This window comes from Phodopus roborovskii, unplaced genomic scaffold (assembly GCF_943737965.1).
Source record: "Phodopus roborovskii unplaced genomic scaffold, PHOROB, whole genome shotgun sequence".
In the NCBI taxonomy this organism is placed as follows: domain Eukaryota; kingdom Metazoa; phylum Chordata; class Mammalia; order Rodentia; family Cricetidae; genus Phodopus; species Phodopus roborovskii.
Genome location: NW_026126598.1, coordinates 3,315,452 through 3,437,347, shown reverse-complemented (window position 1 = coordinate 3,437,347; position 121,896 = coordinate 3,315,452). Strand labels below are relative to the sequence as shown.

The window sequence follows — 121,896 nt, the reverse complement described above, 5'->3', positions numbered from 1 at the left end:
TCTCATTCCCTATCCTGGCCTCCATGGGTATCAGACATAAACAAGATATATATATATATATATATATATATATATATATATATATATATATATATATATATAAAACATTAGAATGTAAAAAATAAATACAAGACAAAGATGAAAAAGGCATCCAGACTTCATTCTCTTTCTCTCTTTCTCTCCTGTCTCCATCTCTCCCTCTCTCTTCCCTTTTTCTTCCCCCTTTCTACCCCCTTCTGTGTCTCTTCTCTGTGTCTCTCCTTTCTCTTCCTTTATCCCTGTCTCCTCCCCCTAGCTCTCTCTGCTCCTTTTCTTTCTCTGTCCCTCTTCCCTGACTCTTTCTCCCCATGTCTTCCCACCCCTTATCTCCCTCCCTACACAATGTAAGGGGAAGAGAATGCAACCAAACTTTAGTAAGACAGCCTGAACTAGACAACGTCTTTCTGAGTCCCTGACCTTGGGCTTCCAGCTTCCTGAAGTGTTATTGGAGCCACACAATCTATGAGGGTGTGAAGAAAGGGACACAAATTTTGCTCTCACTCCCTAGAGGGAGCCAGGAGCCATGTCTCACACAAAGCAACACTGGGGAGGGCCCTCTAGTAAGAAAGCAAAGTTAATCAGCAGCCACCTGTGTGACCCTAAAAGCCACTGTCCCCACACAGGCCTTGAAGTGACTGTGAGATCAGCAACCATGGTGGCAGCCTCATAAGTGACCCTGAACCTGCCACAATGTCTGAATAGATCCCTAGGACTGGTTTCCATCTACTGTGCCCAGGACATTTGTTACACAGCAAGAGGGAACCTCCATATCTGTACAACTAAATTCCCAAAGCTCAGTCTCCTGAAACCATGGCCAGGAATCAACCCTGGCTTAGCCTCTCACAAGGCCTCAGTCAGGGTGTGTCTGTGTTGTCTGATAGCTTGGGGGCTGGAAGACACTCATGGCTGTTGGAGGGCCTTTGATCTAGCCAAGCTGCAGGCAAAGGCCACCCTCCACCCACCATCAAGTGAATCAGTCCCTGAGGTGGCCTGGGGTCCCCTCGATATGACAGTTGACTTCTCCCAGAACAATGACCCAAGAGAACACCTTGGTATGGGCTTTAGAGTTTCTTGCTGTCGTTTTCATGATTACACATTGATGATGCACTTGGGCATAGTCTACACTGGTGGAGTGGATGCTGACACTGAGAGCATTAAGTACCTTATTGGAGACTTCACAGCAACATCTGTAACAGACTGGAGATTCAGTGAAGCATCAACCTGGGAGTTCCATAAGAGTAGGGAGGAAGGGTGATGGGTACAGAGTGGGAATGAACACAGATTCACCCTTGAATCTGTGGATGTCCATTGGCATCTGTCTTGTATTTATCCTCCAATCCTCTTTCTTTGTATCTACACAGAACCTATAGATGTGGGTGGGAACATGAATGACAGTAGACTCAGAATATCTGCCTGCATCTTCCTATATCTAAATGTCTGCCTTTGCCAGCACAGACAGCTCTAGCATATGCTGTGTTTCAATGTCTGCATGGCAGGTCACAGAGTGCCAATAACTATTTATTAAAAATTTTCCTACTGCTGTGCTTTTAAGTTAGATCCAATTTTGCGCTATTAGTAATAATCGTAGCCAATCTTGAAGCTTGCAGACCACATGATTCCATTTCCTTAATGGCCTTCAAAGATAAAACCCTCCCAATTTATACTAAGGGAAAGCAGGTGAGGCATGCCAGAGATAAAGAGCAGGAGGGACAAAGGCCAGCACATGGAAATTTCTGGAATCCTGATCACAGTGCAAATTAGAATGTGTGTGGTACATCCACAGAACTAAACATGGAAAGAGTGAGTAAATCCTATTGCTTGATACTTTCTCCCCCCCCCTCTCTCTCTCTCTCTCTGTGTGTGTGTGTGTGTGTGTGTGTGTGTGTGTGTGTGTGTGTCTGTCTGTCTGTTGGGGTAGGGTTGGGTTGGGAAAGCATATGTGTATAATGCCCATAGAAGACAGAAGAGGGTGTTAGATTCCCTGGAGATGGAGTTACAATCATTGTGAGTCATCAGACATAGGTGCTATGAGCTGAATACAGGTCATCTGGAAGAGCATAATTACTGAACCATCCCTTCAGGCCCATAAATTTAGATGTACCAAATGCATGTAGGTGCCCACAGAGACCAACGGGCATTGGATCACCAGACCTGGAGTTACAAATAGCTATGAGATGTCTTGGAGGAAGCAGGAATTGAATCTGTGTCCTCTGCAAGAACAGCCAGTGCTCTTGACTGCTGAGCCTCCTCTCCAGCCCTAATTAAGATGTTTTGCTGAGACAGTGTCTCAGTGTTGTGTAAGGAGTATGGTTTTTTCCTCCCGCTGCTGGTTTGGTCCTGCCGCCGCGCCAGCCCCAAATAACATACAGAGACTCTGTATATGATATAATTTTATTGGCCAGTTACTAGTTTCTTATCGGCTAGCTCTGTCTTAATTATTAACCCATTTCTATGTATTTCCACGTGGTCTTACCAGCGAGAGGCGGCTGGCGGTTCTATTCTCTCCAGATTCTCCATCTTAACTCCTTACTACTTCCTCTTTCCTCCTTGTCTCCTAGTCCCTCCTATCTTCCTTTCCTATTGGCCAACAGTGCTTTATTCATTAACCAGTATGAGAAACATATATACATAATGGCATCTCCCATCAGTGTTGTCTACGACATCCTGGATCTGAAACTCACTAAATTAGTATAGGCTGGCCTTGAACTCTGAGTGGTCCTCTTGTATCAGCCTCCCCAAATGCTGGGATTACAGGTATGAACCACTGTACCCAGTTGTATTTGTTTATTATTAAACAGGGTCTCCTAAAGCCTGCACTGGCCTCACACTTGCTCTGTGTGAATTAGATTCTGGATCCTCTTGTTTCCACCTCAGGGCTAGAAATACAGGGATATGCCAGTTTCATGACTCCTCCAGTCTGGAGTCTAACTAGCTGCTCTCTGTTGTATGGATGCAAATTCACAGAGGGGGAAGGGTGCCATGGGAAAAGGAAGGACTCTCAGCACAGGAATGAGAAACCTGAATGCCCACCGGGCCCGGTGTGTTCCAAAGAAAACAGCAGCAATAGTGATAACAGCCAAGAGGGTTCCAAGCACCAGGCATGGGCCAGCCAACTCTTTGTGTCATGGTTCGTCTGGTCTCAAAGGAACCTAGCACAGACCTGGGCTCACATATTCAGGGGAGAATTAAGACCCATCTGTAGTGCACCTGCTATAATCCCTTCTGTGGCCCTGTACCTGACCCCAAAGGCAAGGACCAGAGCTGGCACCGTACAAACCCCACAGCCAGTTCTCAGCTCTGTGCACAGCTGCCCTCAGGCAATACATTGACAGACCTTTCATTTCTTGAAAGAGGTAGAAACTTGGATTTCTCCTATGAAATGTCTCAATTTTAAAATATCGACTCAGCTTGTTCCTCCTAAGCGTATAGATCCTAGCTCAACCTCTGCATTACAAGTCAACAGAGTGACTACATTTGAAAATGTCCACAGCAGCATGGCATGTGGTTTTTTTTTTTTTTTTTTTTTTTTTTTTTTTTTTCAGAATCTGGTTGAAGTGCAGGAAGAAACCACCTTTCCCCTCACCTGTTATTGCACGACCAAGTGTAGAACATCCTAGAGCAGTGATTCTGAACCTTCCTTGTGCTGTAGTTTTTTAATGCAGTTCCTCAGGTCTTGGTGACCCCCCTCTAAGCTGCAACATTATTTTCATTGCTACTTCATGACTGTAGTTTTGCTATGTTGGGAATCATAATGTAAATTTTAGTGTTTTCTGATGACCTTAGATGGCCCCTATGGAGGGGTCACAACCCACAGGTTGAGAACCACTGTCCTAGAGAACTGGACTAAACTGCTTTATTTACTGAAACAGTTAATCACAGGATTCAGAATCATCTAGAAGACATATGGCATGTGTCTATGAGGGCATTCCCAAACAGACTTGACTGAGAAGGGAAGGACCCATCCTGAATGTGGGTGACATCAACTCATGTGGTCCCTGGCTGAATAAGAAGGAGAAAGTGAGTTGAGCACCAGCATCTACCTTTCCATGGTGGCTATGGATGCCATGTGACCTGCCTCATGACTGTTACACCCCTGTCCGTTATGCACCATGAGGAAGGAGAGAGACAACACATAAGGGTTCCAAAGATTTTAATAATTCACCACCTACGTGGGTCGCTAAGCAATCAGGACTGTAGAACAAGGACTTGAGGGTATTGCTTCTTTTGACAGCCCCGAGCAGGGGCAGAACTGGGGTTTATAAACGCAAAAATCACAAACATTTGTTGCCAAATTGTAGTTACGGTTTTCACCAATTAGTTTCCCATTATTGTCTACTGATACACAACACAAGCCTTTCAGTCCAACAAAACAGATTCATTTGTTCCTTCTAGTAATAGCCATAATATTTCTAAAGAACTAAAGATGCATAATGATTATTTCTATGGTTTAGGGAGGAGATTGGTCAGCCATTGGAAAGTTCTCATCTCCCCTAAGGCTTGGGAACCTGAACTTTGTTTCTGCCTACAGGTAAAATGGAATCTGAAGTCAAAATGGTGGTACTTAGGCCAAAGACCTTTTGCCTGCTTCCTTCAGTGCCTTCCTTACTATGATGGACTATGCCCTCAAATATGTCGATTAAAATGTACCCTCTCTTCCTTCCTTAAGTTGCCTTTGTCACGTATTTTGTCATAGCAACAGGTAACAAATACTTAAAATTATCATTTATTATTGTAAGTTATTTGTGATTATATAATGGAATTGGCTAATTATAATTTATTGTAGTAGCTTATTATGATTATAGCTCATGAGTTTGAAGTTCTGTTGTCTGAATCAGGCTTAGCGGATGGCACCTGGTCCCGCTCTGAGATCTGTCATTGCCTGGCTTAAATTGTCTTCAGTCTATGTCCCCATGAGGATTTTTGTCCTTCATCAAGCCATCCTAGTCTTCTCCACCATGCTGTACAGGTACATTATGGCACCTGGAGACACTGCTTGTCCCACTTAGCTTTGATTGTCAACTTGACACAGACAAACATCATCTTAGAAGGGACTCTCAACTGAAGGACTGCCCCCATCCTATTGGCCCATGGGTGTGTCTGTGTGGGAGTATCTTGGTTGTTAATTGATGTAGGAGGACCCAGCCCTCTTTGAATGACCGTTTTCCCTAGGCAGAGGGTCCTGGGCTGTATAAGAGTGCTAACTATGAGAGAGCATGCGAGTGAGCCAGCAAGCAGCATCCTCTGTGGTTTCGCTTCAATTTCTGTTTGACTTCCTGCCCTGAATACTTATAAGCTGAAATGTACCCTTTCCTTCCCTTGGTTGCATTTGGTCTGAGTGTTTTGGTACAAAAACTAGGACACTGTTCTTACTGTGTCCCATTCCCTAAGGCAAGTCTAGAGGCCATGTAGCTTTTCTCACTCCAGAGGGACCACGTACCAACAGCAATGACCAGGCTGAGGAGGGTACAAGGCTACACGCCTGCCTCTGTGGCTTGGCACTGCAGCTATGCCACATATCCGCCTGGACTCCATACTTCAGACTTTGCTGACTGCAGCCCTGAAATCTTAAGTATGGAAGAAAACAAAAAGACCTTCAAGGGAGCAGGTTGCTGAATTTAGCCACCAACGCCACCATTGCCATTCCAATACCACCATGAATTTAGCTATATTGACTGCTTCCCCTACAAGGGATGGAGGAAGAGAAAGGACCTTGAAAAACATTGTTCAGCCTTCATGAACATCACAGACCTTCTGTGAGGGCTTGCCCCGCATCCTCCAGGAATGTATGGAACCATGCTCCTATAGGGTACTGCTGTTTGGAGACCAGTGCCTGGAACCAAGGAAGAATGGCCTATGGTTTCAGCTTCTTCCATGCATATCCCTGACTCCATTGCCTCTGGCACATGACAAGGGAGAGCATCATACAGGCAACATGCTGTAGAACAAAGCTGCTCCATTCATGACAAACCAGGAATCGCAGACACAGGAAGGGGCCAGAGAAAAAAAGATACCCTTTTCACATACAACTCAGCAACCTACATGAGCGTGTTCACATCTCATGCCTCACAGTGTTTGCAGAAGGATCAAATGAATTCAAACATGGAGCTGTGCATCTGGTTCCCCGCACTACACAAGACCAAGTAATACATGCATAGGGAACATGCGCCCTGAACCTCCAGGGTCCTTCACACTATTTAGAGGAGCCACGAGCTAAATATTCACATCAAATATTCCCGTTGTCAAGTGAATTTAAGAAAACAGTAGTGGTTTGCCTAAACCCACATGCTATCTCTCTGCATATGTCTTAGAGACTCCTGGGATTGTGTGTGTGTGTGTGTGTGTGTGTCAGCTTGCATACACACACTTCAGTGGATCTCTTATGTTAGGGTAGTTATTGCATCTTACTTTATTCTCCTCAGACCCCAGCAGCAGCAGGGACCTCTCTGTGTGTGGTATGAGTGTTTAGAAATGGTTCAGAGCCATCACTGAATGACTGCTAAGGTTCGAATGGATTAAATTTGAGCAGCAAACACCCTTTGGTCTAGAGGGGATATGGCACAAGAAAAAAGATGGCCATGCGACGTTCTGGATACTGCGTTGTTTTTCTCCTCTCTAAAGCCCATGCAAACCTAGTTATCTGTGAACACACCCTCACACTTAATTGATGCCCACCCGTGTCTCTAAAGAAGTAGCATTTTTTGAAGCCTGCAAGGTCTCTCTAAGAATCCTTCTATTTTCCACTGGGTCCTTGGCACTTGTGTTATGACTGGAAGAGATTGCCCAGTCCCTGGGCATATGCAGGAGGTACTCAGCTGATTTATAACAGCCGGGATGGTAAAACATGTTTGCTTAGAGCATTGTGTCCAGTTTCTATTCTCCAATTTCAGAAAGCTAATAAGGAAATTGATTTTCTTGCTGGGCATAGGAAAGACTTATTTCTTATATGCAGCACAGGGATTAATAATTCATTAATGAGCTCTGTATATCTGTGGAGAGATCCGTTTGACAATGCTACAGTGACATTTAGAAGGCTGCTTGACTCTTCCTTGGGCACATAGATGATTGGCCTCTTTCCTGCCATCATCTTACCTCCAGAACAAGGTCAACAGCATAGAACAGAAAGCTCAGAATGACAGTCACATGAACAAAATGAGCTTTTCTCTAATATCATGGCTTAATAATAGTCTTCAGACACCTAAGCCACTTCTCATTCATGGTCACAGGATGACCTCTGAAGCATCAATGATCACATGGTCATTCCAAGCAACAAGGAAAAGGCAGAGAAAAGAACTCAGCCTCTCTCAATTGAGTCAGAGCTTCCTGGAAGCTCCTTCGAAGAAGTCTTAACTTGATCTGACCAGAACTTGATCACTGGCTCACACCTAGCTGCAAGAGAAGCCACCAAAGCAGACCTGAGCAATTGCCATCTGTATCGGTTACTTGACAAAATACTTGACAAGAAGTAACTTAAGGTGGAATCGATTTATTCAGCTCACAGTTCAAAGGGCTGCAGTCCATCATGGTAGGAAGGCATGGCAGCAGCAGTCATCAGAAAAAAAAATGGGTGCTGGCGCTCAGCTCCCTTTCTTTTTCCTTTTTATTCAGTCCCAGTGGAATAGTGCTGCCCTGATACACTTCCAAGCTAGAAACTCCCTCATAGACATGCCCAGGGATTTGCCTCCTTGGTGATTTTAGATCCTGCTCAGCTGACAATATTAATTATTTTATACTTTCTGTACCTGAGAATGAAGGAAGATGAGATACCACTGATGTTTATCACACCTCAGTCTTTGACAACAGTGCTGCCCCCTCCCCATTCAGCTGCTTTTCTTACAAAACCCCAAGGCTCATTTCTTACATTGTGGTCCATATCTGACTTAACATGAACTACCTGCTCCACCTTCAAATGCATCCGGAATCTATCTGTCATCTCTTAATTCTTCCTCCACAACTCTATACAACCCACCACTGTGCCCAGCTGGCCCCTTTATCACTCCCTTCACAGTGAAAGAACATGAACCTGCCACTCTCCTGCTTGATATGAGCCAGAAGCAGTCCCTTCCACTGGGAGTGAACACCTGAGCTCAGTGCACCTCTGAGCTCAGACCCTGTGACATCTGAGCTCATGTCCCAGCTCTGAACCTCAGTGGCAGTTCACTGCTTTTCCTCTCACACCCTAGCCCCTTTCTACCACAGGGTTTCTACATTCACACTTTTTTCAATTTGGGCACTAGGGCTCCCCCGATATTCGTGAACTGCATCCTCCTGGAGAGTCCTGTCTCAGTGCAAATGTCCTTCCTCACAAATGCCTCCCTTTACTCCATATCTGAGTATCAGTCTCTTCATGCCCATCTCCAGGCACTCCTTAGGTCTGCTCATCTTCTCTGACACACTAAGCCACCGTTGAAATTGTCTGATGTGCTTGTTGCCTGCTATGTAGACTCTATTCACTAGAACCTAGTTCAACAAAGACAGCTGCTGCCTTTAGAACATATTTTAAAATTTTATTCTCTTGTGAGTTTTGTACATGTATAATATATACACATATACACCCATATATACATATTCACCTCTAAATTTCCCCCTCCTACTTTCTCTATGTTCCTCCTCCAAAAGCATTCCTTCTCAAATTAAAAACATACTTTTTGATAACCTGCAAAGCCCAATTGTGTGTTGCCCATATGTATATGTGTGTATGACCTCCCCACTGGGAAGTGGGAAGTCTGCTAGTGGCTGCACCCCTGATAAAGAGTGATTCTCTCTCCCCGAGCAACTGCCAACTGTCAATAGGTCCCACCAGTTAAAGATGGGCTTTGGGGAGCACCTGTACCCGACCTCTGTCTATGCCCAGCAGAATTCTGACTGGCTTGATCTGTGCAGGTAACCACAGCTGCTATAAAGTTCATGAGTGCAATAGCAATGTCAAGTATAATAGCCAGGCTCTAGTATGATGCATGCCTGCCTGTATGCTTTCATACTCCCCACCATGATGATAATGAACTAACCTCTGAAACTGTAAGCAAGCCCCAGTTAAATTATTTCCTTTATGAGATTTGCCATGGTCATAGGGCCTTTTACACAGCAATAGAAAAGTAACTAAGATGTCACCAGCCATTCTATAGGAAGAAGCAAACCACGAGGAAGACAAACCTAGGAATCAATTAGGTGAAAATTTGTAGAAAATGGATCTTGAGAACATCTTCCAAAACACATGCCCCAACCACTCAGAGCTGTTGGCTTTCTATTGTCTTTCTGTCCAACCCAAAAGAATGTAGGAAAGAGAGCTGCTCCCACCATGATGAAATTGTACCAGACAACTTAATGAAAACCCCTCAATTGCTGCAGAGACATTAAACAGTTGATTTCCACACGCAAGCCCCCATCAGCTGTGACAAACCCATTATAAACTATTTCTTTTTCTCATGGAAATGTGAAGAATGACAAAGATTAGCCAGCGAGATTTTCTCCAAAATACAGCCTTGTCTTTAAGCTTCACCACTCACCAGTGGAGACGCAGCTATGGGTGGAGAGACAAGAATGTGCAAGATGGATTACACTCTCACTTCCAATTATAATGAGCTATTAATTACACAGCTTGGCATTAGCTTGGATTATGAACCACTCATACAGAAAGAGAGCTATTTTTCTCTTTCGAGCTGAGCTCCCCACAATTACCTTCCAGCAGGAGAAACGAAGCCTCCTCTCAAAGTTTTACATCCCAATGACTGGCATTGTGAGGTAAGAAAAAGGCAATGTTCACTCCCAGAGATTGAAAATAACCTATGTGTGGCTAGTAACTCCTGGGCTGCCCACAGGAGTTAGATCGATGTGGTTGACCTCGGATTGAATCTGGCACCTCAAATGTCTGCAGTTAACCTACTGAACATGCTTGCTACTAACTGTCAGGAGTCCATGCAACAGTTCACATGCTGATTAGTCATGAAGACACTGGACTAAGAATGGCTTACACCACATTTGGGTAGGAATTTGCTCCATATTTCCCTCTTAACACCCTCAAAGATTAAAGTCTTGTGCTCAAGGAATGAGTGGGTCAACAATCTCAGGCTACTGTATCTGAAGTGTGGCCAGCTTTTAGACTCAACTCCTGTGTTGGTGCCATTTTACTAAGTACTTTCTGGAAGACCAAAGTTCGGATAGCCAGAAACTTCTGGAATTGTATTGCTATTCTTGTCATTGCTGTTATTGTTTGAGACAGGGTCTCATATAACTCATGCTGGCCTGGAACTCACTACGTAGCCAAGGATAATTGTAAACTCGTGATCCTCCTGCCTCTCGTTCCTCAGTGCTAGGGTTATAGTCATGTGCCACAATGTCTGGTTTTATGGGGTGTTGGGGAATCTGTAAAAGTCAAATCTAAAGATATTTAAAAATAAATGTACCATGAATCATCTTAGTCTAGCTATGAATAAACAGAAAACACTGGGAACTCAGCTACCCAAGCCAACCTCTGTTAGCCTGCAACCCCCCCCACACACACATACAAAAAGACCAGTAAGACAAAAAAGGCCCAAACAAAGAAATAAGAGACAAAAAGTCTTCAAAAATACAATTGAGTTCATTATGTGTTAGCTCTCTACTGCTGGGCACATGGCCTACCCTTAAATGTGGTTTATATACCCAGTGAGACTCCATTTTTGTTCTCAAGGGACTGTCATTTGGGGATAGCTTCTTGATTGAGCCAGGGATTTGCATCTACTTCCCCCATTCAGCACTGGAACACCTGTAACTTTTTAAAATACACAAGAAGTAAGAGAAAGGTGATGATATCCTGGGAAGGGGGGATATACAAGCAAGAGAGGGAAAGATAAAGACTTGGTTGATGCAAGATTGCACCTTCCGTATTTATTACTCAGCTAATGGGGACAGAGAGGAAGCAGCCTGACTTAGGTTTACGAAGACTGTTCTCTGCCTCAATGTACCCAAGAGCTCATACCGGACTTTGGAAGGATGTAAAACAAACTGCCTTCCTTTCAAGTATCTGAGTTCCCAATGCTCTTTACTATGAAATGAGGGCCTGGGCTTCTGTTTGCATCAAACCCATGTGCATGTCAGGCAAGCACTCTCGGAACTGAGCTACATTCTAGTTCCACCCATGAAATTCCTAAAGGAGACTCAATTTTAACTTCCATGAAGATCTCAAGGCCCCTTGGAAGACATTGCCTCCAGTGAGAAACCAGGAAATAGGTGTCCTATTCCATGCCTAAAGCTACTTCATTCCATAAATGGCCTGTGCACCTGGGTCCAAGTCACTGAGAAATAAGGCGAATAGGGAGTTGGTGACTATTTTTCTGGCATTATCTTCTTTTATTTATTGTTATCTCTTTATTGTTCTTTTTGTGTTTGTTTTGGTTTTGGTTTTCAAGACAGTGTTGCTCTGTGTAGCACTGGCTGTCCAGGAACTTGTAGCCTCTGTGTAGAGCTGGCCTCAAACTCACAGGACTTCTCCTGCCTATGCCTCCTCAGTGCTAGGATTAAAGTTGTGCACCATTATACCCTACTGTTGTTTGTTTTTGAGGCAGAGTCTTACAGTCCTCTTACTTTACCTTCCTATGTGCTAGGCCACCATGCTCAGTTATTTCCTTATGTTTTAAAAATATTATTTGTTTTCTTTGTGTGTGCGATATGTATGCCCATATGGATCCATGTTGAAATGTGTGTATGCATTCCCACGTAGGGGTGTTGGAATGTACATTCCCTTGTATGTGGAAGCCAAATGTTAATGCCAGAAATCTTGCTTCTTGGTTCTTTCATCTTAATTTTTTTTTTTTTTAGTCAAAATCTACTAATCAAACCCAGAGCCGGTCTTGACAAATCCTCATTTCAAAAGCCTGTACTTAAAAAATTATGACCCCATCCCACACCCTGTCACCTAAATAACAAGGATGCTCCTGTGATTTCCAACTGGTAGGCAGGAAGTGCCATTTACAGTGAAACAGTCCCACCACACACACATACACACCTTGGTGATGTGTCTCCTTTTTGGGTAATGCCATTTATAACACAGTAAAAAGGCTGCACAATTGCTTAATTAAGGAATCTGCTATTTCTGACCATGTACATTGTTTGAACTCTCCTACCATTGTAGTAGATGTTACCATCTTCCACATAAATCTCTTTAATCTTCTCTGATTGCATATGCTCATAACAACCTCCCCCCACCACCACCACCACCATCAAGCAAAATGGTTAGGCAGAAGGCAATCCATATCTTTAAAGCTTCTAAGGATGGGTGTATTGGGTCGTACATATATATGCTTAAGTTTTTATTACCTTCATCATTTATTTTGCTATTTATGCTATATGCTTAAAATCATCATTTTATAACTTTATAAATATCAGTTACATGTTATGAGTTTGGAAGCTGTGGTAAATTCTGCATTGTAAGTTCTGGTATGTTCATTAAACATGAATTTATACATCTACTTAGATAAATATTTAAGTCTATTTCCTATCTATACATTATATGCACATTGTATTCCTGAAACAGTACTGCCAGCAGGAACATGTTATTTCAGAGGCTCACTGCTTTGTGCTCTAAAGTATGGTTTGCCCCAAGTTGAAAATTACAGGCCGTGAGGCCAAGGGAGAAGGTGATGTTAACATGTTCACACCCTTACTGTTGTTTTGAGTCTCCAGAGTTCTGGCCATTTGTCATGGAAACTATGGGGACAAATCCATCTGTGATATCCTTTCTGACCCCACAGGGCAGAAAGTGAATGTTTTAGCTTAGTCTGAGAAGATTAAAGGTGATGTGTCACCAGCTGTCCCCAAGTCCCTGTCCCCATGACCCCTGGGATTTTATCCAGTATTCCAAGAATACAGAATGTCAGAAAATCCTGGATCTTGTGTTCATCTGGTCTGTAAGCATCCAGGGTCTGACTGACACATGAAAAGACAATATTAACCAAGAAAGTATGAGTGCTGTGTTGAACTATGCCCCTCCCCCAAAGATGCATTTCCCAAACTTCAGTGCATAATGATGTTTAGAAATGAGATGTCTACAAGCCATATAGGTGGCATCCTGCTGGGGCAGGCTAGACCCCAACATGAGTCCTTGTCAGTTAGAGGGATGGGCACATCAGAGACACACACAGAAAGATGCCACAGGTCGATATGAAAGCAATGGAGCCATAAAGCGGGGGTTGCCTGGTGACACTAGGACCTGGCTGAGGTTGGAGTATCCTCCCCAAGAGCCAAGGATGGAACACAGCCCTGCCTGTACCTTCATCCCGGGCCTCGGTTTCCAGAACTGTGAGCGTATAGTGTTTGTTTTTTGAAGTCACCAGAAATGTAGTCAACTGTCATGGAAGTCTTAGGAATGAATCAAGTTAAAAGACCTTCATCTATTGGGACTCAGCCAGTCCTCTTTTCTAACCCATGATCTGCCCATAGGGGCTCCTGATACAGATGGACCTGCCCTGTTTCCCTTCTGAGTGGGTCTCACTGGAACAGAGCAAGGAAGGAGAGGGCGATTCTCTCCATGGAGACGGGACTTACACACACACACACACACACACACACACACACACACACACACACACACACAAAGCTGCAGCTCCTATGGCCGCATGCACATAGCTCCCCTCCAGGAAATCCACATCCCCATCATATCTGCAGGTCTGTGGAAGGTACATGTTTCCCCACACTATCCCCAGGCCCATGTGACCAGCTATGACATTCCTATCTGTAGTCATATCTATGTAAGAAATCTTTTTACAACACCCTCCTTAGTGTTGATGGGCCACTTGTCCCCATGGGGCTGTAACTGACAGGTATTTGTAAGTGATGTGTGACAGTTACATGGACACAGTGTTGTGGTATTCCATTTGCTATTGTGTATGCTCAAATGTCTCTGTGACAAAGAGCAAAACAATAAATAAATTACATGAGAACAGATTCCCCCCCTCCCGGAAACAGAAAGGTTATAGCAGCCATGGAAATATACCATTAAATCACCTGTCTATGAGAACATTCCAGCTGTTACCTCTCTCTGCCCTAATGCCTGCAAGATGGCTGCTGGAGTACCACCTGAATTCTGCATAGCAAGAAGGAATGGCTCCTGTCTCTCCTAGTGTCATTCTAGGTGATTTGTTTTGAAACCTCTAGGTACTGGGAATACACAGTATTGTCATTTAGGCACATTTTGTTCCTGAGCAAAGCCTCACTTCTGTTTACAAGAAGAAGAAGGAGGAGAAGGAGGAGGAAGAGAAGAAGGAGGAGAAGGAGGAGAAGAAGAAGGAAGAGGGGAGGAAGAAGAAGGAGGAGAAGGAGGAGGAGAAGGAGGAGGAAGAGAAGAAGGAGGAGAAGGAGGAAGAGAAGGAGGAGAATAAGGAAGAGGGGGAGGAAGAATAAGGAAGAGGGGGAGGAAGAAGGAGGAAGGAGGAGGAAGAAGGAGGAAGGAGGAGGAAGGAGGAGGAAGAAGGAGGAGGAAGAAGGCGGCGGCGGCAAGGGTAGATAACTGACATCTATGTGCAATTAGCATTCTTCACCCATGACCAAGAACTCAGTTTTGGAGGTCTCAGGCCATGTGAGGTCTAAAGCACAAAGGTCTAAGCAAGGCTGAGAAAGGTGTGTGGGGTTGCTGAGTTGCTGGCCAGGACACAGGTGTGGCACTCATCAAGCTCCATGCTTGGTGGAATTCGAGGGGAGAGCTGTCGCCTGTGATCTGCTTGTGCCATACTCCTGCACTTCACAGCTCTCGTGGCCTAGCTTGTCCCAGTTGAGCTATTACCACGTGTGTCCAACCTTTGACATTTCCACATATCATTGTCATCCTGCAAAATCCATACTCGAGTACTGCACAGCCAGGTAACAGGGAAAATTCTCAAGCTATTTTAAGTAACTTTGTGATTTGGGGTTCAGCTGCACTGGTAGCCATCCTGGCTCAGCACAGCCCAGAGGTTGGGCATACCTGCTAGCCTCTCTCACCACAACCCAAGCAAACTGGTATAAACAACAAAGATAACTTTTTTTAGAGATAGGATTATGGTATAGTGTAAAAGCAAGGCATAAGACTGGAAGGAACTGCCAGATCTCTCTCCCCCCTCCATCTCTATCTATCTATCTATCTATCTATCTATCTATCTATCTATCTATCTATCTATCTATCTTGAGATAGGGTCTCAGCATGCTTACCATGTAGTCCTGGTTGTCCTGGAACTCATTGACTCATTGTTATAGACCAGGTTGATCTGTCTCTGCCTAAGTACTGAGATTAAATGTATGTACCCCAAATTCCTAGCCCTTGGTAAGCTTTGCTTTTACACACTCTGTCTCTATGTCTCTGTCTCTGCCTCTCTCTCTGCCTCTCTCTCTCTCCCTCCCTGATTCTCTCTCTCTCTCTCCTCTGCTGACTACTTGTGGATCAGATGTGAGCTCTCAGCTACTGCTCCAGCACCATTCGTGTGTGGATGCTGTCATGCTTGACCAAGACAGGGACTTTCATGACTTGAACCTGTATTTGAAGTTGCTGAACTTGCCACTGGCTTCCTCATTCATGTGTGAGGTAAAAACTCGAGTAATTTTATTTGCATAATGATGTTGGTAACAATTGGAATGCTTTAAAGATTTATGTTCTTATGTGTCTCTGTGAGTGTACACATGAGTACAAAAGCCCCTGGAGGCCAGAGCTGGAGTTAAAGAAGTTTGTGAACCCACCTGATGTGAGTAGGGTCCTCTGCAGGAACAGTAAACATTCCTAACCACTGAGCCATCTCCCCCAGCCCCAGCATTTGGAATTCTTTGTGAGACTTTGACTGGGGGTAGTGGGTGGGACAAATAGCCCAGTGCAGCAGTGGGTCCAGAGGACACATTAGCCTGCATATACATGACAATCATGTATGAAGATGACAAAGAAAAGCAGGGCAGGAACATGCCTCTCGAATGTATATAGGAATGTATATAGGAACCCAGGGGGCAAGATTTAGCTATAGGCTATTTGTAAATTACCTCAAGCAAGGACAATTTGCAGGTAGTGTGTGCAAGTGAATTTCTCCAGCCATCTTTTCATGTGTGAAGAAGAGAAAACTCTCTGTCTTGTAACACACACACACACACACACACACACACACACACACACACACAGGCACGCACACTTGTCTCTCTTCTCTCTAGTCTGACAATTAAAACAGATAAGCTTGAGGCCTTCCAGACAGCTTGTGACACACATCCAGAGCTTGCATTTGAAGGCCAAAACCTTTCTTCCTCAAAGCCCTATTTTGCAGTTCAGACTTTGGTGTTCAGGATAGCTACCCTTTCTGCTGTCATTCAAAAGTCTCTTCTCAGGTTCAAAGTCAAGAAATTGACTTCAGGGGCTGGAGAGACAGTCAGCCCAGTGACTAAGAGCATGTACTGCTTTTGAAAAAGACCTCACTTCAGATATTAGCACCCATGTTGGGTACACATAACCACTTAGAACTCCAGCTCCAGTGTATCTGACACCCTCTTCTGGCCACAATGGGCAATGCACACTCATGCCCATACCCACACACATACATGTAAATAAAAATAATACATCTTTAAAAAAAATAGAAATTGGTATCAGAATGGGCACTGCCTGTTTCAGCTCTCAACTGATGAAAAGTTGTGTGTTTGACTTTTTCACAGTGAAGCACACTCAGATGTGACAGTGCACATGTGCAAAAGTATGCAGATTAATGTTGGTATATTATCCTCTACTCAAAAACAAACCTTTGTTCACACAGTAGGATAGCCTATGATGTCTGTCCAAAGAAGAATTCTAGTCTTATGTTTAACATTCACTTGTCAAAATCCCTACCACGTTATTGTCAGCAGACTATGGTCTTTATGCCATGCAACTTGCACTTGTGTGTGTGTGTGTGTGTGTGTGTGTGTGTGTGTGTGCATGTAAGTGGTTGTAAGCTGCTGGACATGGGTGTTGGAAACTGAACTCAAGTTTCTCTGTAAGAGCAGTACATGAATTTTACTACTAAGCCATCTCCCCAGCCCCATGCACCTTAGTAAATTTTTTTAAAAAAAAAAAAAAAACTTTTTTAGATGTATATTATATGTATTATTTTCCCTACACATGTCTGTGCTCTAGGAGGTCAGAAGATGTCAGATCTCCTGGAACTACAGTTATAGACATTTATGAGCCAACATGTGGATGCTGGAAATCAAACCTGGATCCTCTACAAGAGAAGCCAGTGCTCTTACCTGATGAGCTATCTCTCCAGCTCCATGCATCTCAATTTTAAATGTGTAAGAGTGAATTTAGTGAACACTGGCTGGTAGATCTCTTTGGAAAAGATCTCAATGTCTCAGAACCCTCTTAACACATACAACCAAGTGCTGATTCACTCCAGACTGTCGTAAGGATATTCAGAGGGAGCTTGTGTCTATGTATAATCAATACATCTCACTTTACTGTGCTTCACCTGCAGCAAAGGGGCATTCCATGCCATGAAAAGTCACGTTCTCTTATATACTGAGGTTTTAATTTAGGAGCAGCAAAGTTTGAGGTGCTGATCAATAGGATGTGCTGGCAGAGAATTTGAACTATAAATGATCATCTGATGGAGAAAAGGTGAGCGGTGACCTTAAAGGCTAAATTAAAGCCCAGGAAAATATTGCTCTTGATATTAAAAGCAATTATACAAATCAGGTTGCCTATAGCCAGGATCTTAATTCAGTGTATCTCAATGGCTGCTACTAGAGTAGGGCCATCTTATGCATGCACCACCTTTTTCTTCCTCAATCAAGCCCAGTAGTTTGTATATACCAGCTTCCCTTGCAGCTACATGAGGTTATGGGATATTACCCAAAGTAAGTATTAGCTTGAAGACAAAGATGGGTATCTTTGTTCTTACCTGGGATTCAGGCATAATGAAAGAACATAGGCAGCCTCTTCTTACCATGAGCTAGTAATGGCTACCTCCCTCCTGATGGGGGGGGGGGGAGAGCAAGATGGAAAAGGTGTGGGTCCCTCACTCCATAGAAGTCTAGATCTTCCAAGTGAGTCTTGTTATTTCAGAGGGAAAGAATGAATTTTTCGTGTGTGTGTGTGTGTGTGTGTGTGTGTGTGTGTGTGTGTGTGTGTGTACTGGGAACTGAACCTAGGACCTACAGAGGAAGAGTCAATACTATTTACCACTGAGCCATCTTTCTATCCCCTGCATTATTTCTTTGAAACAAACTCTCACTGAGAGCCCAGAACCACTCTGGTGGCCAGTAAGCCCCAGGGACTCTCCTGTCTAGGATCCCCACAACACTGTTTCTAGGCACATATGGCTGCTAAATAGCAATTTCATCTGAGTTGAAACATTCTATCTTAGAGAGAGGCTCTTAAGACTCAGGAAGTAAGCAATTCACAAGCCTCAAGAAGACCCTGAAACTGAACAGACATACAAGGCCTCTCCCTCCCCCAAGATTATATAGGTAGGTAGGGTACCTGAAGAAGAGGGAACTCTCTGACCTGTTAAGCTGCCTGCACCTCTTGACAAGAGGCACTCAGGCTGGTCTTTGCAGCCAGTAATCTATGCTCTTATGCAACTCCTCACCCACACTCCTGTAAGTAACACCAACAAACTCACTGGTTCACCAAGCTGGGCCTTGGTAGTGTTTGTACATTAGTGTGCCATAGGTTTCCTATCTAGGGTGAGTAATTTGTTTTCCAGAAAATGTCACACAACATTTGTGGCCAAATCTAGCTTTTTGCATAGGTGCTAGGATCTAAAGTCAGGTCCTCAGACTCACTTAGCCAGTGCTCTTGCATACCAAGGTATCTCCCTAGGCCCTATGTTTTATTTTCCTGTTGTCAAGCACGATGTCCCCAGAATCCTCCTCCATATCCCTGTTAAGTAGGTCCTGCTGATGCATGTTTAAAACATTTTAAATGCCACCACAGGGGCTGGAGAGACAGCTCATCAGTTAAAGATACGTATTACTCTTGCAAAAGACCAGGGTTCAGTTCTCAGCACCCACATTAGGCAGCTCACAATCATTTAATACTACACTTGATCTTAGCCAAAAGGCCGAGAAGTGATTCACAATCATCTGAAACTCCATCTCAAAGGATGCTGATGCCTCTTATTGGCCTCTGAGGGCTTCTGAACACACGTGAACCCATGCATGCTCATACATACACATAAGAGTAAATCTAAATAAGTAAATGTGTTGTTTGGACTGTAAAGCAGAATTGCAAATATCAGGAAAGAGGCAGGAAGTGCTGGAGTTGACAAAATGGAGGCCGGGGTGTACTACAGTTAAATGAGAACATTCACATTGGCTCTTATGTTGGACAACCCAGCTGGTGGTGTTTTCTGGAGAGGCTGTGGAACCTTGGGATGGGAGTTCTGGCCAATGAAGGAAAGCATGCCTTTGAAAATATTGACCTGGCATAGCTTCCTACCCCAGCTCTCTGATCAGCCACACAGAGTCACTACAGCCTCCAGGGTGAACTGAACGCCCCTGCAGATGGGCCCAAGGAAACCCGACCTCCCTTCAGTTGCTTCTGTTAGGGATTCCGTCGTAGTGACTAGAAAGCAGTAGATATGGAACGTTCACTGCACCCCAGTCTGTGAGGGGCTGACATGAAACTGTCATGAGTGAAGGGAAGAAGTAATGAGGCTCGCAAGAGCCAGGCTGTACCAGGTGCCTGCTAAGCACTCAAACATTTGCAAACCTCCTCCCTCTTCGGCCTGTGTGGTGAGAGTGTCTCCCATACACTCGCTTGAGAGGACAGCTGCAGTGGGCCCCTCTGAGGAGGTGGACTATCGACCTCGAGTGGGGTTCTTCTTTCTCTTTCATTTCCCATGTGCAAAGGGAGCAGGTTTGCTCTGCCAGTCATTCCTGTCAAGATGCTCCTTTGCCACAGGCCCGGAGCAATAGGGCCAACCAGGTATAGATTAGAAACTCCAAACTGTGAGCCTGAGTGAACCTCTCCTCTTTACCTGTTACTAAAGTGTCTGTTACCGAAAGGGAAAACTATCACACTTTAGTATGTAGTGAGATATCCACCCCGCCCGCACCTGTTGCACTGACCATGCCCATTGGGCCGTGGGGACAGGTGCAGGCATGACCTGGGGGGACTAAGTCTGGGATTCTGGACCCTAGCTTGCTCTCTTAGTTCCTGATCAGGGACAGAGAGCATCAGGAGCCATCCTTGGAATGGGAACCTGCAGCGGTCATCTGTTTCTGTGTGATTTCTCCCTGAATAAACATCCATCAGCCTATCATTTCCCAGATTCTTATTTACCACGCTTTATTAGTATGAGTCCATGCCAAACTCCTTCACTCAGACACTTGAGTATTGCATTTGTTTTCTTGGGGGCCACAAGCGGTGTGCCTGGGAGGAATAAACAGCACTGTCTTTGTATGGGCTGATGGTGACACACTTTATTAACTAAGAACCCTCTCTTCCCCCAAAGTGCTCATTGCAGAAGATGTAACTTAGTGTAGCTGGTGTGGTGGAGTTTGAGCAGTGATGTCAACACTGGGCAAAGGACCGGTGTACATTCCAGAGCATCCCGCTTTGTAAACAATGACACCTGACCTCTGCATATCTCTCCTGAGATGTTTTTGAACTCTGGGCTTAGAGGAACTGCCCTCAGGATTCAGGCTTCATTACTCCCTCCCTCTTCTTGTGGCCAGAGAGGTAAGACCCCAGCTTAAGCCAGGGGCCAAGGAAATGAGAAGATTGCTCAGCTGGCCTCCAGACACTAGCGAGGTGTTCAAGGACTGTAGGATTGCCACTGCCATGGCTGGAGCCTTCGTGAAAGTGACCGTGCAGGATCTGAGGTATGAAAATAAGTGGAAAGCCTGATTCAGCCCTATAGAATGGGGCTCTAGTCTTATCCCTGAAGCACTGGCTTACAAAGTTTACTTCCTTCTAGCCTGCTTCTCTTAAAATGAGATGTTGCTGCTAGGTTTTCTTTCTTTCTTTTTCTTGTTTGTTTGTTTGTTTGTTTGTTTGTAGAAAGGCAAAGACCGAGGACATGCCTTCCGGGTTGCAGCAAGGACAATGAGGGAGCTGAGTCCCCCTCAGTTCCCTCCAGAGGCCTGACATTGTCTTTGCATGTGTGGCTCTTGAATGCATTTTTCTTCTCTCTGCCTCCAAGCTGCTTGCTTTCCCACAGGTGGCCATTCCACATCCTACTTACAGTAGCATGGCCTTGCTGGAATTCAGCAAGAGGGCACAGTGCACTGGTGTGAGAAGATCCCACTGAAAGACCCTCAGGCTGACCTCCCCATACCCCGCTGACTTCCCCATACCCCAGTGACCTCCTGTCACAGTCTTGGGTTCCACCATTGTCTTGTGACTTAGTCAACACTTGTTCTCAGTTCCCTAGCAATAAGAGGGAAGACCACCCACACGGAACGCAAGGTCTCAGCCTCTATCATGGGGGCCATCCAATCATCTTCTAGGCTCTCTGTGATGTGATACAGGTGGGTGGGACCTGTAGACCTCTTTTGGAAAGCATCCCTCAGATGTACCAGTGAGAGAGACATGCTCTGATATAACCCATTCACAGCTTCTCCAGAGATTATTAACATGCCAGCCACAGCCGGGGGGGGGGGGGGGGCACATGCCCATCAGGACTCCGTGATGGGCTGCAGGTGAAGATCTTATCAAAAATGCTGCCAGTTCCACTCAATTGACAGTCCTGACCTTTTTGTTTCTTCTTTGTGAACTGGTGATGATAGGCAAAGGTCACTCTGAAAGCAGGAGAAGGGTCTGCACGGTGGTTGCTTAAAAAGTAGCCTCCGTATGTTATAAAAGCAGTCCTTATAACACTCTCCCAAAGGCCCCCCAGATGCACCTCCATCACCAGTGCCGAGCAGCAAACACATCTGGGACTGAGCCCTAAGAACTTGCAGGAGTGAGCTATAAGCCCATCCAGAACTAAGCTGTAAGCACTTTTGGAACTGTGTCTGCCACACAGGAGACTTGGGCGTGGATATGTTCCCGGGCACTCTAGGATTTCAGTGGTCCAGGACTAGGTCCCATCTTTTGGCATCTACCCAGAGCAGAGCACCCAATGGTTGTTAGGACAGATGTGGCGAGTACAGACTTCCATCGTTTAATCCTCCAAGCTCGCCTCCAGCTTCCTGATGAGGCGCTGGTAGGTGTCTCTCTCCACCTGCCAGGAATGGTGTGTCCTCACGTACTCTCTTCCATTGGTCACGATTTCCTTCTCCAACACAGGATCACTAAGCAATCTCTTTGCCAACTGAATGAACTCCTGGAAAACAGGACGTGGATGAGAAACACATACGAGTAATGAGTACAGGGGAACCTGGGGAGCCGTCTGAAAACCTATGTCTGTACCAGTTCCTGATCATACCCTCCTCCCCCACCCCACCACATCTGACTCACAGCCTAGAGAAACAAGGCTTTCGGTGACAGGACCAGAGTAGTGCAAGCAGTAAGATTAAGGAACACTGTATATGTCAGGCTGGAGGATGGCTCAGTAGGTAAAGGTGCTCTCCACCAACCTTAACAGCCTGAGTTCAATCCCCAGGGCCCACACCCATACACGCACAAATAAGAATGTACATGAACACTAAGACACTCATTCAGGGACTCATAAACATTTAATTACTTTTATTCTCTTACTCCCTCAGCTCGAGTGAATTCCAACCAGGAGACAGTGCCTGAGACTTTACTGTCAAGGAGGACCATCCGCATATTCTCAAAATTATTGTTAATTAAATGTTGAATGCCTTTTATAGCTGGCAATATAAATAGCAACATTTATGTGGGCAGGATTTTATTTTTATGTATTATGTACACATTTTCTAGTAAATTGGTGTTCTTTTCACCATAAAAACGTAACGTATTTATTCTCACTGTGTGGCAGAACAGCCTTCATATTAAAATTATTTGAGGGGCTTAGCACTTGGGAATATTACTTTATGATACCAACCATATCTTTGATTTATTTGATGTGGAGGAGCTGGGGTCCTTGCTTAACAATGCTACAAAATGCAGGGCAATTTTAGAGCAAAAACTTGAATTACGGGGGATGGATTCTGATTAAAAAAAAAAAAAAAAAACACCCCTTTGTTTGTTTCCTCAACAATGACATCTGGGAAAAGAAGGCTTGAAGCAAGAGAGGTCAGAGCTAGAAATCATATGCACCATATGGCTGCACCATATAGAAAGAGGTAGAAAGAAAGACAAGAAATAGGCAGACCAATAAAGAAAGGAAGGGAGGAAGGAAGGAAGGAAGGAAGGAAGGAAGGAAGGAAGAACAAGATAGATCTCATCTCTGGCTCTGTGAGTGGAAGAGCTACCTGCCACTCTTTCCTTTGCTCTTGGTCAAGGACTGTCTGCAAAGTCAGCTGCCACAGGCCCTCCATCCCTCATGCAGGGGTCTTTGCATTGTAGTTCTGTCATTCTTCCTATTGGTGTCAAAATCTATTTCTCCTCCCTGTAGCAGCAAGTGGACAAGCCTGGGACTTTGCTTTTATCCATGTGGTATGTCAGAAGTGATGTTGTTGTGACTTGCAGGCAAAGCTTTCAAGAAAGAAACTCTAGTAGATTTTAGAAGTAAAATCTAGCTTTAGTTTCTACTCTTCTCTCTCAAGTCTCCTTGGAAAATGATGCAGGAAGATGCTTGAGGCAGCCTCACTGAAGATGAGACACCAAGGGCAGAGATGCAATTCCACTGCAAGAGGGACATCACCCTGGACCACCCAGCCCCCTGCTCATCTATAGCACAAGAGGACTCATTGGACTAGCAGCTGGCTCCAGGTGGACCAGCAGAAATGCCTCTGTGGGACCCAGCTGCTTGATCGGCCATGGACACCTCAGCCTGCAGCCCAGCATTTACTTTCTCCTTCCTCTCAGATAAAATGATCAGCTTTTAGTGTAATGTGATCCAGGGAGAAGACTCGAGCCCAGCAGCCATGGATGGCCCTTTCTGTTCACAATGACCACGGCTAGCACATCATGGGTGAGCCTAACCCATTCCCTTGACTCAAGGACAGAGAAAACCCCCAGTCACTGCCAACCAACAGAAGCTGGCAAAGGTCAGGAGCCATGGCAAAGGTCAGGAGCTAGGGAGGCCTTTGACTGGCCCACACTCTATGGCTTCCCATGAGTTCAGGCTATGTGTGCAACATCAGACTGCATAGCTGAAACCTACCAGCAGCCACCACGCCAAAAAGACCAAAGAACTACAGAGCAAAGGCCACAGAAAAAGGTCTGTGGAGTGCACACACTAAATCAGGGCAGAGGCTGATCTGCAGTCAGTCAGCCTGGAGCAATCACAGGTTCCACACAGCTGTCACCCTAGTGCACCCCAGGGTGCTGACTAAAGCAGGTCAAGTGGCTTTGAAGGCAGCACTTTCTCTAGGACCAAAGTTGCATTCTTGAAAGCCACTAATGGAGATCAGTAAAAGGCAGAGAAGGTGCACACACTAAGACAATTAAAATACATGTACAGAAACCCAGAGTTTCTGTACCTCAGAGTGAGCAATCTTGGATGCTTATAAATCAGCCTTGGGAAAACGGAATGGTGCCCATCTCCGATGAGTAGCCAGTAGTGGCACACTCAGGAAGTCACTCAGAAATACAAAGGACACAGCCAACAAAATAAAAGGAAGGTGCAGACCAGAGCTGCCTCCAGGTTTGCAGACTGCAGAGCCTGGCTCAGACACCTGTATGAGTTGTTTTTTAAGTGGTATAGGCAAGCATTGTTTGTCTTCAGATAAGCAATTGTTTGCAGTTTACTCAATTGCTGGTGGAGACTATATCCTTTCTTTCTTTAAAGAAATAAAATAACATTTTAATTCTTTGAACATTTTGTATTTTTATACAAAGTATCTCAATCCTATCTACTCTCCCCCCCCACCCCATAGTCCCCCAACACATCATTTTAGCGTTATCTCCCTTTTAAAAAAAAACTCACTGAAATTAGTAGCAGATGATTTGGACATCTCTGGGCTATAAGCAACCTACCAGTAGCCACATGCTCCTAAGAAGAATGACTCTCCCTCCCCCATAGCCATCAACTGCCAATAGATTCTCAGCTAGAGCTGCACTCTTGGAACCCCCTACCCAATTTTTGTGGGAGCTTTGATTGGCTTGATCTTCGGGTCTTATGCGGGTGTGGTGGCTTGAATGAGAAATGTCCTGTGCATAGTCTTAGACATTTGAAGGCTTGGTCCCCAGTTAGTGATGCTGTTTGGGGAGGTTTAGGTGATGTAGCCTTGCTGAAGAATGTAGATTACTGGGGGCAGGCTTTGAGATAAAAAGGACTCCTCCGTCTCTGGCCCTGCCCTCCAGGAACATGGGGCTGATGAGGAGGCAGCTGGCTCGTTTACAGATGATTGCCAGAAGAAATTAAAACTGCAGAACTGGTGCTATGGTGGGAACCCTGTGGTTCCCTGGACTAAGAAGAGTTCTGCAACAAAGGAGCTAGCATGGGAATGACACTCTGCTCAGAGACCAACTCCTGCACTGGGGACAGAGGAGGGCATGGTGGGCACTATGCAGGGCCCCAAGCCTGGCCTAGCACGTGCATCACTCCCTTTATGGGAAGCACAAAGGATTCTCAGACACGGTGGGTGGAACTGAATTTTCATTATTTCAAATGGCAGCCCAAGGCCAGGAAAGATGCTGCAATGGAATGACTGCTGAAATGAATAGCCCAGGTAGGACCAAGTGCTGCCTGGCAGAGATGGGACACAGTGGAGACAAAGCCCAAGGAAGTGGGGACAGTGAGAAATACAAGCAGAGGCACCAAGCAGGTGACTGAGCCTGCTTGCAGCTCCCACCTTCCCCTCTTGTATTACCCTGCCCTTGACAGTCCAAGAGCATCCTCCAATGGATACCTGCTGGCTTCCAGGGTACCAGCCAACACCTTCTTTCCAGTGAACTCCCACAGAGCAGTACTGTTCTGCTCCTATTCAGGGATGTCATTATATCTGCCACCCACCTCTGTGCCTGGTGAGGGATCCTGCAGCAGGATTGGTTAAGCCCTCACAGGATATAGGCAGACTGAGTGACGAAAGGAACCATCCCTTTGGACCACAACTGGCCCCTTTCCCCAGGTTGCAGGTTCCTGTCCAACTCATCTTTGGTTTGGCAACAACACAGAGGCAAGCTTTGCACGTTAGCAGGTGACTGTGCAGAAACCTGGATGGTGGGGACATCATGGAACTCTCTGGAGAAACCATGCATCCCTGTTCCCTCATACTTTGGGGGGATTCTTGACTAGCAGGATTCTCCTGATGTTGCCCCAAGGCCCTACTACCTAGGCCTGCACCAAGCACAGGTGATGCTAAGGTCCAGGCCTGAGTTAACCCCACGTGCAGCTTCCATTTTCCTGAGGCATGAGCCCCATCTGGTGGCTCTTTCCATCCAGCCACGCTCATCAAGACCAGGTTCCATGGGTCACCACGGGTTTCCCTTTGCCTCCAGCAAAGGCCAGGGGTGGCATCAGACAGGAGAGGTACCTACTCCTGATGAACCTGGGATAAGGAAGGGCTGAAGGAATCCACTGTGGGAGACTGCTAGGTGGGAAAGTGCCAGAATTCCTCAAGGAAAGCAGAAGGGAGGGGGGAAGGGAGAGAGAAGGAGGGAGGACAGAGTCACAGAGAAAGAGGGAGGGGAGAGCAACTACCAGCATTTCTTCGGGGTGCAGTGACTGTAATGGTATGCGTGGGTGTGTATATGTGTACAATCATTTCTGCATCTTTCACCTGGGCTGGGCTCTTTGCACGACCTCGGTCACTGGGACAAAGACTCACTCTCTCAACCCTCTCATGGTAGGTGTAACTGTCTTGACCCACAGAGCTAACCCTGCCTGTGCACCATACATACATAGAGGCTGAGCTGAACTCTGACAAACTCAGCTTGTCAAGGCTCTTTCCTGCCTAGGGGCCCTCTGTCCAACACTGGAGCCTTGGCCTACTCCTGCTGGGATCTCTGAGCTTCTGAATGCACAGAAACTTGGAACTGGATGTTTAGTGACTATTTAACTTACTTCTATTTATTTTTGTATACCTATTATTATTATTATTATTATTATTATTATTATTATTATTATTATTATTATTATCATGCATGTAGAAGTCAGAGGACAACTTGCAGGTCAGGTCAGTTCTCTTCTCCCACTATTAATGTCCCAGGGATAATACTCAAATCTTCAGGCTTAGTGCTAAGTGCCTTTTTAAAACTGTTAAGTGATCTTGCTGGCTCTAAATTTAAATTTGAAAACTGATACTTTCTAGACTTGATTATTCAAAATCTTCAAAACACTTGGTACAGCATTTTCTACTTCCAGAGAGTCTTACCTCCATCTTCTGGATGAAGGAGAAACATGCAACAGAAAGTGCCTACAAGTCATGGTGTATTTCAAATGGGAACAAGGCCCCCTGAGCACCACCTCCTCCCAGCCTGGACAAACTCCCCAGACACAAAGTCCTTTCTGCTTAAAGAAAAAGGCATTGTCTTTAAGAAAGACATAGCCTTGAAATGGGGATGTAGCTCAGTGGAATGCCTACTTTGAGCCCTGAATCTGATCCCCAGTACTTCATACACTCAGCATGGTGATGGCTGTCTATAATCTCTGTACTGGGGAGATGGGGATGGGATGAGCAGGAGTATCAGGCATTCAAAGTCACAATAGCTATATAGAGAATTTGAGAACAGCCTGGGCTACGTGAGCATTGTATCAAAAAGAAAGTAAGTGTTTAAGGAAACATAAGCTGGCCAGGCAGTGGTGGTGCTCACCTTTAATCCCAGCCCTTGGGAGGTAGAAGCAGGCAGATCTCTGAGTTCAAGGCCAGCCTGGTCTAAAGACTGAGTTCTAGGACAGCCAGGGCTACAGAGAGAAACCCTGTCTTGAAAGAAAAGAAAAGGAAAGGAAAAAAGAAAAGAAAAGAAATCATGTTGATCACTAGGGATAGGAGATGGAATAAAACTTGCCCTTTATAAACATTAGCCACTGCTCCCATTAATATTCCAAAGTTTATTTCTCTACAGTTGTCTAAAGAACAAATAGAAAGCTTCCTATAGGATAAGATTGAGCCTCCCTTGAATATGAATTCATAGTTTCTATTAAATGTCATTTGGATCTTAATTTTGAAGCTATAAAACTAAGCTATAAAAACACCCAAGAAAGTCACTAGACTCATTCTTTGTTAAATGAAGAAATAACCAGATTGTTGAGGTAATGAGAAATCAATGCTGAGCGGGTTTGTAAAGCTTCGTTTAATTGAAATTTTCCAGAGGTGAAGTATACAAAAACAGAGAATATTCTGTGCCTACAACCATGAAATATGTTTAGTCATCAACCTTTTAGATAAAAAAACAGATACAGATGGAGATATAGATATTAGATATAGATACATAGAGATAGAGACATACATATATGTCAATCTATACATATAGATAATAGATATACATGTAAAAAGATATATTAGATATAGATAGACATAGGTATAAATCGTTGAAGGTATCTATAGAGATAGATATAGAGATAGATGTAAATAGTTGAAGATATCAATATAGATATAGAGATAGACACAGACAGATAAATATAGATGATCCACTAGGCTTTCTTTATAAGGTTCCCAAAGCAAAAGCCCCGTCACCTGGATAGAGGGAACTTTAATTGAGGAATTTTCTCCAATCAATTGGCCTGTGGGTATGTCTAAGAATTTTCCTGAGTGTTGACTGATGTGGGAAGGCTCAGCCCACTGTGGGCAAGGTGATACCTGGTTGTATGAGAAAGCAGACTGGTGTCCAGGTGGTGGTGATGCACATCTTTAATCCCAGCATTCGGGAGGCAGAAGCAGGTGGATCTGTGAGTTTGAGGTCAGTCTGGCCAATAGAGAAACCCTGTCAGAAAAAAAGAAGGAAGAGAAGGAGGAAAAAGAAAGGAGGGAGAGAGGGAGGGGTAGAGAGAGGGAGAGGAAGAGAGAGGGAGAGAGGTAGGGAGGGAGGGAGGGAAGGAGGGAAGGAGGGAGGGAACGCAGGCTGAGCAAGCCATGGCGAGTAAGCCAGTAAGCAGTGCTCCTCTGTGGTTCCTGTTTCTGCTCCTGCTTGAATTACTGCCCAGAATTCCCTCAGTGATGGTCTGTGACCAGGACAGATAAACCACATAAAACCTTTTTCTTCCCAAGTTGCCTTTGGTCATGGCATTTACCACAGCAATAGAAAACAAACTAATATAGCCATTTCCTTTCAGATTCCTCTCTATGCTCCTGCAAGTAGCTGTCACAAGGGTTGGGGTGGGGGGTGCTGACTTTTACTATTCATTGTCAAGGAACTTAGGGCTTAGGGGCAGGTGCTATCTCAGATGCTAGAAAACCACATAATGCAGAGGCCCACATCCTCAAAGTGAGCACCAGATCTCCACTTTGTGGCAGAAATCACTCTGAGGGGGTGGGGTACTCTAAAGGGAGTGGGGAGAAGAAGGTTGGAGACAGAAAGGCAGCCACAAATAGAACCAATGGCTGAGCACCCTGATCCACACAGCTGTCACCAAGGATGAACTTCTGATTCTCCCAAATGCTGCCAAGTCCAGTTCCACACAATATTGGTGCCTAAACCCAGAGGCTCATGCATTCCAGGCTGGGAATCCATTCCAGCCACATCCCGGCATCTAAAGCCATCCTCTTTCTAGATGTCAGTTCAGCCACGTTCTTCTAGCTCCACACCCAGCTATGCTGCATGGTCCATGTGTTTTCCTTGCTCTCCTCCTCCCTCAAGCTTACATGGTGCCTGGCCAAATTCAATTTTTATGTTCCACAAAACCAAGGCCCTTTTCTTCTGCTGCCTGTCCATTGGACCCACTCTGAGTGAGCTCCCAGACTCTGCCCAAGGTTCCTGACCATGTACCCCAGCCCCTTACGTGGCCCTGCCTTCCCAATCTCTCTGAACTCTTCAGCCTTTTATTGCCAGCCCTATATGGGGAGATCAGATTTCTTTATGTTCTCAATTAAGGAACAACAGCTAATGCTGAATGAGTAATTACATTTAGCTTGGATTCAAAAAGCATTTGTGCTTACACATTATGTATGTCCTGTGCATTTCATACACATATTTTAACTCCCAAAGCCAGTGTTCTGACAGGATCCTTCTTCTTAATAAATGCAATGCTGATTCTCCTACATACTTGAGTGCAGATTTGAAATTACTATTGCCCTCCCTGCAGCCAACTGATGAGTGGTTAAAGTCTGAGTTCCGAGGCAGTTGAGATGAATACAATGCCAGCCTGGAGTTCCTTAAATTTTGTATTATTTGTTTTTAAAGCAACGTATCCTGCCATGTACTGGGCAAAGTCTGATGGAGATGATGAGGACAACAAAGTACGTGCAATATCCGTCTCGCGCACCGTTTCAGAGTGTGAAGAATCACAACTCTCCCGGCACAGAACCAGGAAGGCCTGCTGTTCAAAACACCCTTGGTAAAGCCAATGTGGAGACGCCGAGTTGAAACACATCTGCAAGTAAGTTCTGTAGTGGGGGTGTGGGGGTAGGGCTGTATCTATAACTCATAGGTGCTGACCTGAGAGGACCTGAACACGAGAGAGGCAGGGAACTGTGCACCCAAGCCCCAGAATGCACATAGCATCACAAGGCACCAGGAGGCTAGAGGTCCTTTTCTTCTGCTTCATCCTGCCCCAGACAACTACTTAAGAGAACACCTGTGCATTTATTTTGTTTGTCTGTTTACGTGAGGTTAGTTATGTTTTGTTAGACAAGGTATCATGTAGCTCAGGCTGGTCTCGAACTAGCTATATAGCAGAGGAACTTCTGATCCTCCTACTTCTACCTCCTGAATGATCTCTGACAGGTGTGTACTACCAGGCCTGCTTTATGCATGCCAAGCAAGCCACTCAACCAACTGAGCTAAAATCCTCAGGTTGGAAGTATCCTGGATTTCTTAAGGCTGCACATCCTTCCGGGGTGAGAACAGAAACCACATAGCTTGATGGACAGCTCTACTTCCAGCAAGAGCTGAGAGGCTTACAAGGAACCTAAATTTACAGCCAGCCCTTCTTCATACAAACAGACAGAAATCACACCAATGAAGCAAACATGGGGAAAGGACCCTCTTTACCTGAGGGTCTGAAAACAGTAGTCCTGTGACTCCATGCTCCACCACAGCCGAGTTCCCAGGGATGTTCCTAGCCAGCACAGGAACTTCCAAATCCATTGCCTGTGAAGGTGGGAGGAGAGAAGATGTGCGGTGTCATTTAGGAGTCAGACAAGGTGGCCGGGAGATGGCTAAGGTGGTAAAGTATTCACGCTGCAAGCATGAGGGCCCTAGGGTTCATGTTAGAAACAAAAACATAACCAGGCATGGTGGTGCACATCTGTAATCTCAATACTGAGTATGAGGCTGGGTGCTGGCAAGACAAGGATTCCTGGAGCTTGCTGGCCAGCCAGTCTAGCCTAATTGTCAGACTGTCTCAGAAAACTAAGGTGGATGGGACTGAAGAGATGGCTCAGGGGTTAAGTGTGCTTGCTGCTCTTACAGATCAAAGTTTAGTTCCCACCACCCAAGCTGGACAGCTCACAATCACCTGTGACTCAAGATCCAGGGGATCCAACATCCTCTTCAGGCCACCATGGCCACTCCCACACATGTGCACATATCCCCACACAGACACACATGAATGTACATAATTAAAAATAAAAATAAATCTATCTTTTAAAAAAATGGCAAATTCTAAGCATAGACGAGCTCTGAGAATACGAACACACAGAGAAGCTGGTCCCGGTAGCATTGCGGCTGGAAAAGTCATGCACTAGACTGTGTTTGGAAATAGGCATGCTCACATTCAGGGCAAATCCCAGGAATGAACAGGGAAAGACGGAGGAGGGGGTGAGCTTGGCTCGAGGGATAGACACACAAAATGTCAGAACACAAGACACACAGCCCCCTTCCATAAACAGGCCCACTTGGTCTTCCTAGACTAGCTCAACCTCCTCTTGCAGGGTAGGCAGAACCTCCCTATATGGCTCTCTAAGACCCTATAACCACCCCCCACACACACACTTTTATCAGAGCTGCCTAGGGTTTATAGAAACAGTCTTTATTTTTCATGGCTGAGAAGTCAAGAGGAACTCAGCTCCCCAAAACAAAGAACACCCAGGCTTTGAGGATGCATAGCTCACCTGCATGTGTGGCTAATGAAGCTTCCTGTTAGTCCTGGGTCACATCTGAGGCTAAACGTTGCCCCGTGCATATTTTTTCAAAGAGGGGTTTGTTTTACTTAGATTTTGGTGGCATGAGTGACCATTTTGAATGACCACGGCTAGTGTGTGGAAATGAGTTGGTCTGAGGATGTTCATATGGATGCATAGAACTGAGCAGAGGGTGTTTGTGATGGGTGTTGGCCAGTGGATAATGGTATGGTTCTTCTTTACCAAAGACTGCACAGCCCCTTGTAAAATTCCTCATCTCCTGCAGCATCCACATCCCAAATAAATGCCCTTAGCACATCTTTCTAGTTCTGACATTTGAAAATAGCTTTGCTTTTCAAAAAGAATAAATGATAGTCCTGTACCATGTACCCACTTAAAATTCTCTCTCTCTCTCCCCCTCCCTCCCCATCTCCCTCTCTTCCTTTCTCCTTCCCTCCCTTCCTCCCCCACTCCTCTCACACACACTCGGACACTAAAATGGCACAAGTGTTTTGAAACACTCTGCTCTTACAAGGTCTTTCAAGGTTCTCCAATCAGTAGCGCTGGCACTACTCGCTAAGGTCAAGCATTCTCTTCTTGCTCTTAGCTTTACAGCATAGCCTTCCTTTCACCTGGAGGGGTGGGAGGCAAAACCTGACCCAAAAAGTATGGTGTATGTCTGTGTGTGACTGCACCTATGTTGGTGCTCCAAGCAGGAAGGCTGGGATATGAAGACACTTTTGTGTGAGGAGGGATACATGTGGATGTGTACAAGACAAGAGGAAAACTTGAAGTGGCCTTCCTCAGAAACTGTCTACCTTATCTTTTTTGAGACAGGGCTTCTCATTGGCCTAGAGCTCAGATTCTATTGGGCTGAGTGTCCCCTCTCCACCGTCCCCAGCCTTGGGATAATGCTCACAAGCAATCATGCCCGGCTTTTCCTGGGGTCCTGGGGATCCGCCTTAGCAAGCAGCACCCGCTCTACTGACTGGAGAACCTTGAAGGACCCTGTAAGAGCGTTACAAAACCCTTGTGCCATTTTGCTGTCGGTGTGTGGAGGGGGGAGGGCAGGAGGAGGGAGAGAAGCGGGGAAGGGAGGAAGCAAACAATTTACTCCCCATCCCCCTCCTTTAAGGTAATTCTACTCAGGGCTCAAACCCACAATATACTTAAGTGGGAAATGCCTGACAGGCTTTTAGCAATAACCACCCAGTTGCTGTGCATCCGGCCGAGATTTGCTTTTGAGGAGTTTTCAGGGAAAAGCATATTTTTAGCCAGTGGGCATTTGTACTTGCCTGCACAGGAAAGCACATCCAGAAAGGCCAAAAGGTCATCCCACTGACCAGTGATGGGCATGTGCTCTGTGGTTAGCTGCCCTGGCCATCTGCAGTGAAGACTCACGCTTATCCCTCCCCTTAAAAATCAACTTCATTCAGAGTCCTTTGCCCAAATGTTATTTTGATTTCTCAAAGGAACGCCACATCAACATTTTGAGGGCATCCGGATTGCTGCAAGCTGCCTTCTCTCTTGAGAGGCAAGCCAAGGCTGAGAGCAGTTCCTCCGCAGAGAAAGCAGGGTGCGCTGCTTAGAGAATCACTCAGCAGATGCCAGGCTCATGGCCTCTTCTTAAGAAACAGGAAGGAAGCAAATAAACAAACAAAAAAGCAAAACCCGTGTATTTACATACAGAAGAGCAATTGGGCGCCTGCTCTACACTGATTTCAAAGTTAGTTGCTGAAGGGACAGACTGCCCCCAGTGGCTGGGGCTGAGTACACAACTGAGGCTGACACAGAGCACAGGGAGAGAGCTGGCTTCTTGGCCAAACACAGAGATGACATAAAGTGGTGCCATGTACTTTCAGAGCAGAGGATGCAAATTCACACTCATGTGGGGTGGCTTACAACCACCTGCAGCTCCAGCTCCAGGGTATCTGGAGCTTCCCGTCTTCACCAGCAACTGCACTCACTTGCAACACACACTCCCTCACAGACACATGTGCATACAACATAACTTAAAAATCCTTAAATAAATCTTTGGAAAAAAGGCAAAAACCCAGAAGGGAAAGGATGATCCAGCACCCCATCCTCAGCACCCGAGCTGCACTTACCTCCAGGATGGCGGCTGACATGCCCTCAGAGACTGAACTGTTGACTAGGGCAAAACAGTTCTTCACCACTGCATGCAGATCTTCCTGGCACATCTCCCGGATCAGCCGCACCCCTGCAGCCCTGAAAGAACGCAGCAGGGACAGCATGGTTGTTTTAGCCTGTCTCATAGTCCCACTCATATTTTATGTGAACAATGGAGACTCAGCTTGTGCAGCCAGTGAAGCTGGGTCCCTTGTTCCTGGCAGGGGAAAAAAATGCAATTCAAACAGATACGCTGTAATGGGAGATATCCTTCTGTATGCTGTGAATAGATGTTTCTCTCATTGGTTGAGGGATAAAGCTGTTTTGGCCAATGGACAGGCAGGATATAACCAGGTAAGAGTATAGTTGGGGCTACCAGACTAGAAGAATTGTGGGAAGAGGAACTCAGTAAGTCTTGAGATGCCATGCCATGTAGCTGCCAAGGAAGGAAGAGACCAGGGCATCACCAGTAAGCCAAGACCACATGGAGGTACACAGAATAATAGGAATGGGTTAATAATTAAGAGAGAGCTAGCCAATAAGAAGCCTGAGTCATCAGCCAAACAGTTATAAGTAATATTATATATATTATTTTATTTAATTATTTAATATATTTATATGTTTAATATATTTAATATTATATACTAATATATAATATATATTAATTTATAAATAATATTATAATATTAATATAAGTCTCTGTGTGTTTATTTGGGACTGAATGGCTACAGGACCAGGCGGGAAAGAAACTTCTGTCAACAACATTGATCAATTATCTCCAAAGAGACTATACAAGTCAATTCAGTACAAGTTAGCTCCTACATTCTTCCAAATCCTGGTTAAGATTTCTTTCTTTTCTTTTTTTTTTTTTTTTTTTTTTTTTAATGTATTTGTGTTTTGCCTGCACCATGTGGCAGCAATATACACAGAGGCCAGAAGGGGACATCAGATCCTCAGGAACTGAAATTCTAGGTGATTGTGAGCATCCATGTGGGTGTTGGGAACTGAACCTGGGTCCTCTACAAGAGCAACCAACTGAGCCATCATCTCTCCAGTCCCCAAAACTTTGTTATTTTAAGTTTTTTGTTTTGGTTTGGTTTTGGGGTTTTTTGGCTTTTTTTTTTTTTTTTTTTTTTTTCTGGTACCATCAGTAAAACTTACTATCTTCAAGTGGCCTTCACTAAACCAGGCATGGAGGCCTAGAATCCCATCATACAGGAGGCTTCTGATTCCAGTCCAGCCTGGGATATGCAGTGAGACAAAGTTTGATCTGGCCTTCCCACAGGTGACTAGGGAGGTGGGGAATCTTATACTTCGAGGGCATTCATTTATTTGCCTGTACCTCTGAGTCCAAAGCATGACCTTGAGGGAGCATAGGGAACATTAAAGGGTGTAGCACTTGCGACCTGCTTAGAGCACAGCCTGCGATGGGCAAGGTGGAACTCATAAACCCTTCTGCCACCCAGGAGTCCATGCATGCAAGGCACCACCTGTCTGTAGATGCCACCTACCTCCTCACTCGGTCTTTCACTTCCCTTGTAAACACTGGATCCACCTGGAAAAAAGATGGGGAAAAAAAACTTAAAACTCTGAGGACAGAGCTGGCACATGGCTTAGCAGGTGGAGGTCCTTGTAGAAGCCCGAGGACCTGGATTTGATCCAGAAACCCACATAGCTGAAGGTGATAACAGACTCCCCGAAGTTCCCTTCTCCTTTCCACTCATGCACCATGGTATGTACACACACACACACACACACACTAATTTTTTTAATCCCAACCCTGTAAGTGGGGGCCAGCTGGTAGATACTAACTTGTATGCACAAAGCCCTGGGTTCAATCCCCAGCCCTGCATAAATCACATAAATCACGTGTGATGATGAAAGCCTGCAACTTTCTCAACTCTGGGTTGAAGGCAGAAGGATCAGGGTTCATCTTCTGCTACAGGGCAAGTTCCAGGACAGTCTGGGTTGTTTGAAAGACCCTGCCTGGGGCTAGGGTGAGCCTGACCTAAATCTAAGTCTCCAGAGCAGGAGTCATAACAGGCTCAAACCCCACCCAGCAGTTCAGAAAGGAAGAATACAAGAAAAAAAAACAAAACAAAACAGAGGAACAGCCCAAGTCTAGTGGTTATACAACAAAGACACGAACAGGAAAGAACAGGGGGCATGTGGATTGTGTGTGCCACCATCAATGACAGTTGGGCCCAGGAAAATCTCCCGGCTTCAAAGGACAGGGGAGTGTGCCTACAGACAGGACAATTTAACTGCCCAATCCTACAGGGGAAGCCTTGCTTTCTTAAATGATGCAGATGGAATCTGTCATAAAAGCAATCAAGAGGATGGGTGGGAAGCCAGTTCATGGAATTAAAGTTTGTTTTTAATGGGGAGCCTTCTCAGAAATACAGTTTTCAGATCAAGGACACACCCCCTCAGCTGAAGAATAACAAAAAAAAAAAAAAATCCACATGAGTATTATTCAAACACAAAGAGAAAGGCCTAAATTATGTTAGCAACATAAATTCAGAAAACCGTATGCTAGGGCAGGCACGGTGGTGCACACCTGTGATACATCTCTCAGGGCTGGAGGCAGGAGGATCAGAAGTTCAAGGTTGTATTTGGCTACATACCTAGCGAGTTCAAGGTCAGTTTGCTTCTGCGAAGCTGAAGAGTCACTCAACAAGCTTGTTTAAACTCCCCACAAACTCCTCACTGAGACATCTGACAAACTGCAACAGACAGATTGGTTCCTCAGTGTCTCCTGCCTGACTGCTATTACCAACAGTGAATACAATTTTAAAACAATCGAAAAAGCTTTCTTCAACACAGAATTCTAGAGTCAGCAAGAGGAAGATGGCTCAGAAGGTCAAGATGCTTGCCATCAAACCTGACCTGAGGTGGACCTCCAGGACCCACATGCATGATGGCTCATATGCCTCCTCCAAAATAAATATTCGAATAAATATAATTTTAAAAATTAGGGGCCAGGAATGGTGACACTTGCCTTTAATTCCAATACTTGGGAGGCAAAGGCAAGTGGACCTCTTGTGAGGCAGAAGTAAGCCTGGTCTACATAGTGAGTCATCCAGAGCTAGGTAATGAGATCCAGTCTCAAAAAAAAAAAAAAGACTTACTTTAGGTAGAGAGATGGCTCAATGGCATCTGATTGCAACACATAAGTAAAAATACATTTTTAATGATTTTCACAAATCCTAGACATTGCCTCAAAGACACAGTAAGGGTATGAACCCAGCTCATGAATGCAGGGTGCCAGCAGCCCCTCCTGACACTGGCTCCAGCCATGCTGCGAGGAAAGCGAATCCAATTCCTGTTCTCATTTACACGTTGCCAATAGCCATCATGAATTACAAGCATGCTGGCTGGCTGAAAGCGAATGCCGGAACAGCTAGCTTATAATGGCAGGTGATATAATGCCGTCTTGTAGAAACTCAGTTTCACTTGTGCTGAGAGTAAGTGCTGAAAGGTGCATCTTGACAGCTCAGATGCCTGCCCAAGATCCCGAAGGCCTGGTGGTGTTAGGCTTACTGATATTCCCAGGGCCACTACGTGGCTGGGAATCTGAAGGGCTACATTATATCACACATGAATGCATACGAATTTGCAATAATTTCTAGGAAGATCTGTGCAGAGAGAGAGGTTCATAGTTATGAACAACAAATTGCTGCTGTTTCAGCTCTTAATAATTACTACCCTGTAGCTACTTAAGCCAGAAGAACATGTGCTAAGCCTTTTACAGTCATTAGCTCAGTTTTCAACAATGTTATTACCCAACACTTCCACTAGGGGGAATGAGAGGGGGTTGTGTAACTTCATCAGAGCCCCAGAGCAGGAGAACTCTGTGGCCAATGTTTCAATCTGGACAGACTGGAAGCCAAGCTCCCTCTTTGGTTCTGCTTGATTTCATCACATGACTCCTAGAAAGTTTGAGGGACAGCGGCTGGAGAAATGGCTCAGTTGGTTAAGTGAGGCCATGAAGCCCTCAGTTCAATCCCCAGGACCCACACTTTAAAAAGCCAGATGTCAGGCCTAGAGAGATGGATTAGTGGTTAAGTGTACTGGCTGCTCTCTCAAAGGACCTAGGTTCAATTCCCAGCACCCACATGGCAATTCACAACTGTCTATAGTTCCAGTTCCAGGGGGATCCCACAGCTTCACACAGACATGCAGGCAGGCAAAACACCAATTCATATACAATAAAAATAAGTGAACATTTAAAAATAATTTTTAAAAAGCCAAGTGCCAGGGCTGGAGAGACGGTGTTATATATAGTGCATGCTCATAATTCTAGCTTGGGTTGGGGAGCAGAGGATACCTGACCCTTCCTGGAGTCTGCCTAACCAGATCTATAAGCCCCAGAACAATGAAAGATTCTATCTTAAAACAACAAAAAGGTGGATAGTTCTCTACAGGGTATGCAATAATTCATGCATGCACATGCGTGCGCGCGCACGCACAGACACACACACACACACACACACACACACACACACACACTGTAAAGGTCTATGAAATACCTGCCACCTTCCTCACTATTCCCCCTCTGGCCAGCCTGTGTCCCAGTCTCCTGGAGTCATTCTCCAGGATGTAGCTGGTGCCATATCTCTGAAACGCTTTTACTCCCCGTGACTGCCCTGGCTAGAAACACCACCTCCTCCCCAACTATCCTGCTCCCTGCCACCCAGGGTCACTGTCTATGATAGCTCTGCCTCTCTTTCCTCTGCAACTCTGTCTTCTTCCCTGTATCCCACCCAGTGACTAGAACATAGTCCTTTGCATGAGAACTCCCTTCCCCCTTCCCAATTCCCGGGCCACATGCTCCAATTATCCTAAGCAACTAGATCCTATTACAACCCTAGCATATTGCAAAGTAAAAAGAAACCCTCCTTCCAGGCTGGCCAGATGGCTCAATGGGCAGATGTGCTTGCCACCAAGCACAATGACTTCAGCTTGATCCCTGGGGCAACCCCACCCCGAAAGTTGTCCTTTGACTTCTAGACACATAAATCATGCCATGTACACAAACACAAACACACACACACACAAATAAAAATAACAAAAAACTGAAAGCCTTTCATTCTACACATTAACTTTCATGTTAGCATCGGAAGAGGGGTTAGTTACTTCAGCCTGACCCTCTTCTTTCTGTCTTTATTAGCATGCTTTGACTCTCATGATGAGCTATTGGGGGAAAGATAATTTGTCAAGGAAACAAGTCTGTGTTCTGAGATGGCTGAATGCAAAGCTGGACTGTAGCTAAGGAGCGAAAATCAAGTCTTACAGTGAAACTACAATTGGTGTGGGCTTTGTCTAGGTTTACTTTCCACGTCAGTTCATTTTCAAATCTCTTAGTGAAGCCGAGTGGAACAAAACACAAGATAAAGAGCAAAGGAAGAGTGGATGTTGTTCCTTAATGAAATTTTTAAAAGGGAAAAAAAAAAGCATTGAAGGCAGCGGAGAAAAATTCTCATTTCCTTCTCCCAAGCTTGTTTATTTCCTAACAAAATATATTGTTTCAACTCTCTCGGGCTTAGGGGAAATAATCTTCACTGTAAGAAGTTACTGGGCTAAGTCATTAAGCTGTCATGCCCAAAGCAAACGTTCTGGCCTCCAGCACGCCTAATCAAAGAGCTGGGGAAGGTATCATACCAGACGCCCTGTGAGCAGGAACACGTGCCTCTCTCAAATGGGGGAGCTCAGAGATCAAAGGAGAGGTATGGAAACCCCAAGCTGAACACACAGCTTACAGCAGCTAGAACAGAATCCTGGCAGTCAGAGCACAGAGGGAATGTTGGCTATAATGGTCCCTTCTGCTTTCTGTAGCCCAGGGCATTACCCCAAGGGCAGGAACTGCTCAAGTTTTTACTCAGCAAACTGGGAGGCAGGTACTATTGTCTCGGTCACTCCTGTTTTGCTGATGGGGAAACTAAAGCACATGGTTCCATCAAGAGCAGCCAGTAATTGTCCCCCAAAGTCAATGAGGGGCATGACACTCTTCACCATACAGCCAGTCACATGACCCAGCCTTTCTCACAACACAGTGAGACCTCAGCAGGCACCAGGCACCCATGTGCTGCACATACATAATACAGGTCAAACACACATATGCATAAGAAATGAGATAAATCTTTAATGTATGTGCATACATAGTTTGAGGTTTTGTTGTGGCTGTTGCTGTTCAGTACCCCCCCCCATCTCATCCCAGCCTGCCAATGGCTCATCCTCGCTCCTCCCCACTGGACATGGTCTGATAAGTGGCCTCATGATGGTTCTGTCCCTATGAAAGTCAGCCAGACACCCTCCTGAGCCCTGAGCCTGGAATGGTCAGCCAGGTCTAAGAGGCAAGGTGGGCGAGATTCCTTTCTCCCCAGGCACTCAGCCTTGAGTGACACTTGTCACAAGGAGGTGTATTATGTCCATGTCTAGGCACTTCAGCATTCCCCAGTGATTTCTCCCTTGAGTCTGTAAGTTGTCCTCTGGCAGGCTTTGAGCTGGGAGGGTTTTTTTTGGTGCTTGTGGCTGGCTGAGGCACATGAATGAGCCTACTCAGTGTCTTCTGCATGACTGGGGCTACAAGGCAGAGCTAGTCACTGCAGAACACCACAGTGACTCTCCAGTAACAGCCAGGCTCTGCTTCATGGGCCATGATCTAGCCAAGTTGACACAATTTTGCAAAGAGGCTTGGGACATGACCTGGAAAAGCGAAGCCTGCTGAGCATCCCGCTTACACCACAAGTGTTTATTGCGACACAAGTGCTTATTGCGACACGAGCTCTGCGGAGAGCAAAGGCAGAAATGGACAGAGAAAGAAAGTTCACTCATGCTGGGGCGCAGACAGGAAGATTCAGGAAACTGGGGGTGGGGGAGGGGTAGTATTAATGTATGCTGCAGTCGTTGAAACAAGAATTGTAATGTGTCCTGACACTTAGCCACTTGGCAAACCCACCTCATCAGCATGTGAGCCCCTAATACGGCAGCAAATACTCAAAAGTCAAGTACAAAATGGCTTCCTGTACCGTTTGAGCTCCTGCCCTGGCTCCCCTTTTGTGATGAACTGTGAATTGTAAGCCAAATGAAACCTTTCCCCGTCTAAGTTGGTTTTTGTTATGGTGTTTATCACAGGAACAGAAAACAAATTAGGGTGGGAACTAGTATCAGGGAGTGGGGTCTTGGCTGTGATGGTTGTCTTGTGGGAGGATTATGGAAGGATTTAGGAGCTTTGGGCTGAAAGGAGCTGTTGAGTCCTCAGGCTTGGTGGGCTGCTGTCGTATGAGGGCAGAGTAGACAATAGAGACTTTTCTTACGGGTATCTAAGGGGAGTTTGAGAGTCGCTCAGAGACCCTATCAGGGCCATTCCTTCATGTGGTATTTTAAGCTACAAGTCTTGTTTCAGGTTTGCTGGGACTTAAAAGTAAGCTGTGGTTACTAAGAGACCAGCACCATTCTGGAGGAATCTTCTAGAAGGTGTTTCCCTGGGGTTGGCACACAGAAGCAGTGATTCAGAGGGCCACACCTCAAGCTGTCAGTCAAACTAAGACGTGGAAATTCCCCACGTGTTCCTGGTTTGCAAGTGTAGTGACTCAAGAGAGTAACCTTTGGCAAGCAGGGCTAGAGCCCCTCAGAGAGGTCAGGAGGCCATTGGTGGGGTTATAGCCTCTGCTGTAGGGGAGGCTTCAGGCTTGAAGGGGTCATGGAGAGAATCTGAGTTTTGATGCCATGGGGGCAGAGTTAGAGCCCCTAAAGGCATCCCAGAAAGAAGATGACTGGTGAAGTTGCAGTAGTGACCCGGGACTGAAGGGTTCAAGCAGAGGAAATGCGGCTTGGCAATGGTGAGGGTGAAACCTTAGTTTCAGGGGAAACCCCAGGATATTGGAGATGCCAGATGATGGAGTGACCACTAGGGTCAAGTGTGGGATGGAGCTCACATGAGTATGCAGGACAGGCTGTGTGTGCTGTGGAGGCAGAACCAGAGAGCTGGGACTGCCCGAGCCCTTTGGAGCCTGGTTCATGATGGAGTCCCAGATGTCAGACACTAGACAGCTCACACTGCTGGAGTTTGGCTTTGCTTTTATTCTAACAGTGCCCTGCTTCTTCCCTCTTGAAATTATAAGTGTGTAACTTATTTTGGAATTTTATAGGAAGCCACAGTTAAGAGATTTTGAACTTTTAAAGTGTTGAGCTTTTTTTTTTTTCCTGAAGACTGGTACTTCTAATGCTATATTTATTGTGTATTATATCATGAGATTAACACGAGATCTCTTCTCACTGTGGCTTCTGACATGGCTGTACAGATGTTGAGTCATTGATTGTGTGTGTGTGTGTGTGTGTGTGTGTGTGTGTGTGTGTGTGTTAAATCTGGCTGCACGTGTACCATTGGACAACACTTGGGACTTGTTGCTGTACTGCCATGATGTGGATCCCTGGGACTGAACCCCGGGCCAAGGGGTTTAGCAGCAAGCGCCTTTACCCACAGAGCCATCTTACCAGCCCCGCCTCCTCTAGGTCATCTTTATTAGCATCTCTGGCCTCATTCTAGATAAACACAATTATTTCCAAAGGCTGTGAGAATGCAGACAACAGCTGTGCATGCTGGGAAGGTCCGCAGGGCACTAGAAAAAGACAAACAGAATGAGGCTCTGAGAAGTTGGGGGCACTTTCTAAACCAGTGAGTGAAAGTGAGACCAGCTCCTTGATAAAATGCTGCTGAGAATCTATTTCCTTCTAATTAAAGTGTTTCCTCCTGGATGGAGGTGAGAGGCTTAGAAAAGACATAAGAAAGTCTCAGGACTCCCTGGGTCTCCTGAAGTCACAGAAGCAGAGAAGCAGTTGTTAAGGAAGAGAAGACTCTTCAGGGGAGCTGTCTGTAAGTTGTCAGGAAGCCCCAGGGATGCATCATCACCCAGGCTGGGTGGGATTTTTTTTGGTGTTATAATGAGCTGCCATTGAGTCACCCATGTGCCTGTCAGTAGCAGGAATAACCTCACAGGTTCATCAAGATGGACTTGTATGCATTAGCTTCCTCTCTATCAGAGTAAACACTCCCAGCTTGCCCATCATCTGGCCAAACCAAACAAGGATGATGGGAGAGATGGCTCATACTGCACAGATGAGAATTCCACTCAACACCACAGACGGTTTATGTCTTAGCTCAGATAGGCTACTGTTGTGTCGTACTATAACTTGGGTAACCTGCAAACATAGCAGAGAGTCGCAGAGGCTAGAAGCCAGGATCAAGGCATTATCAGGCTGAGTGTGTCATGGTGTGTGCTTCCTGGTTCATAGGTGGTGGCCTCTTGGTGTGTCCACACACAATGAAAAAGTCAAGACAGCTCGCTGGGGCTTCTTCTAGAAGGGCACTGTGCACACTGATGAGGGCTTCCTCCATCCCCTTACCATAGTCGCCTTCCGGAGACCTCACCTCATCACACTGCAAGACAGGATTTCAGCAGAGAATTTTGGAGGGAAAGGTGCACAGTGGGAAGCCTGGAGCAGAGGTCATGTGAAGGCAGAGTTGTCATGGCCAGGAAGATCCTGTTGAGCTAGGAGCATGGAGTACACTTTGTTTTCCAAACAGCTTGGAACAAATGAAAGTCTACAGAGAGTCCAGCGGCTTTATCTGATGCTGGGTTCAAGAGCAGTTCTGGCTGGGCAGTGGTGGCGCATGCCTTTAGTCCCCGCACTTGGGACGCATTGGCAGGTGGATCTCTGTGAGTTCGAGGCCAACCTGGTCTGCAAAGCTACACAGAGCTACCCTGTCTTGAAAAAACAAAACAGAAAAAGAGCAGTTCTGCATTCAAAAGTTCAAGCAGTAAAGGGTTCCAAAATACTTGGGACCATACATAGAGTTTGGCTTATGTATTTTTAAATGAGCTCCTCTTTATGGGAACCACATAAGAATTTCCCATAAGACTTATCTAATTATCCTTTGCAACAGTAAATTAGTTTGATTTAATTGTAATCTTTATAGTAAGTCAGCCATAAAGGTGAATAGCAACTATAATATTTAGCTTTAACTTTGGTCTGATCTCTCTCTCGCTTTCTCTCTCTCTCTCCCTCTCTCCCCCTCTTCTCCCCCTTCTCTTATCCACGTAGTTCTGGGAACTGAATCCAGGACCTTGCACATACAAGATTGACAAGTGTTCTACCACTGAGATATGACCCAGGTAATATCATATATTAAAACATTCTTACATATATGCATGTCTTGTATGTATGTATGGATGGATGCATTGCATCACATGTGTGCACTGCCTGAAGAGCCATATGTGAATGTTGAACACTTTGGAACTGAAGTTAGAAATGGTTGTTAGCAAGGAACCAAACCCAGGTTCTCTGGAATAATAGCCAGTGCTTTTAATGGATGAGCCACCTCTCCAGCCCATACTTTCCTTTAGAAAAGGCAAATTATGGGTCAAGGAGGAGCTAGCTCAGCAATAGAGGTGCTTACCACCAAGCCTGACACCTGAGTTCAATTCCTGGGACCCATATGGTAGAAAAACTCTCTGACCTCTGCCTGTGTGCTGTAGACACATGGCCACCCCTGCAGCACATAATAAACAAAATGTAATAAAATGGCAAACTTACTTCAGTTTCTTAAAGAGAAAAAAAAAAAGCCTAGATATATAGAAGAGGAACATCAGCTAGTTTTAGAAAATGCATTATAGTCAACAGAAGAGAGGCTGAAGAGATGGCTCTACAGTTAGAGTTTGTACTGCTCTTACAAAGAACCTGAATCCCATTCTGAGCACCCACACAGGGGAAATCCATTGCCCTCTGCTGGCCCCAGTAAGAACTGCACTCACACACACACAAGCACACACACATAAACACATGCATACATACACAAGAAAACAAAATCAGTAGGAAAAAGCAGCCACCAAATAGACATCCACAGCACATGGACTCACCTCAGGACCTACAATCACCATGTAAACATTGGGCTCTTCTTGATGCCATTCTTGGAAAGAAAAAGAAAAAAAGATTTTTGAATGGACCTAACATGGCTTCAAGTCACAGCTGGGAAAACAATTCGCTTAACTACTAATTGCTCCACAGTATGTTTTGTGCTCTTAGGTCATTGAGCATCCATGCTAACCAAAATTGATTCCCCTTATTCAGAATGCCTTCCTGTGGTACTGTGTGCTTTTACTTGATGATTTGTTTCTTTGGGAGCTTAAGCAATGGTTCTGTGGCTAAAAGTGCTTGCTACTCTTGCAGAGGACCAGAGTTTGGTTCCCAGCACCCACATGGCGGCTCACAACTGCCTGTAACTCCAGTTCCCAGGGTGGGTGAGTTCCAATGCCCTCTTCTGGTATCCACAGGCACCACACACATCATACACAGACACATAAAAATAAGGGAATCTTTATAAAATAAAAAAGTGATAGAATTTTTTAAAAATCTCTTAGCCTTATAACTATTTCCAATTTCTCTGCCATCCTTCATACCTGAAACTGCAAGTCTACACAGAGATAGTTATCCAATAAATTACCCTTCTGGCTGTTTCCAAAGTGATAATCTAGAAATAGCTCTGCTTATGCGCAAAGAGCAACAAAGAACGAAAAGAAAGAAAGAAAAAGAAAGAAATGGTTCCACTGTAATCCCAGCACTTGGGAATCTAAAGCAGAAGGACTGGGTATTCGTGGCCAGCGGGGGCTATCCAATAAGAACACAAGACCAAGTGAGGAACATCTCTATTCACAAATCCACACGACAAGGAAGGGAGACACTGGGCCACATACCTGAGAATGCGTCTACCAAGTACAGAGGGTCCTTCACCGGCCTGAGTCCACATATTATAAGGAACACATACAGGTTGTCTGCATTCTGGTCAATCTCTGTAACATAGGAGTGGGGGACACTTCAGTCGGAGTTGGGGATACAGCTAAGTTATGCAGCAGCAGTGACACGGCTATGGCATGCAGACCAGAGGTCCCCACACACATTGGCCTTCCTACCCGCCGTGCCTGTCCCCTGCCTTGTCACACATTAGCTTCCCCAAGCCTAGGTTAGCCCGAGTCACTCTGCCTGTGAAATGCAAGGTCTCTGCCATAGAGGAGGAGGGATGGAGCCTGGGAGAGCTGACCCAGTCACTAGTGATTGGAGTCAGCAGTCCCAGGGAGGACTCAGTCACGGTTCACTTGAAAGAAGTATGATTTCCTTGATACCAGCTAGAAAAATGGCTTACGGATGAGCATACTCAAGAATTCACAGATGCATGGTAGGTATGAGCATATGTCCCTGGAAATAGGAAACACACACATACGTCTTGCCGTCCTGTTGTTTTTTCTGTATGTGCCAGTTGGATTTGTCAACTATACCTCAGAAAACTGCAACAGTTCTAAAAGTAGATATATATGTTTGTAGAGTGTTTTTTTTTTTCCCCTGTCTCTCATTTGTTTCTATTTTGTTTCTCATGTGTAGCAAATGAGATAGTGTCGCCTATAATAGCCCACGTTGGCTTCAAACTTGTTATGTAGCTGAGGATCCTTGAACTTCTGATCCTCCTGACTCTCTCTCAAGCCTAAGACTATAGCCATACACCACCATACCTAGTTTATGCTGGGACCAAACCCAGGCCTTCCTGCATGTTAGACAAGCACTCTACCAATAGAGCTATCCACATAGCTTTGGAAAAGACAGAGAGGAAAAGGGGCTGGAGAGATGACTCAGCAGTTGAGCACACTAGCTACTCTTGCAGAGGACCTGGGTCCAATTCCTAGCACCCACAGGGTAGCTCACAACCATTTGTAACTCCAGTTCAAGGGGACATGGTGCTTGGATGCCCCCCTCTGGCCCTCATGGGTATTGCAAGAGTGTAGTACATAGACATACAGGCAAAGCCCCCGCCAACATGAATAATAACAATAACAATAATACAGAGAAGGCCTAGGAGTGCCAAATTGTGATGTAGGACCAGCAGTGGGCACCAGTTTTGGTGACTCTCCTCATGACAAGTGAAGCGGCTTCCTCACCTCTGGCCTCTAGATGGAGTGGGAAACTTCCCGGCCAACAAAATGCAAGAACATGTTTATATGTGATCTTTAAGGTTGTGAGAGGCCTTATCACTCACTGGTCATCTGGCCACACAAGTTTTGTGGGGGGAAAAAAGACTTGATAATGAGACTCATCTTGTCAGAGAAAGGTCCCAGACTTGAGGTGAGGCTGGGCAACAGATACATGTGAGCAAGGAGGGAACAGCATTAATGGGCTCGGAACAGACAGTGGCTGCCCAGCTGAGCCACAAAACCATAGTGGTTCACACCTACAAAAATCATGAGAAATGGCCATAGTGTTAGCAGGAGATATTGAGGTGTTTTATGGAAACTGGTAGATAACTGATTTAACAGCAATTGTTAATAGACTCAGCAAACTAGTATAAAATATCAGCTTTTATAGCCTATGTAATTGGCCAAAAAATCATGCATGTCTAAGGCTATCTCTCTGAGGATGGGCATTTTTTTTTTTCATTCAAACCATTTTCTGATCTTACCTAAGTCTTGAGAATGAAAATAGTTTATGTGTCATACATGCAGCTGAGTGCATAAGGGACATGGTCAGAAAAGACAATAGAATAATGAGAATGACTGGACAGAATCACACAGACAGTGGAGACTCTGAGCCCCATTTTGGAAAAGCTTTAAAAGCACTGGGGGGGTGGTGCAGGCCAGTGGTAGTGTGCTTGCCTTGCACTCCTGAACAACTTGGTGTGATACCAGCATTACCGTCACACTCACCATACAACCCCCCCCCACACACACACACACTCACATACACTCTAATCCAGGTGAAGTGGCACATGTGTTCAACCCTAGTAATTCGTAGCCTAAATCAGAAGGATAACATCAAATTTGAGGTCAGCCTTGGGTACACAGTGAGTTCAGGGCCATCATGGGCTATAGAATAAAATCCTGTCTCAAAAGAAAGAAAGGAAGAAAGAAAGAAAGAGAAAAGAAAGAAAGGAAGGAAGAAAGAGAAAACAACCAAAGAAAGAAAGAAGGAAAATCCAGGGAGAATATGACCAAGAGATACATGCTGAAGCAGGAAAGATGGCATGGTGGTTAAGAGTGCTTACTGCTCTTGCAAATGACCCAAGTTTAGTTTAGTACTCCTAGGCAAGGGTCTGCAACTCTAATTCCAGAGGATTCAATGCCCCCTGCTGGTCTCCTCAAGCATTGCACCCAGGTGCACACATCCACACACAGATTATACACGTATAAACGGGGCTGTGCTGGCGCACAGCTTTAATCCCAGCACTCAGGAGGCAGAGGCAGGAAGATCTCTGTGAGTTCGAGGCCAGCCTGGTCTACAAGAGCTAGTCCCAGGACAGCCTCCAAAGCCACAAAGAAACCCTGTCTCAAAAACAAAACAAACAAACAAAACAAAACAAAAACAGATTATACATGCATAATTAAAAATAAATCTAAAAAACCCCAAACAGCAAAAAAACATGGCCAGAGAGTGGTGGCTCATGCCTTTAATCCCAGCACTCAGACGGTGGGGTGGGGGGCGTGTCAGGTGAAGCTCTGTGAGTTCAAGGACAGCCTAGTCTACAAAGTGAGTTCTAGGACAGCCAGGGATATTTAGTGAGACCCTGAAAAACCAAAATAAATAAATAAATAAATAACATTATCTATGAAAATGCCATAATGTATAATATCATATACATATATTTTATGCATAATTAGTATATTTAAAAAGTTACTACAGTCTCTGAATTGAATTTGATAATATCACTAAGCTGTATTGAGAATTTCCTAACTAATCTTAGCAGATAAACCTTAGTGAGTGCATATTTGAATAAAGTCTGAGCCAGAAGCTACGGACAGAATGTGGACTCAAGGTCGGAGAATTAGAATTCAGGCACTGGAATCCAAGGTCAGGAGTCAAGCGATTGTCTTTAATAAATTATAAGGTATTCTCCTTAATAAAATCTAAGGGGAGGAAGGGTCAGTATAAGAAGGCAGCCCAAGCCTTCATTCCCAGGGAAGAGCTGCTAATGTGTGCCTGAGCTTCAGACTGAAGGTCTGCTTGGAGACGGAGATCAAAAGTACCTTCAAAGATGTGCTTATCAATTTCAAAGGAAATATAATTCTGTACATGGGCAGAAACAGGGAGGAGGCTCCTTAGCTAAATTAGAACTCAGTCCAACACACAGGGCCTATGTATTCACACACACACAACCTACATACACCTCACTGCTACATAGATGTATGTTCAGCTTGTGTACACACACAGGAGTTCATAAACTCAGAAATTATGATCAGCAACAGGACAAGCCATCCAGCTCCATGGTGAAACGTGAGTCCAACCTGCTCATGCCTCGATGCAGGGAGATGTGTTCAGGTCCATGGGTGGAAGAAGAGAGGAAAGCAGGCAGAGGGTGAGCCATGAGGTCCCCCAAGATAAGAAAGTGGTCTCATTGTGTTAGGAGGAAAATATAAATATGTAAGGTAAACGCTGCACCAGTATGATGTTCCGGGAGCTCACACAATTGCTTGGGGAGACCTGGCACCTGGTAAGAATACTCTTCTGTGTACATGTGTGACACAGGAGCTGAGGACACTCGTCCCTTCCTGCTCACATGTGTCACCTGCTCAGAACAACTGCTTGAACACCTCTTGACACAGCTGGGAGGTGCTGAGAAAATCTAGCTTTGTACCTTCTGAGACCCAGATGGCTTGGAAAGACAGCCCTGGGAAGAGGGTGGTCCATGGACCTCATCTCTGATTTCCACAGGATGCTGCCTATAAATTACAGGAAGATATGCACCATATTGCAACTGAGAAACCATGATGCCCATGTGTCACAAGCAGTGCTTACACACAATGCAAAATAACATACTGTAGGTGCTGGAGAGACCCCAGTGGTTAAGGGAACTGGCCGCTCCTTCGGAGGACATGGGATCAGTTCCCACTACCCATATAGCAGCTTACAACCACCTGAATCTCCAGTTCCAGGGGGATCTGATGCTCTCTTCTGGCCTCCGTGGGCACCAGGCATGCATGTAGTACCATATTGACACAAAGAAAAACACATACGTTTTTAAAAACGTAAAAGTACACACAGACTTCAGACGGGGATGATGATAGAATTCCTCACCCTTGAAACAGGGTTCCTACAAGGTCACAGATAATCTTGCTGCACCTTGCTTGGTCAACTGTTGGGAGAGACTGTCTCGCCTTGAGCAAGCATCTCTGGGAGGCAGGAACTTCAGGAAGGAAATGTGAGCTGCGCCATGCCATTCTTTCTGCCCATTTTCCCTTTAGGGAAAGAGTCTACCCCCTCACCATAAGCACCAATAAACACAGTTCAATCTATTGAAAGGCTAGAATCCTGTCTCCTCTCTCCTGTCTCTTTAAGCTGCCTCAGAAACCTAATAGATGGAACTACACAACAATTAGTAGAGGACTTGTCTAGCTTGGAGGAAGCTCTGCATCCACCCACCATCGGGGCATAAACCAGGTACGATGATGCGTGCCCACAATGCTAGCACTCAGGTGGAGGCAGGGGGATTAGAAGTTCAAGGTCATCCTCAGCTATATAGCAAATGTAAGGCCATTCTGGGCTATCTAAGACCCTGTCTCAGAAAACACATTATTTAAGTGAAAATAAATAAAATAAAAGTGCATACTTTGGGCATGGTACCTTGATGTTTTCTACTCAGTAAAGTGCTTACCCCCAACTTTCTAAATTGATTTTGAGCCTTCTGTCCCAGAAGACCCTGAAGGGAGATGGAGTTAATCCTATATCCATTGCGCCACTCAAATCTTTTTGCTGGGTTGGAGATTAAATGTAATGAGAATTCAGGAAACTAAATTAGAGAATGACAGACGAGGGCATTCCATGCCTGGTCTTCTGGAAAAAAAAAAAAAAAAAGCAGGGGAGGGAAGGAAGAAAGAAAACTCAAATTCAGAGAAGAACCTGCCCATAGAGAGAAAAGCTCATAGACAGGTGAACATTCAAAAACATCCAACCACAGAAGCATGGGCTGGAGTCCAGCACACTTGGAATTAGACTCTAGTGCAGAGGCTCTCAAATTGTGGGTTGCGACCCCTTTGGCAAGTCTCTGTCTCCAAAAATCTTCACATTACAATTCATAACAGCAGCAAAACTTCAGTTATAAAGTAGCAAAGGCGTTAATTTTAGGTTGGGGAAGGTCACCAAAGCATTTAGGAAGGTTGGGAGCCAGTGGTCTAGTGAGTGACCTGGCAGGCACCCTGCAGCCCTTGGTGGCTTTAAGGGAAAGTGTTGTGTTTGTTCTTAGTTTTAAAGGGGAAAGAGATGGGCCAAGGCTTGGGTAAAGCAGGTGCCACCTAAAGCTTGAGTGACTTTTGCTCACTGTTCCAGTCAGAGACTGTGTCTACAGCCTGCCCATGTCCTCACACACTGTGTTAGGCTGAGAGCAGGTGTGAACCACCCCGGGCATGTGGACAGGTGTGCATGTATTTAACATAGCTCAGTGGCCAGCAGAATGGCATTTTTAGCTTTAAAAACAAAGTATGCCTTTTTTTTTTTTTTTTTTTTTTTTTTTTTTGCGGTCTAGCATCCACTTCCAATGACAGACGAAACACAGCACTGTCTGATCACACATGAGAATGGCTGGGAAAGCTAAATGCCAGTTGCTGTGACGTCCTGACCTCAGTGTCAACACTCCTTCCATCATTTCTTTTATTGTGCTTCTTCCGGGAGAGTCTGAGCTAGCCCTAGCTGGCCTGGAACTAGCTATATAGCCCAGACTAGGTTTGAATTTTTGATGAACCTCCTGCCCTTGCTTCTGGAGTGCTAAAATCATGGATGCAAGCCAGGATACCCTGTCTTGGCACCTCTCCTATCCCTCAACTGTATGCCTGAGAAGGAAAGGCTTGGAAACTTAGGCCAAGGGTAGCATGCTGACTGGAGTATAGATTTTGGAATAAGTATCTGATTTGAGCAGAGATCCAGCACCTTCACCCCATAGGAAAACCAAATGGGTTTTCTTAAGAATAGATGGGAAGCCGGGTATCGGTGGCGCACACCTTTAATGCCAGCACTGAGGAGGCAGAGGCAGGTGGATCTCTGTGAGTTCAAGGCCAGCCTGGTCTACAGAGCGAGTTCCAGGACAGGCTCCAAAGCAATACAGAGAAACCCTGTTTTAAAAAACAAAAACAAAAAAAAAAAAGAAAGAAAGAAAAGAAAAGAAAAGAAAAAAGAATAGATGGAGAGGATGTTAAGGTCTCCATCATGTAGAAAAACAAAAAGGGTAGAGAGTGTGGGGGGAGGGTGGGAAGAGATTCAGGTACGGGGGCACACATCTGTCATCCCAACACTTGAGAAGAATCAGGAGTTTGAGACCAGCCTCTATTGTACATCATATTCAAGGCCACATTGGGGTACCTGTATCCTTGTCTAGAAGAAAAGGAAGAGGACTAGGGATAGGGAGGAGGAAGACAGAGAGTGAGAAACACATGGAGAGGGCTGTAGGGGTCATGTTGGAAGGGATAAGAGATGAGATTTAAAAAAAAAAAGGCAAGGCAAATGAAATAAATAAAATGGATGGTGGTTAGTTTAATTATCAACTTGACGTGCTTCAGTGGAGGATGGTAGAGTCTGGCCTGTAGGTATATCTGTGGCAAATTGTGTTGTGGTGAAAAGAACCAGCCCACTATGGGCAGCACCATTCCCTGGGTTGGGCTCTTGGGCTATATAAAGAGAAGAAAGTAAACTGAGTGTAAGCATACATGCATTCTCCACTCAGCTCCTGATGGCCAATGTGGTGAGTCCAGTTGCTTCACGTTCTTGCCAGGATGTCCCCCTCAAAGATGGGCTGCACCCTGGAACTGTAAAAGCTGCAATAAGCTCTTTCTCTCCTCAGCTGCTGCTTTTGTTTGTTTGTGTTTGTTTTATGAGTGTTTCCCCTTGCTTTAGTTACATGGGTTCTTGGGAGCTATAAGCAAAAATTATAGAACACTGTCTTAATTCACTGGACATGTGTCTGGAAAGGAATAGGGAACCTCACCGACCATGTGAGGAGCTTGGTATAAACAGTTATATCCTCATCAGAAGAGCTAGCTATAAGGAACACACAGGACAAAACCACTGCAATTCTGTGGACTGCCCTTAAGCCACCTAACCACTAGTTGATCTGTTTGAATGTGGAGTCTTGGTTGTGTAGAACTGGCTTAATGTTTTGAACTGATGCAACATTGATTTGTGAGCTAGGGCTAGGAGATACATGCCTGAGCAGTGTCAGAAACTCTGCAGCATACTGGATAAGGGATCGTACTATCACAGTGGTATTAGGGGCTGGAGAGATGCCTCAGTCGTTAGGAGCACTGACTGTTCTTCCAGAAGACCCAGATTCAATTCCCAGCACACACATGGTGGCTCACAACCATCTGTAACTGCAGTTACAGTGACCTGATGCCTTCTTCCCTAATACTACATGCACTGTGTGTACATGGTACACTGATATATGTCAAAAGGAAGCATTCATGCACATAAAATAAAAATAAATATTTTTAAAAAATAGTATCAGATGGCCAGGTGGTGCATGTGTTTAATCCCAGTACTCGGGATGTAGAGGCAGGTGGATCTCTGTGAGTTCAAGGCCACCCTGGTCTACAGATCGAGTTCCAGGACAGTCAGGACTGATACACAGAGAAACCCTGTCTCAAAAAACAAAAAAATAGCATCAGATGTTTAAGGAGCAAGCTATAGACTTTGGTAACTCATCAACTTAGATAGTCATGTGAGGTCCGGTTCTGCCTGCCCAACCTCTATACCCAAGTGACTATAAGAACTTGGAGGGCAGCCGAGCATTTGGTGGCACACTCTTTTCATCCCAGCACTCCGGAGGCAGAGGCAGTCAGATCTTTGTGAGTTTGAGGCCAGCCTGGTCTACAGAGCTAGTTCCAGGATAGGTCCCAAAGCAATACAGAGAAATCCTGTCTCAAAACACCAAAAATAAATAAATAAATAAATAAATAACTAAATAAATAAATAAATACTTAGAGGACGTTTGATCACTAAGAGCCCCTCCAAATCTTCTACATCTTCTATTCTCATCATCTGAGGCACAAAGAAGTGGCAGGTCACAATCTGAGGTCACACAAACTCCAGGAGCCCAGTGAGACAGCAGGGATAGTAGGCTAGCCATCTCCCGAAGACCAAAACTCAGCAGAGACAATCAATTGTACAAATGGGACCTCACACCTGATTGCTTTACTGTCTTCCTCCTGCAATCAGTTACCCCAGCCACAGCCAGGGTGTCCCTGCACCCATGGATTCCCAACAGACAGAATTTCTAACCGTTCACATCGAGATGGAGCAGTAACCAAGTCAGCCTTTGGGGAAAATGCCTTCAGTGGGGTGTTTTAAATCTCTTGGTTGTTCTGTTGCTCACTCAACTGCAAGTCCAGCCATCGGCCCTGAGACTAAGGGGTTTGACAAAAAGCCAGTCTGCTTCCAGGAATTATGGGTCTCAGTTACACCTCCATCGTGTCCTATAAATATATTGAAACTGAAATAACCTTAAGGCAGGCAATTTAAAGCCCCCCCCCCAGTCCTGAAGAATTGTACCCACATGCTGACATGAAGAAGCAATGGGGTCCCTGGGGTTCATTTGTAATGCCGAGAACAGCCACTTGGCTGTCATGGGGATTGATGAACGTGCTACGGAAATTTTTTCTAATAAAATGCTTGGGCTTTTTCTTTTCAATTGGAACTGAAGCTGACGTGCAATGTGTGGTGGAGATTTTGGGTGAGGCTTTTGGAGTGGGAATGGGCTTGGAGCGGCCTCACATCAGCTGTGGATGGGGAACTGGTTGCAAATCTTGAGTCTTGGAAGTTTATAGCAAAGCCTATAGCTTCAACTTTCCCCTCCAGGGCCCCAGAGTTTGAACCTTGTAAACATTACTAAATTCAGGGCTAAGGAGATGGTTCAGTCAGTAAAGAGCTGACTTGCAAGTGTGAGGACCTGCACTCCATCCCTAGAACCCATGTTTAAAAAAAAAAAAAAAAAAAAAAAAAGCCAGGCATAAGGGCATATGATTTTAATCCCAGTGCTAAGGAGGTGGAGGCAGAAGGACTCCTGGGACTCTATGACCAGCCATCCTTCACTACTTGGTGAGCTCCAGGCCAATGAGAGATAACTGTCTCAAATGACATGTGGATCACTCCTAAGGATGACACCTGAGGTTGCACTCTGGCCTTCATACATACCCAAGTGCACACATCTGAAAGAACACACATTCAAATACCACTAAACAGCGTTGTCATTTCTGGGAAAACATATTGGGTTAAAACAGAGACGTTCTTGTCTTCAAGTTTCATGTCGGTAGACAGCTTTACCTCTTCTAGCACTTATGACCCAGAATAACTGGGTGGGGGGAATAGTTGGGAGTTTTGATCTTTAAAAAAGTCATAGCCTGGCAGTGGTGGCACAATCCCAGCACTGAGAGGCAGAGGCAGGCAGATCTCTGTGAGTTCAAGGCCTGCCTTGTCTACAAAGCGATTTCTAGGACAAGCTCTAAAGCTACATAGAGACACCCTGTCTTGAAAAACAAAACAAAACAAATCATATACTGCAGGCCTTGTTTATGCATAGACTATATTGAAAAGACTTTGCACAATAAACTTCTGTCCAAGCATTGTCGATGAGCTCATTTCACACCATGAGTGGGAGCCGAAGTGGTTAAGTTTCTCCAAATTCCACCACAAGCTGCAAAAGGCCCCTCCCCAGCACCACCATCAGGCTGTGTCCTCATGCCACCCTGGCAGGTGACAGTCTTGCAAGATGCATGGAGCTCAGATTAAGTGTGCAGTCTCACACAGAAACCCACTGTTAGGATTGTCTTCTAAGAAAACATCTAGGCAAATGCATGAGAATGGATGTCACACTATCCCCTGTTACTGCAGATCCAAGCAATATAGAAAGAGAAAAGCAGGGTCCAGCAGGATGCTTTGAAACAGGGGACTAATGGCAGATGGCAAGGGATGATTCTGGCAAAGTCCCAGGAAGGGGAGCCATGCCTTACCTGATTGCTGGAGGAAGGTGTTCCAGTCAAAATTGGCATTTGGTATTGTTGCAATTCCTGGTAGAAGGAATCGGAAAAGAAAAAGGGGAAGTTTGGGTTCTTACAAATCCATTCAACTTTCTGAGCACTATAATGGCTTTCCATGGTCCCCTCGGCACAGAGGTTGGGTGCACCTGTGGATGCCTGGGACACACCACCCAGCTGGACCAGCATCCCACTCTGGGTGGTACAGAGCTTGAGCTCTGTTTAGATAAAGGTTCGCCTTCACTTACAATTCCCCAAATCAACATTCAGTGTATCATATACAGTTGTGCACTCTGTCATTTCCTTGGATAGATTTAAGTTAACCTTTTTGTTAAACAAACAACAAACATTTCAGCCAATAGTGATGCCTCATGCCTGTTACCAACACTTGGAAGACTAGAAGCAGGAGGATTACATCAAGTTCCAGTAGAAGCCTGGTGTACAAAAGAGGACCCTAAAGACAGGAAGGCAGAGAGAGGAAGGTTGAATTTATAAATTATATCATCCAACCCCACCTCTGACCTTGCTCTGAGGTCATCACTTGTCCAGAAAGTGCTGCTTAAGTGCCTTTTGCATGGGACTTGCAGCCCCAAGACATGTGGAACAAGTGCTTCCTCCAGTCAACAGTGGTCAAACAAAGAGGTCAAACATGCTTGCCCTAGCACAGTGGTTCTCAACCTGTGGGTCAAGACCCCTTTAAGAGGGTCGGACAACACTTTCACAGGGGTTGTACATTAAATGTTTGTGATTTTTACGAAAAAGTGCTGGGTGGTAGTAGCGCACCCTTTTAGTCCCAGCATATGGGAGGCCGGTGGATCTCTGTGAGTTCCAGGTCAGCCTGGTCTACAGAGCTAGTTCCAGGACAGGCTCCAAAAGCTACACAGAGAAACCCTGTCTCAACCCCTCCCACCCCACCCCACTCCCCAAAAAATAGTAGCAAAATCACAGTTATGAAGTAGCAATGAAGATAATTGTATGGTTGGGGGTCACCACAACATGAGGAACTGTATTAAAGGGGAGGAAGGTTGAGAACCACTAGTTTAGCAGAATGGGGGCAGGAGCCCAGTTTCTTTGGGCAAGAAATAAACCAAGGCAAAGCCAGGAGAACACCAAGTCCTGCCCACACTATCTCCTAAATGCTTTGCACAGTCCTGTGGGCACATCTTTTTCTCAATGAAAACTCCAATGAAGAGCTTGTTTGAAAAACAGGGCAGGGTCTCGTGTAACTCTGGCTGGCCTTGAACTCATTCAGTTTTGACCTTCTTTTTGAGTTCACCTGCCAAGTACTGGGGTCTCAGAGGCCCCCTGGAGCCTGGGTGACATGAGGAAGTCAAGAGGGGCCTGTGGAGCTGACACATTGGGGCTTCCTGCCTTGGCCACTGCACCTGTATCCACCAAACTCAAAAAATCAGTCCCAAATCAGTCTTTGGACACATCTGACCATCCTCCACCCTCTAAGATAGTGGTGTATAAGGGTCAGTGTAGCTGGCTAAGGGAGCCAACTGCCACTGTCAGGGGATACTGGGAGGGGAGGAGGATGGCTTAGTGCAAAGGAATCCATGATAGCCAGATCAAGGCAACTCTTTGTCTCACTTAGATGTTATACAAGCTCCTGGAATTCCAGCTGAGGTTTAAGGTAGGATGATCAGGAGTTCAAGGCCAGCATGGGTTAGAGAGTCTCTAAAAACAAACCAAGTACCAGGTATGGTGGTGGCACACACCTTTAATCCCAGCCCTCAGGAAGCAGAGGCAGGTAGATCTTTGTGAGTTTGAGGCCAGCCTGATCTACAGAGCCAGTTTTAGGATAGTCATGACTACACAGAAAAACCCTGTCTTGAGAAACAAACAACAAAAACAATAACAAAAAAGAAAAGAAAAGAAAAAACAACAAACCAGGATAATGGGGTGATGGGAGATGTCATTCTGTATATGTTTCTCATACTGGTTAATGAATAAAGCACTGTTGGCCAATAGGAAAGGAAGACAGGAGGGACTAGGAGACAAGGAAGAAAGAGGAAGTAGTAAGGAGGAGTCAAGATGGAGGGTCTGGAGAAAGCAGAATGCCGGCTGGCTCCCCAGTAAGAAAAGACCACGTAAAAATACATAGATCAGCAGAAATGGGTTAATACTTAAGACAGAGCTAGCCAATAAGAAACTAGAAACAGAATTATATCAAATACAGAGTCTCTGTGTGTTAATTGGGGCTGGCGCAACGGCGGGACCAGGCCTGCAGCGGGGAGGAAAACCTTACTCCTTACAATGGGGTCTATCTCCACTGGTGAAAAATGTGGTCATGTATATTTCTCGCTATTACTTTATAATTTTCCTCATCCATCTTTTATTCTAATGCTAGAAAACAACAGAAAGTTAATGTCTCTGCTAATTATTCTTAATATATCTCAGACACTATAGTATCTCATCAGCCAACATTCTCTCAAAATGTACTAGGGTCAGGGAGATGGCTCAGTAGATGAAGGTGCTTTCTGCCAAGCCTGACTTCAATCCTTGGGACCCACATGGTGAACAGAGAGAACCAAGTCAGGTGATGGTGGCGCAGTCAGAGACAGAGGCAGGCGGATCTCTGAATTTCAGGCTAGCCTGGTCTACAGAGTGAGTTCCCAACTAGCAAGTGCTACTCAGAGGAACCCTGTCTCAAAAAAATCAGGAAAAAAAAAAAAAAAAAAAAAAAAAAAGGAAAAAGGAAAAAGAGGAGAATCCAATCCAGTCCTGAAAGTTGTTCTTAAACTTTCACGTATGTGTAGCAGTGTGTACATGAACACAAATGAGTAAAATAAATGCAGTAAATTGTATATGTATTATATATATATTATATATGTGTGTGTGTATGTGTGTGTGCATATTTATATATATGTATATATATATATATATACACACATTTTAATAAATTACATATCTATATCATCTTACCTTGACTCTGGACAAATATCTTTCCAGTAGCATGTGGCTTTTGGAAGGGAAAGAAAACAGGGGCAAAGTTAATTTGATGATCCAACCATTCTGTGCTTTTTAGAAATCAGGATAATTAAATACCCTTTTGGGAACATCTCTAAGTCGCTCACATTGGCTTCTTAGGGGTACAGAATTACTTCTACCCATAATGGTTTTTGCATCTCTGAGAAGAACAAAGACAGCCCACTTAATGCCGCTTCATGGGGGATTGGCATCAGGAGAGTCCTGAGGCCAAGGAGCGCAGCTGCTGCTGAAGCCAGGGAGGGTGCCGAAGTACCATTCTTAGTACTTTGTCCCTAACTGGAAAAGGGTATTCCCCATCCCTCGGGACCAAGGAGGAAGAGGAGGGGGGAGGAAAGGAGAGAGGATGGGGAGAAAGAAGGATAGGGGAAGAGGGAGAGGGAGGTAGGGGAAAGGAGAGGGAGGAAAGGAGAGACCCAACGGACACAAGTGGTGGCCAATGAGAAGAACAGGTTGACCTCAAGACTTGGTAGTGCCCTCAGTGTTCCTGGAATCCAGGCAGTGGTCCCCTCTTCTGCTCCCTCCCTCCTTTTCTTCCCCTTCCCTCCTGTCTTCTCCCCCTCCTTGTCTCCTTCAGCCCCATCCTTCGTATTCTTCCTTCTCCTCCCCCCCCCATTTTGTGCCAAGATGCTAACTGCTTATTCTTTGTGGTATTCCCAGGTGAAAGGGCACAAAGCCACTAGAGAGCAAAGAGTCCAGTTCTCCAGGTCCTGGAGACACAAGGCTAATAATTGTGTCAATGACACATTTGAACACAGAGGTGAGAGCTGGAAAGGGACAGGAAATCCTCTATCCCATGGCAGAGGGGACTCAAAGATGCCAACAGTTAATGGTCAAAATAAAGTTCTTTTGGAGGTGAACTGTGGGGGCCAACACTGTAACTTTTTATCTTGTAACCTAAATATTCTGATGAAGGCAGGCACACACACACACACACACACACACACACACACACACACGGGTGCCACTGCTAACAAGGCAAGACCCTGACATTGTAAGGGATATGCATTCTGGTCCTCAACCTAATTTGTCAGTTTGGGGAACAGCCCAGCCAGGCAGACATTCAATGGGAAGATGGGGAGCCAGCCATGGGTCAGAGGAAGAGCAGCTTCCATTCCAGAACATGGAGGTTGCCTTCAGTTTGGATTTGGCATCAGCATCACCTTTTTAACCTAATCCTTTGAACCATTGGCCCACTAAAGCCTTGACTGTCCTATGCAAAACACTGTAGGGCAGATCCTGGTGTCCCTGAGGGAATCCCTTGAAATCCCAAGCCTTCAAAGTGGAAGTATTTTTTCCTGAAAATCACTTCTCAGCTAAGCATAGTGGTGTTGTGCTGTAGTTTTAATCATTCTGGAGGCTAAAAACAAGAGGATTGCCTTGAGTTGGAGGCCAGCCTGGGCTACAGTGAGACCCTGCTTCAAAACAAAACAAAATGAAAATCTCCTATTTAAAGAAGCTAATAGAAACCTTTCGTAAAACAAAACAAATACATAAAATGAGGAACAGAGATAGACAAGTTACCTTGTGGCACACTAGCACATAAATTTGAAAATACTACCAAGCTCAAAGGCATGCTAAGTAAACCCACAGCGTGGGCTGTGGTCTTGGGGGACTGAGTGCTTCAGGGCAAGAACTTTCTCAGGACTGACTTTCCTGCCCATGTCCTGTGTGCCTGACTTGTCTCCATAGACCTTGTGCCATGCTCTGAGCCCAGCTTTTGCCAGGATTTCAGGCCCCTCGTCTTTTGGCTCAGGACCTCTCTACATTGGATTTCATATGTAGGACCATATTCTCATCCCAAGCTTTTTGTTTGTTTAAGATGGGTCCTCCTGTTGCTGAGGCTGACCTCAAATAAGCTAGGTAGCTGAGGGTGACTTTGGATCTCGGATTCTCCTCTTCTGAGTACTTGTATTGCAGAGATGCATCACCAAGGTTCTGTGGAACAGGGGATCGAACTTGGAGTTGTGGGACTGGGGATGGAACTCTGGGTTGTGTGCATACTACCTACTGAATAACATCCAAGCCAAGTTATAAATGCCTTCTGAGTCTCACCCGTGTATGTTTTCATGGTAAAACCCTGCCTTGCTTTACAGTGTTATTTTCTGTAATTACAGTGTTTTATACAAAGTAATTTCTGCTTAGAAAGGGATTTTATATGAAAAAGAATAGGAGAAGGGTGAATAACTTCCCTGAGAAGTGCCTATCTGATCAGCATTGATACAGTGTGTAAATGTTTTCTGTAAAGGGTGGTGATTTCTTCTAAGCAATTTGGAATTATTAGATACATTGTTTTAAGAAAGCTACACTCAGAGCCGGGTGGTGGTGGCACACACCTTTAATCCAATCCCAGCACTTAGGAGGCAGGGGCAGGTGGAGCTTTGTGAGTTCGAGAACAGCCTGGTCTACAAATCAAGTTCCAGGACAGGCTCCACAGCTACAAAGAGAAACCTTGTGTGGAAAAACAAAAACAAACAAACAAAAGCCACAATCAGGAGTCATTTTTGTAATTTCAAACTGAAAACTGAACCTTAGATTCTGCATCTATTATAAGAATTTTTAATGTAGTTTCCACCTGCAGAAAGTTTAATGTCAGAAAATCAGCCTTCTATTATATCAACCAAAGAGTGGGAGATCTTCTTGCAAGCCTTGGCCTGTGCTTTATTCTCCTTTGTATTTTCCCTTATCCTGTAATGCTCGCAGTCAGGGACAAGTGCTGGACCACTGAGCCATACCTCCACCCCTCATCAAGTGCTGTGACAGCACCAAGCTAAGCCCCAGCCCCTCCTTGGTGGATTCTGCAGTCAACCCCATCCCCAACCCTATCATCCCCTCCATGCCCCCTTTCAGTTTTATTCTATAAAATGGGTCTCTTATAGAGACATGCTTTATTTCAGAGCATGTACCAAAAAGGACGCTGGCTTCTCATGTCAAATAAGTAGTCAAATTAAGTAATAAGTTCTCACGGGTATTAAAATGGAATCTTAACTCTCACTCGCTTCCTCTTAAAATACCACATAAAGCAGCCTTGGTTCTTAACCTTTTAGGTTATCATTAGATCCCAGAGAAATAGCCCTGAGAGATGAGTGAACACACAACATTCACCAGTCTCAAGGTACTGCCATTCCTTCCCATCATAGAGTGCAGATTAATTAATTTTGGGTAAAAAGGGGAACTAAAAGGGTCATCTTGACTTTTTACACTTGTATTAGAAAGTGTATTTCTCTTGAGAACCGTAGCAAGGTTGGGCTGGGATTAACATGTCACTACACCCAACTTAATTACCTTTCTAGAAATAAAGGTGGAGAAATGCAGGTTTAAGTTTTGAACCGGATTCTTTGCTTAAAACCACACTTAAATACATTATCGCTGTGGCCATACATATTAACTCCTTTTTAAAAGTGTGTAGGGGCAGAGAGGGAGCAGGAAAGGGGGAGGAGAGGAAGAGGGAGAGAGAAACCATGTGCATGCATTTCCCAAAGAGGCCAGAAGAGGGCATCAGATCTCCTGGGACAGCAGGGAGATGGTTGTAACTTGCAATATGGGAATTGAACTTGGGTCTTCTGTAAAAGTATCTGGTGCTCTTAACCACTGAGCCATCTTTGCAGCCTCCATATTCTCTCTTTTGAAGTTAGGCATGGTGCTATGGTAGTGACTTCAAAACCTTTAATCCCAGCAATCAGGAGTCAGAGGCAGGTCCATCTCTTTGAGTTCAAAGTCAGCCTGTTCTACATAATAAGTTCTAGGCTAGATAGGGCTACATGGTGAGACTCTACTTCAGAAAAGAAAAGGAAAAGGAGGAGGAAGAGGAAGAAGAGGAGGAGGAAAGAAACCACAAGAGCACCAGAAGCAGGCCCTGTAATCTTCTTAATCTAGGATTACTGATATTGAATCACACTTTGGTAATAATTAGGCAAGATTAACATGGTTACAGCCTGAGTCAAGCCTGCTTCCAAAACAGAGAACATAAAATTAAAAACCAAAGCTGGCTTTTCCTCTGGGAAGATTAAGACTGCACTGCTCAAAACACATTATCACCATTCACGGTGCATGAATCAAAGTCTCTCCTCCAGAGTCGGAAAGAATTCCATAAATACAGCTGAGTAAGAAACCTTTATATTATTTATACATGTTTGTATCTGAAAAAAATCAAATCAGATAAAGGTATTGGGCTGAACTTTATTGGAAAATCCACCCACCGATCCTGTACAAAAATGTGTATTAAAAACAACTTCACTTTCAAATTTAATAACTATCCCCAGCCTCTAAGCTATGAAAACAAGTTAGTCTCATCTTTTATTAGGTTTATGCCAGTGCCTCCTATATCTGGGACAAAGCCATATAAGCCACCTCACAGTGTTTTCTTGCCTTGATTGTTTATTATTATTATTTTAAGATTTATTTTGAATTATATGTACTATGAAGATGTGTATGTGCACATGAGTGCAGGTGCCCATGGAGACCAGAAGAGGGCATCAGATCTCCTAGAGCTGGACTTTTAGGCGACTGTGAGCTACTTGTTTGTTGGATCTGGGACCTGAACAAAGGTCCTGTGTGAGAGCAATATAAGCTCTTAATTGCTGAGCCATCTTACAGTCCTCACTTTTTAATTTAAAAAGATTTGGTTTATGTTTATTTATTTGACTTTATGTGCATGAGTGTTTTACCTCTATGTAATTGTACCACATGCATGCTTGAGGCCTGCAGATGTCATAAGAGAGCATTTGATCCCTGGAACTGGAGTTAAAGTTGTTTGTCAGCTGCCATGTGGGTGCTGGGAACCAAACCTGGGTTTTCTGGAACTGGAGTAAGTGCTCTTAACCAGTGAGCTGTCTCTCTAATCCCTTGATGTTTGCTTGTTTATTCAAATGCCTACTATTCTTGGAAAAGGACTGTCCAAGCACAGATCTGGCAGATCCAGAATTTATTTATATATATATATATATGTATGTATGTATGTATGTATGTATATATTATACATATATGTGTGTGTATTAATATATTATATATATTATATTATACATATATATTTTATGGTAGCATACACACATGATAGTGTTTATATATATATATATATGGTAGCATATACATACACATACACACATACATATATATATATGTGTATATATATATATAAAAATAAAATACACATACATTCAGTAGCATATACATATCTGAGGCAGGTGTGGTTGTACATGCTTTCATTCCCGGCATTTGGGAGGCAGAGGCAGGAGAATCTCTGTGAGTTCCAGGCCAGCCTGGTCTATATAGTCGGACACTGTTATACACATATATTAGTGCATCTCTTGATTATCATGAAAGAAGCATCTTTTTGCTGTGGGTCATGATTGACACATAGACTCACAACTGGCCACTGTGTGGAGAATGAGATTGGAGCACTCAGCCCTAAATGGCACAGTTACATCACATTCCCTCTTTCCCAGGCTCAGGCATCATTGCAGAAGGGGAGGTAGGAAGACTGTAAGAGCCAGAGGCAATAGGTGACTACAAGAAAACAATGTTGTCTTACTCAACAGGGCCGGTGCATATATTAACTCACAGCAGTTGAGACAGTGTGTGTAAGACACATGCAAGCTAAAGCCAGAAAAAAACTCAGCATGGGGACTGGAGAGATGGTTCAGTGGTTATGAGCACAGACTACAATTCCCAGCACCCATATGACAGCTCACAACTGTCTTTAACTCCAGTTCTAGGGGATCTGATAGCCTTACACAGATATACATGCAGCAAAACTCAATGCACATATAATAAAAATAAATTAAAAGTAATCTCAGAATGGAGGGGGAGGAAGGCACAAAGTCTCACCCTCAGCTGAGGAGTTAGTTACTGGCAACTGGTGGCATCTGGGAGATGACCACACTTCAGGGTAGGTCCCACATGAAAGAGTATGTGTACAGCCAACTGGACTCAGGTGGTTTAAAAAACAAAAGAAGACAAAAAGTCGTGTGGGTAGGGAAGGAAGGTAGATCTGGGAGGAGGAGTTGCGGTGGGGGGGGTGAACATATTCAATAACATTGCATGGGGCTGGAGAGATGGCTAAGAACACAGACAGTTTTTCTTGCAGAGGTCCGGGATTCAATTCCCAGCACCCCCATGATGGCTTATAACTGTCTGTAATTCCAGCTCCAGGAGTCTCAGACACCAGACAAGCATGTAGTAGACATGCAGGAAAAAAAAAATCATAAACAACTTTTAATTTTCTAAAGATGTTCATACATTATATGAAATTCTCAAAGAATTAATTTAAGAAAAGTGCTAAACATCACTAAACTTTTTAAGGGTATCCACACTGGAGAAAGGCAGCCCACAACTGTGCCATATAGCCATGGTCCAATAGACTTCCTCCCTGTCCCCAAGCCCTACTAAAAAGATATCAAAAGAACACATACCCACTGCACCTGCGCTGTGTCCTTCATTGCCTCTGTGAAAGCCACGGCGAACCTAATCAATGGATAGAGATAACAGTCAATTAGACTGGAATTCAATTAACACAACTCCGAGGCAGCACTTGCCAACAGCCCATGAGAGACGGACAGGGCACAGTTCCATCCACTGTCATTACTCCTGGTCACTGCCCATTAGGCCCCATCTCCACCCACACCAGAAAAAGTTGTGGGAGGGAAATAAACTCAACGATGCTCAAAAATCTTACTTCTCTCGTTCCTTTAAAATAATGCTGGAAAAAAGCAGAGATTAAAAACCAAAGGCCAGAGCTGGGGCAATGGCTCAGTGGTTAAGAACACTTACTGCTCTTCCAGAGGACCTGGGTTCAGTTCCCAGCATGCGACTAGCTCCAGGGGACCTGACACCCTCTTTGACACCTATGCAAGCAGCATGCACACTAACATACATTTTTAAAAAATCAAGAGTCAGAAAACAAAATTCAGTAGGTGGCACAGTTAATATATGATGAGTACTCCAGGGCAAGGGGCACATGGCACATTTGTGTGACCCAGGAGTGCTATGGGTACTACAGTGCCTACATCTGCCAAGGATGCCTACATGATGCTGGGAATACATACATCTTAAAACCATGTGGTACACACACACATACATACAGGCTTATGTATACAAATAAGTTTGAAAACACAATAGAAGAAAAAGTCAGCAAGCCCTAAGGGGTTCCAGTGCTAAGAAAAATGGGGGACCTCTATTTAAGACTCCCAAAGATCACTCATGAGGAAGAGGCTTGCTGCCAAGCCTCATCACTGCAGTTTGATCCTCTGGGATTCACATGGTAGAAGGAAGGAACCAACTCCCACAAGTTGTTCCCTGACCCCCAACATGAGAGCTGTAGCATGCTCACACCACACACACACACACACACACACACACACACACACACACACACACTGTATTTAAAGAGATTGCCTTTGCCAGGAAAAGAACATTAACAGATACGTTTTTACAGACTGGCATAGAACATTTCTTGCACAGGAATTGTATAAAGATGTCCCTTTTTCTACAAAACCAGACGAGAAAACCCACACCTAAGTTATCATGGCATCTGACGGTAGCTTTAAGGATTGGGCACTTTTGTGATTCTGTAACAGTTACACAGAAAGATGTCAGTGTTGGGATCTAAGTGCCATGGACACTCTGTCAAATCACCATTTTGACAGGATGAGGAATCATCTAAGAGCATATCTATGAGGGAGTGTCTAGAATAGGAACTGAGTTGGGAAAACTCACCCTAGCTGTTGGCAGCACCATGCCAAGGGCTAGGGCCATGGGCTTAATTAAAGGGAACATAGGCCGGGCGTCAACATCCATTTTTCTCTGCTTCCTGACTTGGAGACACTGCATGACCAGCTGCCTCTCATGGCTGCTGCCATGCCTCCCTTGCAATGATGGACAAGATGGTACTCTCAAACTATGAGCTACACAATTTTTGGGTTTTTTAAGATGGGGTTTCTCAATGTAGGCCTGGACTGGCTTGAACTTAAGAGATCCTCTGCCTCTGCCTCCAGGGTGCTGGGATAAAAGGTGCCCATCACCACATCCTTCCTTAAGGTGCTTTTGTCAAGTATTTTGTCAAAGCCATGAAGAAAGTAACTGTCCTGTCTAGTTTAATGTCAACTTGACGTAAGCTAGAGTCATCAGAGAGAAGTGACCCTTAGTTGGAAAAATACCTCCATAATCACTTAATTAGTGATTGATGTGGGAAGGCCCAGAACATTATGGGTGGTGCTATCCCTGGGCAGGTGCTATAAGAAAGCAGGCTGAGCAAGCCATGGGGACCAAGCCAGTAAGGAGCACCCCTCTATGGCCTCTACATCAGCCCCTGCCTCCAGGTTTCTGCCCTGCTTGAGTTCCTACCCTGACCTCCTTTGATGATGAACTGTGATGTGGAAGTATAAGCCTAATAAACCCTTTCTTCCCAACTTGCTGTTTCATCACAGCAATAGTAACCCTGACTAAGGCAAAATCAAATATGCAAGTCACTGAGTAGCAACAATTCAAGATAAAGAATGCAGAGCTGAGACTTGCATTACACACTGACACATATCCAAAGTGCAATGAGTATAACTGTACAGGCAATGAGGATAAGGATGGGAGACCAAAAGTGGACACAAGGCCAGGAGCAGGCTCAAGCATACCCAAGAACGTAACACACCACAATGGCAGAGAAGAGATTAAATAAGCCGAAAAGGCTCCTACCCTCCTGCACAGGATATATCTAAAAAGTTATGATAATGACAAAAGACTGGGGCTGGCTGGAGAGATGACTCAGTAGTTAAGAGCACTGACTGGCTGCTTTTCCAGAGGTCCTGAGTTCAATTCCCAGAACCAACACAGTGGTTTACAACCATCTGTAATCCAGTTCCAGATGATCTGACGCCCTCTTCTGGCCTTGAAGAACACTGCACACATGTGGTGCACATACTCACATGCAGGAAAACACCCAATTACATGAAATAAAAATAAAGGAAAAGCATTTTAAAATAAACAATAACAAGTGATAAGTATTATTTTTCAAAAATGGACCCACAAACAAAATGATCCTAATTTTCAGATATACTTCATTTTTATATTTATAATTACCAAGTACTTTCTATGCCATAATTCTTAGAAGCTGACAATCTAATCCAAAATTAAATCAAATACTGTACTACAAGGGATGGAAGCTTAAGATAATGAAAAAATTCACACAACCACTGTGGAAAAAAATATACCAATTTAAAGTGTTTGATTAAAAATGAAATGGTCATTATAAAGCCAGACAAGCCCAATACCTCGTTTATTGAAACATGAGCTGTGTGGAGTCAGACAAGAAATCCATGATTCATGTGTCTCTCTTGCCCACTGGCCTCAATCAATACCCTCCAAATAAAAAAATCAATATTTGTTTTAATAACAATGCAATAAATAACCCTAAAGGTAATACGGTGAAATGGATTTATTCAATAATGTTTCTAGTAAATAGAATTACTTTTCTTCCATAGGACTGTGCAGCATGAGCCATGTAAATAGCAAGGTAATATGTTTTTAGAATGTGCAAGAAGTAGTAAGGAATATTCACTAATGGGTCACCTTTTTTAAAGGTGTGTGTGTGTGTGTGTGTGTGTGTGTGTGTGTGTGTGTGTTTGCACTGTGTGAGTGCAGTGCCTAAGGAGGACAGCAGAGGGCATTTTCCCCTGGAGCTTGAGTTACACTCCAGTTATATCAGGAACTTCCCTGAGTACAGGGAAGATATGGTGGTTTGAAAGAAAACACCCCCCAAAGGGAGTGGCACTATTAGGAGGTGTGGCCTTGTTGGAAGAAGTGTGTCACTGTGGGGGTGGGTTTTGAGGTCTTTTTCTCAAGACTCACTCAGTGTGACAGTCAGTCCTCTTCCTGCTACCTTCTGGTAAAGATGGAGCACTCTAAGCTCCAGCACCATGGCCACCTGCACACCACCATGCTCCCCGCCATAAAAACCTCTGAAGTGTAAGTGAGCCACCCCAGTTAAATGTTTTCTTTATAAGAGTTGCCATGGTCATGGTGCCTTTTCACAGCAATAAAACCCTAAAACAGAAAAGGGAACTCAGATCCTCTGCAAAGGCAGCAAGTGGTGATGTTGTTGTTGCTTTTGGGAGAGGGTTGTCTGTTTGTTTGGGGGGTTGTTTTTTGGGAACTTTTTGTTTGTGTTTTGGGCATTTTGGTTTTTTGGAGATGGGCTTCTCTGCACAGTTTTGTTTTGTTTTGTTTTGTTTTTAAGATTTATTTTTACTTTCTGTGTATGAGTGTTTTTTCCTGTGTGTATGTATGTGTACCATGTTCACACATGGCCCAGGCAGGTCAGAGGTGCCAGCCACAGCTAGTATCTGGGGCAGGAGTTCCCACACTATCCCCTCAGCACTAATGAATGTGTCATCTTGGAAGAGCACCACCTACAGGCAACATCTTGAAGGATCTCTAATCCTGGATGGCCGCGAGTAATGTGTAAAAAGAGGACTAAGCCAGAGTACAGAATCCCCGTGGTGACTGTTCTCCTAAATGGTGTACAGAGCTCATAAGGTGACACAGACAGGAGCCACGGTGAATAGTGAAGAGACATACTAAAGAATAGTTACAAGGACGACCCTTGGGCTAGGAAACCTAGCACAGGCCTGCCTCCCTCTTTTAAAGCAGCCCTGCACTGTGGTGCATTCCTGTATTCCCAGAGCTTAGAAGGTGAGGGCAGGAGCAGAGTTCAAGGTCATCCTCAACTACCCTCAGTGGTCAAAGCTAGCCTGGGCTACAAAAGACCCTATTTCAGCAATGCTGTCTTCCTACCACACAGAACCTTCTAGAATGCTCTTGTGATATTAACATTAGGCTAGGTATAATGTCTTATTTGGTTACAGTGAGAATTTGTAGCAAAATAAAACTATATGGAAGGATGGTTTTGTTTTGTGGACTTGTTTTGAGACAGGAGATCTCTCTATGTGGCCCTGACTGTCTGGGAACTTGCTGTGTAGACCGGGCTGGCCTTCACTCTCAGATGTCCACCTGCCTCTGCCTCCCAAGTTCTGGAGCCACTGTACCTCACAAGGGCTTTATTATTGACGGTGAGAATTTGTTTTCCCTGGTAGGATAGAAAGCAGAGTGCCCATGGCCTTACCTGGCTTCCTCCAGGACTCTCCCCATGACTTCATTTTTTTCTTTATGATTGGCATCTTCATTTAAATCAGTTCCACCAAAGATGACCCCAAAAGGAATGCCATGACCTGCAAAATGATGACAAGTGGAACAGACTTGGACATCAGGAGGTGCCCCTTGACAACTGGCCCGCGGCCATGAAGTTCCCTTAACACATGGCTGTATGGCTTGTCTGTCTGTCTATCTGTCTGTCTATCTTTCTGTCCATCTGTCTGATTGACTGTCTGTCTTGAAAGAGAGCTCTATAGCCCAGGCTGGCCTGGAACTCTCAATTTTCCTGCCTCAGCATTCCCAGGGCAGGAATTGCAGTGTGTGTGTGTGTGTGTGTGTGTGTGTGTGTGTGTGTGTGTGTGTGTGTGTGTGGTGTGTGATATGTATGGGGGTATACACAGTGCTAGTGTAGAGGTCAGAGGGCATCTTCCTGGAGTTAGCTCTCTCTACCTCTTTGTGTGTTCTATGAAGTGAACTCCAGTGCCCCGGCTTGTCTCAAAATTACCTTCACCTAGTGAATCATTTCACTGGCCCTGTGTTGTTTTTGAGGCAGACTGGCCTTGAACGTATTTCCCTAAAGATGACTTTGAACTCTTGACCCTCAGGCTTCCACTCAGGGTGAGCCAGAGGGCTGAGATTTCCCATGAGCACTGCGGAACCCTGTTTACATCCCTCTATAGACTGAAACCAAGGCTTTGTGCATGCTGGACAAACATTCTGCCCCCTGAGCCCCAGCCTCTTAAGTGCGGTGTGTTCTGGTGGCAGTTTCACTCCGTTCAACTCTCAAGAGTGATCGCAGATGGCACTGTTAGAAACCTGCTCTGAGGGGCCATAGGGATGGCTCTGCAGACAAAGGTAAATGCCACCACGCTTGACACTCTTGAGTCCTATCTCTCGGACCCACATGGTAGAAGGAGAGACTTCCACAAAGATTTCACCCCAGCATCACCATGACCACACCCACCAACACTGTGACCACACCCACCACCGTCAACAACACTGCACATACACAAATAAATGCATGTATAAAGAGAAATCGACACCAAGATTAATCATGCCAGGTCTCACCCGTGGTTGTCAGGACTAGTTTTCAGATTAATTTGCTTTCCATTTTAACCACAGAAAAATATCATTCACCACCATTTATCAAAGCCAAGCTCACCCATCCTGGGAAGTATTCAAAGAGCTTAAATGAAACTGATGGCAAGAGAGGGCCCTGTTTATCATCCTCAGCCACAGCAGCTCAGGAAGCCTTGAGGAATAGGCAGTGCTATGTTGACACTAGTACCTGGAGGTCACCAGGCATGGGCCCTCCCTATGATAACCAGCTCCTAGAGCCAGCCATTAAAACTGCAGGACTCTGAACAGGATCCAAGTGGCATCCCTAGCCCTGTATGCAAGCACAACATTCTGAACTGAACTTGCCACTGGTTGACCTAGAACTCAAGAGATCCATCTGCCTCTGCTTCTGGATTGCCCCATCACATCCAGTCTAAAAGTATCCTTGAATTCAGTTCATCACATATGGGCCATGGTGGCACATGTCTTTAATGCCAGCACTCTCTGAGTCCCAGATCAGACTGGTCTACAAAGGCAGTGACTTCCAGGTCAGCCTGTCTCAAAAACAAAAACAGTTCATCACACACTGTGACTGAGACAAAACATGGAAATAAGGTGTCATCATTCAGAGCTAAAGAGGGGTCAGCCATTCTTCCAGAGGACCCAGGATTCCTAGCGCCTATTTGCAATTCAACAGTCTGCGGCTTCAGTTTCAGGTACATGGATGCCCTCTTCTGGCATCCGGAAGGCACAGCATGCAAATAGTGCAGACAAAACACTCACACATAAAAAATAAATAACAGGGCTAGAGATGGTTCAGCAGTGAACAGCATCGGCTGCTCGTGCAGAGGACCCAGGTTCCATTCCCAGCACCTACATGTCAGCTCACAGCTGTCTGTGATTCCAGTTCCAGAGATCTACCTTCTTGTAGATTCTGTGGGCACCTGGAATACATATCTGTGCATGCATGCATTCCAAACATCCACACATGTGAAACTTTTTAATCAGAAAAGCAATAAACATTATATTTAAAAGGTGTCATCACTCATAACTGATTGTTGTACGAGACCTGGCAAAGATGAAGGATTTTTTTTTTTTAACTTTATTTCTTGTAAGAGCAGAAAACTGAAGCTTAGGAGAATTGTCAGGAGATCAAGCCCAGTCTGGGCTACATAATGAGTTCTAGGCTAGCCTGGGATATAAAATGTAAGACCCTGTCTTTGAAAGCCTGAGTATGTTGGTGCCCCACTTTAACCCCAGCATTTGGGAAGAGGATGAAGAAGACCAGCAGGTTAAGGTCAACCTTACATAAATCGTGAGTTCAAAGCCAGCCTGGACTACATAAAACCCTGTCTCAAAAACCCAAAACAACAAAAATGACAGACAACTGTGAGCCAGGGAGATGGCTCATTGGGTAAAGGTGCTTGTCACCAAGCCTAATGACCTGGGTTCCATTCTTGGGGTTAACATGATAGGAGAGAACAGACACCACACAGTTGTCCTCTTACCTCCCACATACCTGCTGTGACACACGCACACCCTGTGAAATAGAGCAGTATAATTTAAAACTTAAAGACATCTGAGTTGGAGCCATACCCAATCATAGGATGTCATAACAGACTGGTTAATCTTGTTCTTGGCCACCTGACCCTAACTGCTTCCTTATTAGGTCCCAGCCTAAGGCATATTCTTAAGATTTCATTAAAGCTCTGGAGCCTACATCAAACTAACTTGCAATTTGTCTGTTTTATATGCTAGTTAAAGCATATGAAAGGGTTCCCAGAATGCACCCTGCACAGTGCCCCAGCTATATTCTGTCTTAGATAAGGACAACTATAAAATATATTTAAAAATACATTGACTTGTACACAGAAAAAAACAAAACAAAAAATCTTTTATACTAATCTCCAAGAGGGGAGAATAAATTCCTTGAGTTAGTTCAGAGTCCATATAGTTTGAAGCATAAAGAAAAGTGGGCATTGAACTAGTCATTTCCTTCAAGGTTTATTTCTTTATGCATTTTATGCATATGGATGTTGATGCTGTGTCTGCATTTGTGTGTCTACATCAGAAGAGGGCATGGGAGCCCATGAGACTACAGGTATAGATGTAGATGGTTGTGAGCTGCCATGTGGGTGCTGGGAACTGAACTGAGGTCCTCTGGAAGAGCAGCCAGTGCTCCTAACCACTGAGACATCTCTCCAGCCTTGAGCCAGTTATGGATATATCCGCACTGTAGACAGGTCATGTCTACACTGATGCAGCCAGTATCTATGCCCCTGTCATCTGTGTATTCTACTGAGAAATTTTACTTGCCTGATCACTCCTTTGGCTATCATTTGCTCTTTAAAAAGGGCTGACAAGATGGCTCATCTGGTAAAGGCACGTGGCACTGAGCCTGTCTGAGTTTGATCCCTACACCCTAACTCCCCCAATTTGTCTTCTGACCTCCATACACATGCATGGTATACAAGCATGCATGGGAGTGCACACATACCCAGAGAGAAATAAAAAAATGTAATTTAAGTCAGGCAGCAGTGGCGCATGCCTTTAATCCCAGTATTCAAGAGGCAGAGGTAGGCAGATCTCTGTGAGTTCAAGGCCAGCCTGGTCTATAAAGTGAGTTCCTGGACAGGCTTCAAAGCTACACAGAGAAACCCTTTCTCCAATAAACTAAACAAAACACAAAAACAACAACAACAAACAAAACAAAACTGTAATGTAAAATAGTTAAAGAGTAAAGGGGGAGGGGCTGAAGAGATAACTCCGTTGTGAACAACACTGAATGTTCTTGCAAAGGATCCAGGTTTGATTCCCAGCACCCTGGAGGCTCACAACCATCCATATCTCCAGTTTTAAGGGGGTATCTGACACCATCTTAAGGCCTCTGGGGATCCCAGACACACAGGTGGCCCACAGACATACATGCAGGCAAACATTCATACACATAAAATAATGTAATTTTTGTTCCTGTTGAGACAGGGTCTCTCTATGTAGCCCTGGGTGTCCTGGAACTTGCAGCATAGACCAGGCTGCCTTAAAACACTCAGAGTTCTTCCAGTCTCTGCCTCTCAAGTGCTGAGATTAAAAGCATGCGCCACCATGTCCAACTAAAAACAAATTTTAAATATTAAAAACAAAAAAAGCAAAACACACAAGTCCCATGGTCATATGTAGATACAGTTAATACACAAATTCAGCTGGGGGGGGGGTGCAATTCCATTGGCAGAATGTTTGCCTGGCATGCACACAAAACCCTGAGTTCGATCCCCAGCACTGAAATGGATGCAGGTGGAGGGGATGCATACCTATAATCCCAGTACTAGAGACATGGGGGCAAGAGGATCACAATTTTCATCCTTAGCTATATCTAAACTGTGAGAGCAGCCTGGATTTCATGAGACCTTGTCTCAAAGTAAGCAATAAAATGACAATATGCCAGACTAAGTGATGCTTGACTTCCGTGCGGAGAACAGTTAGAAGTTAACAGATGAAAAGTAGCGTGGAGTACCCCAAGCTCAGTGTTGCTTCAGCATTGGTTAAATCGGGCATCGTTTTTTTTTTTTTTTTTTTTTTTTTTTTTTGTTTGTTTGGTTTGGTTTTGCCCCTCCCTCTTCAGCAGGCTTTCGTCAGTGAGGCCTATTTCCTCCCAACTCAGAAGCAAACACAACTGTGACATCTTCATGTTTATTTGAAGCAGAGGTCAAGAGTGCTAGGATTAAGTGTATAAATTAAAAACCAAGCAAACAAGCAAACAAAACAAGCCTGGTAGTGGTGATGCGTGCCTTTAATCCCAGAACTTGGCGGGGGCAGAGGCAGGTGGATCTCTGTGAGTTCAAGGCCAGCCTGGTCTACAGACCAATTTCCAGGAGAGCCAGAGCTGTTACACAGAAAAACCCTGTCTCAAAAACAAACAAACCAAAACCAAAAAAACCCAGCAACTGGACCAGAGTGAATCGGAGCAGGTCCTTGCCTCTCCTGAACTTTGATAGCAATTTTGTCAGTGTTGATCAAAACAAAATATTGCACAGCCCTTTGGCCTCAAGGCTAACCTAGGGGCTAGTAGACAGCTCACCATGACTTCTACATGGTGGGGAGAAAGAGCAACTCCTACAAGTTGCTGTCTGGCCTTAGCATGCACTATGGCATGTGTGCTGTGCTACCCCCACCATCACAAAAGACAAACATAAATTAATGTAAGGAAATAATGAAATAACGTAGAGAAGCAATTGGGAAAAAGACACCAACCTCAAGCCTACAGGAACCCAAATGTACATGTACATACATATATGTACACCACACACACACACACACACACACACAGAGAGAGAGAGAGAGAGAGAGAGAGAGAGAGAGAAGAGTAAAGAGTGAAGGATGGGTGATGTGTACATATGCTGTTGTGGGTGAGAATCTTCCGTTTTATCAGGTGCAGAATATGTATGTACATGCCCTCAGTTACGCTATTTGTAGCTGTAGCCATGCATAAATATGTGTACAAGTGTAAGCCATGGCCAAACTCCAGGGTGGTCATCTCCTCATGCTGATGTTCAGCTTAGTAGCTGCCCCCTAGATGTTGACAGGATACTATGGAATTCACTGGATGACTTTAATTTTCATTTTTTGTCATGAGGTGTCATAAGGTTGTCCTAAAACTTATATTTGTACTTGCCTACGTTGGCCTCAAAATTGGAATCCTCCTGCTTCTACTTCCTGAGTGCTGGGAACTATAGGCACCTCTCCCTATGCCTGGCATGTAAGATGATTTCAGAGGCTGAGACATAGAAGGGAAAGTGGCTTCTAATTTGGTCTCCCTAGAATGTTCTTTACAGGAGGAGCTGGCCACTATGTCTAAAGCTACTCAAACCACCTGTGATGGTTCATTGTAATTGTCAATTTGACACAACTTATAATTACTGGGCAGAGAGTCTCAGTGAGGGTTTGTCTAGGGCAACTTGGCCTATGGGCATGTCTATGTTGAGATTGTCTTGGTTTAATTGATGTGGGAAGACCCAGCCCACTGTAGGTATTACCATTCCCTAGACAGGGAATCCAGAATTGCATACAAATATGGAAAGGGGGCATTTGTAGGAAATGTGCTTTCATTCATTTCTCTTGACTCTGGATGTAACATGACTGGCTGCTTCAAGTTCCCAGTTTGACTTCCCCTGGATGATGGACTGCAAGCAAACAAACAAACAAACAAAAAGACCAAAACCCCTTTCTGTCTTAAATTTGCATTCGTTAGGGTGTCTTATCATAGCAACAGGGAAATAAACTGAAACATACCACCCATGGAGAAGTCCAGGTAAGGAAGAAAGAAGCCTCCTGGCCACAACTGAGAGAATGAGCTACCATAGACACAGGTGTTCTGACCCAGGGCAACCACGGCTTTGTAATAGACTCTGTGCTGTGAATACAGGCATGTACCACAACAGCTGGCCTATCTGTTCTGAAGTGGCAAGGTTACCAAATTTAGAAAATCGCTTAATAGAAAAAATGGAGACCTTCCATCATCCCTCAGTTTGTCTTTGGGTCACAGGGTACTGTTCTTGGCATCTGGTATTTTTTCAGCATTCCCCCTGTGTGACTTTGAAAGCTTTGAGAGGGATACCTTGCAGAAGTCTGCCTCCTCGGTAGAGGTGTAGGGCTAGGGCTGCTTCCATGTTCTCAGTTGTGATGAGCTTGGCAACATCAGATGGGCTTTCAAAGTCAAAGGCATCTCTCAGAAGGCACATGTGGCCCGCAGCTTCCAGGTGATCTCTTAAATTAAAAACAGAGAGAGAGGGAAAAGTTGGAGTTGCCATTTTGGTTGAGGTTTTAGAGTCGGTCTGTCTGGAAACAGATGGAAGCTGAGGTGGTGATAGTAACCATCCATTCCCCAGCCTGCAAGACCTCAGACTGTGGCTGGGATCAAGGCCAATGCAATCACAACTTTGTGACACATCGAGCCTCTTGCCACTCTCAGTGACACTGAACTACCTCAAAGCTCTATCTGCACCTAATTCCAGTGTCCTTTGTTCACTGTCCTGTCACTCTAGATGGTGCCCAGGATGCATCGTCTAGTTGCTGCTACTCATTTCTTTTACATTTCTTTATTTCATTTTATGCATATGTGTGTCTTGCCTGCTTGTGTGTCTGTGCACCACATATAATGCCTGGTGCCTGTAGAGAAGGTGTCAGACCCACCAGAACTGGAGTTCTAGATGATGGCGAGCTGCCATGTGGGTTTTGAGAGCCAACTAGGACCTCTGCAAGAGCTACCAATGCAGCTGGGTGGTGGAGGTGCACGCCTTTAATCCCAGCACTTGGGAGGCAAAGGCAGGTGGATCTCTATGAGTTTGAGACCAGCCTGGTCTACAAGAGTAAGGTCCAGGACAGGCTCCAAAGCTACACAGGGAAACCCTGTCTCAACAATGTGCCCCCACCCTCATTTCTTGAAGAAATATTTCAAGGGGCAGGCACAATGGCTCCAAAGTGTAAATGCACTTGCTGCCAAGCCTAACAACCTGAATTTGATCCTATTGTGATTCATGTGATGGAAGTTGACATCCCAAGCTGTCCTCTTACCTGTTGCTATGATAAGACACCCTAACGAATGCAAATTTAAGACAGAAAGGAGATTTGACCTATGGCTTGACCCACATTAGGCAAGATTTTATCATTGAATTACATTACCAGAGCCTCACCAGGTTGCTAGGCTGGCCTTGAACTCACTCTGTAGCCCAGTCAGACCTTGAACCTGCAGTCTTCCTGCCTCTGCCTCCCAAGTAGCTAGGATAACAAACCTGTGTCGCTCACTATGCCTAGCTCAAATTATATAAGTTAGCTGTACCATTTTCAATGTTCAATTTGATCAATCATTGTAGGTCAGTCAGTAGCATTGCCCTCCCACACTCTACTGTCTCTGGGGCAGCACTGCAGGAGGAAGCCTGCTGATGTTGCAGCTATTGCCCAAGAGTCAGAATTCTATGTGCTCTGAGCAGAAGTGAGCGACTGCTATTCCATCTCCCAAAAGCTGCAGGAAATGAGAAGCTGTTGACAAACAGCAAGGAGTCTCAAGTCTGCTGGAGCATGAGTGCCCGAGAGATGGATGACCTGCTGGATCCATATGGAAGAAAGGGAAAGGGAACCCTGTCATGGATAATGAGAGTCATGATCACACGTTGTTCTTCATCCACTAAATGTCCTTTAAACAGCACTGTGACACTCACTGAATGATCTCACAAACATTCTAAATCAAAAAATGTTTAATCTTCATACTGAAATCTTACCCTGGTGGCTAGCTGACTTATAACACTTTCAAATTGCTTTGTCCGTACTCCTTCTGTCAGATAATAACTCAATTTAATAATACATTCACAATGTATGTATTATGCCTAAGGAGTTGTGTTTTTCTTTCCTAGCAAAGGGAGCTGTATTACACACACACACACACACACACACACACACACACACACACTCATAGAGACAGACTTTAATAAATGGTTCATCATTTCCAGGAAGAGAGGAAACCAATTTGCATATTCGTGACTTAAGATTAGAAATAATTCCATCCACCTCCACTCAGCAATAGCCCTATACTTTTATATTTTTGGTTGTGAGCCTAGCCTTTAACAGCTGGGCCATCTTTCCAGCTCAAGCTCTATACTTCTGAAAGATTTATATGATTGTGCTTGTTCACCATGTGCATGCAGTACCCATAGATGCCAGAAGGGGGCATCAGACGCACCAATACTTTAGCTATAGGTGGTTGTGAGCCACCATATGGATTCTGAGAACTGAACTCAGGTCCTCTGCAAGAACATTAAGCACTCTTAACTGCTGAGCTATCTCCAGAGTCCCTACAGCCCTCTTCTTATTCCTGTGACTAAGAAAGCTTAATTGCTTCTGTGTGTCACAGATGAGAATTTTCATAATTGACGATGCCAGTGTTTACAGAAAATAAAAGCTAGCACAAGGAAACGAAAGACAAGCATGGTGTGGCATACTAGAACCTGGGAGGTGGAGGCAAGAGGGTCTCTGTGAGTTTGAGACCCATCTGGGACTAAATAGTGCCTTCCAGGATAGAGGAGACCATGGCACAAAACAACAAAAAATAAATAAGTTAAGTAATTAATTAATTAATGGACTGGGATTATATCTCAGCCGTAGAACACTAGCCTAATGTGCATAAGGTCCTGAAATCCATCCCCTGAATTATGCACTTTCTTTTTTTAAATAATATATTTTTTAGATTTATTACATATGAATGGGTGTTTTGCCTGCTTGTATGTATGTACAGCACATGCATGCAATGCCCTCGGAAGTCAGAAGAGGGCATGGATCCTCTGGAACTGGAATTACAGATGGTTCTTAGTCACCATGTGAGTGCTGGGAACTGAACCAGGGTCCTCTGCTAGAGCAACAGGTGTTCCTTGCCTCTGAGCTATCTCTCCAGTACCATAAATTACACACTTTTCAAGAGTGGATTTTATGGTGTGACAAGGGTGTCTGGGATGGGAAAGGAAGGGTCAGGTTGTCTTACTGTTGTAGCACAGGCCAAGTCCCTTTCCCAGGTTGTCATCACCCTGCATTTCTCTGTCAGAGGCTCACACAAAACTAGGTAATGCTTTGGGCATTTACATACCAGAACCTTCTTCATACTTGGCAGGCACAGCTCTGGTTGCTTGGCTGCTGGCTTCAGGAGTACAAGAGCCTCAAGGGTCAGCTCTGCCATGTGAGGACCCCCTTTGCCTTTGGTACTCATTTGCCAAATGTCTAAATGCTGACTGACTTTCCAGCATCTGTTACTGAAGGCAGGAAGATAAAGTAGTCTTTTTGCCCACATTTCTCAGGCACCCATGATTTCCTGAGACTGTGTTATGGTTTGGGTGTGAGATGTTCCCGCAGAAGTTCATGTGTTGAAGAGGGGTGTGTGTGTGTGTGTGTGTGTGTGTGTGTGTGTGTGTGTGTGTGTGTGTGTTACAGCATGGGTAGTCTTCGGGTGTTGACTGACTCATGAAGGCACTGATGTTACTGACGAGCGATCTATGGCCCATAGCTTAATGGGTTTGGAGGAGGGCCAAGCCCTCCACACTCAGAGGTCTAAGACCCTCCTCCGAAGTTCTCTTTTCCTCCTCTGACCTCTCTGGGGTGTTTTGTCACAGTGATTTTAGTACATTTCTCTAGAGCAAAACCTTGAAAACTTCCCCTCATGGGTTCTTTAAAGTTTTCCGACCTAAAGGCCTGGCAATTGTGGCAGAACTCAGGAGGGAAGTGACAAAAAGACGGTAAGGAAAGGGAAAGTGACCCCTGGCTGAGGTGATGTCTTCCCCAGGAGGCTTCAGATTGCCCCCCTCCCCAAAGGAACCCCATCTCAAGGTTAACAACAAACAAACAAACAAACAAACAAAAAACCAGAAGCAAAACATGTTTTCTCACCAGCTTGTCCTCTTGCCCTGGGTGAGGTAAGAGCAGCTGCCACCCACTGGACAAAGTCCGCTCTCCCTGTGACAATTCTGGTGCAACACTCTCCGCCCTACGCCAACCTGACCTTAATAGTATGTGTTCCTGAGAACTGAGGGTACTTGGCACTTGTCAGCATTTTCCAGAGACCCTCAGGAGTACCACAAACACTGTGCCCAGAGGGGAAGTGCACGATATGGTTTGAAACAAAGGTTGGGAAACTTTTTGTGGTGGGGTATGGGGCCACATGCTTACAATCCAAGCACTCAAGAGGTAGAAGTAGGAGGATCAGAAGTTCAAGGTCTTGCCTAGCATGGGCCAGACCTATTCCCATTGTGCTGAAGTTTCTATGGGGCTGAGTAATTAGAACTTGGTGGTTCTGACTGCTTTAATTGGCTCATTGAGGACAGGTTGTCACTTACTGGGAGCTCACACTGTAATCCCCAAGTCCCATAACATCGTGATGGATGAACGGCCCTTTGTCATATCCCATTGTGTCTGACTTTGGTACCATCCAATATTACTAGGAATCATTTACAGCCATTCACTGTTGTGTGAGTCTACAACTTCATCCCAGGGCAATGTGAGCTTATGTAAGTCCACCTAGGCCTCCCCCAAATCATTTACCAATCCCCTTAGAAAGGGCACACATTCTCCAAGCCCTGTTCCCCCATAGAAAGGGGCATACACACTTCTGGGTTAGTGAGCAATTATACTCTGACAGCCTCCTTGTACATAATAATAAATCGGGGCATGTTTTCTATTTTATTTATTGATGGTCAGTTAATTCCAGAGAACCTTAGACCTTTTCCCACCCATAGAGTCAAATGTTAGCTAACATGTGCTTAATGCTTAAATGCTAATCTTAAACACAAACTGCTCTTCCCCACCATGTGCACAAGACATCTGGATGTCTCTCATCAACCTTCTATGTCTTGAACAGCTCCAGTTTGCACCGGCCTCTGGAGCTATGTTATTGTTAGCCCTTCCAGACCTATCTTCCCAGATCTGGGTGGATGCTTCCCCTCTGGTCTTAGCTTGCATGCTCTTTCTATAGAGAGCACAGCCTGGACCCTATTGCCTGAAGAGGCCCCTCCAATACAAAGGTCTATTGTTTTGTTTTTGAAATAAGATCTCAAGTAGCTGTTTGGCCCTTAATTTAGTAGTGGCAGAGGATGACCTTGAATTTCAGATCCTCCCAAATGCTGACATGTGCCACCATAGCTGGTTTATGCAGTGCTGGGACTAGAATCCAGGGATTCAAGTGTGGTTGCTTGGCAAACACTCTACCAACTTAGCCATACACCCAGCCTGGTTTCAGTTGCTTGATAGCACCAATCACCCTCTGGAATGATCTACCTATCTGTTTATTCTCCTTGCCTTTCTTCCACTACAAAGAGCTCTGTCTAAAACCAGCCCACAGAGAGTCCAATGAGTGAATTAGATGGGGGGGGGGGGTGAGCTTACAAAACCAAAATATTTTCTTCAAGAAACTTCAGGAGAGCATTCAACCTTCCCATTGGTTGTTCACTGCGATCTTGAGAGAACTGTAACATTTCCTAGCTGAAGGTGACCTGTGAGGGCTGGGGTAGTCTCAATGGCTCTTTCCCATGATGAGGAAACAGACCCACAGAGGGGAAAGCCATTGGGAAATTTCATGAAGCAAGTGGAGGGGGAGGGGGGATAGAGGAATGGGGAGCAAAAAAGGCGTGTAAGCATCTACCTCCCACTGATAGGTTCCGGCCCAGCTTGATCCAGGAAAAGTGAATGGACCCGCCTTCCCTTCCTTGCCTTGCTCCCGGCTTCCGTCCCAGGTAAAACACACAAAGCAAAAGACCTAATAAGATTAGCTAGCTGAGCGTTCAGAAGAGAACCAGAAGGGAGATGTGGGCAGGGAACAGCAGCTACAGAACGGGGACCCTGGATCCCGGCACGTGCTGGACCACCCACCAGGACTCTCTGCCCTTCTTCTGTTATGCAGGTCTACCTTTCACCCGGACTCTCTGCCTTTCTCCAGCCACGTGGGTGTCCCCTTCGCATCCCAGGCCACTCTGCCCAAAACCCACCTCTGTCTGCATCGAGGCCTTTGCGGAACCTCTGAGTCTTCCCCCCAACCCTGGCAGCGCTGGCCCGGGCTGCTCCTTTGCCGCACCCTAGGGCACTCACAATAGCCAGGCAGGGTAGGGGCAGCTGAGATCAAAGCTGCAGCCCCCTCGTGCAGCACCTGTGCCCACGGCCCAGCCGTTTGTGCACGCGCGGCTCCGGCGCCCGGCCCAGCCCGGCATCCCCAGGCGAGGGATGCTCAGGCCCCGCAACATACCGCAGGCGCTCGGCTGTGACCGCGTTGCCTGTGTGCGGCCGCAGCACCGCCAGGAACAAGAGCCGCATGTCGCTATCGCCAAGGACTAAGCCACCAGGCCCCAGGGCCGAGGTGGAGTCCTAATGGAATCGGTCCCTCCCGCCGCTCCCAGGCGGAGCTGCAGGTTCAGGAGCAGGAAGGGGGAAGGGGAGGGGAAGGGAGAAAGAAAGGGGGAAAGGGTAGGAAAGGGTAGGGAGGGGGAGGGGAAGAAAGGAGAGGGGACGGGAGGGGATTAGGGAAAGGAGGGGAGCAGGGAGGGAGGGAGGGCTAAGGACAAGGGACAAGAGGAGACTAGCGGGTGGGGAGGGGTCACGAGCCGTGGTGTCAGGCAAACACGAGCTAAGGAAGGGGAGGGGACCCAGAACACAGGTGTCTCCTCCCGTGGTAGCCATGAGTGGGCTCCCACATGCAACCAACATGTTGGCTAGGAGACTGAGACTGCCTCCCCCAAAACCAGGTGAGATGTGGAGTACAAGCCCGGATGCGGACCGGGGGTTCGAGCCTTACTCTGCATACACTTATCTTTGAGGGGACCCTGGACTCCAGAATGTCCTGGACTCTGAAGCCTGAGGGCATAGGGCAGGCAATTCATCCTTTTTTTTTTAGATCCTGGCATCCCTGAACTAAGTTTAGTGAACTTCCCTGATGGAAGAGACTGGAGGACAGAATCATAATAGGGAAGGCAGCTCAGGGAGCCAGGTTCAGGGGTGCAGCAATACCGAGACTGAGGCAGGAGGATTGCTGTCACAAGGTTCTGAGGAAGGGGGTGGGAGGGAGGTGGCCTCCAGCAGTTTAGAATTTCTTGCTTGCTAGTCTATTATTCTCCTGGCTGAGCCACATTTCCCCAGCCCCGAAAGGCAGCTCTTTGAGGACTATGATGTGAAGCTAGGCTAGGTTTGTGGGGAGCCCAGGGCCCAGAGTCTCTTGCACCTGAGCAGGAAGGAAGCAGGAAGGGTGGGACGAGGCAGAACCCTCTGACAACATGACTTTTGGGAGAATTCATGGTGTTTCGCAAAGACATGTGCAGTAATTAAAACCTGAGCAATATTACAGAACCAACATTTTAAACTAACAAGCCCTGAAATCAACTTCTTCCCATCCTCCATAACCCCCCAACAACTTTAAAGGGGAAAGGGTGAGAAGCCTTGTGTGGGATTCTCCCAGCCCTGCTCTGCAACAGACTGGCTTCTGATTTGCCAAGAATGTCTGTGTACCATGTGCATGCAGTTGCAGTGTCCATGGAGACTAGAAGAAGATGTCAAATGCCCTGGAGCTGAAGTTACAGGTGATTGTGAGGTGGTACGCAGGTGTTGCATGGGAGCTCAAACACAAACTCTCTTCTGCAAGAGCAGCCGGTGCTCTTAACTGCTGAGCCATCTCTCCAGCCCTTGTGTCTTGATTTTTGACAGGAAGGTTGGTTAGACTGAAGCTCACATGGGATATTTCTGGAATATGAGTGTTCCATCAGGTGGGAGAAGCTGACATATCTTTTGGGACCCTTAACAGTCTCGTGGCCAACTGGCACTTTGCAGGGAGTCTTCTACAACTGTCTCAAGCAGGCAATCGGAAAGGGCACACAGGCAAGTATGTTTTCATGGAAAACGTAGAAATGATTACTGGGGAGGAGGGAGAGTGTTGAGATTGTTCCAGCTGCTTCTAACGTGAGGGTCTTAAAATATATGCAAAGAAAAATCTGTTTCTTCTCCTCCTCCTCCTTCTTTCTTTTCTCTTTGATTGTAGTGTTTGCTCAGATTGTTTCCTAGTTCTGAGCACTGGGGAGAAAAAAAAATTATCACCTACTCTGTAAAGATGATAGAATGTTCTAAGGAGAACTCCAAGGGCCTGCTGCCTTTAGAAATGGCTCTGTTATCAAAATCAACACTTTTTTTTTTTTTTTTTTTTTTTTTTTTTTTTTTGTCTTTTCTTTTATGCTGTTAATAGGCCAGGCAGCCACATCTCTGTTGCAGTCAGAGTTTTGAGTCTTTGTGTCACTGTTCTCCTCCATGCAGGTTGCCTGTGTGCATGATTGTGCATTAATGCATGACAGAAAAGGAAGGGGAGATAGAAACAGAAACAATAGGGGAGGGGAAGGAGGAGAGAGTGGGGAGATATTTTGAACATGTTCATATGAAAGAAGAAGAGTCAAAAATCACATAAAATCCCGTGACCCTGAGCAAAGCACCTCGGGGTGTGAAAGGTTCTTCACAGGCTGACTTTCTTGAAAGCTTGATCCTCGGCTGGTGTCGCTGTTGCTGTTTTGTACGATTATGGAACATTCAGGAAATAGCGCCTCAGTGGAGGAAGTGAGCTTCTGAGGGGTGGGCCAGCCTTGTGGTTGGTTTATAGTCTGATCCTATTCCCTGTAGGTCTGTGCTCCCTGACCTGTCCATGTTCCCACTGCCAAGCCCCCACCACAGCCACAACTTCCTGGTACGAAGGGTTCTTCTTTCCCAAGTATTTCTTGTTTTATGTATTTTTATCACAATGACCAGAACTCTGCTCATGTTTTCAAGTTTTCCAGATCTTAGAATGAGTTCACAGTAATCTCCCTGTTCACAGGGTGAGTACTGTGTGGACCTTGTTCCAGGTACAGAACTGTGCCCTGTCTGTCCCCCCATAGCCCTGAGCTGTAGGTTCTACTCTTTGTATCTGTGAATCAGGAAGGCCTGGAGCCTCCCATGATATCAGGTGAACTTATATACTCTGTCTTTGGCTTTATTATAAAAACATATTTGCTTATGCATTTTGTAGACAGGGGTTCAGGTAATCCAGGCTGGCTTCAAGCTCACTGTGCTGCTTAGTTTTTCTGTCAGCTTGACACAAGCTATGGTCATCTCGGAAGAGGAATCTCAACTGAGAACATTCCTCCATCATATTGGACTGTAGGCAAGTCTGTGTAGGGCATTTTATTGATTGATGACTGATGGCTAGAGAGTCCAGCCCCCAGTGTCAACTCTGGGATGATTGTCCTGGGTTGTATAAGAAAGTAGACTGAGCAAGTCATGAGGAGCAAGCCATGCTTCGTTCCTGCCTCCTGGTTCCTGCCCTGACTTCCCTATAGGATGGACCATAACATGGAAAGGTAAGCCAAATAAACCCTTTCTTCCCGCAGTTAGTTTTGGCCAGTGTTTTAAGACAGCAATAGAAAGCAAATATCTTACTTCATGTTTCTATTGCTGTGGTGAAACACTATAACCAAAAGCAAGTTGGGTAGGAAATGGTTTATTTAGCTTATACTTCCACACTGTAGTCCATCATTGAAGAAAGCCAGGATAGGAACTCAAACAGTGTGGAACCTGGATGTAGGATCTGATGCAGCATGGAGGGGAGGGTTGCTGTTTACTGGATTACTCCTGCTTTCTTATAGAACCTAGGACCACTTACCCAAGGGTGGTACCATACCCAATGGGCTGGACTCGCCTACATCAATCACTAATTAAGAAAATACCCCATAGGCTTACCTATAGCCTGATCTTATCGAGGCATTTTCTCAACTGAGGCTTTCTCCTCTCCAGTGACTCTACGTTGAGTCAAGTTGACATTAAATAAGACACTTACTTACTATGCATCCAAGGATGGCCTTGAACATGTTATTCTCCTGCCTCCACTTTCAAAGCTCTGGGGTTACAAGTATGAATCCTCGTGTCTGATTTTCTGTGGTGCTGTGGATAGAACCTGGGACTTTGAGCATACTAGGTTAGCATGCTACCTACAGCCACATCCGTAGCCCAAGGATAGAAAAATTTTGTTGATGATCTTCTGTTTGGTTTGCATTTGTCCTTACTACAAAAAAAGGGGGAACCATAGATATTTTATGTGTAATATGTTCTCTTTTTATTTAGTAACCATGGAAGGTAGGGTGATGGGATGTCTCAGTGGCTAAAATCATTGGCCACCGAGCCCAATGACCTAAATCCAATTCCCACATGATGGAGAGGACTGACTCCTATGACTTGTCCTCTGACCTTCCCTGTGCATGTCCTACTTGCTGGAGAGGTGGCCCAGAAGTTAAGTCTACTTGCTGCTCTTGCAGAGGATCCAAGTTTAATTCCCAGTACTCACATTAGGTGGCTCACAACTTCCTGTAAATCCAGCTTAAGGGGATGTGATACCTTTGCTCTCAAGGGGCACCTGTTCTCATGTACATACCCACACACAAGCACATAATTAACTATAATTTTTAAATCTCTTTTTAAAAAAATAGGTCTGGGGAACTGACTCAATAGTTGAGTATATATTATTCTTCCAGAGGACCTGAGTTCAATTCCCAGCAAACATGTCAGGTGGCTCACAACTACCTCTAACTCCAACTGCTGGGGATCTAATACCTCTAGTCTATGTAGGTGCCTGCATTTGTATATACAAACTTACACACAGAGAGAGACACACACAGTAATAATAATAATAAATTAAAATTTTTAAATAATTTTGGTAGGCAAAATTATGCAGCAAGTCCTGATAGACTTCTCCTGGTGATTCAGGCAAGTCCCATGCATGAATTACCAAGAAAAGGAATTGTAGCTATGTAGTTTCTTCACCATAAAATAGGAAGGTAATATCCAGGTAGGAACAATAAGCCAAAGGCTGGGAGGAAAGTATCATACTAGAATTAGCATAAACATTGTAATAAAAGAGGCCAGAGAGCTCAGCAGCTAAGAGTACTTACTACTTTTGCAGAAAACCTGAGTTCTCTTCCCAGCATCTATGTTGGTAGCTCACAACCACTAGCAACCCCAGCTCCAAGAGATCCAGTGCCTATGGCCTCCACAGGCAACTACATTCATGTGCACATAACCCCACACAGACATATACACATAATTAAATATTAAAAGAGATATTTAAGGTTATAATAAAAATGGGCCAAGGTGGACTGGACAATTTGTGCTTACTATCTTGGAATAGTAAATTTTATAAGGTCGTGCCCCCATTGACAGGACATCCCTTTTGGTTTGAGGCCAAAGGGCTGTTAGGACTCTGTTGTAGAATATTATTTTAAGATGTGTTGCTGGGCAGTGGAGGTGCTCAACTTTAATTCCAGCACTTGGGAGGCAGAGACAGGAAAATCTCTGTGAGTTTGATGCCAGCCTGGTCTACAGAGCAAGTTCCAGGACAGGCTCCAAAGCCACAGAGAAACTCTGTCTAGAAAAACAAAGACAAACAAACAAAAAGATGTTACATCTGTTTATGCTGTGGAACATTTGTTTAATGATGCAAAGATGTGTTGCATTCTTTTATGTTGCATTTGTTTAACTCTATAAATCTGTGTTACTTTGCCTGTCTGTAACACCTGATGGTCTAATAAGGAGCTAAACAGTCAGTAGCAAAGCAGGAGACAGGAGAGACAGGATTGGTGGGGCTGACAGGCAGAGACAATAAATAGGAAGAGAAATCTGGGAGAAAATGAACATTGAGCAAGAGGAGCAGGATGAAGAGGAGGATGCAAGGGGCCAGCCACTCAGCTACACAGCAAGCCATTGAGTATGAAATAATAAAAGGTATACAAAAGTAGAGAAAGGTAGAAGCCCAGAGGCAAAAGATAGATGGGATAATTTAAATTAAGAAGAGTGGCTAGAAACGGGCATTTATAAATAGTAATAAATCTCCATGTGAGTTTATTTGGGAGCTGCCCCAAAAAAATAAAGAACAAAGAGCCAAGAATAAAGAACAAATAACAACAGGACTCAGGTTCTAATTGTCTGAATAAAGGTGCCACACAAGTCAGGCTTCAAGCATTTAGTGTCTATTTGCTAAACACTGTGGTATTTGACATTTTAATTTTTTGTCTGTATAGATTATACAGAGTGAGCCTCAACTCATGCCTGTCCCTTTAAAAGGAACACCTGACATGGTAGGCAACTCCAGTCGTTTCTAAGACCAGAAGCAACTTATAGATGAAGGATAGGAAGGAAAGAGAAAGTTCAGCCCATAACCTCAAGGAATTACATTGTACCCTGAGCTTCAGGTGGTTCTATGCCATTCTTTTGTAACTTTGGGTTCTGAGTTTGTCATGGCAATGCCAAGATTTCTGACCTGCAGAGCTGTGTGTTGGTGAATCCCATTGTTTATGAACAACTGGAATTTCTCGATCTATTGCATAGTAATAGAAACATATAGACAATGCTTCCACTTAGCAATCTCAACATCCACAAGATTATTTAACTACAGAGCGTTTCATCATCACCATGGCTAGAATTCATTGTATCAATGTCTTCTTGTACTCATTGCTGTTTCCAAGCCTTTGCCATGCTTTTTAGCCACATTGTAACGAAAGTTTTAGAGCCAAATCTCCCATCAAGAGTCTGCAGTTCACAACTCCTAATTGGGTGGAGAGGGCCTATATCCAATTCTCACCAGGAGGGTCCATCCTCAAGTCTGTCCACTCAGTACACCAGCTGCCAAAGCATCACCAACACCAGGAATTTTCCAGATGAAATTACAAAAAAGACTGTTCTTTTGAATTTTAATTTTTTGAGGGTGGATGGATGGAGTTGAGACAGGGTTTCTGTGTAACTGACTGTCCTGGAACTAGCTCTGTAGACCAGGGTGGCCTCAAACTCACAGAGATCCACCTGCCTCTGCCTCCTGAGTGCTGGGAGTAAGGCATGTGCCACTATACAGGGCTTTGAATTCTAAGTTAATTGTATTTTCTTTCAATTTTTTTCATAAGAGGCTTATGTTTTCTTTTTGTCCCGTGTATGCATTACTTGTGTGGGTTAGTTTTTGTTTTGTTGATTCTTTAAAAAAAAAAAAAATCAGGTCTCATACAGGATAGGCTGGCTTTGAACTCAGATATCCACTTGCCTCTGACCCCTGAGTAATGGGACTAAAGGAGCGCAGCAGCAAGCACCACGACTGAATTTTCTTTTTGGGGGGGGGAAGGTGAGGGTTTGGTTTTTCAAGACGAAGTGTCTCTGTGCAACAGCCCTGGCTGACTTGGAACTTCCTCAAAGAGATTTGCCTGCCTCTGCTTCCTGAGTGCTGGGATTAAAGGTGTGGGCTCAGTTTTTTAAAATTTCACTTTAAAATCATTCGTTTGTTATTATGTGTATACATGCATGTGCCACAGTTCATGTGTGCAAGTCAGAGGACAACTTGTGGGAGTCATTTCTCACCCTCCACCATGTGGGTTCCAGGGGTCCAACTCAGGTGGGCAGGGTTGGTGCCAAGTGCCTTTACCCAGAGTCATCTTGCTAGCCCTGGGTTGTTATTTTTATGAGTGCTTTAAGTCTTATTCATATCTTTGTTCTTGTTAACCTTTCCTAACAGTCTAACCCTAAACAAGCACATATTTTAGCTGCAAATTATCGGATTTTTATTCCAATATAGAAGTAAGATTTTAAAAAATTGAGACATCTCCTGTGACCTAGCATGAAACTGAGAATGCTCTTAATTTTCCTTCCTCCACCCTCCAAGGGCTAGATTTACTGGCTTGTGCCACCATGCCAGTTAAGACTAACATTGTGCAAAAGAAATTATAAAGTGATAATTAGGGGGCTGGAGAGATGGGCAGCAACAGGAGCACTTCCTGCTCTTCCAGAAAACTTGAGTTCAGACCAGCTGCTTATGGCTGCCTGTGACTCCAGATCTATGAGACTGTTGGGATGTTGGCACTCAGATGTTCAGCTGGGAACTGGACCCCACTCCTCCCATTCCACATCCCGTTGAAAGAAAGCCTGCCAAACAACGGTTGCCCCCCTCCCCCCCAGAGCTCCTCAAGGCCAACCTATAGGGTATTTAAGGTTTGGTGCATAGGCTCTCCATGTGGTTTCTCCTCTTTCTTGAGACCACCCAAGGCATGGCTTGCTCATTAAATCTGGTCTTTAAATTCAGCTTGAATTAGCTTATTGCATCAGCATAGTAACCTACTACCTGGGGATTTTCAAAATACTTATCAGAGTCAACATTCTCTTTGGCCTCCAAGGGCACCTGCATATATAAACACAAATAAAAATTTTTAAAAAAAATCTAAAAACAAACATGGGGCTTTGTGGTGGGATTAAAGACCTCCTTTAACCCTGGCACTGGGAGGCAGAGGCAGGTGGATCTCTGTGAGTTTGAGGCCAGCTTGGTCTACATGGTGGTAAGGATGGCTAGCTGAGAGCAGGTAGGCACGACTGCACTGTGCACTGTTCACGTCTTGAACATCTTGTGATGCATGGAAGCGGAAGTTGCTTTTCTTGCACTTACCCCCTGGCCCTCCCTCTCACCCTTTCCCCTTCTAATGATGAATGATTGATATTCACAGACATCTGGTGGTTTTTAAAGCACAAGAGAAATGGCACTGAAGCACAGATTTCTCCCCAGAGGCTCAAACAAAATGAGCGCTGGAGGTAGCTCATTTCTCGAAGCAGACAGTCTCACATCCTCTATTAAAAGAAGCCCAGTCATCCTGGGAGCAGGATTAATGCATCAGATCAGTCTGCTTTTTGTTTTTCTTGCGTCTTTTCCTTCCATTCAGGTTGTCTGAGATCTTGGTCGCGATTCACAACTGTCCACACCTAAGAGGAGTCAGAAGATCGACAGCACTGCTCATGACCACGATGTGGCCTGGTGTGGAGAGCTGAGCCAGCACCACCCCAACCCCTCCCGGGAAGAAATAGACGAGTCCAGAAAGGCAGAAGTGCCCTGAGTACCAAGGCTGTTTCTGGAACGTTTGAGTTGGAGGGACTTAAATGCCTTCCCCCTTATACAGGGCACTAATGACAACCCAAGGAGGGACTCCATCCAAGTCCAACTTGGGGAACCAAAAAGAATACTGAGCTTGTTAACAGATAGATGTATGTGGATTTTTCTGTCCCACCAGCCAGTTCCCAAATAACACAGAGACTTAATAGCAATTGTAAATGCTTGGCTGGTAGCTTAGATTTGTTTTTTAGTTAGCTCTTATAGCTTAAGTTAACTCGTTTCTATTAGTCTATGTGCTGTCCCGAACCTTGTTTATCTCATATATGGACTTCCTATCCTGCTTGGTCTGCAGTCTCCTGGTGTCTCTTCTGAGTCTGCCCTTCTCCCCAGCATTCCCTCTGTCCCCAAAACCCTGCCTAGGATCCGCCAATCAGCTTTTTATTAACAATGAGAGAAACACGCCTTCACAGTGTACAGAAGGGCTATCCCACAGCATACAGATCTTGAGTGAGGGGTTATTGATAGGTGCTTGCTGCCAAGCCTGGTGGTAACCTGAGTTCTAGCCCCGAATGATGGAGAGAGTAGACTCTCCCACGTGTGTCCACACATACACAGGCAGTTTAAAAAAAAATAATGAAAGGACTGCTAAGCATGACATAGGTGGGCAAAGACTGTAGTGGGATGACAGTGAGTTCTTTTGGACTAACTGAGCAGGTGACTCCATGATTATTGGAAATGTGTAGTTTGAATGGTACTAAACTATCTCACTGGGATTAAGACTTCCATAGGGAGATGCGAAACACAATCCCACACAAAATGGCCCACGAAACAAAGGGAGGTTACTCCCCACTGCTACCGAAGGGCTCCATTCTGTCTCAGAAGGGTCTCTCTCTTCTCCACCCCAACTCAGAAATTCACTCACTGTGTTCAGTCCCCCTTGGCAGCAAGCACCTTTACTCAGCGAGCCTTCTCTCTGGCCCAGGCCTAGCAGTCAGTTATATGCTTTTAAAAAGGAATTTCTTTTTGTTTCCTTTTTGAGACAAGAGTCCACTATGTACCTTAGTGGAACTCACTATGTAAATCCACCCGCCTCTGCCTCCCAAGAGCTGGAGTTAAAGGTGGTAGCCACCAAAGACTTATTTAGTTTTAGTGTGGATGTTTTCTCTCCATGTATGACTCTGCACTATTTGTGTGCAGTGCCCATGGAGTCCAGAAGATGGTGTCAGATCCCTCTGGAACTGGAATTACAGAAGGTTAGGAGCCACCAAATGCACGCTGGGAATCCAATCCAGAACCTCTGGGAGCAGCCAGTGCAGTTATCTCTCCAGACTTAAAAATAAATAAATAAATACATACATACATACATACATACATACATACATACATACATACATAAATAAATACATAAATAAGAAAAATTGTAAGAGGAGACTGTTAGGTTTCCGTACCCCAACAATAAGTTTCTCCGACAATGCAGTAAGCCAGATCAAGCCGAATTAGAAAGTAAAGGGCCAGGTTTATTTAGATAAAACATTCCTGAGTGACCCTCCAGCCCCCAGAGATTGAGGGGGAAACACATGGCCTGTCTAAAGGAAGGGACTTAAATACCCTGTGTGTGTGTGTGGGGGGGGGCAATGCAGTAAGCCAGATCAAGCCGAATTAGAAAGTAAGGGCCAGGTTTATTTAGGTAAAACATTCCTGAGTGACCCTCCAGCCCCCAGAGATTGAGGGGGAAACACATGGCCTGACTAAAGGAAGGGACTTAAATACCCTGTGTGTGGGGGGGGGGGGGATGACAAGCTGGGTTTGTGCCCAATGGTAGCTTTTAGGCAGAGTCTTGAGAAGCTAGCAGCTTGGGAGAGGAGACACCACCACCAATTCAGAACTGAACTTTTGGGCAGTTTTTCTGAGAGGACGGGGTTTGGAGAGGGAGGAATGGCTGGATCAAGCAGGGATGAGCTGGAGATTCCTGCCAGACATCCCGATCTTCTTGGATATATGGGTGGTGGTTCAAGTCTGGCTACTTCCTGCTGACGTGGGGCGATGTGGGGAGGGGGTGTCAGGAGTGGGTGGGTTCTTGCTCATCGGGAGGTAAGGGTGAAGAAGCATTCGGTTAACTGCCATCCTGGAGACCTCAAGAATCTCAGCATTGAGGAGGTAGAGAATGTAAGTTGCTAGGAGGAAGAGTAGATTATTTTCATGAACGGGACTAGCCATGGGGAAGACTGGGGATGTGCCCTGGTTTACAAAAGAGACAAAGGCACAACAGCAGACAGGCCCTTCATTGGGACATTTTGGAAAACCAGGAGGGTGGAGGGTCCTAGCTGCTGGGCAGACCATTTATCATGACTATGTGCCCGCTTGAGCTTGGAGAGGTGGTACCAACACTGATGTCCCAGGAGCCTGGCCACTCAAAGGGTGGTGAGGATCACGGTGTAAGGGCCCTGCTAATCAGGGCTCTGCTAGAGGTGAGGGACTTAGAGCCTGGACTGAGTTGAATGCACAAATACCCAACAGTGGGAGCACATAGATGGGGAAACACAATATCCCAAGGAGACAAGGTAGTTTTGGAACAAAGAGGCGGCCCATTGGGACAGACACAGGGAGGGACCACAGAGTAGGAGGTAGTCTACATACTGGAGGAGTGTGCTAGGACTGGGGTCAAAGGTGGAAAGATCCTAGGCCAAGGTTTGGCCAAAGAAATGGGAGCCGTTCCGGAAACCCTGAGGGAGAACAGTCCACGTGAAGTGTTTGGAGGACCAGGTGTGGGGGTCCTCCCAGGTAAGGGAAGACAAGGAGAAAATATGAGTCAGGGTGTAGAGGCACCAAAAAAAAAAAAAAAAAAAAAAAAAGCATCTTTTAGGTCCAGGACGGTAAAGCAGGAAGTTGAGGAAGGAATGTTAGAAGAGTGATGGGCTGTTGACCACTGGATGGACTGGAATAATGCTCTCATTAATGAGGTGGCCAGGGTCCTGAACTGAACGGTAAGCACCGGAGGAGGGCTTATGCACTGGGAGGTCGGGAGTGTTGCAGGGCAAATCGATAGGAAATAAAAGTACCTGAGATAAAAGGCAGGCAGTAATGGGCTCCAGAAATAGGAAACTGGGGTCTGGAAGGGGAGGAGGAATGATCCTTAAGGCAAACTAGGACTGGCTGGTGGTGAGTAGCAACCACTGGGGTGGAGATATCCCATACTTAGGAGTCAACAGGGTCTGGGAGTATAGGGACAGGACAGTCTCAGGTAGGGACCTGTAAGGAAATTAAGGGAAGAAGATGGGAGTTAAGGCGAGGGTGGCCCCAAAGCAGCTGAGGATGTCACAATCATGTAGAGGTATAGGACAAAGGTATAGAGGTATAGGTATATGACTAGAAAAAAGTGTGAAAAGGAGTTCCCATCCACCCCATGACAGAAATTAGCAAGAGAATTGTAAAACCCAAATGAGAGGTCAAGATAGAATAGGTAGCTCCTGTGTCCACCAGGAAGGTAATGGACTCCCCCAATACTGGAGCATTACCCTAAGCTTGGCTATGGTGATGAGAGTCTCCAAGTCTGGGTGTTGTCAGTCTTCCAGCAGGCTGAGGAGCTCCATGGCTAGAATAATCTCAGGTGAGCCTGGACCTCTGTGGCGTGGCATAGAGGATGAGGCTCCATGGGGGCATTCTGACTTCCAGTGGCCAGGCTGCCTGCAGATGGGGCATGGCCTTGTTGGTGGCCGAGGGTCAGGGCAGCACCAGGACCAATGGCCTTCCTGGCCACATTTGAAGCAGGGCCCTGGTGGGTTTGACTTTGGTTGGGCTCCTGTGCGATGGAGCCTTGTGGACTTCCCTTGTCCCCCTTGTGGGAGTGCTAATGGCCTAAGGGGGGCTGCCAAGGTACTAGTTTGGAGCATAGCCTTCAGTTGAGCCTGTCGGTGAGACTCAGCTACCTCCTCTCGGGCATTAAACACCTTCAAAGCTATTCTCAGCAATTTCTGTATGGGGGTTAGGGGACCATCCTCAAGCCTTTTTTAATTTCTTTTTAATATCTGGTGATGACTGATAAATGAAATGGATGGCCAGGACTATGGCTCCCTCTGTGGAGTCTGGTTCAAGGTGTGTATATTGAACCATGGCCTCTCTAAGTCGATTCAGGAAAACGGCCGGATTCTCGTCAAGTCGCTGTGTAATCTCTTGGAACTTATCAAAATTAATTTTCTTTGAGACCATTTTCATACCCTGAAGGAGGCAGTGAACCATGAGGTCCCTCTTCTGGTGGCCACTTTGACCTGGCTGATAGTCCCAGTAGGGTTCGGTAGCTGGCACTGCCACATCACCCACAGGGACCGTATTGTCGACTAGGTGGGTTTGGTCTGCATATTTTCTAGCTGCTGCCTGAATCTGATCTCGCTCCTCAGGAGTGAGAGTGGAGGCCTGGATGACAGAGAGGTCGTGCCAGGTCAGGTCATAGGCTCGGGAAAGAAAACGGAACTCCTTGATATATTCCGAAGGATTAGCAGAGAAGGAACCCAACCGCTTTTCTATCTGTGAGAGGTCCTGAAGGGAGAAAGGGAGATGGACTCGAACAATTCCCTCATTTCTGGCCACCTCTTGGAGGGGGCAGAGGAGGCCAGGGGTATGAGTATGAGAAGGCGCTAGGGAGGATTCAGGAGGAGTAGGCCAGTGTGTGGATGGGGACTTGGGTGCAGATTGTGGCATTTAAGAATGGGGAGGGGAAAGGAAAGGAGGAGAGGCAGTAGGAGGGAGGGGGAGAGAGGAAGGTGGGTAAGGGGAAGGACGCTGGCCTTTGACCTTTGTCCCAGAGGGGGAAGAAGAGGGAAGGGATGGGTAAAGGGAAGGTTGGTCACTGAATGGAGCATGTGGCAGTGTAGGGGAGGGAGAGACAGGGTTCGAGGGAGGGGTGGAGATGCCAGTGACTCAGGTGGCATCATCAGGGTGGAGTGGCCAGGGTCCAAGGCCCCAGATAAACGGGGGTGTGGAGGCTCCGATACCCTAGCCAACAAAACCTGGGCTGTGGAGCACTGGTTGTAGAGGGAGGGGCAGGAGCGCAGAGCACAAAAACCCTGGATGTAAGGGAGCTCAGAACATTTGTCCACACGCCGGCAGAAATTCTCTAGATCACGGAGGATGTTAAAGTCAAGAGTTCCCTCTGGTGGACATCTTGACTGGTTATCAAGAGCGTATAGAGGCCAGGCCATAGCGCAAAAGGAAATCAGACATTCTGGACATAAGGTGTCGGACAGACCCAATTTGGATAAATTTTGCAGTATACACTCCAGCGGTGAAAGATGATTGTGTCTAGACCAACAGTTGCCCATTTCCAAGCCTGAGCCAGAGACGGAAGACTAGAGCAATGCATCCATCGAAGCTGGTTTTTGCTCCAAAGCAGATTTGTGTTACCCGGTGCGGAGATCCCATCAGCCAGAGAGGAAGATTACAAAGAAGGGTGGCTTCCCACGTGGCCCTGTGAGTCGGGTCTGTCCAGTGCAGAAGGCTCAACTCCTTCCGGGGCTCTGGCACCAAGATGGTAGGTTTCTCCGCCGACACAGTAAGCCAGATCGAGCTAAATTAAAACGTAAATGTCCTGGGTTTTTTGTTTTGTTTTTTGTTTTTTTTTGGCCAAAACACTCCCAAGTGACCCTTCAGTCCCCAGAGATGAGGTGGGAGAAGAGGGAAGGAGAAAACCACATGGCCGGTCCAAAGGAAGGGACTTTAACTAGCAACTGCTAGGGTAGGAGCCACCACCGCCACCGCAGAGCTGGGCTTTTTTGGTGGGTTCTTCTGAAAGAGCAGGGTTTGGGATTGCCATTGCTGGATCAAGCAGGGGTGAGCTGCAGACTCCAGCTGAATACAGACTGAGAAGAGAGAAAAGCTAGAGGATAGGAAGAGAATGCTGAGACTTTCAGAGGTCTAAGGCTTAGACTTGATTGACCCCGGGCACCTGAGAAGATGGAAGTAGGGGAGAGTTAGACACGGGTGACCCTGGATTAGGACACCACCTTGGTGCCGGAACCTTGGAGCATAGAGCCCGAGTTTCCCCATGGAACTCTTCCAGCAACGGGAACCGCAGTACCTACAGCCTTCTCGGCAACAAGCTGCCGCCACGCTTTGTCCCACTTCCGGGGCGGGACCGGAAGCTCCCCTCTTGCCCAATAGAGAGGACGGGGAGCGCACTCTCGCGAGAGTTCGGCAACCCGGTCCTCAGGGAGCTGGCGAGCCATGGAGGGTGAGCGGGTCCCGCTTCTTGGCTCGCGGCGGGCGGCGGCGGCGGCGGCGGCGACCGGGGTGTTTGCGGGGCGGCGCGCCGCTTGCGGGGCGGTGCTGCTGGCCGAGCTGCTGGAGCGCGCCGCCTTTTACGGCATCACGGCCAACTTGGTGCTGTTCCTGAATGGCGCGCCGTTCAACTGGGAGGGCGCGCAGGCCAGCCAGGCGCTGCTGCTCTTCATGGGCCTCACCTACCTGGGCTCGCCCTTCGGGGGCTGGCTCGCCGACGCGCTGCTCGGCCGGGCGCGCGCCATCCTGCTCAGCCTGGCGCTCTACTTGCTGGGCATGCTGGCCTTCCCGCTGCTGGCCGCGCCCCGCTCGCGCGCCGCGCTCTGCGGGGACCCGAGCCCCGAGCTCGTCCGCAATTGCTCGGCGCCCTTCCCCAACGGGACGGCGGTGTGTCCCTATGCCGCCGCGCGCCGCTGCGCTCCCGCCACCTTCGCGGGGCTCGTGCTCGTGGGACTCGGTGTGGCCACGGTCAAGGCTAACATCACGCCCTTCGGCGCGGACCAGGTGAGCCGGACCCGTCCCTGTCCTCCCTGTTTAGCTCTTGCACCTGCGGTGCACCACGCCTGCCTGAGCCTCTGCCTGGCTTGGCACTAGATGCGCCACGCTGAGGGCACGGGGACCGCGCCCGTGTACTCTGCAAACCTGCGCGTGCCCCCCCCCCCCAGGCTTCTCCACTGATGGAAAGAACGAGCCACCCCACATATCCAAACACCCCGCCTTGACTGCGCGACTGGTGGAAAAGCAGGGAGCTGCCCACCAACCCCCCCCCCCCCAAGCCGTTCACCTGCACCTCATATCTCGTAGAGAAAGATTAAGGCTATGGAGGGGAAGCCTTCTGGGTCAGGGAAACTCTTGTAGTGCAGAGAAGGTCACCTGCCTCTGATACCTACTTAGTGGAGGAGGGAGACCGGACCTGAAGGGACTTTCTTGTGAAGTGGGGAGGAAATCCACCTGCTGAGTGGGTTAGGGGGAGAGCAAGGCTCCTAATCCAGGTGAGAAGGAAGCCCATGAGTACCCATTCCACACCTCGAAAGAGGTTCATGACTAATGAAGAGGGAAGCTTCCCACTCTCCCACGGGAACCTGTATCCACATCTGTCCTTGCATCCAGTAGGGGACTGAAGGAGGGGAGGGAACCACACCCACCCTCTGCTCTGGGGCACCTTGGCTTTCAGTTTGGGTGGAGCCCCTGGAGTAGACAGGAGAAAACTGTAAAAACAGGTGTGAGCTGGGTGGTAGGATGGGCTTCACCTGTGTGTGAAGTGATGGCTAGGGCGGTTTTAAAGTGAAGGGAATTTTCTAATGGTGCAGTCACTTGGGTTGAGGTCTGAAAGAAAAAAAGGTTGAAGTTGTTAGAGGCTTGGAGGGCAGGCATGTACAAAGGACTGTCTCCACCCTAGTTTCCCATTTACAGAGTTATGGGCAAGTACTTCGGTTTCGTCTTCATTGTTCTGGAGTGGGCTGGGTAGGAAAGTTCAGTGTCATGCCGCTGCTGTGACCAAGACCAAGAGATAGAGGAGGAGGAAGAGCCAGAGCTTTGGAGAGCAGAAGTGATCTAGTGCCTGGGTGCCACATCTGCTCAGCTTCCCCTTTTTAGGGCTCGCACAGACTAAGAATAGATCTGGTGGTCAAATGCAAATAAGGTGTTTTGTAAGCAGTGGAAATTATGTTTGGCTTGAGTGGCAGGCTCCATGGATAAAACTTTTAAAGCTCCTGCTCTCTCCTGCTTACTCATCCCCCCTTGCTTCCCCTAGACTTGTAGAATTGAGTAGTCACTGGGGACAGATGTCTCCTAAAACCTAATGCAGCGTTGTTCCATTGCAGAAAGATTTTAGGTGGCTGCCACAGAGAGTGGGTTTTGTGTGGCAGGTGGGTGACTGCAGCTGGTCTGATTTGAGAGTCTTGTGGTCTAGAGTGAAGACAGTGGCTTCTCATAAAGGCATGGTCTCAGACGTGGTAAGGGGCCAGTAGGATTATTTGTGAGTTGCAGGGAACTTGATCCTTGGGTGTTGGCTGATCCTTGAGTGCCTGAAATTTAAGTCACCAAGATGAGATCATTTGCTCAGAGTAGCACCACGAATATAAGACTGGGCCATGTTCAGAAGCCTTGTTTACATGGTTATGAGGTTGACCAATTCAGTGAGGACACATCTCAACTGTATTAGAAGTAGTAGTAATCTCAGTGCTTAAGATTTTGAGGCAGAAGAATTGCCACAAGCTCAAGGCCAGCTCAGACAATACAGTTCTAGGCTGTTACAGGCGGCAGAGCAAGACTATGGGGTCACAAAAGTAAAATATAAGCAAAAAAGTAGTTGCCACTTTGAATTCAGAAAGGTGCTTCTCACACGGGCGGTTCCAAGCCCAGACTCAGGGCCTTGGCCTCTGTCCCACTAGTGCACGGTGAAGATACAGGGCCAAAAGCACATTAGCTCTGTCCTTTAAGCCTAGGTGTGGTGGTTTGCATGAAATGGCCCTCATAAATTCACATATTCTGATACTTGGTCCACAAGTTGGTGACTGGGGAGGATTTGGCATGACTTTGCTGGAGGAAGGATGTTACTGGGGTGTGGGCTTTGAGATGGGAGCTGCTGTTCTATAGCCAGCATATCTGCTTCTATAGTAGACTCTTATCTCTTTGAAACTTTAAGCCCAAAATAAACCCTTCCTTCTGTAAGTTGCCTTCAACGGGTTGTTTATCACAGCAACAGGAAAGTAAGCAGCAAACTTGACCATACCATGCAAGGCTCTGATTAAGCATCCTCATTGTTGGTGTTGGCATGGTTTGAGCTTGATGGGGTATACATGGTTTCCTAGACTTTGTACTTGCAAACACCTTTCACCTGAGAACTTATGTGACTCTGAGAGTCTAAAATAGATGTCCAAATGAAACATTAACTGATATCAACCAAGTCATTAATTTGTTGCAAATCAGATCTTTGCTGTATGAATAACTTACCATTTATTAGAGATGAAATCAATTTGCATAGTAACGAGATGGGTGTTTACACAAAACTTGATACAGTCCAAAGTCATAGCTCCATCCTTGAAAGCTGAGGTGTGATAGCTGGTAGGAAAATATTCCAAGTCTTGGCTCTTTGAAATTAAGCCATTGTGCTTCTAGAGCAGAAAAAAATGTTCTCTGTGCAGTGGAAACAGTGCAGCTCATAGTACAGAGTAGCCTATACTATACTCCCTCCCTCTAATCTACCTAGGGATTGTCAGGCATCATTTGTTGTAGTCATAAGGTGTATCAATGTGTGACATGTAGTGTGGGTGTTACTTGTGCAGAATCAAGACGGAAAGATCTCAGAGCAAGCACTGCCAGGAACATTTTGGGTCCATTGCCCATTTGAGTTTGAATAAGTTTTGGTCCTTGTACATTTAGAAACCTGTTACTGTTCCCAGGTTACACACACACACACAGTTTGAGAATCTTTGATTGTAGTATGCTTGGGGTGACTGTGTCTCTCAGGGCCCAAGTGCTCAGCAAGTGCTGAGGGAGCAGATTGAATGCAGTGTCTTAGAGTCAGTGTTCTCCAGTTGATAGTTGACCATTGATTAGCACCCCCTAACAAGAGTGTGAATGGCTCCTGTGAGGGTCACTGGGAGTGGGACCCAGTGTGCATACTTCACTATAGCTAAGAATAGATGCTCTCTCACAGAGTACTTGGAATCGTCTTCAGTATCTCCACACTTATTACTACCTGGGGAAGAGACCCTTCTAGATGCCAGAACCCTAGAGAAACTTGACAGCCACTTTGGGTATGGTCACTTTGGTTTGGTTTGGTTTTCTGTTTGTGGGTTTTTTATTTTGCTATATTTTTGAGAGTCTGGCTTCTAATTCACTAGTAGATGACCTTGCACTCCTTATACTCATGCCTCTGCACAAGTCATGTCAATCCCTCGCTATCCTTGGCCATTCTATTTATTTATTTTTTGGCCTGGGGTTTTTCTGTGTAACCCACGCTGCCTTTATAAACTCACTAAGTATCCCAGACAGTCCTTCCAACCTATATCAGCCTCTGAACACTGTTGTGAGGAGTGTGTGCCACCTTGTTGGGCTTCCACTGATTTTTGTTTTGGTTTTTGAGGTCTGTTCTTGCCCTGTAACCAGGCAGGCCTAGAATTCCATGTGTAGATCAAACTCATGATTGTTCTCTGACTGCTGCCTCCTGAGTGCTGGAATTTTGGGCATGTGTACCCCATCCATTTGTCTTTTTAAAGCCTTTGTTTTGGGTACTTAGTGTACTTGAACTATGGACTGCACACTAGATGGTAGGGGTGATGTTCTTAGGTGTGGTTGTACCTTTGTTACATAGAAGAGTAGTATTTTTAGGAGATTCAGTCAAAGGTATGTGTGTGTAGGGTGCGTGTCAACACACTTGTTTACATGTTTGTTTCTGTTCTGTTTACATGTCTCTCTGTGTATCCCTGGCTGGCCTGGAACTCTGTAGACTAGTTTGGCCTTGAACTTACAGAACTTTACCTGCTTTTGCCTTCTGAGTGGTTTTACGTGTGTGTGTGTGTGTGTGTGTGTGTGTGTGTGTGTGTATCTGTCTGTGTATCTGTCTGTGTCTGTGTGTCTGTCTGTGTTTTCATGGCAATGGTGTAAGGTCACAACAGTCTGTAAGAGGGAGTTCTCGATCCTGTCATTCAGATTCTGGGAATGGAGTTAGTTCAGGTTTTCAAGCTTGCTGAAAATGTCTTTACCTGTGGAGCCATCTCATTGTGCTGCTCCAGGATGTTATGGTTTTAACAATTACTGTAACTTTGAAATGTTTAAGTGAAAAATAAGGTGCGGCCCCTCTATTGATGAATGGCTGAGCTCAGTGCAGTCAGTCTTTGTGAATATGCTCCTCACCTGCTGCAAGAGGTTAGGTTCCCAGGGGTGTTGGGAATGCAGCAGTAAGAGAAGGAGGCTGAACATCTAGCAGGGCAATGGTGGCTTTACAGCTCTGAGTATACAAGAGACTGTGGGCCACACTTAGGTACTTAGGTTTATCTTGTGATCTGTAAGTAAGTTACATATTTAGCAGGAAACTGGGAATTTTTTGTTGTTTGTGGGGGTGTTTTTTTTGGGGTGGGGTGCTTTTCCAGACAGGGTGTCTTTGTGGCTTTGGAGGCTGTCCTGGAACTTGAACTCACAGAGATCCGCCTGCCTCCGCTTGGTAATAAGGAGGCACTTGCTGTCTACTGCCTCATGACTGTTCTTTGAGTGAGATTTCAAGGCCTCCTTTGTTCCTAACGAGTCAGCTGCTTTGCAGAAGCCAGATGGCTGGAAGGGTGCTCTGCCGATGTTTTCTGTCTGGGTCAGTTCTTGCTGGCCCTCCCCTGTTAGAGGAGTGTCTGCTGCTGTCTTTTCGGTGCTTCTGCTTCTATGGCTGGGAGTGCCTTTCTCCTGTGATAGATGAGCCTGGCTGTGGCTGTGAGCAGGAGTACCAGGTCACTCCAAAGTGAGGAGTGCAAATCTGAGAACAGTCACTCTCAAAGGTGGTTCATTTTAAGGCAGAATTTGCTCTTTGCTTTTCCCAGTGGTTACCAGTTGCCAAAGGTCATGATCATTCTTGGTTGGTGATATTTGAGATAGTGAACTGAGTTCTACATGCTTGACTATGATTCCCGTGCTTGGAAGGCAGGGCAGGAGGATCAGAGGTTCAGCTACATAGGGAGTTGGAGCCCAGCCTGAGTTACTTGAGACCCTAAGAGGAAGAAGCTATCATGCAGGTAGAGCAGACAGCACTGTGATTTGCTTTAGTTTTGAGTCAGACACCTTTGTTGACATTAGGCATTCTTTGCTTCAGCAGAGATTCTGAGTGCTGGGATTATGCTGAAGCATGAGTCAGGACACCCAGAATGGTGTTTGTCCCAATGGGGAGAGGTTAGACTCCTGTGAATCTAAACCATTCTCCAGTTTGAACCTGTACTCCCTTCTCACCTGCTGCCCTCTACTCTCCATTTGGCTACAGTGTTTTCATGGGGTGGGAGGGGCTATGGGGAACTTGCTCAGCCTTGGCAGGGCATGTGGTGATGTTATGAGACTGATATATGGGGAAGCTGTGGCCTTTGGCCAAGGACAGAGAGGCATGTGACTGTTCAGTCAGCAGCAGTTCTGTTTGTGTGCTGATGGGTGCCGTGTGGCTACTGAGGCCCTGGAAGTAAGTCTTGGACAGTGAAGTCAGTTGACCACCAAATTTACAAAGAACATAAGGACTCTAAAGGTTAGGGTTCTGTCAGGCCAGTTCAGCAAGTATTTCCTTACTGTTTTGGAGGATGAGCTGCTTCTATGAATGAGGAGATGTATGTGGTCCTGTGATGTGTAATGGCAAGGGCTTTGAACATTTCAGTTAGTATCTAATGTGTCCTGTCATTTGCTGGGCATTGTGGTCCATGTCTATAGTTCCAGCTGTTCTAGAAGTTGAAGTAGGGGGAATCATATAAGCTCAGGAATTTGAAGCCAGTCTGGGCAACTGATCCCATTTCCAAGAGGTGCTTTTACAGTTTTTTTTTTTTTTTTGTTTTTGTTTTGTTTTGTTTTTTTTGTTTGTTTAAACTGGCTTCTTTCAGGGTTGTCAAAACAATGATATGTATATGTGATATTTACATACAAATTATAGTGTATATGTAAAGAATAAAGAGCTGGGTGGTGGTGGTACACCTTTAATCCCAGCACTGGGGGTGGGGCAGAGCAAGTGGATCTCTGAGTTTGAGGCCAGCCTGGTCTGCAGAGCCAGTTCTAGGACAGCTAGGGCTATACAGAGAAACCCTGTCTCTAGAAACAAAACAAAAAGTATGTATGTGCATACTTTGAGTTTTATTTTCTCTATTTCTCTGCTCGTGTTTTTTTCTTTCTTCTGGTCTGTCTCCACTGTGTCATCGACATTGATGTCCACTGTTGGGTCACATTTAAAGGCGTTGTGCCTCCACTGTAAGAAACTGAATATAAACTGTAGCATTGATGCCCGCTGTTATAGTTCAGAACCGATGTGTGTAGGACAACAAAATGATTATGGTTGGTTGTTTCATTTGGGGGCTAGATGTCAGTTAGTATTAAAAGGGCTTACTTAATATTTGCAAGGAACTGTGTTCACTCCCTAGCCCTGAAAAAAAGAAAAGATGAACAACTTGGATTTTTCAATTTTACATGACTATCTGACTAAATTCAAACATAGGAGTTGCCAGTGGTGTAGCTATTATTTGGAGTTTAATAAATTGTCAAGGGATGGTCAATTTTGACTGTATAGTTTGCACCGTCACCTTAATCTTAAATACTCTGGAATCATGAGTGCCAAGTAGAAGCCTTACTGCATGTCGTAATTGGCAGCTTTGCTCCCATTTAAAGCTTGGTATTAGGCAGGTGAGATTGCTCTATGTACCAGAAGACAGGTGTGCTCTGGAACTAATTTTTAACCCTTTTCATCCATTAAGGATGAGGCTAGTGAAGTGTGTCTTTATGTGGGCTTTTTAAAGACAATTTGTGAAATGAAACTGTCCAGAATGATGCTGACTGGGTCCAGGCCCCTCCTCAGAGTGTCTTTGTAGATGTTAAAAGTACAGGTGGAAGAAGCCCAGCTACCACCCATCAGGTTCTGCAGGATTGCCCAGGGGGTTTGCTCCAAGCTAGCTTGGGGCAGACTTTGAACATTTCTTGAGTGTTGATGAGATCGTTTGTGTAGTTCAGGCCAGGCTCTGGTTCATGATTCCCTGCTCCTGTCTCTCAAAATGCTGGGATTACAGGTGTGCACCACTAGATAATCTTTCTAATCTAAAGCTAGTTTGTGATTTTAACTGTTTACTATGCTTACAGCGTAGTGGTTGACTTATCAAAGACTGATGCTTGGGCCCCATGGTGGTGCCTTGCCTCTGAGCAAGCCTTGCTGTGTATGGGATCAGAGCCTGCTTGGCAGGACCTCATAGTACTTGTGTTAAGTTCAGTGAGGCCTGGTGCTCCATATAACTGTGCTGAGCAGTCACCTGGACATGTGTAGCATGCAGGCTCCTGATAGTCCAAGATGATGATTCTGCTGGGCTGGGTGGTAGGTTCTGGATCTCGTTTTAAGGATCATTCCTGCTGACTTTAAGGTAGGTGCTCAGCTTACTTTGAACACTAGGACTTGCTGGCATTTGGAGAGGCCTCCAGCTCCTGGAGTGACTGAGTACAAGATGACTTTTGTCAGGAGACTGGCTGAACCTGTAAACAGCATTTTGATACTGTCCTTCTGTCTGCTGAGGGCAGGGGCTTGAGACACCTTGTATCTGCTCTCATCAAGGAGATGAGTAGGTGCTTGGTGTGGTGGCAGGCCTTGTAGCTGCTGTGGGTGTTGGGTGGTCATTTAAGTTTTGAAAACAATAAAGCTTGTTTAGAGAATAAATGAAAAGTGTAGAAGATTACATGTTCTTATGCATTCTCTTCCCTGTTACTTTAGGTCAAAGATCGTGGTCCAGAAGCTACTCGGAGATTTTTCAATTGGTTTTACTGGAGCATTAATTTGGGAGCAATCCTGTCATTAGGAGGCATTGCCTATATTCAGCAGAATGTAAGCTTTCTAACGGGCTACCTGATTCCCACTGTCTGCGTGGCCATCGCTTTCCTGGTCTTCCTTTGTGGCCAGAGTGTCTTCATCACCAAGCCCCCTGATGGCAGCGCCTTCACTGACATGTTCAGGATTCTGACCTACAGCTGCTGCTCCTGGAGAGGTGGGCAGCGGAGAAGTGGGTGAGTCACACAACTTTTTGCTCCCTGCAGATAAAGTACCAGATGAACTCTGGGATGTGTATCTTGTGTGTCTGATCTCCAAGCCGGCTTCATTCAGAAAGTTTGTGGTGTAAACCCTCCCGTTTAATTAGTAGAACCCTGAGTTCAGTACTCTGTGCCCACCTTCCTCACTGCCAGCATGGGTGAAGGATGCCTTGTTGCTGAGTGACAGATTTTGAAGGTAGGGGTTTACAGAGGGTACCATGGAGACACATCATGTGCTTTAGACACAGAAGTGTGTTAATGAGAACTTAGGCTGTGTACATTGTCAGTGCTTATCTCTAAGGGAAGCTGTTGCTCTCACTTGTCAGCATAGTGTCCCTCATCCATGGCCATAGCAGCTACTCTTTGATGGAGAGGCACGAAAACATAGTTTGAGATGCACTCAGGGACCCATTTACCCTTGAATGGGGCTTGCACAACCTCAGTGCTGATTGTCCCAAGCCTGGAGCTTTTAGAGACAGCCATGTTCTGAGATCTCCCCCTTTCTGATGCTCCTGGTGACCAATGGTCCTGCTCTTTGCAGATTAATGAAGTCCAGAAATCAGCTAAAGAAGGACTTAGATGCTTCTGTGTTTTCTGCAGGCTGTTGTGTAAACTGGTCCTTTGACTGTGGTTGTGACATAAGACAGACTGCAGTACTGTAGCCACCAGAGCAGTCAAAGCATAGAGAAAATCAAAGTTCAGGGAAGCTCCTGGATCCTGGTGGTCAGCTCCCTCCCTGTGATTTGCTGAGCCTGAGGATTTCCAGTAGTTACTGAGCGAGATGGACTCCTTGCCCTTAGAGCCTCCTGTGGGATGGCCCTGGTTGTGAAAGTGTTCTGCAGGCTAATATGCACATCCCCACCTGTCTGTGTCCACCTGCCTCTGTGTGGCAGACCTGAAGCTACACAGACTGACTCCTGTGGTTCTGCTGATGGCACATGAATTCCTTGTGTGAAACTTGGCTATCTCAGCCTCCTTTGTGAACCTGCTGGGAAGGCAGTTTGCTCTGTCAGCTTTCAGATCCTGTCTGGAGAGGACTAGTATTGAGGAACTTGCAAAGCTGATGTCACCTAGCTCCAGCAGATCCTGGTGTTTGGTAGGGCCTTACTTTAGCCAGACAGAAGCAGTGTGGCAGACTACAGCTGTTTCTAATCTAGATCACTAGCCATGGGTACAGGACAGCCTTTTGCAGACAGCCCTGATGAGAGCCTTTCAGCCAGGATCCAGCATTACTCCAGGACCTGTGGGGTTTCAGTGCACACATAGCACAGGAAGGGTGAGACTGAGTAGCCTGGCTTCCTTTTAATTTTCAGCTTTGGAAGTCTTTGGGGCAAAAGTAAGTAGAAAGGCTTGAAAGTCAGCTAAGTTGTTTGAATTTGGTGTGGACCTGGTGGTTCAGAAACCTTACAATGCCTGACGTTGATGTTTGCCCAGGGGAGCTGGACAGCTCTTAGGATTGTTGTAAGGTCTCAATATAGTGAGGTATGCAAGGCTCTCAGCAGCCTACTACCTGATGGAGCTCTTCACTGTGCTACTGGGGGTGCTTGGAATAGGATTGAAGAGTCCAGGAAGTGTCACAGCTGTTTTCCATGGGTCTGACTCTTGGCTCTGTCCCTGTGTGTGATCTAGCTTGATGTGTTTGGAGGGAGATGTGGTACTGATGTTAGATGAGATTTGACAGTCTGAATTAGCATCGTCATATCGTCATACCATATACTAGAGTTGGCCCAGAGGCTTTTTTTTTTTTTTTTTTTTTTTTTTTTTTTGAGTGCCTTTGTGTGGAGTTTGTGACAATGCAAGGGTAACATAACCGTGCACCTAGCCTTTCAGAGCCTGGACACTTAGGCTATACACAAATACAAGGAAACTGAGTCACAACCTTCATGGGAGGAGCAGCAGGCTCTTGTCTGACTGTGGGGCTCTTTTAATGTCATAGCATAGAGTACTAATCATGCAGGTGTACTAGGAACTTCTATTCTTCTGAGGCAGGGTCTCATGTAGCTCAGGCTGGCTGTGTACTTGGCTTCATATCTATAGGAATGATTCTCTTGCCTCAACCTCCCTAGTGTTGGGGTTAAACATGTGCCACCTCACTTGGTGATTGAGAAGCTTCAAGGCAGTGGTTCTCAACCTTCCTAACACTATAACCCTTTAATACAGTTCCTCATGTTGTAGTAACCCCCAACCATACAATTATTTTCATTGCTATTTCATTCAAAAACTGTACTTTTTGCTAGTGTTATGAATTATATTGTAAATATTTGTTATACAGGGTATCTTGATATGTGACCCCTGTGAAAAGGTTCTTCAACCCCCCCCCAGGGGGTTGTGATCCACAGGTTGAGAACCACTGCTTTAGCGATACCCTGGTTTATCAGATTTAAAGTATTTTAGTGATACACAACACTGAGGGTCTCTGACCTAGAAAGTCCTGGTGCCAAGGGAATTTGGTCGTTGGCATCCATGTATTTCAGAGACCTATCATTAGTGGGATGGTGCTCATCATTGATACAGGTGGTGACTTGAGATAAATAGGAATTGAAGGAGTTAGGGATGTCCTCAAATGAAGACAAAGCACCTGTGATTCGGTGTCCCTCACACCTAGTCTCTGTGGTACTGACCAGGCAGTAGGTATTAACTTCATCAGACTCAACTTCCCCAACTTGGAATATACAGATTGAGTATCAGCTTTGTAGGATAAAAATAAGGGGCTGGAGAGACAGCTCAGCAGTTAAGGGTACTTGCTGATTTTTGTCAAGGACCTGGATTTGTTCTTCTACAGCTCTGGACTCTGAGGGCACCAGGCATACATACAGTACACTTTACATAGATGCAGGCAAGCTGGGTATGTTGGCACATGGTTTTAATTATAGCAGAGACTGGCAGATCTCTGCTTGGTTGTGTAGCAAGTTACAGGACAGCTAGGGCTCCATAGTGAGACCCTGTCTCCAAAGCTAAAACATATGTACAGGCAAACCATACACATAAAAAAATAAATAAAATGTGACAATTTAGTGAAATAGGGCCTAGGATTATAAACTTGAGTGCAGGCAGCTGCCATTCCAGTGTCTGAAATTGGGAGACTCTCCGTGCCGTTGAGTGTCTTTGTTGGTTTTTGTCAGCAGTGCACAGTTTCCTATATTCCATTATGTAGCTGGGAAAGACCTTGTTGCTGTCTGAAGGGCCCCACTCATTTTGTAAAAACTGCAGACAGAGAGGCAGGGCCATTCATTGTATTCTGGAATGTGGCCCACAGCTATGAATGAGGTGTGGGTGTCCAGACATATACCTATAAGCCTAACTTCCTCTTCGAAATGGGCCAGTAAGAGCCTTGTAGGCCTTCACAGCTTGTGATAAAGGTGAAGGAGTGAGTACCTTGTTCCCCATCACTCTGCTGTAGGGCCTATCACAGTTCTTTACTTCAGACTGCCCCTTCATCCCAGAGGGAGATGTTGCTTTCTCTGCCATCAAGTCACCTTGTAGTCCCATAAGTGTCTGCTTGTATGATGCATGTGTGATTAAACCAGTGTAGTCACAAGAAACGGGTTGCTGTCAGCTGGCTAGAAGTCCAGGCTGCATTGCTGCTCCTTGCAGCTGCTTGAGGTTGAGACACTCTCCCTGTGCTTTCATTAGACACAGCTTCCCTGTCCAAAGGCCCCGTGGTCAGTCATGGGAGCTGTGTGTGCAGTGTACAGTCAGTCACAGAAGGACATAAAGCAGAGCAGTGCAGAGAGCTGCTTTCCCACCCCAGAAGTGATTTGTTACCAGAGCGTTTTCACGGGGGGTAGAAGTAAACTAATTCCTTCATTTTGTTTCCCAAAGTGAAGGCCTTGGAGTCTTTCAGCAATCTTCTAAACACAGTCTGTTTGATTCATGTAAGATGTCGCGAGGAGGGCCGTTCACAGAGGACAAAGTGGAAGACGTGAAAGCCCTGGTCAAGATTGTGCCTGTGTTCTTGGCTCTGATTCCTTACTGGACAGTGTACTTCCAAGTGAGTGTGCAGGTGGCTGGCCTCCCCAGCCTTATGGCTGTAGTGCAGGGCTCTGGGTTAGCCACCAGTTTCCAGTCATGGACTCAGATTGACTGCTTTATGTTGGAAAACCTTTCCCAAGCGGCAGCTGAGAGGTGTGTCTGGTTGTCTGGACCCTCTAGCTTCTCATTTGGTTTCCTGGCAGCTCTTCTCAAAGAGACTCTACATTGACCCAGTAATTGCCATATCTGATTTTGAGAGGTGGTGTCACCTCTTTAGCTAGAGGAGGGAGGGTGTGTGCAGGGTTGAAGAGGCTCTGCTGGCTTACCTGAACCATCTGCTCTCTTTATCCAGATGCAGACCACATATGTTTTACAGAGTCTTCATTTGAAGATTCCAGAAATCTCAAGTATCACCACCACCCATCACACGGTAAGAGACCAGGAGGTGACGGGACTTGTTTTCAGCAGCTGCACCAGGTAGCCGGGGTACTGACACTAGAACTAGTTCCTGATTGGCTACAGCCTGCAAAGAGTTGGTTAACCAGTGCCATTAAATGGTAGTGCTGCCTGATTCAGCCCCCTCCCCCAGCTCAGAACACCCTTTGTGAGTCAGTGGCTCCAGCTGAAGCATCTTGGAGGTCACATGTGGGTGGTTTGGGGAACTGCTGTACTGTAGCTAATGCCGTGCTCTGTGCAGCTGCCTGCAGCCTGGCTCACCATGTTCGATGCAGTCCTCATCCTCCTGCTCATCCCGCTGAAGGATAAGCTAGTGGACCCAGTGCTCAGGAGACATGGCCTGCTCCCATCTTCCCTGAAGAGGATTGCTGTGGGGATGTTCTTCGTCATGTGCTCTGCCTTTGCTGCAGGTGAGCTACCATCTCTCTTGGCCTCTCTTCTCCTACCTCTCCCAGCTTGGCTTATTCAGCATGCAGCTGCTAGTGTATTGTGCTCAAGACACTGGGCAGCTGCTCGTGGTCTTCATCTTCTGATGTTCATTTAACACATGTCATTTGAGGACAAACCTACATCTCTTAGGGTTGCAGGCTGAGAGGAGGAGATTATGTGGAAGCTTTTGAATCTCACAGTTGTTAGAGCCTCCAGGTATCTAGCATCAAGAATGAGGTTTTGTGGGATTGTTCAAGGCTCCCAGGAAGCTCCCAACAAAAGTTTCAACAGCCGAGGAGCTAGTTCCTCAGGTCCCTCACCATACTCAGGTCCCTCACCATACTAATAATGGAAGGGACAGTGCCCTAAGCCACTCATTCCCATCACTGTTTCTGTTTGCTGATGAGGCTGGGATCAGGTCACCTTTTCAGTGTGAGTGTTCTACTTTCATTAATATTTGAAAATATTGAGGCATAAAAGCAATATAGTGGCAGAGACAACAACAACAAAATTTCCATACAGGTGTGATCTCAGGAACATGGTGCTGCTGAAGGGAACAGCTGTTTAAAGAACATGTTTCTGCCATCACAGCAGAATACACGATGCTGATACGGTGTTTCACTGGCTTAAAGAAATCAGGCCCTCAGTTTAAGTCCATGTTCTAGGTGCTGGGTTACTGAGAGAGCTACTGCATTTTCTGTTGCTCAAACATGTAATTAAAGTGAGGTTTGAGTGACACATTGCCTTTATAAGTCTGCAAATAGCAGAGCACATGAACTGGGGGCACAGGACAGTCTTCAGGAGTCCTTGGCTGGAAGGAATATCTGTCCTTCTGCCTCAACTTCCTGTAGCTTAGCTTTGTTCTCAGCATCTCTTCCTGGGTGTGGACCCTTCATCCTACTGTTATATCAGGTAGATGCTAAGAAGGGCTTTTGTTTCCTCTCTTGTTTTCAGGGGCATTTTCTCATAGAGCTCTGTGATGGGTTTCTATACTGCCTCTTTCAGTTTCATTTATGGCTGAGGCTCTCTAAATGGTTGTTCTCAGGGCCATATGAGCTGTCCTGTGGTCTCTGGGTAGATCTATGCAGGAAACAGGTGTCAGGCCAGTGTCTTGATTGTCCCTTCAAGCTCTGTCCCCTTTTTAAAAGTGCCTGAAAGTTTGTGTTTCATAGAGTCCGGCATTTGCTGTATCCAGGCAGCCTGTTGACCTGTTTGTTGAGAACACATGGTGTGCAGCTGTCTTCCCAAGAAACTGTCCTTGTTATGTGGTAAGATCATAGGAAAGAGCTATCTTGTCAGGAGTTGAGCGGCACAGGCCAGCAAGCTGAGTGGAGACAACCATTGCTGCTACACACAGGCTGCCCCAGTTCTAGGGCAAAGGACTGAGGAGTAGCCACGACTGAGGAGTAGCCACAGACTTTTGGTACACTTCAGTGGCAGCTTGCTCTAAAGGCCTACAGGTGCAAATTGTGTAGGCCTTGGACTTGTTTCCAAAATGGCTTAAGGGAAAAGAAAGTGTTTCCCTGTATTAGGTTTCACTTTCCCCTTAAAAATTTGTGTTTTTGTTTTTGTTTTATTTTTTTTTAAACTTGAAGTTTATTAGCACACCTTTAATCCCAGCATTCTGTTTTATGTATATCTGTGCACCACATAATACATGCAGTACCCATAGAGGCCAGAAGAGGGTGTCGGGTCCTCTGGACCAAACAGATGGTTGAATTGTTCTGCGGGTGCTGGGAATGTATGTGAATGTTAAGTTTGTCCCTAACTACCCTGCATATTTGGTGACCTTTCTGTGGGAATTTTCAAAATCCTGTGAGCTCGTGTGTGTGTGTGCGTGGCTGGCTGGCTGGCTCTGATTAGCTGCTACTTATTTACAGTTGGTGGCAGTGGTGAAGTCATAAACTACACTTCATTGCGCATGTGTTGGCCGCAAGTAATTGTGACCCCAGGTTCCCACTGGTGGAATGCCTACTCCCTACCCCCACTTTGACAGTCCCCCCCCAGCTCATATTAACGCCTTGATATTTCACTACTCTAGATGTTCGATTAAGTTTTGTTACTTATTTGTTTGGGTTTTGGCGGTAAGGTTTCTTCTCTGTGTGGCAGCCCTGGCTGATCTGGAACTCACTCTGTAGATCAGGTTGGCCTCAACAGATCTGCCTGCCTCTGCCTCCTGAGTGCTGGGATTAAAGGTATGCACCATCACTGCTGGCCTTAAGATTTGTTTGAAAGATTTCATTTATGTATATATGTACATGAGTGCAACTACCCACAGAAGCCAGAAGTATTAGATCCCTGGAGTTGGATTTACGGGTAATTATGAGCTGCCTGACGTGGGTTCTGGGAACTGAAATTGGGCCTTTAACAGGATGAGTGAATGCTTTTAGTCACTGAGCTATCTCTCCAGTCCTTTATTTTTAATTGTCTCTGTGTGTTTGTGCATGTGAGTACAGTGCCCACACAGGCCAGAGGAGGGCATTGGTTCCCCTGGAGCGGGAATAACCAGTGTTATGAGCTGTCTCTCATGGGTCCTGCAGACAGAATTCTAGTCTCTGCAGGAACAGCAAGTGCTCTTAACTGCTGAGCCATCTTCTCAGCCCCTTTCTTGTTTAATAGTGAAAAAACAATGCTGAGAATTTGCTGTTACATATAGGTATATTATGTTAACTATAGGGTTTTGTTGTCTATTTTATTACTTTCATATTTTTATTTTGTGTGCATGTGGGTAGATGTGTGCAGGCTACAGCACATGTGTGGAGATCAGAGGTCAACTTGTCTAAATAAGTTCTACACTTCCCCCTACCATATGTGTTGTGGGGATCAAACTCAGGCCCCGAACTTCCCTTTGATTTCCATGTGATGAGAAAGTCACTTGTGGCATTCTAGCTCTTTACTTCAGTACTGAGGTTTGTGTTTGTTAGTGATGGCTCATCTTTTTAGGGTTGAGGGAGATCATTAGTCCTGTGTTGGGGGCTTGGGGTCAGAGGAGGGGTTACCATGGCATAGTTCTTTAAGTAGTGCCAACTGTTACTAAGGTTCCTGGTGGTTGTTTCCCAGGTCTTCCCCTCTACGTCCTGCTGTGCTAGCCCTTCTGGTACCTCAGATCCTTAACATGTGGTGCTTCATATCTGTTCTGCCCACAGTCTATTCTATTTTCTTGGACATAGACAAGAGTTTTTGAGCTTCATCTAGAGAACTGGCCCATTTATTTGAAGGATTGAACATTAATTAATTCAGCATTTTCTTCTTCTATGCCTGGGTGGTGTCTTTGGGGACTTTGGTTACTTACAGTACCATGGGTAACTTCATAGTGGCTATGTCATGAAGGAGGTATCCCCCCGACAGTTAGCTGCATGCAGACCCTCATGCATCCTCCCTCCAGACCCTTGAGGGTTAAACTAGACATAGTGAATCTGTAAAATTCAGTGTGACCTGCCTAGGAATCTGTCATGGTCACCCACCTTTCTTACACCTATTAGAATTGTGAACAAATGCCTATAATATACTGCAGGGTTAGCTGAATGACAACATTAGTACTCCACTAACCCGCTTCTCAATTCCAGGAATCTTAGAGAGTAAAAGGCTGGACCTGGTAAAGGAGAAGACCATCAACCAGACCATTGGCGGTGTGGTATACCATGCTGCTGACCTGCCAGTCTGGTGGCAGATCCCACAGTATGTGCTCATTGGCATCAGTGAGATATTTGCAAGTATCGCAGGTGAGGCTGTGAATGCTGGTGACATCTAGGCCTGACCCTAACATAACCTTGCAGTGTCTGGTGTTGGGGGCGGGGTAGGCGGTTGTGGCTTACTTAATTCTCAGGCTGAAGCTGCCCTGTCTTGTGCAAAACTAGTGTTCCCAAAGATATTTTCATGAGTTCATGACCGGCAGGAAGGAAAGGGGCTGTGGGAGGCTTTCTTTTGACCTGTGTGTCCCCAACCTCTGCAGAGCACAGCTGTGCTGCCGTTGCAGACTTACCTGAAGGAGCAAACCCGACTTGGAGCTTGTTGTCATGGGCCTCTGTCACTAGTGAGACTCCACAGGACAAGGCATTAGGGTAGATGGGTTACTGAAGCAATAGGAAGAGAGGAACTGGTGGTGCTCAGATTCTGGGGAGGGAGGGAGAGAAAAAAAGAGGCGTGTGCTGGTGGCTCGCCTCTCAAACCCCGGCAGAATTCTGTGACTAGTGACAGTGGGCTTTGCTTTGTCTTTGCTCCACCTGGTCACTGGGAATCTCAGGTTATAGGTGCTTGAACCTATTCTGTGTTGTGAAGTAGGGTCTGTATGGAGAGAGGTCGGTGTGTCCCCCCCCCCCCACACACACACTCCCTCCACCCCTGCATGTGGAGCCCATGGAGTTACAGATGGTTGGGAGCCCCCATGTGGGTTCTGGGAATAGAACCCCTGTCCTTTGCAAGAGCAGCCAGTACTCTCCAGCCCCTGAACCCTTGACTTTTTGAGAAAGCTCTAACACTGTAGCCCTAGTGGCTTCAAACTTGGAACAGTCCTGCTGCAGTCTGTTGAATGCTAGCATCTCAGGTATGAGACATGTTCCCATGTTGTAAGATCCTACATGAGAATGGTGCTCTTCCTTGATGTGCTTTAAGAGCCACCATGAAGATGAGCCCTGACTTCTCCAACCAGGAGAAGTTTTCCAGAGAGTTCTCAGATCTCAGTGGAGCCTGTGGGTGCTGCTGGGATGCTGGCTCCTCGGGGTGGCCTCCTCATGGTGACCAAGGTGATTTCAGTGTGGCCTCCTTTTCCTTTCCTCTAGGTTTGGAGTTTGCATACTCAGCTGCTCCCAAGTCCATGCAGAGTGCCATCATGGGACTCTTCTTTTTCTTCTCTGGCATCGGGTCCTTTGTGGGCTCAGGACTGTTAGCCCTGGTGTCTCTCAAGGCCATTGGGTGGATGAGCAGCCATACAGACTTTGGTAAGATTCTGATGTCTGGGATGGGAAAGCAGCGTAGCTGCAGGATCTGTGAAGAACCCAGTCTGTCCCAAGAGGTCATTGACCCAAACCTTCTTCATAAAGTTTGCATTTCGTAGCACTCACTGCCTTGTCAGCCGCTGTGTCCAGCACATCACAGGCTGCCTGAGCTGAGTGAGGTAGTGAGGTAGTGAGACCTGCATGGCAGCTCCTGTGTCAGCCTGACATTGAGCCTTGGTTTCTGGATGTTAGAAGGATAGACATTGTTCTCGATCAGTCTGCTGGATGCTTCTCTGTGCAGCTCTGCAGTGCTGTGGGTAAAACAGGAGCTAGAGCATTCCTTGCCTTCTAAATAAGTACACGTTCCCTGTGCAAATGGCCACACTGAGCATTTGCCCTGCTTGGTAGCACCTATCTACTTTTATTATATAACTTAGGGAAAGTCAGAAATTTTTCTCTAGAAATTGTGGGATTCCCAAGGCCTTGAGTTGGCTTTCTTAGAAGTCTTGGTGTAATGCCCAGAAGGCTGAAACCTCCTTCCCCTGGATGCCTATATCTGACTCTGTAGCTGTGTGAGGTCAGTTGTAAAATCAGCCAGCTGGTTTGAGGCTTACCCTTGCTCTCATCCACCTGCAAGGGTGACAGCCCTGGAGTGGCTTGTTGTTTCTGGATGCCGTGGAGTCAGCCTGCATGGAGCAAGCTTTCCCAAAAGGTCATCATAGAGATAAGGATTCTAGTTGTTTAGTTTAAAACAGTTACTATTTTATGTGCACATATTACAGGCACAGCCCCCAGGTGACATGAATGATACCTATGGCTCATGGGGACAGGAGCTAGATGGTCATCCTGCCATTCTGTCCTGTATCTTGGTCGTGGGTCAGTGCTGAGTAGTGGTGGTGCTGGATCTTTTAAGCAGTTCTTGCCAGGTGGACAGCATTGCAGTTGGCACTGCTTCACCCAGGCCTGAGTCCTTACAGGTAGGTACAGTCACAGTGGAGACCATAGGCTGTACCTTTCAACCCAGCTGTTGAGCTCCATGGTCTGTGGCCTTGACCTGTAATGCTGCTTTTACAGTGAGACCAAGAAGATGTATCCATTACAGCAGTCAGGGCTACCTAGGTAGTATGTGAGACTAGAGGTCAAGACCTGAAAAAACATCTGTCTTGCTTTAGTGGGAGGATATGTCCTCATTCTGCCCGTCTGTTGGGGAGGCTTATAACCCCACGACCATGCTGTCTATCCTCAGCACTCTGAGCATTTGATGAGAGAAATGAGGTATGGGCTTAGTCCATCTTCAGAAGTGTTGCCCTGTGCTGAACATAGACAGTGGCTTTAAGTGGAGTGACAGGAGAGCACCAGAGAAAGGCAGAAGTGAGTGCTGTGACCTAGACAGCGCAGTCAGGAGCAGAAGTTCAGGAAGCTTCTCTCCAGATTGTTCAGAGGAGACAGAATGCAAGTTACCATCATGAACCTTCTCAGAGAGGCCTGAGTCAACACCCAGCCTTACAAGCCTTCCTCAGCTCTGTAGGGGATCTTCCCAGGGTCAGAGCTGGGGCCAGGATATCTGCCTTCCCTCCTTCCTTTCACCTGGATGGGATAACCCCTGGGAGGGAGGTGGCTAGTGCAAAATGCTTTCTCAGGTGGCCAAGAGCCAATCCGAAAGTGCCCGGTCCATGGAGTGCACTCACCAGGAGGCATCTGCTCGCTCCTAGGGAACATCAACAGCTGCCACCTGCATTACTACTTCTTCCTATTGGCTGCCATCCAGGGAGCCACACTGCTGCTCTTCCTCATTGTGTCTGTGAAGTACGACCACCAGAGAGCCAGAGCGGATGGGGGGCCAGCCAGTACAAGGACCTGATGCAGCCAGCCAGCATACTCACAGGTTCTGCAGACTGTAAGGCCTCTGTGCCTGCTAACCGCCAGGGCAGTGTCAACAGGCCCATTGAGGGAGCGTTGGTGTCACAACTTCTGAACTTGCATGTTGTCTGGACTGGCTTCCCCTCCCTCTGCCCAGATGAGTGTGGTGAGTGCCTTACTGTGATCTTCTCCTGTGCACTGGGCCCGCCAGGGGAGCAGCTTGGGGCTGAGAATGTGGCTTCTCTCACTGAAGGTTTCTGAGCCAGCCGTGCTTTCTCTTTTTGAGTCCTGGACAGCCACTGTTCTGCTGCCTGGCATCCTTATTCCTCACACTGTTACTTCTTCTCATAGCATCTCCTTTATTTAAGATTAGTAAACACTTCCATCAAGGGGTAGGGGATTCTCTTTAGAGATGAAAGTGTGGTCAATGGCGTGAGGGTTCCTAGGGGCAGCATCTGTCCCACTCAGTCTTTCTTGTCACAGGTCTTGCTGATGCCAAGGTCTTTGGGTCAGTAGTGTAGACTCACTTGGGGCTTCCACGTGAGTGCCAAGATCCCAGATGGGTGACTCTTTGGTCAGCAGGACTTAGTTCTTGAACTACTGATGTGCTTTTTTAAGCACATGCATCAGTGATCCTGAGGACACCATGTCCTTACTGAAATCAGCTGGCAGGAGATTGGAATCACACCAGGCCGATCCATTCCTAGACCCTGGCTCCGTAGGGTGAGACTGGAGGCGTGGGGGGGGGGGGGGTTGGGGTGAGCGGAAAAGGCTGGGAGCTGTTGGGCCGGTTACCACCTTTGTATCATTACTGACATAACGTGGGGTTTGTTCCGTGTGTTGCTGTGTTTTGTATAATTTTATAAAAGCTTTTCAAACATGACATCAAGAGCTCCCTGGGTGATTTCTCTGTATTCTGCTTCAGTTTGGCTTCCCCTACAGTTTCATTTCATGGCAGAAACTGCTGCCAGCTCAGCCTTTTCCCTTGGCCAAGTGCGAGAGTCACTGTGTCCAAATGCATTATTGCCTCTCACACAGCAGGTGGAAAGGCTGTGGGATGAAAAACATGCACTGTACCCCTCGTTCTAGAGTGGGAGGTAGTTCTGCAGAGCTTACCTTACATCTTATGAGAAGCTGGGTGCTGGTGTCTTAACCTGTCACAGTGTAGCCTTTCTAGGGCTGGTGAGTGCTCAGCAGGTAAAGGCATTTACCACCAAACCTGAGACCTACAGACACAACTGAAGGAAAAAGAAAATAGTTTTCATGAGTGACCTCTACACCACTGTGAATGTATGCAATCCTTGTACTTTTTTTAAAAGTAGGTTTTCTTCACAGGATTTTTTGCATTTATATGAAAGAAGGTCACAGAGAGGGAACACTTCCTCTCCTGTGTATGCTCTGGACAAGGTACCTATGGCCTCCCCGACCCTGTGACAAATGTGGTTTGCTGAAAAAGAACGTATCAGGTACACACAAGAAGCACAAGATGGGTGAAGGAGAAGGTAGATGATACTAAGCTGGGCCTGTAGTAAACCAGAGATGTGCTGATCACCAAGTCACCACACTGTCAGGATCCAAGAGGGAGGCAGTCCAGGTCCTGGACTCCATCTCTTGTCTGCCTTCTTGAGACTCCCCAAACCAACTTAAGGTGAAAGACAGCTCTCACCTCAGGTAAGTGACTAGCAGGCTCTGTGATGACAGCCCATGCTACAAGCACTAAGGGCTGATGTCAGGGGAGCCACATTTGCCGTTTTCTGCCTGTCTGGCCATATGACCACTAAAGGGGGTGGGAAAAGATAACTCCTGGGCACCAGGACTGACATGGAGGTTTCTCCAGACCTTGTCCCTTGCCCTGCCCCCTGTATGCTGTGAATATGTTTCTCTTGCTGGTTGATGAATAAAGCTGTTTTGGCCAATAGCCAGGCAGGAAGTATAGGCAAGGCTACCAGATTAGGAGAAAGCCTGGCTAACTTAGTCGGTAGAGCATGAGACTCTTAATCTCAGGGTCATAGGTTCATGTGGATGGATGTTTATGTCCTGCCCGGTCCTACAGCCCTTCAGTCTATACTTCCTGCCTGAGGTTCCTGGATGCATTTCCCACCTTGGCATGGAAGCAGCCCTACACAGTCAGCTCACCCAACTGGACAGAGCTAAGGAAGTGAACTCTGCCCACCCGCCCACTCCCCTCTCTCCAGCCAGGGACACAGTGCTGAGCCTAGTCTGAAAAGCTGGAAATTTCTCTGCCTCAAGGGTGAAACACTTGATTTGAGTGTCCCAAAAAGATGCCTTTGAAAGGGAGAGCTTTGAAATAAGTTAGAACTTTACAGATGTGAGATATGATTGCCAATTACAAATGATTAAAAAACTAGCAATCTCAGAAAATTTTTTTTGGGGGGGGGTGATTTGTGTTTACCTCTGTAGCCCAAGATGGACTGAACCTCAGGACCAGAATGTGAATGTGTATCTCAGGTTGGCCTGTACTTGGGTCATAGGTGGGTATTGCCATACACAGCATACACACACACACACACACTTACTTTCTCTTAAGAGACAGGGTATTTATTGCTCTGTAGTTCAGACTTGCTAGGTAGCCTGTGCTGGCCTCTAATGCTAGCCCTACTCCTTTAGTCTTCCTAAGTGCAGGATTATAGGCAAGAGCCAATATGTCCCACCCATATCTGGCATTAAATACTTATGATTTTATTCTATTTTATTTTTTTGTGACTGAGTCTCCCTATGTAGCTTTGGCTGGCCCAGAGCTCCTATGTAGACCAGGCTGACCTTGAACTCAGATCTACCTTCTGCCTCCTGAGTGTACCATTACACTCAGCCATTTGCTTTGTATGTGTATTTGTGTGTGCCTACAAGTATGTCTATATAACTCATGTGCAGTGCCTATAGAGGCTAGAAGGTGGTATCAGATCTCCACACCTGTATCTGGTTTTTGTTTAATTTTATATATGTTTGGGTGTTTTGCCTGCATGCGTATCTGTGTGCCACATGTACACAGTCCCTTGGGGCTGGAAGGTGGTGTTGGAACTGAAGTGACAGTTGTAAACTGTCATGTGAGTGCTGGGAGTTGAACCCAGGTCCTTTGGAAGTGTCCTTAACCACTGAGCGCTCTCTCCAGCCCCATACCTGGTATTTTAGGGAGCAACAAGTCTACTTTATGACTTTGATGGACCTATAGGACCTACTCAAAAATAAGTATTTCAGTCCCAAATCTCACCTGTACATAGTATACTGATATCATTGACATCAAAATATTAAA

General features: G+C 45.7%; 2 protein-coding genes across 2 annotated transcripts; one reads left to right on the top strand and one right to left on the bottom strand.

The window, feature by feature from the left end:
- Positions 1-21,993: 21,993 nt before the first annotated feature.
- Positions 21,994-83,515, bottom strand: Glt1d1 (glycosyltransferase 1 domain containing 1). Its single transcript, XM_051205063.1, has 12 exons — positions 83,305-83,515; positions 77,152-77,300; positions 70,453-70,558; positions 65,756-65,807; positions 59,283-59,319; positions 56,331-56,387; positions 46,056-46,151; positions 45,222-45,271; positions 35,811-35,854; positions 34,278-34,398; positions 31,100-31,198; positions 21,994-22,262 (listed from the first exon to the last, which is right to left on the bottom strand). Exons 1-12 carry the CDS (start codon positions 83,370-83,372, stop codon positions 22,101-22,103), a joined length of 1,041 nt encoding a protein of 346 aa, XP_051061020.1. The 5' UTR covers positions 83,373-83,515; the 3' UTR covers positions 21,994-22,100.
- A 14,669-nt stretch (positions 83,516-98,184) lies between these two features.
- On the top strand, positions 98,185-119,355 carry Slc15a4 (solute carrier family 15 member 4). Its single transcript, XM_051204910.1, has 8 exons — positions 98,185-98,742; positions 106,661-106,950; positions 110,797-110,965; positions 111,299-111,376; positions 111,644-111,812; positions 115,398-115,553; positions 116,610-116,768; positions 118,478-119,355. Exons 1-8 carry the CDS (start codon positions 98,185-98,187, stop codon positions 118,624-118,626), a joined length of 1,728 nt encoding a protein of 575 aa, XP_051060867.1. The 3' UTR covers positions 118,627-119,355.
- Positions 119,356-121,896: the final 2,541 nt, after the last annotated feature.

Excerpts from the sequence above, each read along its gene's own strand:
- Glt1d1 (XM_051205063.1), bottom strand. The coding sequence starts at position 83,372 with ATGCGGCTCTTGTTCCTGGCGGTGCTGCGGCCGCACACAGGCAACGCG. Across the intron at positions 34,399-35,810 it reads GTGAAAGACCGAGTGAGGAG|GGCTGCAGGGGTGCGGCTGA; the intron begins GTAGGTGGCATC and ends GCGTTCTTTCAG. Across the intron at positions 31,199-34,277 it reads TGTCAGCCGCCATCCTGGAG|GCAATGGATTTGGAAGTTCC; the intron begins GTAAGTGCAGCT and ends CCACCTTCACAG.
- Slc15a4 (XM_051204910.1), top strand. The coding sequence starts at position 98,185 with ATGGAGGGTGAGCGGGTCCCGCTTCTTGGCTCGCGGCGGGCGGCGGCG. Across the intron at positions 98,743-106,660 it reads CGCCCTTCGGCGCGGACCAG|GTCAAAGATCGTGGTCCAGA; the intron begins GTGAGCCGGACC and ends CTGTTACTTTAG. Across the intron at positions 111,813-115,397 it reads GTGCTCTGCCTTTGCTGCAG|GAATCTTAGAGAGTAAAAGG; the intron begins GTGAGCTACCAT and ends TCTCAATTCCAG.